General features: G+C 46.0%; 4 protein-coding genes across 12 annotated transcripts in view; 3 read left to right on the top strand and 1 right to left on the bottom strand.

Moving 5' to 3' along the window:
* Positions 1–4540: 4540 nt before the first annotated feature.
* LOC143288297 (uncharacterized) lies at positions 4541–33775 on the top strand. Its single transcript, XM_076596647.1, has 11 exons — positions 4541–6279; positions 9466–9584; positions 11663–11794; positions 14236–14280; positions 17738–17879; positions 21874–21974; positions 24035–24084; positions 26053–26208; positions 28265–28354; positions 31751–31893; positions 32739–33775. The coding sequence occupies exons 1-11, from the start codon at positions 5075–5077 to the stop codon at positions 32788–32790; spliced, it is 2235 nt and encodes a 744-aa protein (XP_076452762.1). The 5' UTR covers positions 4541–5074; the 3' UTR covers positions 32791–33775.
* A 2187-nt stretch (positions 33776–35962) lies between these two features.
* On the bottom strand, positions 35963–50082 carry LOC143288298 (vacuolar ATPase assembly protein VMA12-like). 7 transcript variants are annotated; one of them, XR_013056059.1, is made up of 7 exons: positions 49873–50082; positions 45056–45129; positions 43607–43696; positions 42572–42602; positions 40078–40196; positions 36839–37735; positions 35963–36786 (listed from the first exon to the last, which is right to left on the bottom strand). XR_013056059.1 is itself a non-coding variant. In XM_076596649.1 (7 exons), exons 1-6 carry the CDS (start codon positions 50063–50065, stop codon positions 37655–37657), a joined length of 588 nt encoding a protein of 195 aa, XP_076452764.1. In that variant the 5' UTR covers positions 50066–50082; the 3' UTR covers positions 35963–37261; positions 37652–37654. The 7 variants fall into 7 exon arrangements, 2 of the variants coding, with proteins under 2 accessions (XP_076452764.1, XP_076452763.1); XR_013056060.1 differs by having other exon boundaries at positions 36899–37735; XR_013056062.1 differs by having other exon boundaries at positions 37012–37735.
* Positions 50083–50148: 66 nt separating this feature from the next.
* LOC143288296 (splicing factor, suppressor of white-apricot homolog) lies at positions 50149–96688 on the top strand. Of its 3 annotated transcripts, none has more exons than XM_076596643.1 (15): positions 50149–50342; positions 52982–53148; positions 58100–58201; positions 58455–58537; positions 61711–61939; positions 64269–64333; positions 68589–68674; positions 71199–71468; positions 74138–74336; positions 75541–75748; positions 78333–78512; positions 85882–86061; positions 92200–92416; positions 92721–92975; positions 94497–96688. In XM_076596643.1, exons 1-15 carry the CDS (start codon positions 50155–50157, stop codon positions 95140–95142), a joined length of 3075 nt encoding a protein of 1024 aa, XP_076452758.1. In that variant the 5' UTR covers positions 50149–50154; the 3' UTR covers positions 95143–96688. The 3 variants fall into 3 exon arrangements, with proteins under 3 accessions (XP_076452758.1, XP_076452761.1, XP_076452760.1); XM_076596646.1 differs by having other exon boundaries at positions 50200–50452; XM_076596645.1 differs by having other exon boundaries at positions 50200–50990.
* A 7346-nt stretch (positions 96689–104034) lies between these two features.
* The window catches only part of LOC143288294 (pre-rRNA 2'-O-ribose RNA methyltransferase FTSJ3-like), a 60517-nt gene continuing 21067 nt past the window's right edge, over positions 104035–143484 (top strand). The window contains exons 1-17 of the mRNA XM_076596641.1: positions 104035–104162; positions 107892–108044; positions 112448–112527; positions 113230–113329; positions 115504–115634; positions 118081–118262; positions 119093–119201; positions 121780–121880; positions 126119–126196; positions 133741–133854; positions 136327–136462; positions 137093–137328; positions 137872–137971; positions 138715–138808; positions 140505–140660; positions 141620–141652; positions 143079–143202. Of these exons, the coding sequence (XP_076452756.1) occupies positions 104096–104162; positions 107892–108044; positions 112448–112527; positions 113230–113329; positions 115504–115634; positions 118081–118262; positions 119093–119201; positions 121780–121880; positions 126119–126196; positions 133741–133854; positions 136327–136462; positions 137093–137328; positions 137872–137971; positions 138715–138808; positions 140505–140660; positions 141620–141652; positions 143079–143202 (1994 nt within the window). The 5' untranslated portion in view covers positions 104035–104095. The remainder of the gene's footprint in view (positions 104163–107891; positions 108045–112447; positions 112528–113229; positions 113330–115503; positions 115635–118080; positions 118263–119092; positions 119202–121779; positions 121881–126118; positions 126197–133740; positions 133855–136326; positions 136463–137092; positions 137329–137871; positions 137972–138714; positions 138809–140504; positions 140661–141619; positions 141653–143078; positions 143203–143484) is intronic.

The following is a 143484-nucleotide window of genomic DNA, read 5'->3' as shown; positions in this document are numbered from 1 at the left end:
AGTGAAGGTGTGTGTATTGTGGGGACTCAGTGAAGGTGTGTGTAATGTGGGGACTCAGTGAAGGTGTGTGTATTGTGGGGACTCAGTCAGTGAAGGTGTGTGTAATGTGGGGACTCAGTGAAGGTGTGTGTAATGTGGGGACTCAGTGAAGGTGTGTGTATTGTGGGGACTCAGTCAGTGAAGGTGTGTGTAATGTGGGGACTCAGTGAAGGTGTGTGTAATGTGGGGACTCAGTGAAGGTGTGTGTAATGTGGGGACTCAGTCAGTGAAGGTGTGTGTAATGTGGGGACTCAGTGAAGGTGTGTGTATTGTGGGGACTCAGTGAAGGTGTGTGTAATGTGGGGACTCAGTGAAGGTGTGTGTAATGTGGGGACTCAGTGAAGGTGTGTGTAATGTGGGGACTCAGTGAAGGTGTGTGTATTGTGAAGGTGTGTGTATTGTGGGGACTCAGTGAAGGTGTGTGTATTGTGAAGGTGTGTGTATGTTGGGGACTCAGTGAAGGTGTGTGTAATGTGGGGACTCAGTGAAGGTGTGTGTATTGTGAAGGTGTGTGTATGTTGGGGACTCAGTGAAGATGTGTGTATTGTGAAGGTGTGTGTAATGTGGGGACTCAGTGAAGGTGTGTGTATTGTGGGGACTCAGTCAGTGAAGGTGTGTGTATTGTGGGGACTCAGTGAAGGTGTGTGTAATGTGGGGACTCGGTGAAGGTGTGTGTAATGTGGGGACTCAGTGAAGGTGTGTGTAACGTGGGGACTCAGTGAAGGTATGTGTAATGTGGGGACTCAGTGAAGGTGTGTGTAATGTGGGGACTCAGTGAAGGTGTGTGTATTGTGGGGACTCAGTCAGTGAAGATGTGTGTAATGTGGGGACTCAGTGAAGGTGTGTGTAATGTGGGGACTCAGTGAAGGTGTGTGTAATGTGGGGACTCAGTGAAGGTGTGTGTATTGTGGGGACTCAGTCAGTGAAGGTGTGTGTAATGTGGGGACTCAGTGAAGGTGTGTGTAATGTGGGGACTCAGTGAAGGTGTGTGTATTGTGGGGACTCAGTGAAGGTGTGTGTAATGTGGGGACTCAGTGAAGGTGTGTGTATTGTGGGGACTCAGTGAAGGTGTGTGTAATGTGGGGACTCAGTCAGTGAAGGTGTGTGTAATGTGGGGACTCAGTGAAGGTGTGTGTATTGTGGGGACTCAGTGAAGGTGTGTGTAATGTGGGGACTCAGTGAAGGTGTGTGTATTGTGAAGGTGTGTGTATTGTGGGGACTCAGTGAAGGTGTGTGTAATGTGGGGACTCAGTGTATTGTGGGGACTCAGTGAAGGTGTGTGTATTGTGGAGACTCAGTGTATTGTGGGGACTCAGTGAAGGTGTGTGTAATGTGGGGACTCAGTGAAGGTGTGTGTATTGTGGGGACTCAGTGAAGGTGTGTGTATTGTGAAGGTGTGTGTAATGTGGGGACTCAGTGAAGGTGTGTGTAATGTGGGGACTCAGTGAAGGTGTGTGTAATGTGGGGACTCAGTGAAGGTGTGTGTATTGTGGGGACTCAGTCAGTGAAGGTGTGTGTAATGTGGGGACTCAGTGAAGGTGTGTGTAATGTGGGGACTCAGTGAAGGTGTGTGTAATGTGGGGACTCAGTCAGTGAAGGTGTGTGTAATGTGGGGACTCAGTGAAGGTGTGTGTATTGTGGGGACTCAGTGAAGGTGTGTGTAATGTGGGGACTCAGTCAGTGAAGGTGTGTGTAATGTGGGGACTCAGTGAAGGTGTGTGTATTGTGGGGACTCAGTGAAGGTGTGTGTAATGTGGGGACTCAGTGAAGGTGTGTGTATTGTGAAGGTGTGTGTATTGTGGGGACTCAGTGAAGGTGTGTGTAATGTGGGGACTCAGTGTATTGTGGGGACTCAGTGAAGGTGTGTGTATTGTGGAGACTCAGTGTATTGTGGGGACTCAGTGAAGGTGTGTGTATTGTGGGGACTCAGTGAAGGTGTGTGTAACGTGGGGACTCAGTGAAGGTATGTGTAATGTGGGGACTCAGTGAAGGTGTGTGTATTGTGGGGACTCAGTGAAGGTGTGTGTAATGTGGGGACTCAGTGAAGGTGTGTGTAATGTGGGGACTCAGTGCAGGTGTGTGTAATGTGGGGACTCAGTGAAGGTGTGTGTATTGTGGGGACTCAGTCAGTGAAGGTGTGTGTAATGTGGGGACTCAGTGAAGGTGTGTGTAATGTAGGGACTCAGTGAAGGTGTGTGTATTGTGGGGACTCAGTGAAGGTGTGTGTAATGTGGGGACTTGGTGAAGGTGTGTGTAATGTGGGGACTCAGTGAAGGTGTGTGTAACGTGGGACTCAGTGAAGGTATGTGTAATGTGGGGACTCAGTGAAGGTGTGTGTATTGTGGGGACTCAGTGAAGGTGTGTGTAATGTGGGGACTCAGTCAGTGAAGGTGTGTGTAATGTGGGGACTCAGTGAAGGTGTGTGTATTGTGGGGACTCAGTGAAGGTGTGTGTAATGTGGTGACTCAGTGAAGGTGTGTGTATTGTGAAGGTGTGTGTATTGTGGGGACTCAGTGAAGGTGTGTGTATTGTGGAGACTCAGTGTATTGTGGGGACTCAGTGAAGGTGTGTGTATTGTGGAGACTCAGTGTATTGTGGGGACTCAGTGAAGGTGTGTGTATTGTGGGGACTCAGTGAAGGTGTGTGTAACGTGGGGACTCAGTGAAGGTATGTGTAATGTGGGGACTCAGTGAAGGTATGTGTAATGTGGGGACTCAGTGAAGGTGTGTGTATTGTGGGGACTCAGTCAGTGAAGGTGTGTGTAATGTGGGGACTCAGTGAAGGTGTGTGTAATGTGGGGACTCAGTGAAGGTGTGTGTAATGTGGGGACTCAGTGAAGGTGTGTGTATTGTGGGGACTCAGTGAAGGTGTGTGTAATGTGGGGACTCAGTCAGTGAAGGTGTGTGTAATGTGGGGACTCAGTGAAGGTGTGTGTAATGTGGGGACTCAGTGAAGGTGTGTGTATTGTGGGGACTCAGTGAAGGTGTGTGTAATGTGGGGACTCAGTGAAGGTGTGTGTAATGTGGGGACTCAGTGAAGGTGTGTGTAACGTGGGGACTCAGTGAAGGTATGTGTAATGTGGGGACTCAGTGAAGGTGTGTGTATTGTGGGGACTCAGTCAGTGAAGGTGTGTGTAATGTGGGGACTCAGTGAAGGTGTGTGTAATGTGGGGACTCAGTGAAGGTGTGTGTATTGTGGGGACTCAGTGAAGGTGTGTGTAATGTGGGGACTCAGTGAAGGTGTGTGTAATGTGGGGACTCAGTGAAGGTGTGTGTATTGTGGGGACTCAGTGAAGGTGTGTGTAACGTGGGGACTCAGTGAAGGTATGTGTAATGTGGGGACTCAGTGAAGGTGTGTGTATTGTGGGGACTCAGTCAGTGAAGGTGTGTGTATTGTGGGGACTCAGTGAAGGTGTGTGTAATGTGGGGACTCAGTGAAGGTGTGTGTAATGTGGGGACTCGACTCAGTGAAGGTGTGTGTATTGTGGGGACTCAGTCAGTGAAGGTGTGTGTAATGTGGGGACTCAGTGAAGGTGTGTGTAATGTGGGGACTCAGTGAAGGTGTGTGTATTGTGGGGACTCAGTGAAGGTGTGTGTAATGTGGGGACTCAGTGAAGGTGTGTGTAATGTGGGGACTCAGTGAAGGTGTGTGTAATGTGGGGACTCAGTGAAGGTGTGTGTATTGTGGGGACTCAGTGAAGGTGTGTGTAATGTGGGGACTCAGTGAAGGTGTGTGTAATGTGGGGACTCGACTCAGTGAAGGTGTGTGTATTGTGGGGACTCAGTGAAGGTGTGTGTATTGTGGGGACTCAGTGTAATGTGGGGACTCAGTGAAGGTGTGTGTATTGTGGGGACTCAGTGTATTGTGGGGACTCAGTGAAGGTGTGTGTATTGTGGGGACTCAGTGAAGGTGTGTGTATTGTGGGGACTCAGTGAAGGTGTGTGTATTGTGGGGACTCAGTGAAGGTGTGTGTATTGTGGGGACTCAGTGTATTGTGGGGACTCAGTGAAGGTGTGTGTATTGTGGAGACTCAGTGTATTGTGGGGACTCAGTGAAGGTGTGTGTATTGTGGGGACTCAGTGTATTGTGGGGACTCAGTGAAGGTGTGTGTATTGTGGGGACTCAGTGTATTGTGGGGACTCAGTGAAGGTGTGTGTATTGAGCCAGCAGACCAGTAAGTGCAATGCGAAATGAACAAAACAAGAAGAAGCATAACGTGTGAAAACTATGCCCCAACTGTTGCTCCCTCTCATAAAGAAAAGCCAAGTGAAACACTTGGCATTCTAATCACGCTTCACACTACACACCATCGTCAGCATATTTAATACCACCCACTGGTCATGAGAGTGACAGATACCACGGACGTATTTTAAAGGACAGATACACAGTCACAGACATTGAGAGATATAGCATTTGTTACATTTGTATAAAAAGACAAACGTTGCTCCAAAATGTTAAGTTGTGTTACGTTTATGCAATCAGACAATCACACATCAAAATGGCTGCGCCCTTGGCTGCAACATGTTTTAGAAGGCTAGGACACAGTAAGTTGAAGAACCGCTTAGTTCTGTACAAGTCTGGCTACCAGACAGCTGGACTGCATCTCACAGTGACCAATAATGATTCTGCTAAGGAACACGGAGATTTCTTTGGAATTAACGAGGACCAGAAAGACAGAAGTGGAGTGGCGAGTGAATCCGAGCCCGACCCCCTTTCTGTCGGGGACAGAGCCACCGAGTTCGAGAGGCAAAAGCTGCTGCAGTCATTGCAGAAAAAGAGACCAGGCAGAGAACTTGTACTGCAGACAGGATTTGGACAGGTTCGTCTAGATGGTAAAACAAAACAATCATTTCGAATTCAAGAACAAGGAACAGAACAGTTCCTGCAAGTTGTGTCTCAAACTGCATCGAAACCAAACCCGTCACAACGTCATGTTACTCAGCCACAAATCATACAGTCCCTGGAGGGAAGGCAACCTAAGAAGGAAAAGCGCAGTCACACAGAAAAGAAGCAGACAAAGTTAGAAAACAAAGATATGAGTGAATTATATTCCCAGCTGATGGAACCTACAAATGCCATGAATTATTTTGATGAGCAGTATTTTGGAGCATCATCAGAGGCTTTTCAGGATGCTGCTAGAACTACCGAGGATGTGGCTGTTGTTGGTGTGAAAGGCCAGTCACTGACTTCAGCACAAAGGGGTGTGCAAAAGAGTGGCACCAACATCCCTCCTGCTGAAGACTGGACGAAGGAGAGTAGCGGTCAGTGTGCCGGTACTGACAGCTATTCCCAGCCACTGAGTCACACACGACACCAAGCAGACAGTTTCATAGATGAGGTGTATTTCCCAATGTCAACAGATTCGTTTAGTTCCTCGGAGACCCTGGATCACAGTAGCATTAGTGAGAATAACAGAACTTGTTCTGCAGGTGAGGATAACTGTCAAAACTCTTATTCATTTATTGAAGAGCAATATTTTTCTGACCAGTTTCCAGCAAACACCCCAGCTGGAATAAATCACCCAGGACAGGGAGGAAATCCAACAGAAACTAAAGACCACCTGTGTGAGGAGGAAGCCTCACCATCCTCACCCATCCCATGCACACACACAGATTTACCCTCTGACCGCACCAAGCATTTCAATGGAAACACTGACACAGGTGATGGCGCCAGCAGAACAAACACAACAGAACCCCAGTCCTCTGGCCCAGTGCCAAACGAAAGCAGAAGACAACCACCATCAAGGGCGGAAACCAGGCAGCCATCAGCCCACGGGGAGTTCAGCTTTTTTGACCAGCAGTACTTTGAAAGTCAGCCAGGTGAGCTCTCTGCTCTGGAGAACACCGCCATAAACTATGGAATTCAAAGCCAAGAAGTAGCATGGGAACACACCTTGCCTGATAAACATCACCATCAGCCAAGAAGGGACATTGCCCAGGAAACAGCTGATGCACATCACCATCAGCCAAGAAGGGACACTGCCCAGGAAACAGCTGATGCACATCACCATCAGCCAAGAAGGGACATTGCCCAGGAAACAGCTGATGCACATCACCATCAGCCAAGAAGGGACACTGCCCAGGAAACAGCTGATGCACATCACCATCAGCCAAGAAGGGGCATTGCCCAGGAAACAGCTGATGCACATCACCATCAGCCAAGAAGGGGCATTGCCCAGGAAACAGCTGATCATCTGCTAAAGCCAGGCTTGAGGGATGGGATGCAAGAACCAGTGGCAGGGTGTGTACAGGTTTTTATTTTTTTTTAAATCATGTCATAAATTAGACCTGCCTTTTTGGCTTTTTTGGTTGAATGTCTGGCCTTCAAAAGTCTTAAAAAATTACTTTGTAAAATTCTTTAATTTTGACTCCATTAGTCCATACATAAATGAAATATATAAAAGCCAACAAACAAAGGTATCTTTCAGGTAGAATAATGTTTGAAAAAAAATGATCATAAGTAAGATATTATTAGAATATTTCTGACCAAAATTGTGCAAATTGTCATCCATGTGGTAGGCGATGAATCATTCAAGGGACATAACTGATAAACATGCACACCAAATACTGCCCCTCCAATTCAGGTTGGATTTTGAGTAAAGCTATTGAAGTTTATTGAGCATGTGAAGCAGGCAGAAGAGGGATTCTAACCAGAACAGCATGTGAAGCGGGCAGAAGAGGGATTCTAACCAGAACAGCATGTGAAGCAGGCAGAAGAGGGATTCTAACCAGAACAGCATGTGAAGCAGGCAGAAGAGGGATTCTAACCAGAACAGCATGTGAAGCAGGCAGAAGAGGGATTCTAACCAGAACAGCATGTGAAGCAGGCAGAAGAGGGATTCTAACCAGAACAGCATGTGAAGCGGGCAGAAGAGGGATTCTAACCAGAACAGCATGTGAAGCAGGCAGAAGAGGGATTCTAACCAGAACAGCATGTGAAGCGGGCAGAAGAGGGATTCTAACCAGAACAGCATGTGAAGCGGGCAGGGGGCTGGGACAGTGGGAGGGGGGGAGGCAAGATGCTGTTGACCAGAGTTTGATGATGGATGCTGGGAGGGAGAAGAGGGAATGAGATGATCATAGTGAACATAATCTGTTTGGTACTTACTATACTATACAGGACCAGCTTTGTACTGTAGTATTCATGCTGTTCATTATCATAGTGAACATAATCTGTTTGGTACTTACTATACTATATAGGACCAGCTTTGTACTGTAGTATTCATGCTGTTCATTATCATAGTGAACATAATCTGTTTGGTACTTACTATACTATACAGGACCAGCTTTGTACTATAGTATTCATGCTGTTCATTATCATAGTGAACATAATCTGTTTGGTACTTACTATACTATACAGGACCAGCTTTGTACTATAGTATTCATGCTGTTCATTATCATAGTGAACATAATCTGTTTGGTACTTACTATACTATATAGGACCAGCTTTGTACTATAGTATTCATGCTGTTCATTATCATAGTGAACATAATCTGTTTGGTACTTACTATACTATACAGGACCAGCTTTGTACTATAGTATTCATGCTGTTCATTATCATAGTGAACATAATCTGTTTGGTACTTACTATACTATACAGGACCAGCTTTGTACTATAGTATTCATGCTGTTCATTATCATAGTGAACATAATCTGTTTGGTACTTACTATACTATATAGGACCAGCTTTGTACTATAGTATTCATGCTGTTCATTATCATAGTGAACATAATCTGTTTGGTACTTACTATACTATATAGGACCAGCTTTGTACTATAGTATTCATGCTGTTCATTATCATAGTGAACATAATCTGTTTGGTACTTACTATACTATACAGGACCAGCTTTGTACTATAGTATTCATGCTGTTCATTATCATAGTGAACATAATCTGTTTGGTACTTACTATACTATACAGGACCAGCTTTGTACTATAGTATTCATGCTGTTCATTATCATAGTGAACATAATCTGTTTGGTACTTACTATACTATACAGGACCAGCTTTGTACTATAGTATTCATGCTGTTCATTATCATAGTGAACATAATCTGTTTGGTACTTACTATACTATACAGGACCAGCTTTGTACTATAGTATTCATGCTGTTCATTATCATAGTGAACATAATCTGTTTGGTACTTACTATACTATATAGGACCAGCTTTGTACTGTAGTATTCATGCTGTTCATTATCATAGTGAACATAATCTGTTTGGTACTTACTATACTATATAGGACCAGCTTTGTACTATAGTATGTGGTTGCTGATGAGAAAAAAAATCACATACATCAAGAAAGGCTTTTGACTTAATGGCTTGATATATGTTTTGTAATTAGATATTTTCAAATTTGATTGGTTTTGAGGACGTTTGACAAGCACCTGGTACCTCAGTGCATCCACTGCAGTTTACAGGCCAATGTTGGTATTTCTCTCATCACTTTTCTCTCTTTCTTGTTTGCTGTTTTCAGTGTCTCCATATGTATTCTATCTTACGTTACTGAAACTGGTGGTTTGATTGGATACACTGCTTTGACAAGGCATGGATCAGTCCACATGTGTGCACTTCACATGAGTGCACACACAAGCACTCTCCTGATGGATAGCACTGCACAATGCACTTCACACACACACACACATGCGCACACACACATACACACACACACACACACATGTACACACATACAAACATGCATACATACACACGCACATATACACACATACACAACATTCATACATACACACGCACATATACACACATACACAACATGTATACATACACACGCACATACACACACATACAAACATGCATACATACACACTCATATATACACACATACACAACATGCATACATACACACGCACTTATACACACATACACAACATGCATACGTACATATAATTATATATATATAATTATATAATAATAATAATAATGGTATTTTTATAGCACTGAATCTTGTGCAGAGACAAACCAAAACGCTTTCGCACCAGTCATTCACATGCATGCATAACTCTAAAACTGTAGAAACTAAAGACAAGGAAGGGCAGGCAAGGGAGGCTATTTTGGGAAGAGGTGGGTTTTATGGCCAGACTTGAAAGAGCTGAGTGTGGAGACTTGACAAAGCGAAAGAGGAAGTTCATTCCAATCGCAAGGTCCAGAGACAGAGAAATATATATATATATATAACAGGCATGCACACAGACAACACCAGTGACCACACACACACATTCATACATACACATAAAAAAATATGCACACACATATATATTTTGTATAGATTACATATATATATCATATACAGATGTACACACTGCCACAGTAAACCAGAAACACTGGAAATTAAATGTAAGCCTGTGTATTTCATAATTCGTTTGAGGGTTGTTTATTATTATTATTTGATGTATTATTTTGGTGTTACAGGTGGAGCTCTAGCAGAGGGGAAGGGGTGGGGGCAGACAGAGGCAGGAGGGGGGAGGAGGGCAGTGCCTTCCATGTTGCCATGGAGCTTCGCAAAAACCTCCGCTTCAACTCGGCACCTGGTCAGCCCCATCTTTCTTCTTTTTCTCTCTACTCTGTCACATTCTTATCGTACAGTCCTGGTCTCTGCATTGAAAACTTTTTATTTATTTTTTAAAGATAGATTTTATTATAGTCTCACTTTGAACTGCAGGGCTTCTGAAAAAAATGATGAAGAAAGTGTAGGATTCCCAGGTTGTGAGGTAGCGTAACTCTTGGAGGTCCCAGACTACCTGCGGAGAGGGTCATTTTGATGCTGTGTTTGCACTCCACTCGTATCCTTATTGAACTACCTTGCTGCACACACACACACACACACACACACACAGAGACAAAGGCAGGCGATTCTTGGAAGTTGGAGTCATACTCGTCCAGTTTACTAAGTCCTGAAGTGGGGAAGAGAAACACCTCTTTTTGGTTTGTACCAACTGTACATTACTTATTTTATTAAGTATTTGAGTGATAGGTTTCATAGTTTCAGTTAATATCATCATTTTCTGTTGTGAGATAATTTTCTTTCCGACAATGAATGATAGCCAAGAACTCTGTCAAAATAGCAGACAAATTTTTCAGTGAGAAATTCAGTTGGTCTTGTCCAACTTTGTGATTGCACAACATACCTACTCTGTTTTCATTCTTCTGTTTTATTTTACACACACACACACACACACACACACACACACACACACACACACACACACACACACACATACACACACAGAATTTAATTTTAAAATCTTTCATAATTATAGAACAATAAATTGGTAGAATTACTCCAAAGGGCCAGTGGGGTTCCTAATTTAACTCTGAACTATTTCAAACATGTTACATGTTAGTTGTAAAAAAACAAAAAATAACCAACAAAAACAACAACAACAAAGCAAAACAACAACAAAATCACCCCCCCCCCACCCCCCCTTCCGCTGCACCCCATAATGAGTTACAGTTTGCAGAAGCTATTTTGTCATGAGTTACAGTTTGCAGAAGCTATTTTGTCATGAGCTACAGTTTGCAGAAGCTATTTTGTCATGAGCTACAGTTTGCAGAAGCTATTTTGTCATGAGTTACAGTTTGCAGAAGCTATTTTGTCATGAGCTACAGTTTGCAGAAGCTATTTTGTCATGAGTTTCAGTTTGCAGAAGCTATTTTGTCATGAGTTACAGTTTGCAGAAGCTATTTTGTCATGAGCTACAGTTTGCAGAAGCTATTTTGTCATGAGTTACAGTTTGCAGAAGCTATTTTGTCATGAGCTACAGTTTGCAGAAGCTATTTTGTCATGAGCTACAGTTTGCAGAAGCTATTTTGTCATGAGTTACAGTTTGCAGAAGCTATTTTGTCATGAGCTACAGTTTGCAGAAGCTATTTTGTCATGAGTTTCAGTTTGCAGAAGCTATTTTGTCATGAGTTACAGTTTGCAGAAGCTATTTTGTCATGAGCTACAGTTTGCAGAAGCTATTTTGTCATGGGTTACAGTTTGCATAAGCTATTTTGTCATGAGTTACAGTTTGCATAAGCTGTTTTGTCATGAGTTACAGTTTGCATAAGCTGTTTTGTCATGAGTTACAGTTTGCATAAGCTGTTTTGTCATGAGGTACAGTTTGCATAAGCTATTTTGTCATGAGTTACAGTTTGCATAAACTATTTTTCATAAGCTTCAGTTTGCATAAACTGTTTTTCAATGAGCTACAGTTTGCATAAACTGTTTTTCATGAGCTACAGTTTGCATAAACTATTTTTCATGAGCTACAGTTAGCATAAACTATTTTTCATGAGCTACAGTTTGCATAAACTATTTTTCATGAGCTACAGTTAGCATAAACTCACAGGGTCAGTCCCCAGTTTCACTTTGTTGACTGTAATGTCCTTGCCTGTGTGCATGTGCTTGTTTGTGTGTGTGAGTGTATGTGTGTGTGCATGTGTGAGTGTATGTGTGTGTGTATGTGTGTGATGTGTGTGTGTTGTGTGTGTGTGTGCATGTGTGTGTGTTGTGTGTATATGTATGTGTTGTGTGTGTGTGTGTGTGCATGTAAAAATGTGTGTGTGTGTGTGTGTGTGTGTGTGTCCATGTATACATGTACGTGTGTTGTGTGTGTGTGTACAGGTGGGGATGTGGCCGGGGCAGGTGTGGGGGGCAGCAGAGTGCAGATGCTGAAGGAGCAGGTGCCCAATGTGGATCACATGACCTCTGCAGAGGTCACCCAGCTTCTGGCCGGCAGTCTGCTCTTTGAAAATGGTACACGTTTGGGGCTTTGTTCTTTGTTGTGTTTTTTTAATGAACAAGGTGCACAGATAATGTCATGAAAACGGTACACGTTTGGGGCTTTGTTCTTTGTTCTTTGTTTTAAAGAACAAGGTGCACAGATAATGTCATGAAAATGGTACACGTTTGGGGCTTTGTTCTTTGTTCTTTTTTTTAAAGATAACATCAAGAATGCACAGACACTGTATAATGAATAGATAGATAACTTCATTAATAGATAACATCAAGAATGCACAGGTAACTTCGTCAATACATAGATAACATAATCAATGCATAGATAACCTCATCAATACATAGATAACATCATCAATGCATAGATAACATCATCAATACACAGATAACATCATCAATACATATAACATCATCAGTACATAGATAACATCATCAATACACAGATAACATCAATACATATCACATCATCAGTACATAGATAACATCATCAATACACAGATAACATCATCAGTGCATAGATAACATCATCAATACATAGATAACATCATCAATGCATAGATAACATCATCAATGCATAGGTAACATCATCAGTGCATAGATAACATCATCAATACATAGACAACATCATCAATGCACAAGTAACATCTTCAATGCACAGGTAACATCATCAATACACAGATAACGTCATTAATACATAGATAACATCATCAATACATAGATAACATCATCAATCAATACATAGATAACATCATCAATGCACAGGTAACATCATCAATACATAGATAACATCATCAATACACAGATAACGTCATGGATACATAGATAACATCATGAATACATAGATAACATCATCAATGCATAGATAACATCATCAATGCATAGATAACATCATCAATACATAGATAACATTGAGAATGCACAGACAACATCATCAATACATAGATAACATCATGGATACATAGAAAACATCATAGATAACATCATCAACACATTGATAACATCAAGAAAGCACAGATAACATGAATACACATATATCAACAAGAACACATAGATAACATCAAGAAAGCACAGATAACATGAATACACATATATACTTGATGGTATATATTTTTGTTCATATATATCCGTAGTGTGTGTTCCTGTGCAGGCAAAGACATTCACACTCTCTCTCTCAGTCTCAGTCTCTCTCTCAATCTCTGTCTCTCTCACAAACACCAGTACAGATATGTATGAGCACATCAGTGAGTATAAATATTTCATAGATATTCCATAAACACTGAATGAATAATTCAGGAGTTTCTCATCTCAAGAAGCAGAATTTGTAACACTTTATGTATTGATGAGGTTTTGTAAATTGTATGTATGGGAATGCAGAACAGTAGGATGCAGGCAAACTTTGATCAGGGCACAAAGACATTAACTGTCTCAGACTTCGTCTAATTCGCTGAACAGTTTTAAGACGAATTTTCAGACTGTTATCATTTTCATGACGGACCAACTATTGCCCTTGCACTGTAACAGCAAGTTTCAGTGATATGACAGTTAAGCATATGATGTTTTACTGTGATCTGATAAAGCCTAACCTGCACAAAAGTGTTTCATCACAGGTGGGAACGTGGATTTTTTTTTACATTCATCGTCAGTTGTTTCCCTTGCTAAATTGACAACTTCTTTTTTATGTATCCATCAAGTAATTTTCTTGAATTGTACTTTGATTATTTCAAATATTTCCCTGGGATTCCACCTGCTTGTACCTGGTTTTCCCCAGCTGACCACTCCTCTCTCTCTCTCCCTCTCTCTCTCTCTCCCTCTCTCTCTCTCTCTCTCTCTCTACCTTTTAAACAGTAACATTCAAAAGTGAAAGTCAATACTAGAAGAAAAAGTGTACAGTGACGGGTGTATGGTGGGACGTTCCACAAGGCTCCACTCCACAGACACTGCTGCCTGCTGCCAGCCATGGGAGGAACGCAGCAGCACAAGTGACACGTTTAGTTTCCATGGACATTTTAACACCCTTCCCTCTGTGGAATCCTACATCCAGCTGAATATGAATTGATATGATATGTGAACTATGAATTGGCATGATTTACATTTTGGATGTCTGAAATCGGTGAACACATTTCCTGATATAGTTAGGAAAAAGATGGAATCTGCCCATTGTGTAAGAAAGAAACTGAGGATGAAAATTTAAAATCCACAGTCCGGGAATTGATACCACGCATTTATCAGGGTAGGCGAAAACATGTTCTTGCTACAAGTGTGTGTTTGTGTGTGTGTGTGTGTGTGTGTGTGTGAGACTGTTTCACTTTGTGAGTGTGTGTGTGTGTGAATGTATGTGTGTGTGTGTGTGTGTGTGTGTGTGCGCGCACGTGCATGTGTGTGTGTGTTGGTGATGTTGAGATATTTGTCACTTGCCCTCTGAAGTGTGAATTCATTGAAAGACAACTACTCTCCCTTTGCAGATGACTTCATTGCTGTGAACAAACCCTATGGCCTGCCATCCCATGGTGAGTGTGTGTGTGATGTCAGGGTTCAGTTAGAAGTGTTCACATGGTAAGTGTGTGTGTGATGTCAGTGTTAGAACTGTTCACATGGTAAGCTGTGTGTGTGATGTCAGTGTTGAGTTAGAATTGTTCACATGGTAAGCTATGTGTGTGATGTCAGTGTTGAGTTAGAACTGTTCACATGGTAAGCTGTGTGTGTGATGTCAGTGTTGAGTTAGAATTGTTCACATGGTAAGCTATGTGTGTGATGTCAGGGTTCAGTTAGAACTGTTCACATGGTGCGTGTGTGATGTCAGTGTTGAGTTAGAACTGTTCACATGGTAAGCTGTGTGTGTGATGTCAGGGTTGAGTTAGAACTGTTCACATGGTAAACTGTGTGTGTGATGTCAGAGTTAAAACTGTTCACATGGTAAGCTGTGTGTGTGGTGTCAGTGTTCAGTTAGAACTGTTCACATGGTAAACTGTGTGTGTGATGTCAGTGTTGAGTTAGAACTGTTCACATGGTAAACTGTGTGTGTGATGTCAGAGTTAAAACTGTTCACATGGTAAGCTGTGTGTGTGATGTCAGTGTTGAGTTAGAACTGTTCACATGGTAGCTGTGTGTGTGATGTCAGGGTTCAGTTAGAACTGTTCACATGGTAAGCTGTGTGTGTGATGTCAGGGTTGAGTTAGAACTGTTCACATGGTAAGCTGTGTGTGTGATGTCAGTGTTGAGTTAGAACTGTTCACATGGTAAGCTGTGTGTGTGTGATGTCAGTGTTGAGTTAGAACTGTTCACATGGTAAGCTGTGTGTGTGATGTCAGTGTTGAGTTAGAACTGTTCACATGGTAAGCTGTGTGTGTGATGTCAGGGTTCAGTTAGAACTGTTCACATGGTAAGCTGTGTGTGTGATGTCAGGGTTGAGTTAGAACTGTTCACATGGTAAGCTGTGTGTGTGATGTCAGTGTTGAGTTAGAACTGTTCACATGGTAAGCTGTGTGTGTGATGTCAGTGTTGAGTTAGAACTGTTCACATGGTAAGCTGTGTGTGTGATGTCAGAGTTAAAACTGTTCACATGGTAAGCTGTGTGTGTGATGTCAGAGTTAGAACTGTTCACATGGTAAGCTGTGTGTGTGATGTCAGAGTTAAAACTGTTCACATGGTAAGCTGTGTGTGTGGTGTCAGTGTTCAGTTACAACTGTTCACATGGTAAGCTATGTGTGTGTGATGTCAGGTGTTGAGTTAAAACTGTTCACATGGTGTGTGTGTGATGTCAGTGTTGAGTTAGAACTGTTCACATGGTGCGTGTGTGATGTCAGTGTTGAGTTAGAACTGTTCACATGGTAAGCTGTGTGTGTGATGTCAGTGTTGAGTTAGAACTGTTCACATGGTAAGCTGTGTGTGTGATGTCAGTGTTGAGTTAGAACTGTTCACATGGTAAGCTGTGTGTGTGATGTCAGAGTTAAAACTGTTCACATGGTAAGCTGTGTGTGTGATGTCAGAGTTAGAACTGTTCACATGGTAAGCTGTGTGTGTGATGTCAGAGTTAAAACTGTTCACATGGTAAGCTGTGTGTGTGGTGTCAGTGTTCAGTTACAACTGTTCACATGGTAAGTTGTGTGTGTGTGATGTCAGGTGTTGAGTTAAAACTGTTCACATGGTGTGCGTGTGATGTCAGGGTTGAGTTAGAACTGTTCACATGGTAAGTGTGTGTGTGTGATGTCAGTGTTGAGTTAGAACTGTTCACATGGTAAGCTGTGTGTGTGATGTCAGGGTTCAGTTAGAACTGTTCACATGGTAAGCTATGTGTGTGATGTCAGTGTTGAGTTAGAACTGTTCACATAGTAAGCTGTGTGTGTGATGTCAGGGTTCAGTTAGAACTGTTCACATGGTAAGCTGTGTGTGTGATGTCAGTGTTGAGTTAGAACTGTTCACATGGTAAGCTGTGTGTGTGATGTCAGTGTTTAGAACTGTTCACATGGTAAGCTGTGTGTGTGATGTCAGTGTTGGGTTAGAACTGTTCACATGGTAAGCTGTGTGTGTGATGTCAGTGTTGAGTTAGAACTGTTCACATGGTAAGCTGTGTGTGTGTGATGTCAGTGTTGAGTTAGAACTGTTCACATGGTAAGCTGTGTGTGTGATGTCAGTGTTGAGTTAGAACTGTTCACATGGTAAGCTGTGTGTGTGATGTCAGGGTTGAGTTAGAACTGTTCACATGGTAAGCTGTGTGTGTGATGTCAGTGTTGAGTTAGAACTGTTCACATGGTAAGCTGTGTGTGTGATGTCAGTGTTGAGTTAGAACTGTTCACATGGTAAGCTGTGTGTGTGATGTCAGTGTTGAGTTAGAACTGTTCACATGGTAAGCTGTGTGTGTGAGTTAGAACTGTTCACATGGTAAGCTGTGTGTGTGATGTCAGTGTTGAGTTAGAACTGTTCACATGGTAAGCTATGTGTGATGTCAGGGTTGAGTTAGAACTGTTCACATGGTAAACTGTGTGTGTGATGTCAAGGTAAGCTATGTGTGTGATGTCATGGTAAGCTGTGTGTGTGATGCCAGTCAAGGAAGGCAGTATCTATGTCCATGGTTTCAGTGCCCATATGGACGGGGGTTTTTAGCCCACCCCACCCCCTCTAGCAGACCTTGGGTGCTATAGAAGACAAACTAAGGTCTAAGGGTTTTCCCTGGCCAAAATCTGTACACAACTTGACTTTGACAGTGAAACATGTTCACTTATCTCCGCTTGGTGCTGTGATGATGTATGATGCAGGAGGTCAAGGTCAGTATTTGGAGGTGTGTGGTGCAGGAGGTCAAGGTCAGTTTGGGGAAGTGTGTGGTGCAGGAGGTCAAGGTCAGTTTGTGGAAGTGTGTGGTGCATGGTGCAGGAGGTCAAGGTCAGTTTGTGGAGGTGTGTGGTGCAGGAGGTCAAGGTCTGTGTGTGGTGTGTGGTGCAGGAGGTCAAGGTCTGTGTGTGGAGGTGTGTGATGCAGGAGGTCAAGGTCTGTGTGTGGAGGTGTGTGATGCAGGATGTCAAGGTCAGTGTGTGGAGGTGTGTGATGCAGGAGGTCAAGGTCAGTGTGTGAAGGTGTGTGATGCAGGAGGTCAAGGTCAGTGTGTGGAGGTGTGTGATGCAGGATGTCAAGGTCAGTGTGTGGAGGTGTGTGATGCAGGAGGTCCAGGCGTGAGGGTCAGTGTGTGGAGGTGCGTGATGCAGGAGGTCAAGGTCAGTGTGTGGAGGTGTGTGATGCAGGAGGTCCAGGCGTGAGGGTCAGTGTGTGGAGGTGCGTGATGCAGGAGGTCAAGGTCAGTGTGTGGAGGTGCGTGATGCAGGAGGTCAAGGTCAGTGTGTAGAGGTGTGTGATGCAGGAGGTCAAGGTCAGTGTGTGGAGGTGTGTGATGCAGGAGGTCCAGGCGTGAGGGTCAGTGTGTGGAGGTGTGTGATGTAGGACGTCAAGGTCAGTGTGTGGAGGTGTGTGATGCAGGAGGTCCAGGCGTGAGGGTCAGTGTGGGACAACTCCTGCAGCCCCTGGCTGAGCGGCTGCACAGGGGGCGCCACAGTCTGGACGGACTGCACCTGGTTCATCGCCTGGACAAGGACACCACCGGGGTCATGCTCTTGGCCAGGTAGGCATCACAGTGTGCTGCTGTGTCGTGTGTGTACTGCTGCTGTGTCGTGTGTGTGCTGCTAGGGTGTCACTGTGCTGTTTGTGTGTCACTCTGTGCTGCTGTTGGTGTGTCACTCTGTGCTGCTGGTGTGTCACTCTGTGCTGCTGTTGGTGTGTCACTCTGTGCTGTTTGTGTGTCACTCTGTGCTGTTGGTGTGTCACTCTGTGCTGCTGTTTGTGTGTCACTCTGTGCTGTTGGTGTGTCACTCTGTGCTGCTGGTGTGTCACTCTGTGCTGCTGGTGTGTCACTCTGTGCTGTTGGTGTGTCACTCTGTGCTGCTGGTGTGTCACTCTGTGCTGTTGGTGTGTCACTCTGTGCTGCTGTTTGTGTGTCACTCTGTGCTGCTGTTTGTGTGTCACTCTGTGCTGCTGGTGTGTCACTCTGTGCTGCTGGTGTGTCACTCTGTGCTGCTGTTTGTGTGTCACTCTGTGCTGCTGGTGTGTCACTCTGTGCTGCTGGTGTGTCACTCTGTGCTGCTGGTGTGTCACTCTGTGCTGTTTGTGTGTCACTCTGTGCTGCTGTTTGTGTGTCACTCTGTGCTGTTGGTGTGTCATGTGTGTGCTGTTGGTGTGTCACTCTGTGCTGCTGGTGTGTCATGTGTGTGCTGTTGGTGTGTCACTCTGTGCTGCTGGTGTGTCACTCTGTGCTGTTGGTGTGTCACTCTGTGCTGCTGTTTGTGTGTCACTCTGTGCTGCTGGTGTGTCACTCTGTGCTGTTGGTGTGTCACTCTGTGCTGCTGTTGGTGTGTCACTCTGTGCTGCTGTTTGTGTGTCACTCTGTGCTGCTGTTGGTGTGTCACTCTGTGCTGTTGGTGTGTCATGTTTGTGCTGTTGGTGTGTCACTCTGTGCTGCTGTTTGTGTGTCACTCTGTGCTGCTGGTGTGTCACTCTGTGCTGCTGTTGGTGTGTCACTCTGTGCTGCTGGTGTGTCACTCTGTGCTGCTGCTGGTGTGTCACTCTGTGCTGTTGGTGTGTCACTCTGAGCTGCTGTTGGTGTGTCACTCTGTGCTGTTGGTGTGTCACTCTGTGCTGCTGTTGGTGTGTCACTCTGTGCTGCTGTTGGTGTGTCACTCTGTGCTGCTGTTGGTGTGTCACTCTGTGCTGTTGGTGTGTCACTGTGCTGTTGGTGTGTCACTCTGTGCTGCTGTTTGTGTGTCACTCTGTGCTGCTGTTGGTGTGTCAATCTGTGCTGCTGTTGGTGTGTCACTCTGTGCTGCTGGTGTGTCACTCTGTGCTGCTGGTGTGTCACTCTGTGCTGCTGTTGGTGTGTCACTCTGTGCTGCTGGTGTGTCACTCTGTGCTGCTGTTGGTGTGTCACTCTGTGCTGTTGGTGTGTCACTCTGTGCTGCTGTTGGTGTGTCACTCTGTGCTGCTGTTTGTGTGTTACTCTGTGCTGCTGGTGTGTCACTCTGTGCTGCTGGTGTGTCACTCTGTGCTGCTGTTGGTGTGTCACTCTGTGCTGTTGGTGTGTCACTCTGTGCTGCTGGTGTGTCACTCTGTGCTGCTGGTGTGTCACTCTGTGCTGCTGTTGGTGTGTCACTCTGTGCTGCTGCTGGTGTGTCACTCTGTGCTGCTGGTGTGTCACTCTGTGCTGCTGTTTGTGTGTCACTCTGTGCTGCTGGTGTGTCACTCTGTGCTGTTGGTGTGTCACTCTGTGCTGTTGGTGTGTCACTCTGTGCTGCTGCTGGTGTGTCACTGTGCTGTTGGTGTGTCACTCTGTGCTGTTGGTGTGTCACTCTGTGCTGTTGGTGTGTCACTCTGTGCTGCTGCTGGTGTGTCACTCTGTGCTGCTGTTGGTGTGTCACTGTGCTGTTGGTGTGTCACTCTGTGCTGCTGGTGTGTCACTCTGTGCTGCTGTTGGTGTGTCACTCTGTGCTGCTGTTTGTGTGTCACTCTGTGCTGTTTGTGTGTCACTCTGTGCTGTTGGTGTGTCACTCTGTGCTGTTGGTGTGTCACTCTGTGCTGCTGTTGGTGTGTCACTCTGTGCTGTTGGTGTGTCACTCTGTGCTGCTGGTGTGTCACTCTGTGCTGCTGTTGGTGTGTCACTCTGTGCTGCTGGTGTGTCACTCTGTGCTGCTGGTGTGTCACTCTGTGCTGTTGGTGTGTCACTCTGTGCTGCTGGTGTGTCACTCTGTGCTGCTGCTGGTGTGTCACTCTGTGCTGCTGGTGTGTCACTCTGTGCTGTTGGTGTGTCACTCTGTGCTGCTGTTTGTGTGTCACTCTGTGCTGCTGTTTGTGTGTCACTCTGTGCTGTTGGTGTGTCACTCTGTGCTGTTGGTGTGTCACTCTGTGCTGTTGGTGTGTCACTCTGTGCTGTTGGTGTGTCACTCTGTGCTGCTGTTGGTGTGTCACTCTGTGCTGTTGGTGTGTCACTCTGTGCTGTTGGTGTGTCACTCTGTGCTGCTGGTGTGTCACTCTGTGCTGCTGTTTGTGTGTCACTCTGTGCTGTTGGTGTGTCACTCTGTGCTGTTGGTGTGTCACTCTGTGCTGCTGTTGGTGTGTCACTCTGTGCTGTTGGTGTGTCACTCTGTGCTGCTGGTGTGTCACTCTGTGCTGCTGTTGGTGTGTCACTCTGTGCTGCTGCTGGTGTGTCACTCTGTGCTGTTGGTGTGTCACTCTGTGCTGCTGTTGGTGTGTCACTCTGTGCTGCTGTTGGTGTGTCACTCTGTGCTGCTGGTGTGTCACTCTGTGCTGTTGGTGTGTCACTCTGTGCTGCTGTTTGTGTGTCACTCTGTGCTGTTGGTGTGTCACTCTGTGCTGCTGGTGTGTCATGTTTGTGCTGTTGGTGTGTCACTCTGTGCTGTTGGTGTGTCACTCTGTGCTGTTGGTGTGTCACTCTGTGCTGCTGGTGTGTCATGTTTGTGCTGTTGGTGTGTCAGTCTGTGCTGTTGGTGTGTCATGTTTGTGCTGTTGGTGTGTCATGTTTGTGCTGTTGGTGTGTCACTCTGTGCTGCTGGTGTGTCGTTTTTGTTGTGTTTGTGTGTCAGTATGTTCTGTGTACATACATCAGGTGTCTATAACATGACATGGCCATGCATTAGATGTGTATGACATGACGAAACTGTAATCTGATGTGTATAATGTGATAAAGCCGCATACAGATGTGTATGAAATGACAAGGCCATACATCAGATGTGTATGATGTGACAAGGCCATACATCAGGTGTGTATAATCATGTGACAGGGCCATACATCAGGTGTGTATAATGTGACAAGGCCATACATCAGGTGTGTATAATGTGACAAGGCCATACATCAGGTGTGTATAATGTGACAGGCCATACATCAGGTGTGTATAATGTGACAAGGCCATACATCAGGTGTGTATAATGTGACAAGGCCATACATCAGGTGTGTATGATGTGACAAGGCCATACATCAGGTGTGTATGATGTGACAAGGCCATACATCAGGTGTGAATGTATGTATATATGTATGTGTAGGTGTTTGTATGTATGTGTGTGTGTATACATATGTAAGTATATGAGCTTGTGTGTATACGGATATGTATGTATGTACACATATTTTTTATGGTTTGTTTTGTTTGTTTACTCTGTCTTTGTGTGTATGTCCCTTATTTGTTATTGTCTGTATTTGTTGAAAATCACCCAGATATGATTGTCACCATATTTGATGTTCTTCCATTTTGTCAACCTGGCACATTTCCAATTGTTGTTGGTTTTGTTTCCTTCCTTGGACCACAAGACATGTCTATTGACGATATATGAACAGAAGTGAATATATGTGTATATATATATTTGTATTTGTACATATATATATATATATTTCTTTCTGATTAGAGCACATTGAAGTTTGATATATGGAAGCTGTAATCGTGATTCATATTGGAAAACAGGGGGAATAGAATAGAAACTTGTTTTCAAGGGTAAAAATTTAAAAAAATATATATAAAAAAAAGAAAGAAAGAAAGTGAAAGTGGAAGTGTTGTGCAGGACGGCGGAAGTGGCCTGGCAGTTGGTGGGGATGTTCCGGCGCCGTGAGGTCTGCAAGACATACTGGGCCATCACCAAGGGCCTTCCCCAGCCCCCTGAAGGTCACCGCTTTTTTCCTCCCCCCCGCTCCCCCCCCACGACCCCCCACCCCCACCTTTTTTTCCTCTTCTCCTGTTGGGAGGTGGCAGAATGTTTATGACGCTCCTCATCTGTCAACACAGAGTCCAGGAGGGTGTGGGTTCAAATCCCTCTCTCCCCCTTTCTCCCAGTGTGACTGGAAAATCAGACTGAGCGTCTAGTCCTTCAGATGAGATGATAAACCCAGGTCCCGTGTGCACTACACACTTGACAGGTACTCACATATATATGCATGCACTCAAGGCCTGCCCAAGCATGTTGGATTATGTTGCTGGTCAGGCGTCTGCCCATCAGATGTGGTGTAGCGTATATCATGGATTTGCCTGAACGTTGTGATTCCTCCTAGAGAAACTGAAACTGAAACTGGTAGCGTTGTAAGCGTGTTGGGTTATGCTGCTGGTTGGGCATATGCTTAGCAGATGTGGTGTAGCGTATATTGGTTTGTCCGAACACAGTGATGCCTCCGTAGTAACTGAACTAACTGAAGTGGTAAAAAAAACCCAGACAACTCAGTGTGTTGTGTTCTGAATTTGAAAAATGAAGGGGAGGAGGGGAAACCCAGACAACTCAGTGTGTTGTGTTCTGAATTTGAAAAATGAAGGGGAGGAGGGAAAACCCAGACACAGAACTCAGGGGTGTGGTGTATGTGTGTGTGCGTGTGGGTGGGTGGGAGGCGGGTTGTACTGAGAACTGTAAGTCAGTTCAATCCAGTCGTTGGCAGAATCAGTAAGGCATTGTACTTCTCATCCAGTGTTCACCAGTGACAGGGCTGGAGGCCCTGTTTGGGTAAGGTGTGTTCACCAGTGACCAGGGCTGGAGGCCCTGTTTGGGTAAGGTGTGTTCACCAGTGACAGGGCTGGAGGCCCTGTTTGGGTAAGGTGTGTTCACCAGTGGGCAAGGTGTGGTGTCCTTGGGAAAGGCACTTTATTTCGACTTCCGGCACTCCAGCCAGGTGTCAGTGGTCACCTGACGGGTTGGGGAAGGAGAGGACTAGGCCCCGCCTTCACATGCCCAGCCCTGGACACCGTGGATAGGAATTCACCGCCCTGATGGCCTTGAAAGACTGGGGAACCTTTAACCTTCACATGCCCAGCCCTGGACACCGTGGATAGGAATTCACCGCCCTGAATGCCTTGAAAAACTGGGGAACCTTTAACCTTCACATGCCCAGCCCTGGACACCGTGGATAGGAATTCACCGCTCTGATGGCTGTCAAAGACTGGGGAACCTTTAACCTTTAGCATGCCTTAACCCTTTGACTACTGCTGTCAAGCATTCTTGTCAGAAATGGGCTGTCGCCTGTCAGGGATCAGACAATCAGAAATGGGCTGTCACCTGTCAGGGATCAGACACAATCAGAAATGGGCTGTCACCTGTCAGGGATCAGACACAATCAGAAATGGGCTGTCACCTGTCAGGGATCAGACACAATCAGAAATGGGCTGTCACCTGTCAGGGATCAGACACAATCAGAAATGGGCTGTCACCTGTCAGGGATCAGACACAATCAGAAATGGGCTGTCACCTGTCAGGGATCAGACACAATCAGAAATGGGCTGTCACCTGTCAGGGATCAGACACAGTCAGAAATGGGCTGTCACCTGTCACGGATCAGACACAGTCAGAAATGGGCTGTCACCTGTCAGGGATCAGACACAATCAGAAATGGGCTGTCACCTGTCAGGGATCAGACACAGTCAGAAATGGGCTGTCACCTGTCAGGGATCAGACACAATCAGAAATGGGCTGTCGCCTGTCAGGGATCAGACACAATCAGAAATGGGCTGTCACCTGTCAGGGATCAGACACAATCAGAAATGGGCTGTCACCTGTCAGGGATCCGAAAAGGATTGAAATCTCACATGTCTACCATGTATATAAATGATTGCTTATCGCTCATTTTTGTTTGTTTGTTTGTTTTGAGAATGGACTTGATGTGTGTTTGAAATGTGTTGATGAGTACACCAGTCAACTGTGAAGAGTGAGAGTTGTCAGTGAAGGTAACAGGATGGTTTGATTGCAGGTGTGATCGACATACCTTTGGTGAGAGAGAATGTCAACGGGGTCTACAAGGTACTGGTGTAATTTTGGTTTCTGTCTTCATTTGTTGCTGACCCCTCTGACTGGGCCTACACTCCTCACGACCTGTCGTTTTTACCTCATCATTGCTACACTCCTCACGACCTATCTTTTTTACCTCATCAGTGCTACACTCCTCATGACCTATCTTTCTGACCTCATCAGTGCTACACTCCTCACGACCTATCTTTCTGACCTCATCAGTGCTACACTCCTCACGACCTATCTTTCTGACCTCATCAGTGCTACACTCCTCATGACCTATCTTTCTGACCTCATCAGTGCTACATCAGTGCTACACCACGACCTATCTTTTTTACCTCATCAGTGCTACACTCCACACGACCTATCTTTTTTACCTCATCAGTGCTACACTCCTCATGACCTATCTTTCTGACCTCATCAGTGCTACACTCCACAGGACCTATCTTTCTGACCTCATCAGTGCTACACTCCTCATGACCTATCTTTCTGACCTCATCAGTGCTACACTCCTCATGACCTATCTTTCTGACCTCATCAGTGCTACACTCCTCACGACCTATCTTTCTGACCTCATCAGTGCTACACTCCTCATGACCTATCTTTTTTACCTCATCAGTGCTACACTCCTCACGACCTATCTTTCTGACCTCATCAGTGCTACACTCCTCACGACCTATCTTTCTGACCTCATCAGTGCTACACTCCTCATGACCTATCTTTCTGATCTCATCAGTGCTACACTCCACAGGACCTATCTTTCTGACCTCATCAGTGCTACACTCCACACGACCTATCTTTTTTACCTCATCAGTGCTACACTCCACAGGACCTATCTTTCTGACCTCATCAGTGCTACACTCCTCACGACCTATCTTTCTGACCTCATCAGTGCTACACTCCTCACGACCTATCTTTCTGACCTCATCAGTGCTACACTCCTCACGACCTATCTTTCTGACCTCATCAGTGCTACACTCCTCATGACCTATCTTTCTGATCTCATCAGTGCTACACTCCACAGGACCTATCTTTCTGACCTCATCAGCGCTACACTCCACAGGACCTTACCTATATTTCTGACCATGACGACAACATTGATGATGATAATAACGATGATGATGATGATGAAAATGATGACGATGATGATGATGATGATGATGACTGTGTGCAGACAGTGGTCATGATGATGATGATGATGATGATGATGATGATGCTGTGTGCAGATGGTGGTCATGATGATGATGATGATGATGATGGTGATGGTGATGGTGATGATGATGATGATGACTGTGTGCAGACAGTGGTCATGATGATGATGATGATGATGGTGATGATGATGATGATGATGATGATGACTGTGTGCAGACAGTGGTCATGATGATGATGATGATGATGATGATGATGGTGATGACTGTGTGCAGATGGTGGTCATGATGATGATGATGATGATGATGATGATGATGACTGTGTGCAGACAGTGGTCATGATGATGATGATGATGATGGTGATGATGATGATGATGATGATGACTGTGTGCAGACAGTGGTCATGATGATGATGATGATGATGATGATGGTGATGGTGATGATGATGATGATGATGATGACTGTGTGCAGACAGTGGTCATGATGATGATGATGATGATGATGATGATGATGATGATGATGATGATGATGTGTGCAGACAGTGGTCATGATGATGATGATGATGATGATGATGATGATGTGTGCAGACAGTGGTCATGATGATGATGATGATGATGATGATGATGATGGTGATGATGATGGTGATGATGATGATGATGATGATGACTGTGTGCAGACAGTGGTCATGATGATGATGATGATGATGATGATGATGATGATGATGATGATGATGATGATGTGTGCAGATGGTGGTCATGATGATGATGATGATGATGATGTGTGCAGACGGTGGTCATGATGATGATGATGATGATGATGATGATGTGTGCAGACGGTGGTCAGGCCGGAGCAGCGTGTGGAGGGGGGTGCAGTGAAGAGGAGAGGGGGGCGGGGCGCTGACAGCCGGGCAGCCGTCACACAGTACAGGGTACTGGCTCACCTGCACAGCATGGCACTGCTGGAGTGCAGGCCCCTGACAGGCCTCCAGGTCAGAGGTCAACTTCCTCCCCCACCTCCCCCCGTCCTGTCTTAGTAACATGGTGTCCAGGTCAGAGGTCACCTCCCTCCCCCCAACCCCCCTTCCCCGTCCTGTCTTAGTAATATGGTGTCCAGGTCAGAGGTCACCTCCCCCCCCAACCCCCCTTCCCCATCCTGTCTTAGTAATATGGTGTCCAGGTCAGAGGTCACCTCCCTCCCCCCACCCCCCCTTCCCCGTCCTGTCTTAGTAATATGGTGTCCAGGTCAGAGGTCACCTCCCCCCCCAACCCCCCTTCCCCGTCCTGTCTTAGTAACATGGTGTCCAGGTCAGAGGTCACCTCCCCCCCCCCAACCCCCCTTCCCCGTCCTGTTTTAGTAACATGGTGTCCAGGTCAGAGGTCACCTCCCCCCCCCCAACCCCCCTTCCCCGTCCTGTTTTAGTAACATGGTGTCCAGGTCAGAGGTCACCTCCCCCCCCAACCCCCCTTCCCCGTCCTGTCTTAGTAACATGGTGTCCAGGTCAGAGGTCAACATTCACCCCCCCCCTTCCCCGTCCTGTCCTAGAAACATGGTGTCCATGTCAGAGGTGGTGTGGCAGTGAAGTGAAGTGGTGTGGTGTGGTGTGGTGTGGTATGGTGTGGTGTGGCAGTGAAGTGGTGTGGTGTGGTGTGGTGTGGTGTGGTGTGGCAGTGAAGTGGTGTGGTGTGGTGTGGTGTGGTGTGGTGTGGCAGTGAAGTGAAGTGGTGTGGTGTGGTGTGGTGTGGCAGTGAAGTGAAGTGGTGTGGTGTGGTGTGGTGTGGTGTGGTGTGGTGTGGCAGTAAAGTGAAGTGGTGTGGTGTGGTGTGGCAGTGAAGTGAAGTGGTGTGGTGTGGTGTGGCAGTGAAGTGAAGTGGTGTGGTGCGGTGTGGTGTGGTGTGGTGTGGCAGTGAAGTGAAGTGGTGTGGTGTGGTGTGGTGTGGTGTGGCAGTGAAGTGAAGTGGTGTGGGTGTGGTGTGGCAGTGAAGTGAAGTGGTGTGGTGTGGTGCGGTGTGGTGTGGCAGTGAAGTGAAGTGGTGTGGTGTGGTGTGGTGTGGTGTGGCAGTGAAGTGAAGTGGTGTGGTGTGGTGTGGCAGTGAAGTGGTGTGGTGTGGTGTGGTGTGGCAGTGAAGTGAAGTGGTGTGGTGTGGCAGTGAAGTGAAGTGGTGTGGTGTGGTGTGGTGTGGCAGTGAAGTGGTGTGGTGTGGTGTGGTGTGGCAGTGAAGTGAAGTGGTGTGGTGTGGTGTGGCAGTGAAGTGAAGTGGTGTGGTGTGGTGCGGTGTGGTGTGGAAGTGAAGTGAAGTGGTGTGGTGTGGTGTGGCAGTGAAGTGAAGTGGTGTGGTGTGGTGCGGTGTGGTGTGGAAGTGAAGTGAAGTGGTGTGGTGTGGTGTGGCAGTGAAGTGAAGTGGTGTGGTGTGGTGTGGTGTGGTGTGGCAGTGAAGTGAAGTGGTGTGGTGTGGTGTGGCAGTGAAGTGAAGTGGTGTGGTGTGGTGTGGCAGTGAAGTGAAGTGGTGTGGTGTGGTGTGGCAGTGAAGTGAAGTGGTGTGGTGTGGTGTGGTGTGGCAGTGAAGTGGTGTGGTGTGGCAGTGAAGTGAAGTGAAGTGGTGTGGTGTGGCAGTGAAGTGAAGTGGTGTGGTGTGGTGTGGCAGTGAAGTGGTGTGGTGTGGTGTGGCAGTGAAGTGAAGTGGTGTGGTGTGGTGCGGTGTGGTGTGGCAGTGAAGTGAAGTGGTGTGGTGTGGTGTGGTGTGGCAGTGAAGTGAAGTGGTGTGGTGTGGTGTGGTGTGGTGTGGCAGTGAAGTGAAGTGGTGTGGTGTGGCAGTGAAGTGAAGTGGTGTGGTGTGGCAGTGAAGTGAAGTGAAGTGGTGTGGTGTGGTGTGGCAGTGAAGTGGTGTGGTGTGGTGTGGTGTGGCAGTGACGTGAAGTGGTGTGGTGTGGTGTGGTGTGGTGTGGCAGTGAAGTGAAGTGGTGTGGTGTGGTGTGGTGTGGCAGTGAAGTGGAGTGATGTGGTGTGGTGTGGCAGTGAAGTGAAGTGAAGTGGTGTGGTGTGTCAGCACCAGATCCGAGTCCACCTGGCCCAGGCCCTGAACTGTCCCGTGCTGGGTGACCACAAGTATTCCCACATGGACAGACTGGCTCCTCAGGTACTCTGCATGTGTGTGTGTGTGTTTGGTGGGTGTGTGTGTGTGTGTCTGTTTCTGTGTGTGTTTGGGGGAAGGGGGGGGGGGGGCAGCTCAGGCAGCCACAGGTTCAGTGTTCAATGCAGCTCGATCTCATTAAAATTTCAAACGGTATTCTTATTCAGCTTGTTCTGTTTTTGCGCATTTGTTGTATTATTTAACCATTTTTGTGCATTTCATGCAGAGAAATGTTGGCACCCTCTTCAGTGTCAGAATCCTTTTGCTGATGTCAGTGGTCATGGTGTCTGACATGTGTGGGGTGTTGTCATGGTGTCTGACGTGTGGGGTGTTGTCATGGTGTCTGACATGTGTGGGGTGTTGTCATGCCTGTTGATGTCAGTGGTCATGGTGTCTGACATGTGTGGGGTGTTGTCATGGTGTCTGACATCTGTGGGGTGTTGTCATGGTGTCTGACATGTGTGGGGTGTTGTCATGCCTGTTGATGTCAGTGGTCATGGTGTCTGACATGTGTGGGGTGTTGTCATGGTGTCTGACATCTGTGGGGTGTTGTCATGGTGTCTGACATGTGTGGGGTGTTGTCATGGTGTCTGACATCTGTGGGGTGTTGTCATGGTGTCTGACATCTGTGGGGTGTTGTCATGGTGTCTGACATGTGTGGGGTGTTGTCATGGTGTCTGACATGTGTGGGGTGTTGTCATGGTGTCTGACATGTGTGGGGTGTTGTCATGCCTGTTGATGTCAGTGGTCATGGTGTCTGACATCTGTGGGGTGTTGTCATGGTGTCTGACATGTGTGGGGTGTTGTCATGGTGTCTGACATCTGTGGGGTGTTGTCATGCCTGTTGATGTCAGTGGTCATGGTGTCTGACATCTGTGGGGTGTTGTCATGCCTGTTGATGTCAGTGGTCATGGTGTCTGACATCTGTGGGGTGTTGTCATGGTGTCTGACATCTGTGGGGTGTTGTCATGCCTGTTGATGTCAGTGGTCATGGTGTCTGACATCTGTGGGGTGTTGTCATGGTGTCTGACATGTGTGGGGTGTTGTCATGGTGTCTGACATCTGTGGGGTGTTGTCATGCCTGTTGATGTCAGTGGTCATGGTGTCTGACATGTGTGGGGTGTTGTCATGGTGTCTGACATGTGTGGGGTGTTGTCATGGTGACTGACATCTGTGGGGTGTTGTCATGGTGTCTGACATCTGTGGGGTGTTGTCATGGTGTCTGACATCTGTGGGGTGTTGTCATGCCTGTTGATGTCAGTGGTCATGGTGTCTGACATGTGTGGGGTGTTGTCATGGTGACTGACATCTGTGGGGTGTTGTCATGGTGTCTGACATCTGTGGGGTGTTGTCATGGTGTCTGACATCTGTGGGGTGTTGTCATGGTGTCTGACATCTGTGGGGTGTTGTCATGGTGTCTGACATGTGTGGGGTGTTGTCATGGTGTCTGACATCTGTGGGGTGTTGTCATGGTGTCTGACATCTGTGGGGTGTTGTCATGGTGTCTGACATGTGTGGGGTGTTGTCATGCCTGTTGATGTCAGTGGTCATGGTGTCTGACATGTGTGGGGTGTTGTCATGGTGTCTGACATCTGTGGGGTGTTGTCATGGTGTCTGACATGTGTGGGGTGTTGTCATGGTGTCTGACATGTGTGGGGTGTTGTCATGGTGTCTGACATCTGTGGGGTGTTGTCATGCCTGTTGATGTCAGTGGTCATGGTGTCTGACATGTGTGGGGTGTTGTCATGGTGTCTGACATGTGTGGGGTGTTGTCATGGTGTCTGACATCTGTGGGGTGTTGTCATGCCTGTTGATGTCAGTGGTCATGGTGTCTGACATCTGTGGGGTGTTGTCATGCCTGTTGATGTCAGTGGTCATGGTGTCTGACATCTGTGGGGTGTTGTCATGCCTGTTGATGTCAGTGGTCATGGTGTCTGACATCTGTGGGGTGTTGTCATGGTGTCTGACATCTGTGGGGTGTTGTCATGCCTGTTGATGTCAGTGGTCATGGTGTCTGACATCTGTGGGGTGTTGTCATGCCTGTTGATGTCAGTGGTCATGGTGTCTGACATCTGTGGGGTGTTGTCATGGTGTCTGACATCTGTGGGGTGGTGTCATGCCTGTTGATGTCAGTGGTCATGGTGTCTGACATCTGTGGGGTGTTGTCATGGTGTCTGACATCTGTGGGGTGTTGTCATGCCTGTTGATGTCAGTGGTCATGGTGTCTGACCACTTTGCTGTTGGATGCAGAAATAGCATCCCCGCTTTCTGGAAATTCTGTGCCACTAGAAGTGTCCTGTTTTTTGTTGCTCTCTTTATCTCTGCCTTTTCCATCCTTTTTTGTTGTTTTTCTTTTTTCTGCCTTCCCACTCCATTCCCCTTTCTTTTTTCAATCAAACCTGGACAATTAGGTGGTGAAATTGTAAACACTGGGATGGGCACCAGCTGTCAATTCTACAGTGTTATTAGTTTATATAGCCATTTTTGAATGTATTTTTTGTTTGGCTTTGAAATATTGATTTTTAATTTCTGATGATTTTTAAATCTTTGGATGGTGAATTAAGCGGAAGAGCTGACGTACTCAGCGTTTAGAAGGCTTAGTGTTATATGCCCTAAGGTGCTAAATGGTTAGGAATATGTGTCATGAAGCGTTTTGTGGCTTTGTCTTGTTTGAGGTGGGGTTTGTTTTGTGTGTGTACAGTGTAGAGGTGATAGCTTTGTGTTGACGCGGGTTGTATGGTTTGACAGTCCTGACATGGCCCTGAGTGGTGGGCGTGACAGTGAGCAACAGTAATGATGAAGTTTGGTGTCTGACAGAAACTGTTCCCTGACAGTAATGATGAAGTTTGGTGTCTGACAGAAACTGTTCCCTGACAGTAATGATGAAGTTTGGTGTCTGTGACAGAAACTGTTCCCTGACAGTAATGATGAAGTTTGGTGTCTGTGACAGAAACTGTTCCCTGACAGTAATGATGAAGTTTGGTGTCTGTGACAGAAACTGTTCCCTGACAGTAATGATGATGTTTGGTGTCTGTGACAGAAACTGTTCCCTGACAGTAATGATGAAGTTTGGTGTCTGTGACAGAAACTGTTCCCTGACAGTAATGATGAAGTTTGGTGTCTGTGACAGAAACTGTTCCCTGACAGTAATGATGAGTTTGGTGTCTGTGACAGAAACTGTTCCCTGACAGTAATGATGAAGTTTGGTGTCTGTGACAGAAACTGTTCCCTGACAGTAATGATGAAGTTTGGTGTCTGTGACAGAAACTGTTCCCTGACAGTAATGATGATGTTTGGTGTCTGTGACAGAAACTGTTCCCTGACAGTAATGATGAAGTTTGGTGTCTGTGATGTGACAGAAACTGTTCCCTGACAGTAATGATGAAGTTTGGTGTCTGACAGAAACTGTTCCCAGAGGCTCTGCAGAAGCTGGGGCTGCGACAAGCCCAGGTGCGTTACCTCCCCTTACACCTGCACGCCAAGGCACTGCTGCTTCCTGAGTGGAGAGGTCACTCCAACATCTTCATCGCCGCTCCTGTGCCCAGGTCAGTCTCCTTCTTCCTTCCTTCCCTCCCTTCCTCCTTTCTTCCTTCTCTCCCTCCTTCCATCCCTCCCTTACTTCCCTCTCTCCCTCCCTCCTTCCTTCCCTCCCTTACTTCCCTCTCTCCCTCCCTCCCTTCCTCCTTTCTTCCTTCTCTCCCTCCTTCCATCCCTCCCTTACTTCCCTCTCTCCCTCCCTCCCTTCCTTCCTTCTCTCCCTCCTTCCTTCCCTCTCTCCCTCCCTCTCTTCCTTCCCTCCCTCCATCCTGGTGTATTGATGCGGCTTCACCTTTTTCTTCTCAGTGCCGTATACTGTGTGTTGGCAATGTGTTTGTCACTGTGCTTTATTGCTACACATGCACATGTATAAAGTGGAAAAACCGTGAACGTTGCCCTCTTCTGCTAACAAGTGCTGTGCTGGTAAAACCTTCTACTAGTTCTAGGAAGCCAGAGAATTTTTGGTGCAGGATGGAATCTGACACTCATCACTAGACCTTCAGTGGTGGTCTGGATGCTAGTCATTCAATTGAGACCATACACCAAGCCCTTTTTGCAGCGTGCCGTTAGCACATGGAAGAGAACTCACAGCAACAAAAGGGTTGTCCCTGGCAAAATTAGGAAGAAAACATCACTCCACTATACATGTGTGTGCATGCACATGACCGAATGACACAGGAAACACATGATGAGCACTCAAAGCCAGCTCTTATTCAGCTCTACCCAGGTAGGCAGCCTGTTGAGCAAATAACTCTGTATTTGTAAAGTGCTTACAGCTTGCTATGTGACTGAATACAAGTGCAATATAAGTGTCATTTAGAACAACACTAATCCTCAGTATCATTGTCCTCAGGTTCTTCCTGCGAAATCTCAAGACTCTCAAGATCAAAATACCTCCGCGCTAGGACACGCCCCACTGGCCTGAAGGGGTGCCACTGCCACATTGTGTGGATCACGTTCATCGTCAGCAGAGAGTTGACTGAATGAACACACTAGTTATGTGTGTGTGTGTGTGTGACCATATGTGTGTGTGTGTGTGCGTGTGTATGCACGTGTGTGTGTGTGTGAGTGTGCATGAAATAGCATGTGTGAACAGGGAGGAGGAAGAAATTGTTTGAATCTGTTGCACGTGTCTGTTTGAAGGTCAGTGACCATTAGGATATGACGTGTATTGTATTGTATTGTATTGTATTGCAGTTTATCCCCTTGGGGAGAGCAGTCCACATTTTCACACAGAGAAATCAGTTGTGACAAAAAGTGAAAAATACATGTCAATTTAAACGTCTTTTTTGGGATGTCTGTTATTATGCTTACATGCATGTGTTTATGCATGTCTCATCAAAGTTAAATGTTTGTGCTGTTGATTTTTTTTCAGTATGTCTGTTGGGGCCTTTATAATAATAATAATAATATTAATGGTATTTATATAGCGCTGAATCTTCTCCTCTACACAGACCCCTCGGATGTCCAGTGGGTGTCTGAATGACCCAACCTTTAGCTTCCGTCGTCAGAATTGTGGAATTCTTTGTCAACATTCACCTCTTCAGTATAAGAGCCTTCCACTTGCAATATTTTGATGGTGGTAATTGGGGTGAAACGCTGTTAACGTCGTCTCTTTCGCCGTTCGTATGGAGAGAGTTAAGGCCAGACTTGCAAGGTCCAGAGACAGAGAGAGAATGGCGGCCAACAGTCAAATGTTTGAATCTGGGAATGCGTAAACAGAGTGGATCCGAAGCTAATCGTAGAGAGTGAGATGGAGTGTAGAGGTGAAGGCAGCCAGAGAGATAGGAAGGGGCAGAGTTGTCTCTTGCTTCACTCTGATCACTGATAAATCATCAACAGTTGTCTCTTGCTTCACTCTGATCACTGATAAATCATCAGTTGTCTCTTGCTTCACTCTGAACACTGATAAATCATCAGTTGTCTCTTGCTTCACTCTGAACACTGATAAATCATCATCAGTTGTCTCTTGCTTCACTCTGATCACTGATAAATCATCAGTTGTCTCTTGCTTCACTCTGATCACTGATAAATCATCATCAGTTGTCTCTTGCTTCACTCTGAACACTGATAAATCATCATCACTTGTCTCTTGCTTCACTCTGATCACTGATAAATCATCAGTTGTCTCTTGCTTCACTCTGAACACTGATAAATCATCAGTTGTCTCTTGCTTCACTCTGATCACTGATAAATCAACAGTTGTCTCTTGCTTCACTCTGAACACTGATAAATCATCAACAGTTGTCTCTTGCTTCACTCTGATCACTGATAAATCATCACTTGTCTCTTGCTTCACTCTGAACACTGATAAATCATCAGTTGTCTCTTGCTTCACTCTGATCACTGATAAATCATCAGTTGTCTCTTGCTTCACTCTGATCACTGATAAATCATCACTTGTCTCTTGCTTCACTCTGATCACTGATAAATCATCACTTGTCTCTTGCTTCACTCTGAACACTGATAAATCATCAGTTGTCTCTTGCTTCACTCTGATCACTGATAAATCATCAACAGTTGTCTCTTGCTTCACTCTGATCACTGATAAATCATCAACACTTGTCTCTTGCTTCACTCTGATCACTGATAAATCATCAGTTGTCTCTTGCTTCACTCTGAACACTGATAAATCATCATCAGTTGTCTGTTGCTTCACTCTGATCACTGATAAATCATCAACAGTTGTCTCTTGCTTCACTCTGATCACTGATAAATCATCAGTTGTCTCTTGCTTCACTCTGATCACTGATAAATCATCAGTTGTCTCTTGCTTCACTCTGATCACTGATAAATCATCAGTTGTCTCTTGCTTCACTCTGATCACTGATAAATCATCAACAGTTGTCTCTTGCTTCACTCTGATCACTGATAAATCATCAGTTGTCTCTTGCTTCACTCTGATCACTGATAAATCATCAGTTGTCTCTTGCTTCACTCTGATCACTGATAAATCATCAGTTGTCTCTTGCTTCACTCTGAACACTGATAAATCATCATCAGTTGTCTCTTGCTTCACTCTGAACACTGATAAATCATCAACAGTTGTCTCTTGCTTCACTCTGATCACTGATAAATCATCAGTTGTCTCTTGCTTCACTCTGAACACTGATAAATCATCAGTTGTCTCTTGCTTCACTCTGATCACTGATAAATCATCAGTTGTCTCTTGCTTCACTCTGATCACTGATAAATCATCAACAGTTGTCTCTTGCTTCACTCTGATCACTGATAAATCATCAGTTGTCTCTTGCTTCACTCTGATCACTGATAAATCAACAGTTGTCTCTTGCTTCACTCTGATAAATGAGTTCTGCTTTATTTCTCCTCCTTTCAGTAACTTGAATTAGAATAAATTAATAATGATGTAGCCATTGATTTGTTTACGCAGTTTTGTTTGTTCCCTCAAGGCCTGATAAAGCATGTTGGGTTACCTGATAAAGCGTGTTGGGTTACCTGATAAAGCGTGTTGGGTTACCTGATAAAGCTTGTTGGGTTTCGCTGCTGGTCAGGCATCTGCATAGCAGATGTGGTGTAGCGTATATGGATTTGTCTGAACGCAGTGACACCTTGAGTAGAATCGTGGAAACAGTTCTTAGCATTTTACTTGGTGACAGAACACAAAGTAGGACTGCAGGAAACAGGCGCACATCCACGTTGGTGTGTGTTCATGTGTGTGTGTACACACGTACATCCACGTTGGTGTGTTCATGTGTGTGTGTACACACGTACATCCACGTTGGTGTGTTCATGTGTGTGTGTACACACGTACATCCACGTTGGTGTGTGTTCACGCGTGTGTGTACACACGTACATCCACGTTGGTATGTGTTCATGTGTGTGTGTACACACGTACATCCACGTTGGTGTGTGTTCACGCGTGTGTGTACACACGTACAAACGCATCAGATACACAAAAATGACTGGCAATGGGACGTGTACACATGTATATAGGAACAGCCATCCACATGCCTCAACACAAATGCAGAGCAACTCGCACAGTTTTAAAACATGCGCACGCACGCGCACACACTCACTCACAAACGGTGGAACCTGAATTTCAAAAGAAACTGAGAATTTTGTTGGTCTGCTTTTCTCTTTTATTACCACTTCGCACATTGCACTGAAAAATACTGGTGTACAAAGGTTTCCACACACGTACATGTGCAATGTCCACACACAATACACATATTAAAAGGTACACACACGCATATACTTCTTGGTTTTTATTGTTGACTATGTTGCTAATTGGTGTTACATAGTTATTTATGAATTGTTAATTCCATTGTTCAAGTTTATCCTTTCTCTGTATATCCCCCTGTAACCACCATCCCCCCCCCCCGCCCCCCCCCGCCTCTCCCCCCACCACCACACATGACACGTCTCATATCACCTGAAGTGAAAAGATGTGAAAGAAAGAACACAAGCATATGCATACCATAAAGTAGCACACACACATGCATTCATGTACAGATTATACAATAAGATTCACACACAAAGCACATATAACAATGCACACACAAGCATACAATATCACAAAGTAGCGTACACACATGCATTAATGTATATAATAAGATGTCTACACACTGGTTTAAACCTCACACAAATGTGCAGTTCACTGATGCACATCTTGAAGAATCCACCGGAGATCAATAAATTGTGCAGTTCCTATTTCTATAAATAGTTTGTTTTAAAGGGTACATGTGTACTAAAAGTTCACTTCAGTTAGTTTTAAAGGGTACATGTGTTCACTTCAGAATGTGCCTAAAGTAGAGTACACTAAAAGTTCACTTCAGAGTACACTAAAAGGTGGCTCCAGTGTACTAAAATTGACTTCAGTGGCTAGATAGGCGATAAACTTGAAACAAAACATGTGGTCTCTCAGAGGCGGCTGACTGAACCTACACTGGAGGCACAGCCATACAAAGAGCTATCTTTGTTTCTCACTTCAACCTTCACTGAAGGCACAGCCATACAAAGAGCTATCTTTGTCAAGGTGTTTCTCACTTCAACCTACACTGAAGGCACAGCCATACAAAGAGCTGATCTTTGTTTCTCACTTCAACCTTCACTGAAGGCACAGCCATACAAAGAGCTATCTTTGTCAAGGTGTTTCTCACTTCAACCTACACTGAAGGCACAGCCATACAAAGAGCTATCTTTGTCAAGGTGTTTCTCACTTCAACCTACACTGAAGGCACAGCCATACAAAGAGCTGATCTTTGTTTCTCACTTCAACCTTCACTGAAGGCACAGCCATACAAAGAGCTATCTTTGTCAAGGTGTTTCTCACTTCAACCTACACTGAAGGCACAGCCATACAAAGAGCTGATCTTTGTCAAGGTGTTGCTCACTTCAGTGTTGGATGGTCTTTGTCTGTCAACACACCAGAAAAGTGGAGAAGATAGTTCCCTCATTTTCTGCACGCCAGACAACCAACCACACACACACCATACATCCTCCCACTATACATCCCGCCCTATACAAACACACACACATGTACCATACAAACACACACACACACACACCACACACACACACACCTGACAAACACACACACATGTACCATACAAACACACACACACCAGACAAATACACACACACACTTACCACACAACCCTGCACCCCCACACCCCGAACACACACACACCAGACACACACACACTAGACAAACACACACACACCACACACACACACCAGACAAACACACACACACACACACATACCATACAACCCTGCACACCCACCCCCCTAACACACACACACCAGCTATTGTGGGCTGTACTTCAGCAAGAAATAGAGATCAGCGAAGAAGACAATGGTGGCGAAGATGAGGCCTGTCATCAGTTGCTGGAAAGAAACAACACACGTGTCAGTGATGCACTGGCAAACAACACACGTCAACAACACACTGAAGAAACAACACAGGTGTCAGTGATGCACTGGCAAACAACACATGTCAGCAACACACTAATTAATACAACATACATGTCAACAACACACTGACAAACACAACACACGTCAACAACACACTGAAGAAACAACACATGTGTCATTGATGCACTGGCAAACAATACACATCAGCAACACACTAATTAATACAACATAAAACGTCAACAACACTGACAAACACAACACACGTCAACAACACACTGACAAACACAACACGTGTCGACCACACACTGACAAACACAAAACACATATCAGCGACACACTGACAAACAACACATATGACACACTAATACAACACACATGTCAACAACACACTGACAAACACATTTCAACGGTATACTGACACAAACAACATGCATATCAACCACACACTGACAAACACAACACCCGTGTCAACGACATGCTAACACAACACATGTCAGCAACACGATGACAAATGCAACTTACGTCAAGGACACACTGACAACACAACACATATGTCAACGGCATGCTGACAAACACAACACACATATCAAGGAAACACTGACAAATTCAACACATATATGTCAATGACACACTGACAAACACAACACACATATCGACAACACGCTGACTAAAACAAGACACATGTCAAGGACACACTGACAAACATAACACACATATCAACAACATGCTGACAAACACAACACATATCGACAACACACTAAAACACAACACACATGTCAACGACACACTGACAAACAGAACACACACATCAAGGACATGCTGACAAACGCAACACACATATCGACGACATGCTGACAAACACAACACACATATCAAGGACACACTGACAAACAGCACATGTCAAGGACACAATGACAAACACAACACATACATCAAGGACAAAGACAACACAGATGACAGACAAAACACAGGGTTCACAAGACAGAGGGACCCACTGGCAGTCTTGGGGGTTTCTCTCTGCTCAGCAGATGTGGTGTAGCGTACACCGATTTGTCAACGCAGTGACGCCTCCTTGAGAAACTGAACTGAGCTGATCTCCCCCTCCACTAGACTTTGAGAAGTGGTCTGGATGCTAGTCATTCGGATGAACCAAGGTCCCGTGTGCACCTTGCGCTTAGCACACATAGAAGAACCCACGGCAACCAAAAGGTTGTCCCTGGCAAACTTCTGTAGAAAAATTTACTTTGACAGGAAAACAAATACAAGTGCAGGCAGAAAAAAGGGGGAAATAATGGTGGTGCTGCACTGTCCCCAAGAGCTGTGGGCACAGCAGCCTGAATTTCACGGAGAAATCTGGTGTGACAAAATGCATAACCTATTGAAGGATAGACATGTCCGACTATGACCATCACAACAGCAGAGGAATCAGCTACTGCCCCAACAATCTGGGCTGGAATTTGATTATCCTGGAAAGTGTCAAGGAAAGTACATCCCCACTCTCTGGGCCATGAGGTGTTGGGATGGTTCCCAAAGGCCAAACAGTGCCCAAGGCTGCAGCACTGAGAGCCAGTGCAGTCTTGCCTCCTGGTGTGAGTCAGAGTCACAGTCCTTGACAAAAGACTGGGCTGTAAAGGACGTCCCATTACAGTGAGAAACCACTGGTCATACAGCTTTCAGCTTTCACCCCACCTGTCATCTCTCTTTGCTGCTGGCCCACCTGTCAGCTTTCACCCACCTGTCCATCTCTCTTTGCTGCTGGCCCACCAGTCAGCTTTCACCCACCTGTCATCTCTCTTTGCTGCTGGCCCACCTGTCAGCTTTCACCCACCTGTCATCTCTCTTTGCTGCTGGCCCACCTGTCAGCTTTCACCCACCTGTCATCTCTCTTTGCTGCTGGCCCACCTGTCAGCTTTCACCCACCTGTCATCTCTCTTTGCTGCTGGCCCACCTGTCAGCTTTCACCCACCTGTCATCTCTCTTTGCTGCTGGCCCACCTGTCAGCTTTCACCCACCTGTCATCTCTCTTTGCTGCTGGCCCACCTGTCAGCTTTCACCCACCTGTCATCTCTCTTTGCTGCTGGCCCACCTGTCAGCTTTCACCCACCTGTCATCTCTCTTTGCTGCTGGCCCACCTGTCAGCTTTCACCCACCTGTCATCTCTCTTCTTTTTTCTTCTCTGCCACTCCTACCTTCACTCCTCTGTATACGCCAGTGGGTTTTAACATGCAGGACGCTTTTTACCCCCGCCGTGTAGGCAGTCATACTCCGTTTTCAGGGAGTATCTGTGAGACAAGCTGAAGCATTACAAGACTAACCGCGGGGAAGATCTTGGCCCCCAGTGCCACCTCTACTCCCTTGTAGCCGAAGGCAAAGGCTCCGCCCACCGTCACCAGGAAGTTGATCACCGCTATCAGCTGTCGGTTCAGGCTCTTCACTGTCGGCACACAGCAACCACATGACATGTCACTGTCAGCACACAGCAACCACATGACATGTCACTGTCAGCACACAGCAACCACATGACACATCACTGTCGGAACACAGCAACCACATGACACATCACTGTCAGCACACAGCAACCACGTGACATGTCACTGTCAGCACACAGCAACCACATGACATGTCACTGTAGAAACACAGCAACCACATGACATGTCACTGTCAGCACACAGCAACCACATGACATGTCACTGTCGGAACACAGCAAACACATGACATGTCACTGTCAGCAAACGGCAACCACATGACACGTCACTGTCGGCACACGACATCCACATGACATTACAGAACAATCACATGACATTTCCCTGTCGGCACACGGCTACCACATGACATGCCACTGTCGGCACACAGCAACCACATGACATGTCACTGTCAACTCACAGCAACCACATCACATGTCACTGTCAACTCACAGCAACCACATGACACATCACTGTCAGCACACAGCAATCACATGATGGGTCACTGTCAGCAATCACATGACATGTCACTGTTGGCACACAGCAACCACATATCACAGAGCGATCACATGACACATCACTGTCGGAACACATCAATCATGACACACCACTGTCGGCACACCTCAATCATGACACACCACTATCAGCACACCTCAATCATGACACACCACTGTCGGCACACATCAATCATGACACACCACTGTCAGCACACAGCAATCACATGACAAGTCACACATCAACCACATGACACGTCACGTCACGTCTGTTGGCACACAGTAACCACATGACACTCAGCTATCGGCACACAGTAGCCGCATGACACGTCACTGTCAGCACACATCAACCACATGACACATCACAGAGCAATCACATTACACATCACTGTTGGGACACAGCAACCACATGACATGTCACTGCCGGCACACAGCAACCACATGACATGTCACTGCCGGCACACAGCAACCACATGACACAGCGACCACATGACACATCACACAGCAATCACATAACACATCACTGTAGACACACAAACTATGACACGTCATTGTTGGCGCACAGCAATCACATGACACGTCACTGTCAGCACACATCAATCACATGACAAGTCACACAACAATCACATGACACGTCACTGTCAACACACATCAATCACATCACACGTCACTGTCAGAACACAGCAATCACATCACAAGTCACACAGCAATCACATCATACAGCAATCACATGACACGTCGCTGTCAGCTCACAGCAAACACATGACACGTCACTGTCAACTCACAGCAAACACATGACACGTCACTGTCAGCACACAACAAACACATGACATGTCACTACAGGCACACAGCAATCACATGACAGGTCACTATCAGCTCACAGCAATCACATGACACGTCACTATCAGCTCACAGCAATCACATGACATGTCACTATCAGCTCACAGCAATCACATGACACGTCACTGTCAGCTCACAGCAATCACATGACACGTCACTGTCAACACACAGAAATCACTGTGTTATACATGCTTACACAAGCATGTATAACATAAGCATGTATTCAAAAAGTCTGTATTACACAAGCCTGCATTATAGAAGCATGTATTTCACAAGCATGTATTACATAAGTGTGTAATATACAAGCGTGTGTTTCGCACATCTGTAATACACAAGACTGTATTATAAAAGTGTGCATTATAGTATACAAGCCTGTATAATGCAAGTCTGTACTACAAAAGTCTGCATCACACAAGCATAACACAAGTGTGTATCACAGAAGTCTATACAGCACATGTTTGTAATACTATTACACAAGTAAGTACTGCACAAGTGTGTACAACACAAACCAGTGACTAAGCCTCAGTTTCAGTTTCTCAAGGAGGCGTCACTGTGTTCAGACAAATCCATACACGCTACACCACGTCTGCCAGGCAGATTCCAGACAGCAGCATGACTCAACGTGCTTGGGCGCGCCTTGAATGCATGCTTATATATCAAATTTGTGTACTTATCACAGTGGATTTCTTTTCATGTAATTCTGCAAGAAGACAATACCCTTGTTGCCATGGGTTCTTTTTCAGTGCGCCAAGTGTGTGCTGCACACGGGACCTCGGTTTATCATCTCATCCGAATGACAAGACGCTCAGTCGGACTTTCCAGTCAACCTGGGAGACAGGGAGAGAGTGGGACTGGAACCCACACCTTCACCGACTCTCTGTACTGGGAGCCCAGCATCTTAACCATTCTACCCCCCCCCCCCCCCCCCCTCTGACCAAACTATTCCCAACAGTAACTACACAAGTCTGCAGTGCTGGCTACATGCCTGTCCTGCTCAAGTGATTCATGCTTACCATCTTCCTGGAAACGCACTTCTTGCTTCACCTGAAACCACACAATCACTTTCACTTTCAAGGAGGTGTCAAAAAGGCTGAGTGCTGCTTTAATCTAACGACTTTTGGGCATATGTGTGTGTGTGTGTGTGTGTGTGTTCATGTGGGTGTGTTTATATGTGTGTTTATGTGTGTTTGTGTGAGTGTTCGTGTGTGTGTGTGTTTACGTGTGTGTGTTCATGTGTGTGTGTTTATGTGTGTGTGTGTGTGTGTTCATGTGTGTGTGTTCATGTGTGTTTGTGTGTGTGTGTTCATGTGTGTGTGTTCATGTGTGTGTGTGTGTTTATGTGTGTGAGTTTATGTGTGTTCATGTGAGTGTGTGTGTGTGTGTGTGTCAGTGTGGACGTGTGGCCACAAGGAATGCAGAGCGATGCTCACCGAAGGGTCCACGATGTGCGTCATTCTCCTGTGTGTGTGTGTGCTCACCGAAGGGTCCACGTTGTGCGTCATTCTCCTCTGTGTGTGTGTGTGCTCACCGAAGGGTCCACGTTGTGCGTCATTCTCCTGTGTGTGTGTGTGTGTGTGTGTGTGTGTATGCTCACCGAAGGGTCCACGTTGTGCGTCATTCTCCTGTGTGTGTGTGTGTGTGTGTGCTCACCGAAGGGTCCACATTGTGCGTCATTCTCCTGTGTGTGTGTGTGTGTGTGTGCTCACCGAAGGGTCCACATTGTGCGTCATTCTCCTCTGTGTGTGTGTGTGTGTGTGTGTGCTCACCGAAGGGTCCACGTTGTGCGTCATTCTCCTGTGTGTGTGTGTGCTCACCGAAGGGTCCACGTTGTGCGTCATTCTCCTGTGTGTGTGTGTGTGCTCACCGAAGGGTCCACGTTGTGCGTCATTCTCCTGTGTGTGTGTGTGTGTGTGTGTGCTCACCGAAGGGTCCACATTGTGCGTCATTCTCCTGTGTGTGTGTGTGTGTGTGTGTGTGTGTATGCTCACCGAAGGGTCCACATTGTGCGTCATTCTCCTGTGTGTGTGTGTGTGTGTGTGTATGCTCACCGAAGGGTCCACGTTGTGCGTCATTCTCCGGTATTCTCGTTCCTCCTCTGCGGCTCTCAGCTTCTGCACTCGGGCCTCCAGCTCCGGGTCCTACACCACAAATTCAAAACACGCTAAAGCACCCCTTTACCACACGCTGGCAGTCACTCCATAGCATGTCTCTACCATGCTATCTTCAATCATGGTCACATTCCTTTCAGCATTTATCTTTTGTGGCTTGGAGCCTGGCCAAAAAGACACAGCCATGGCACAGCTGAAAAAAAAAGCATCCGTCTCACACAACCTGAAAAAAAAAAAAAAAAATCCTCTGAAAACACACAGCTGAAAAACTATGTGAACCTAAAAAAAATTTACCCCCCCCCCACCAGACCACCTCCTCCCCCCCAAAAAAAACACCAAAAACACTCAGCTGGACAACTACCTGAACCTGAAAAGAAGAATGAAAAAAACACCACCCCAAAACCCACCCAAAACACACAGCTGAAAAAGAAAATGAGGCACAAGTACAGTGACAGTCCTGCTTCAGTTTCAGTTTCAGTTTTTCATGGAGGTGTCACTGCATTTGGACAGGTCCTGTTTAAGCTGCACCACATCTGCTAGGCAGATGCCTGACCAGCTGCAGAACCCAATGCAGTTACTCATTTAGCCTGGTCTTGAGTATATACATATATATCTGTGTCTTCCGGGCGCGGATTGGCCTGACCAGTCATCTGCGCACCCACAGAGCCCAACCCACCCATCCCCAGGATGACTAGATGGTTCCTCGTCGACCCTGACGGACGAACCACATATATCTGTGTACCTATCAGAGTGGATTTTTCCCACAGAGTTTTGCCAGAGGACAACGCTCTCATTGCCATGGGTTCTTTTTCAATGCATCAAGCGCCTGCTGCACACAGGAAACTGGGTTTATCATCTCATCTGAATGACAGGACACTCAGTTTGATTTTCCAGTCAACTTGGGAGACATGGCCATCGGGGATTGGAACCCACACCCTCACGGACTGTGTACCGACCAATGAGAGTCTACACCACTCCGACACCTTCCTTCTCATGGTCCTGCACATGAAGTGAGGCATGCCTCTCACTGACATGTCCGCCAAATGTTCATCAGAGGATTAAAAACAAAACAAAAGCGACCTGAACGTAACCATGGTCATGTATAATAAACAACATAATACACATTAAAAACAGGTGAAAAAAAACAAGCGCGCACACACACACACACACACAAAAGCCAAAAAGCATCTGACATGTCTGAGGTGCCAGGAAGAAGAGTTAATGCCCAGTTATCAGGTGTTCGTTCGTTCGTTTATTTATTTATAGTCTGTTCATCTAAGATGATGATATTAGACTGAATTTATATTAGACTCAGTTATCTGGTGTCAAGTCCAAAACAACCCCCCCCCCCACACACACACACACACTGTAGCTCCAAAGAACACTTACCCTGGGAGGAAAGGTGACAGCAGGCAGGGTCACATCACTGCCACTCAACATCTCATGAAGATACACAGCATGGCCTGTGCACAGAAAACAACAACAAAAAACACACAACCAGTCAAACACTTTGAATTCCCAGCTAAAAATGATTGTTGACAAACTACATCATGCTGAAATGCTAGCTAACAGAATGCTTATCAACATCACCGTTGCTTGTGTTCAGTTGGTATGGCAACTGTATAGTGCATGTGTGTGTGTGTGTGTGTGTGCATGCATGTGTTACCACCCAGCCAGTCAGTTTCAGTTTCAGTAGCTCAAGGAGGCATCACTGCGTTCGGACAAATCCATATACGCTACACCACATCTGCCAAGCAGATGCCTGACCAGCAGCATAACCCAACGCGCTTAGTCAGTCCTTGAGAAAAAAAAAGAAGAAAAAAAAGGGGGTGAATAAATAATAGATAAATACATAAAGAAAAATTACTACTACCACTACTACTACTATGTATAAGGCACAAAAACTTGATGAAGTCAGCTATAAGCGTACATAAATAAATAATAATTATAATATAAAAAAGTAGTAATAATAATAATAATAAATAAATAAATAAAAAGACAACAATGATGATAAATAAGCAAATAAATGTTAAACATGGAGACACACATTCACACATACACCCACATACGCATAACAGATATGCACCAAACATGCAGTTTCACAGATATGAAAGCACAGTCAAATACACATAAACGTACATGAGCCCCAACACACACACCCCCCCACACACACACACATTACCCTGCACCTCCTCTACCCCCCTCCTCCACACACTCATTTCTAGGCTACGTATCACAGCTTCCACGGCACACACACACATACACACAGATGAACACTTACTTGTACAAGCACACACACATACGCCCATATCCCCCACCCCAACCCCACACACATATATATACAAAGATATATATATACACACCTGCACGTTCCAATATTCCGTTGCTCCCACAGTGTAGGCATGCATACACACACATACCTCATCCTCTACCCCCCCTCACCCCCACACCTTCCCCCCCCCACCACCACCACCACCACACACACATACGCACGTGCACAGAACTCTCCTGACACTTGTGTACACTTACACCCTCGCGCATGCACAAACACACTCAAACACACAGACCCACACATACACACACACACAGAGGCTGCCAGTGATTGGCTGCAAGAGGGATGGGAAAAGATCTCTGATGCCAAGAACGTGGCGTCTAGTGTGTTGCTCAGTCTATTGTATTTGGAAAAGCCCACAGAGACTCTGTTCCGTTTTGAAGAAATTTGCGCAATGTTGGTTTGGAAATGATGCCGGTATTTGTTTGATTAGCAAGGCATTGTGCTCTACCTTTCATGTTAGACTTGCGGCCGCTCCCTCCCTCTACCTTTATTTCTTTGAGGCGATCGATGGTGTGATGGCTTTGTACCTGTTCTTTTTGATATTCTTTGACTTTTCTGAGGATTTCCGATTTTCCTAGATGTAGGCCGCTCATTGTTGTTGCATTACCAGCAAGTCTGTCAGCTCGCTCATTTCCCTTAACACCTGCATGTCCCGGGCTGTGACCACTTCCGCAGGTAGACTGTTCCAGGTGTTCAGGACTCTCTGGGAGAAGTACCAGCTGCGTACTGCAAGCCTGCATCTACCCTTGGCCAGTTTCAGGGAGTGCCCCCTGGTGTCCCGACTGGTGTTTAGTTCGAGGTGAGGTCTGTCTGTATCGTACAAACCATGTAGGTACTTGCAGACATCAATCATGTCACCTCGTTTCCTTCGGTGCTCTAAGCTTGGTAAATGCAGGTAGGCCAGTCTTTCATTACATGGTTTATCTTTGATGCAGGCCAACAGCTTAGTGGCTCTACGCTAGACATCCTCAACTTCAGTGCACAATGTCTTGTGATGGGGCTGCCATACCGAGTGTCCATATTCCAGAATTGGTCACACAAGGCTTTTGTACAGCTGAATAAACAGATCTGGGCTTAGAAAATCGAATGTTCGTCGAATAATTCCCACCACTTGGTTAGCCTTTCTAATTGTTTTACCGACGTGTTCTTTGAAACAGAGGTCCTTGTCGACGAAGATGCCCAGGTCTTTTTCAACTGCACTCTCTTGTAGCTGGACATTGCACTCCTCCCCGTCCCCAGTCCCTTTCATGTAGTACACTGCCTCAGATTTCTTCGTCCCCAGTTTCAGGACATGGCGTTGATCTGGATGGAAACACAGAAACCATTTGTCTGACCATTCCTGTAGACTGTTAAGGTCATCCTGCAGTGCCTCTATTGCCTCAGTTGTGTCGCTGTATAGACCTTAGTGTCATCAGCAAACATCCGCACTGAACACTACACACTGTTGGGAGGTTGTTTATATACAGTGCAAACATGGTTGGCCTGAGTATCAATCCTTGTGGAATACCACTTGTGACCCTTGCCTGTTGAGAAGTACATCCATTGATCACTACACTCTGGGTTCTGTTTGTCAAGGAGGATTGGATCCAGCCAAGTACCCTGCCTTGTATACCATGTGCTGCAACTTTCAAGAGAAGACGTCTGTGTCGAGTCGAATGCCTTCATGAAGTCTGTGTAGATTACATCTACGCTACCGCCTGCATCTATAGACTCAGTCGAAGCGTTAAGAACATCTAATAACTGGATGATGCACGAGCGTCCCTTTACAAATCCCTGCTGCTCCTTGCATAACAGGTCATTTGTCTCCACATGGTGCATTAACCTTGCCCGCATGATGTTTTCCATCACTTTGAACATAATGCATGTAAAACTCACAGGGTGATAGTTTCCAGGTGTTTCCAGGTAAACTAAGATCAAGAATACTTATATGCTCTAATAAATATCCTTTTTTTTTTTTTTTTTGTAATATCAGAGAGAGCAATTCTGAGAATCAAAATACAGCCAAAATATGAATTTATGTTGGGTTGTTGTTTTTTTATGATGTGAAGACGATAATATCAAAACACACAGAGAAAGCAATTCTATGGATCAAAATACATTCAATAAATGAGTTCAATGTTTTTTTGGTATGAAGATGACAGTTTCAAAACCCAGTCAACTAACTATTTATCACTAAAATTCTCTTCAAACAGCCGTATGATATCAGAGATTAATGTATACAGTAGATTTTCTGATGTATGTATACAGTAGATTTTCTGTTAGTCCACCACCTGTTATTTACTGTTCCCTGGAATATGTAATCTTGAGACTGCAATTTAAGACCTGTTCCTGCATACAATCTTCAATGTCCACACCAAGTGCATTCAGTAAGAGGCTGTAACGGTGTACTCACCAATTTTCTCACATATTTTATAGTCCCACTGTGTGTCAATCTGTCATACTTATTTCGTCCACTTTTTCCTTGAAGTCAGTCAGGCCTTACAATTACATTGGTGCCGACGGCCAGCATCAAACTTCATACTTGTACTTGTATATTGCGGTGTTGAAGGCCTAACCGGCCTGTTCACCGATCCAGAAATATCTCTCACTTGTTATGCAGCATGCGTGGCATATTAATGGTGACAGGCTGGGTCGTACAGTGTAGGCAGGCTCTTCCAATGCGTGTCCAGTCTGTTTTTAAAGGCGTTTACTGATGGGGCAGTCACCACACTATCAGGGAGGCCATTCCATACAGTGACGACTCTCTGGGAAAAATACCCAGCACGCAAGCTCAGCCTGCAATGACCCTTGGCCAGCTTGAGGGTGTTTCCCCGGGTGTCCCTGCCTTGAAAGAGGTGCAGCATGGGTCGATCTGTGTCGTATATTCCGTGTACGTACTTGTACACGTCTATCATGTCACCTCTTGTTCGGCGATGTTCCAGGCTAGGCAGTCTCAGACTAGCGAGACGCTCTGGGTAGGACAGCTGCTTCAGGGAGCCTATCAGGCGGGTTGCTCGCCTCTGTACATCCTCTATGTCAGTGCGTAGGGTCTTGTGTCTTGGCTGCCAAACTGAATGACCATATTCAATGACTGGTCTCACCAGGGACTTATAGAGCGAGACAAAGGTTTCTGGCGTGAGATGGTCGAAAGACCTTCTTATGACCCCTAGGACTTTGTTGGCTTTTGCTGTTGCATGTGCCACATGATTTTTGAAGCTTAGGTCTTTGTCCACCAGTACACCCAGGTCTCTCTGTACGTCACTCTCCTCCAGCCAATGTGTGCATTCCACTCCCAGAGGATCCCGTCCTCTCATGCAGTAGTGGGCTTCCTCTCATGCAGTAGTGGAGTAAATACGACAGTTTCAAATACAGTTGGGAAATCCGTTTACCTGTAAGGTTCTCTTCGAACCCCAATAACAGATATAAATGTTGTTCTTGCTGTGTGGCTATTGCTATCTTGGTTTATTGTCTACGCCTTCGCCTTCTCTGTCAGTCGAGCCTTGCTTCGACACCGGTGTCCGCCATGTTGCTTCTTGAGTGAAGATTCAGTTTCAAAAACACAAAACAAGTTATGGCTACATTTCTCATTGAACAACCACGCGATTTTGAAAACGAATGTGTAAAACAGATTTCCTGACATTCTTACTGCCTGTCATTTGGCATATCCTAGATAAATGTATATTTAGCTGGACTGAGATTGAAGACCTGCGTCTGTCTCACGCATGTGCACACCACACACACACACACACTCGCTCTCTCTCTCTCTCTCTCTCCGCCTAACAGAAAATATAAAGCTTCTATTCTCATGTGAGAACAATTTTTGTTCGACGAGGATTTTTTCACTCATGGAATGATCGGTGTGACAATGACCGCTGGTGAACAGTGACTGTACCTTCGTCTTTAAGTGTTCGAAAGACATCCCGCACAATGGTGAAAGGAACTGGTGATCCTTCTCTGGCTGTGGCATATTGCTCAAGTCCTTTTTTTCTGTGGCTGTCAATCTCCAAGCCGAGGACGTCATTGATATAAGAAATCAACCTGCTTGACAGCTCCACTGATGGTACCGCTTTCTCAATTCCTTCCATGTTTGCGAAAGTAACCTCCCTTGCTTAATCAGGATGTGACCTCATGGGCCTTCGCTTTTTTTCTTTTTCCCTCACTTCCACAATCCAAGATGGCGGCCACTTTGTTATGGGACAACGAGGATACATCTGGACAAAAGCCTCAAGAGAACTCATTAGAAGACTTGTTTGTGTTTGGTTATGCATGTAAATTATTTAGGGATGACGAGAAAGCAAAGCATATCGACGAAGGCAGACATCTTATTCCATGGATGGGAGATGAAAGACTCATGATAGACAGGTCGGTTCCCTCTCGTCTCGCAACTTGCTTGGAGTGGATTAGCCACCTCGGAACCTGTTCGTTCGCGCAAAATGCACTTCGCGTCGGCGACTAATCCTTCTTTCTTTCAGGCTTGTATTTGTATTGTTTCATTATGGAAGAAATGCATTTTCATGTGAATCACAGCTCAAAATGTATGCATGCAACATAGCATGCCTGCTCAACTGCTGATGCTACTCGGTACATTCGTACCTTGCTGTCGGTCTATCAATGTCATGATTATTTTTCGTCATGCTTCAAACTTTAAAATATCCCTTGGGCCCAGTCGACCACCTGCATCATCTTTAGAAAGATGATGCTGACCATGATCTTGATCAGCTCAACCCAACAATCAGAAAATATTGGAAGACCGGAAGACCACATTGGCACATGAGATGGTGAGATGGTGTCCACACAGAATGGATTTCAACCTTTGATGGACTTGACTGGAGCACCACACTCCTCAGCACAATACCAACAGAGAAAGACCTCATCCAACGTCACCTGGATCAGAGAGCTTCTATTGTATGGTCTTGTACCTCCACATTGCTTGTGGAGGATGTTGTTGCTTTTGAATGATTTCATTGCAGGTTGTGGCACATTGCAGGGAGCCCAAGCCGTCATCGATTGGTATGACTTAATATTACAGTATGACATACTATTACAAAAGGTTGACATTTTGATATTCCTTTTCAGTAGTATTTGGTCTATAAAAAAAAAAGTTGAAGAAGTTGTGACAAGGCATTTTTTGACATTGTTGAGTAAACTTATTCAGTTATTCTTTAACTTTGGTCTTCAGCAAAGATTACTAATTTTAAGGTAGCAAGTCAAACCTGTCCTTAATTTTTTTTTTTTTTTTTAATTGACAACAACCGAAGATTGGGGAAATGTGTCTCTGTGTCACTCAGTGTCTGCAAATGTAATTTAGTTTAAAACATTTTTTTATCATTATTATTAACCTTTTGATGTGGTTTATAGAATTTATGAACAAATGTGTTCTCAAACATTGGTCAGAGTGTGTTAATGTTTAATGTTATTTGATTTATTCAGTTATTAAGAATCAAATATTTTTTTATTATGTCATTTTATGTATTATTTGTTTCTTTTTATTTTGTAATTATCATAAACTTATATAAGTGAGACAGTACACACTGTTGGCTTTATAAGCCAGTTAGCTAGGTTTACATTGGAAGTAACAAGATCATTCTGTGGAGTACTGAAACAAAATCAAAAAAGGAATGGGGAGTACCCAGGGCATTTGATTCTTTCAGTCTTTGGATTTGAGACAGGTTTGACTTTTGTAGGGAGTACCCAGGGCATTTGATTCTTTCAGTCTTTGGATTTGAGACAGGTTTGACTTTTGTAGGGAGTACCCAGGGCATTTGATTCTTTCAGTCTTTGGATTTGAGACAGGTTTGACTTTTGTAGTTAACATATTTCTCATTCATTGTATAACTAAACTATAGAGCTAAAACTGTAGAAGCAAATCTTTTATGGTGAATTTTGTGACAGTGTCATTTCACTCTGTAATCTTTCAAGGTGCATTCTATGACAGTGTCATTTCACTCTGTAACCTTTCAAGGTGCATTCTATGACAGTGTCATTTCACTCTGTAACCTTTCAAGGTGCATTCTATGACAATGTCAGTTCACTCTGTGACCATTCTTGCTGTGCCGTGGAGCATTTCCAAGTTTCTATAAAAAGGCACACCCATCAGAGTGTAGTTGCCTCAAAAGACATTCAGTTCTGGGAGAATTCTAAGAGATGTGAGTCACTGATCAGAATGATCAGTGCTGAGCGCATTAAATGCACGGTGCTAGTCCAGCCATTCATTAATATTTTACACTCTGAGAAAGATTAGCAGACCTCAGGTGACTGTTCTCTGAAATTAGTGGAAAGAAAAAATCAGAGAAAAAAAGAAGAAAAAAAGCAGAGAAAACTTAAATCTGAAGAGACTGGAAATAATAGTGCAAAGTAGAGAATCAACACTTAATGAACTTGTTACTCACTTCAAGTAAACACAATCATTTATCAATTATACCTGGAAGTGGGAAGTAAAACGGAGTTACAGTACACAATAATTTGTGAAAACTCAAAACTGTACGGTTTGTGAAAGTGAAAAATAAGATAGAATAAACACACTAATTGATAAAATAAAAATGATTGTCACAATACTATACGGTATACCTTAAAGTGAAAAAGTGGAACACACAATATGCAACTAAAAATTAATAAATCATTGTCAGAAAAGATACTGAATAGATTTGGGGTTGGCATCTCTGTTCATTGGAAAAATGTCAGTATAAACAATAGAAAGCATCAAAAATGTTAATTGAAAGCAAATATGAAAGATATTCTGGAAAATATATTTGATTCGTTCATGCAAGCAGTGTTTGAAATTATATTTGATTATTTTATATTGGTTTGTTTTTGGTTGTTGATAATGATATGTTTCTATTTCTTCTTGTCTGTTACTGCACATAATTAGCTAGTAAGTAGATACATATTCCCTGTCTTTGATGGTGGTGTACAAGAGTCAGTTAAACTGCGTGAGCATGTGTGGGAGTGTTCAAGTGCTGAAGGAAGATGCTGACACAAGGGGGTTTGTGTGTGTGGCGTAGATATGACGGGCGTGGCCACCTGTACGACCTGACGCGCTATGATGCCGACCTGGTGAAGGGCATGCCTGTGGAGCTGACAGAGGAGGAGAAGGCCGTGGAGGCCGCCTGTGATGAGGAGCGCTACCTGGAGCTGGTCACTGACGTTCAGGAGAAAGCCATGTATGAAGGTAGGACTGACGTCCAGGAGAAAGCCATGATGTATGAAGGTAGGACTGACGTCCAGGAGAAAGCCATGTATGAAGGTAAGACTGACGTCCAGGAGAAAGCCATGTATGAAGGTCAGACTGACGTCCAGGAGAAAGCCATGTATGAAGGTCAGACTCCAGGAGAAAGCCATGTATGAAGGTCAGACTGACATCCAGGAGAAAGCCATGTATGAAGGTCAGACTGACATCCAGGAGAAAGCCATGTATGAAGGTCAGACTGACGTCCAGGAGAAAGCCATGTATGAAGGTCAGACTGACGTCCAGGAGAAAGCCATGTATGAAGGTCAGACTGACATCCAGGAGAAAGCCATGTATAAAGGTCAGACTGACATCCAGGAGAAAGCCGTGTATGAAGGTAGGACTGACGTCCAGGAGAAAGCCGTGTATGAAGGTAGGACTGACGTCCAGGAGAAAGCCATGTATGAAGGTCAGACTGACGTCCAGGAGAAAGCCATGTATGAAGGTCAGACTGACATCCAGGAGAAAGCCATGTATGAAGGTCAGACTGACATCCAGGAGAAAGCCGTGTATGAAGGTCAGACTGACATCCAGGAGAAAGCCATGTATGAAGGTAAGACTGACGTCCAGGAGAAAGCCATGTATGAAGGTCAGACTGACATCCAGGAGAAAGCCATGTATAAAGGTCAGACTGACATCCAGGAGAAAGCCGTGTATGAAGGTAGGACTGACGTACAGGAGAAAGCCATGTATGAAGGTCAGACTGACATCCAGGAGAAAGCCATGTATGAAGGTCAGACTGACATCCAGGAAAAAGCCATGTATGAAGGTCAGACTGACATCCAGGAGAAAGCCATGTATGAAGGTAAGACGACGTCCAGGAGAAAGCCATGTATGAAGGTCAGACTGACGTCCAGGAGAAAGCCATGTATGAAGGTAAGACTGACGTCCAGGAGAAAGCCATGTATGAAGGTCAGACTGACATCCAGGAGAAAGCCGTGTATGAAGGTCAGACTGACGTCCAGGAGAAAGCCATGTATGAAGGTCAGACTGACATCCAGGAGAAAGCCGTGTATGAAGGTCAGACTGACATCCAGGAGAAAGCCATGTATGAAGGTAAGACTGACGTCCAGGAGAAAGCCATGTATGAAGGTCAGACTGACGTCCAGGAGAAAGCCATGGATGAAGGTCAGACTCCAGGAGAAAGCCATGTATGAAGGTCAGACTGACATCCAGGAGAAAGCCATGTATGAAGGTAAGACGATGTCCAGGAGAAAGCCATGTATGAAGGTCGGACTGATGTCCAGGAGAAAGCCATGTATGAAGGTAAGACTGACGTCCAGGAGAACGCCATGTATGAAGGTCAGACTGACATCCAGGAGAAAGCCATGTATGAAGGTCAGACTGACGTCCAGGAGAAAGCCATGTATGAAGGTCAGACTGACATCCAGGAGAAAGCCATGTATGAAGGTCAGACTGACATCCAGGAGAAAGCCATGTATGAAGGTCAGACTCCAGGAGAAAGCCATGTATGAAGGTCAGACTGACAACCAGGAGAAAGCCATGTATGAAGGTCAGACTGACATCCAGGAGAAAGCCATGTATGAAGGTAAGACGATGTCCTGGAGAAAGCCATGTATGAAGGTCAGACTGACGTCCAGGAGAAAGCCATGTATGAAGGTCAGACTGATGTCCAGGAGAAAGCCGTGTATGAAGGTCAGACTGATGTCCAGGAGAAAGCCATGTATGAAGGTCAGACTGACGTGCAGGAGTAAGCCATGTATGAAGGTCAGACTGACATCCAGGAGAAAGCCATGTATGAAGGTCAGACTGACATCCAGGAGAAAGCCTTGTATGAAGGTCAGACTGACATCCAGGAGAAAGCCGTGTATGAAGGTCAGACTGACATCCAGGAGAAAGCCGTGTATGAAGGTAAGACGATGTCCTGGAGAAAGCCATGTATGAAGGTCAGACTGACGTCCAGGAGAAAGCCGTGTATGAAGGTCAGACTGACGTCCAGGAGAAAGCCGTGTATGAAGGTCAGACTGATGTCCAGGAGAAAGCCGTGTATGAAGGTCAGACTGACATCCAGGAGAAAGCCATGTATGAAGGTCAGACTGACGTCCAGGAGAAAGCCATGTATGAAGGTAAGACTGACGTCCAGGAGAAAGCCATGTATAAAGGTCAGACTGACATCCAGGAGAAAGCCTTGTATGAAGGTAAGACTGATGTCCAGGAGAAAGCCATGTATGAAGGTCAGACTGACATCCAGGAGAAAGCCTTGTATGAAGGTCAGACTCCAGGAGAAAGCCATGTATGAAGGTCAGACTGACATCCAGGAGAAAGCCATGTATGAAGGTAAGACTGACGTCCAGGAGAAAGCCATGTATGAAGGTCAGACTGACATCCAGGAGAAAGCCATGTATGAAGGTAAGACTGATGTCCAGGAGAAAGCCATGTATGAAGGTAAGACTGATGTCCAGGAGAAAGCCATGTATGAAGGTCAGACTGACATCCAGGAGAAAGCCATGTATAAAGGTCAGACTGACATCCAGGAGAAAGCCGTGTATGAAGGTAGGACTGACGTACAGGAGAAAGCCATGTATGAAGGTCAGACTGACATCCAGGAGAAAGCCATGTATGAAGGTCAGACTGACATCCAGGAAAAAGCCATGTATGAAGGTCAGACTGACATCCAGGAGAAAGCCATGTATGAAGGTAAGACGACGTCCAGGAGAAAGCCATGTATGAAGGTCAGACTGACGTCCAGGAGAAAGCCATGTATGAAGGTAAGACTGACGTCCAGGAGAAAGCCATGTATGAAGGTCAGACTGACATCCAGGAGAAAGCCGTGTATGAAGGTCAGACTGACGTCCAGGAGAAAGCCATGTATGAAGGTCAGACTGACATCCAGGAGAAAGCCGTGTATGAAGGTCAGACTGACATCCAGGAGAAAGCCATGTATGAAGGTAAGACTGACGTCCAGGAGAAAGCCATGTATGAAGGTCAGACTGACGTCCAGGAGAAAGCCATGGATGAAGGTCAGACTCCAGGAGAAAGCCATGTATGAAGGTCAGACTGACATCCAGGAGAAAGCCATGTATGAAGGTAAGACGATGTCCAGGAGAAAGCCATGTATGAAGGTCGGACTGATGTCCAGGAGAAAGCCATGTATGAAGGTAAGACTGACGTCCAGGAGAACGCCATGTATGAAGGTCAGACTGACATCCAGGAGAAAGCCATGTATGAAGGTCAGACTGACGTCCAGGAGAAAGCCATGTATGAAGGTCAGACTGACATCCAGGAGAAAGCCATGTATGAAGGTCAGACTGACATCCAGGAGAAAGCCATGTATGAAGGTCAGACTCCAGGAGAAAGCCATGTATGAAGGTCAGACTGACAACCAGGAGAAAGCCATGTATGAAGGTCAGACTGACATCCAGGAGAAAGCCATGTATGAAGGTAAGACGATGTCCTGGAGAAAGCCATGTATGAAGGTCAGACTGACGTCCAGGAGAAAGCCATGTATGAAGGTCAGACTGATGTCCAGGAGAAAGCCGTGTATGAAGGTCAGACTGATGTCCAGGAGAAAGCCATGTATGAAGGTCAGACTGACGTGCAGGAGTAAGCCATGTATGAAGGTCAGACTGACATCCAGGAGAAAGCCATGTATGAAGGTCAGACTGACATCCAGGAGAAAGCCTTGTATGAAGGTCAGACTGACATCCAGGAGAAAGCCGTGTATGAAGGTCAGACTGACATCCAGGAGAAAGCCGTGTATGAAGGTAAGACGATGTCCTGGAGAAAGCCATGTATGAAGGTCAGACTGACGTCCAGGAGAAAGCCGTGTATGAAGGTCAGACTGACGTCCAGGAGAAAGCCGTGTATGAAGGTCAGACTGATGTCCAGGAGAAAGCCGTGTATGAAGGTCAGACTGACATCCAGGAGAAAGCCATGTATGAAGGTCAGACTGACGTCCAGGAGAAAGCCATGTATGAAGGTAAGACTGACGTCCAGGAGAAAGCCATGTATAAAGGTCAGACTGACATCCAGGAGAAAGCCTTGTATGAAGGTAAGACTGATGTCCAGGAGAAAGCCATGTATGAAGGTCAGACTGACATCCAGGAGAAAGCCTTGTATGAAGGTCAGACTCCAGGAGAAAGCCATGTATGAAGGTCAGACTGACATCCAGGAGAAAGCCATGTATGAAGGTAAGACTGACGTCCAGGAGAAAGCCATGTATGAAGGTCAGACTGACATCCAGGAGAAAGCCATGTATGAAGGTAAGACTGATGTCCAGGAGAAAGCCATGTATGAAGGTAAGACTGATGTCCAGGAGAAAGCCATGTATGAAGGTCAGACTGACATCCAGGAGAAAGCCTTGTATGAAGGTCAGACTCCAGGAGAAAGCCATGTATGAAGGTCAGACTGACATCCAGGAGAAAGCCATGTATGAAGGTAAGACTGACGTCCAGGAGAAAGCCATGTATGAAGGTCAGACTGACATCCAGGAGAAAGCCATGTATGAAGGTAAGACTGACATCCAGGAGAAAGCCATGTATGAAGGTAAGACTGACGTCCAGGAGAAAGCCATGTATGAAGGTAGGATGGTCACTGACTAATGTCCAGGAGAAAGCCATACAGTTTTTGCATGCACTTGCACTAGAAATTAAACAGATTTAATGATCAAATCACTCTCAAAAATAAGTAGTAAAACACAGCAAATATATAAGCAAATAAGACAGAAAAAAAACCTTAAATAACAACAGTAAAGTTAATACATTTGTGGTAAACTAACATTTCAACTTTAGATTCATCGTAGAAGGAAAAAAAATCCACAGTATCCACAGTATAAAAAAAAAAAAAAATATATATATATATATATATAAGATATATATATATATATATACAAGATTGACAGAGTCCTTACAAACTGTGATTGACGTGTGTGCAGAAGAGGAGTGGAAGCGATACTATGAGTCACTGCATGAAGGCACCTACAAGGCTGTGGGCTTCAGCTATGAACAGCCGTCATCTGCTGTGGATCAGGCACAAGGTGAGGGTCAGGCTTTCTTCGGACTTTTGGTGTGGTGGTGGCCTGGTCATGAGAGAGAGAATCTGACAGCATGGGATCGAATCCCTTACTTGCCAGTTTTTTTTGGTTGTTTTTTTTAGCGAGTTTGTTCCTAAATATTTTTTATTCTATTCCTGTGTCTAATTTATAATAGGTGTATTGTTAAATGTGCTTGGGAGTGGAAGTGTAATGGCTATACAGATGTACATTATTATAATTATTGTTGTTATTTCAGAGATGGAGGAAGCAAAGGAGGAGGTTGAAGAAGAAGTGTTTGTCCCTCCAGAACAGCTGATGGTTCCAGACGACATTACTGTGGTCAGTGTGCTGCCTTCCTCATGTCTGTCTGTCTGTCAGTCTGCCTGTCTGTCTGTCAGTCTGTCTGCCAGTCTCAGTCTGTCATTCTGTTTTTCTGCCTGTCTGTCTGTCTCAGTGTGGTGGGGTGTGAACTAGATTTGAAAGTTTGTAAGTCTGGATCACTGCAATTCAGTACTGGTTGGTCCTCCAGGAAATGAGATCAGTGGTGTGGAGAAAGTTGAGAACAGCACAGCTAAACTTGTAGCGTGGAAATCCTTTTCTCAATGAGCTGCACTGGCTCCCAGTTAAGTTCCGCATCGCGTTCAAAATTGCCACGCTCACGTACCTCCTTTTTGACGGCACACACCTGCAGTGTCTCTTCTTCCCTCACAGCTTACTAGTCTTCCTGTTCACTTCCATCTTCAGCTGAAAGATTACTTCAGGTGCTGAACACTGATCTGAAAACCTTTGGTCACCCATCATTTAGATTCTCAGGCCCCAGCTGTCCGGGACTCGCTGCCTGCTGACCTGCAAAAGGCCCCTTCCCTGGACTTGTCAAGTTCCAACTGAAAACATACTTTTTTTTTGTTTGTATTTGTGTAACAGTTTAGTCTTAATTTGTTGTTATATTAGGGAAGTACTGTTTCCAGTATTGTGTGTGTGTGTATATGGGTGGGAGATGCTCGTGTGTGTGTGTGAGGGTGTGGTTTTATGTTGTGTGAGTGTGTGTTGTGTGAGGGTGTGGTTTTATGTTGTGTGTGTGTGTGTTGTGTGAGGGTGTGGTTGTATGTTGTGTGTGTGTGTGTTGTGTGAGGGTGTGGTTGTATGTTGTGTGTGTGTACTTGTTGTGTGAGGGTGTGTGTATGTGATTATATGTTGTGTGTGTGTTGTGTGAGTGTATGTTGTGTGTATGTGTGTGTGTGAGGGTGTGTGTATGTGATTGTATGTTGTGTGTGAGGGTGTGTGTATGTATGATTGTATGTTGTGTGTGTGTTGTGTGAGGGTGTGTGTATGTGATTGTATGTTGTGTGTGAGGGTGTGTGTATGTATGATTGTATGTTGTGAGTGTGTGTGTATGTATGATTGTATGTTGTGTGTGTGTTGTGTGAGGGTGTGTGTATGTGATTATATGTTGTGTGTGTGTTGTGTGAGTGTATGTTGTGTGTGTGTGAGGGTGTGTGTATGTGATTGTATGTTGTGAGGGTGTGTGTATGTATGATTGTGTGTTGTGTGAGGGTGTGTGTATGTGATTGTATGTTGTATGTGAGGGTGTGTGTATGTATGATTGTATGTTGTGTGTGAGTATGTATGATTGTATGTTGTGTGTGTGTTGTGTGAGGGTGTGTGTATGTATGATTGTATGTTGTGTGTGTGTTGTGTGAGGGTGTGTGTATGTATGATTATATGTTGTGTGTGTGTTGTGTGAGGGTGTGTGTATGTATGATAGTATGTTGTGTGTGTGAGGGTATGTGTATGTGATTGTATGTTGTGTGTGTGTGTGTGTGAGGGTGTGTGTATGTATGATTGTATGTTGTGTGTGTGTGTGAGTGTGTGTGTATGTATGATTGTATGTTTGTGTGTGTGTGATGGTGTGTGTACGTGATTATATGTTGTGTGTGTGTTGTGTGAGGGTGTGTGTATGTGACTGTATGTTGTGTGTGTGTTGTGTGAGAGTGTGTGTGTGTATGATTGTATGTTGTGTGTGTGTGTATGAGGGTATGTGTATGTGATTGTATGTTGTGTGCGTGTTGTGTGAGAGTGTGTGTGTATGATTGTATGTTGTGTGTGTGTGTGAGAGGGTGTGTGTATGTGATAATTGTATGTTGTGTGTGTGTTGTGTGAGGATGTGTGTGTGTATAATTGTATGTTGTGTGTGTGTGAGGGTGTGTGTATGTGATTGTATGTTCTGTGTGTGTTGTGTGTGAGGGTGTGTGAATGGGTGTGTGTGTGTGTGTTGTGTGAGGGTGTGTGAATGGGTGTGTGTGTGTGTGTTGTGTGAGGGTGTGTGAAGGGGGGGGGGGTGTGTTGTGTGAGGGTGTGTGATTGTGTGTGTGTGTGTGCTGTTCATGATGCGTGGTTGGTTCTTTTTCTTGAGGATTGTTCTTCTCTTTTGTGGAGAGCCCAGAGTGGTTTGTTTATGTTATTGAATGTTGTTGATCATTGTTTGTTTCTTGTTATATTTCATTTGTGAAGTGCCGTGAGCCTCTCTGTGAGGGAACAGCACTTCATTATTATTGTTATTATTATCATTATTATCATTATTATTGCTATCTTTATCAAGAGTAGGTAGCCATTCACGCCTGGGTGGAGTGAAGTAAACCGGAGCTAAGCGCCTTTCCCAAGAACACACACCATAATGAAACAGGGCCTCAAACTCTGATCTCTGGCGAACTCTGGGTGATAAGCCAAGCCCTTGACTGGCTTTGCACGCTGCCTCCAGCACTTCCTGCAGACAGGAAAACAAATCTATATATATGGAATATTTTTGTGTATATAGTACAGAAATATGGGTGGCACTGCACTGAGACTTTGCTTCTGGAGAGCAGCCCAATTTCACTCAAAGAAATGTGTTGTGACAAAAATAACGCAGTGCAGGTGAATACAGTACTGTGCTGTGCAGTACAGAGTTGTACAATGCAACACAACACAGAACATGATAACTCAACACAGTCCAGTCCAGTGCTGTGTAACACAGTGCAGTATTGAGTATGGGACATTACAGATCAATACAATACAGCACAATACAGTACTATAGTGTACAGTTCAATACAGTGCAGCACAATACAGTACTATAGTGTACAGTTCAATACAACACAGCACAATACAATACTACAGTGTACAGTTCAGTTCAATGCAGCACTGTACAAATTACAATACTACAGTTTAATACAATGCAGCACGATACAATACTATAGTGTACAGTTCAATACCATACAGCACAATACAATACTATAGTTTGCAGTTCAGTACAATACAGCACAATACAATACTACAGTGTACAGTTCAATTCAATGCAGCACTGTACAAATTACAATACTACAGTTTAATACAATGCAGCACAATACAATACTATAGTGTACAGTTCAATACAGTACAGCACAATACAGTACTATAGTGTACAGTTCAATACAATACAGCCTTCTCAAGAAAGAGAAAGTGAAAGTGGCCTCTTTCCTTCCTTCTTGCCCCTGCAGCCCCAGACGGAGAAAGAACATGCTCGCATCGAGCGGACTGCTGCCTTCATCGCCAAGCACGGGGCGCAGATGGAGATCAGGGTGAAGATGAAGCAGTCCAACAACATGCAGTTTGAGTTCCTCAACTTCGAGAAGCCCCTGAACCAGTATTACCAGCATCTGTTGAAGATGATCAAGTCCGGGAAGTACCGTCCACAGCATCAGCAGGAGCAGAAGTCAGCGGAACAAGGTATGTAGGAGAAACTGGGGGGAAGGGGGGGGGGTGGGGCGACAGAGGTCTGTTCAACAAGGTATGGAGGAGAAACTGGGGGGAAGTCGGGGGGTGGGGCGACAGAGGTCTGTTCAACAAGGTATGGAGGAGAAACTGGGGGGAAAGGGGGGTGGGGCGACAGAGGTCTGTTCAACAAGGTATGGAGGAGAAACCGGGGGGAAAGGGGGGTGGGGGTGGGGGACAAGGGATCTGTTCAACAAGGTATGGATTTGTGTGCTGTTTGAAATTGAGAAACTGGGGGGTGGGGGTGGGGCGACAGAGGTCTGTTCAACAAGGTATGGAGGAGAAACCGGGGGGAAAGGGGTGGGGGGGGGGGGGCAACAGAGGTCTGTTCAACAAGGTATGGAGGAGAAACTGGGGGGAAGTGGGGGGTGGGGCGACAGAGGTCTGTTCAACAAGGTATGGAGGAGAAACTGGGGGGAAGGGTGGGGCGACAGAGGTCTGTTCAACAAGGTATGGAGGAGAAACTGGGGGGAAGGGGGGGGGGGTCGGGGGGTGGGGCGACAGAGATCTGTTCAACAAGGTATGGAGGAGAAACCGGGGGGAAAGGGGGGTGGGGGTGGGGCGACAGAGGTCTGTTCAACAAGGTATGGAGGAGAAACCGGGGGAAGGTGGGGGTGGGGCGACAGAGGTCTGTTCAACAAGGTATGGAGGAGAAACTGGGGGGAAAGGGGGGTGGGGCGACAGAGGTCTGTTCAACAAGGTATGGAGGAGAAACTGGGGGGAAAGGGGGGGTCGGGGGCCGGGGCGACAGAGGTCTGTTCAACAAGGTATGGAGGAGAAACCGGGGGAAGGTGGGGGTGGGGCGACAGAGGTCTGTTCAACAAGGTATGGAGGAGAAACTGGGGGGGTGGGGGTGGGGCGACAGAGGTCTGTTCAACAAGGTATGGAGGAGAAACTGGGGGGAAAGGGGGGTGGGGCTGGGGGACAAGGGATCTGTTCAACAAGGTGTGGAGGAGAAACTGGGGGGAAAGGGGGGTGGGGGTGGGGGACAAGGGATCTGTTCAACAAGGTATGGAGGAGAAACTGGGGGGAAAGGGGGGGTCGGGGGTGGGGCGACAGAGGTCTGTTCAACAAGGTATGGAGGAGAAACTGGGGGGAAAGGGGGGGTCGGGGGTGGGGCGACAGAGGTCTGTTCAACAAGGTATGGAGGAGAAACTGGGGGGAAAGGGGGGTGGGGGACAAGGGATCTGTTCAACAAGGTATGGAGGAGAAACTGGGGGGAAAGGGGGGTGGGGGTGGGGGACAAGGGATCTGTTCAACAAGGTGTGGAGGAGAAACTGGGGGGAAAGGGGGGGTCGGGGGTGGGGCGACAGAGGTCTGTTCAACAAGGTATGGAGGAGAAACTGGGGGGAAAGGGGGGTGGGGGTGGGGGACAAGGGATCTGTTCAACAAGGTGTGGAGGAGAAACTGGGGGGAAAGGGGGGTGGGGGTGGGGGACAAGGGATCTGTTCAACAAGGTGTGGAGGAGAAACTGGGGGGAAAGGGGGGTGGGGGTGGGGGACAAGGGATCTGTTCAACAAGGTGTGGAGGAGAAACCAGGGGAGGGGGGGGGGAGAGGGGGAACTAGAGACCTGTTCAACAAGGTATGGAGGAGAAACTGGGGGGAAAGGGGGGTGGGGGACAAGGGATCTGTTCAACAAGGTGTGGAGGAGAAACTGGGGGGAAAGGGGGGTGGGGGTGGGGGACAAGGGATCTGTTCAACAAGGTGTGGAGGAGAAACCAGGGGAGGGGGGGGGAGAGGGGGAACTAGAGATCTGTTCAACAAGGTATGGAGGAGAAACTGGGGGGAAGGGGTGGTGGGGGACAAGGGATCTGTTCAACAAGGTGTGGAGGAGAAACTGGGGGGAAAGGGGTGTGGGGGGGGGGGACAAGGGATCTGTTCAACAAGGTGTGGAGGAGAAACCAGGGGAGGGGGGAGGGAGAGGGGGAACTAGAGATCTGTTCAACAAGGTATTGTTTATTGATGATAGATTTTAGTATTTGCAGGATATTGGTTGCACTGTTATGACTCAGCCTTTCCAAAGGAAAAAAAGTGTCTGTTTCCCATTTATTCTCTCTCTCTCACACACACACACACACGCACACAGAGCAGAGCAGCGAAAACAGAAGTGGTGCCATGTTGCAGAACATCCCCCCCCCACACACACACCCCTCACACACACACACACACACAGAGCAGTGAAAAGAGAGTGGACACACAGACACACACACACACACATGCACACACACATTCACACACACACACAGAGCGAGCAGTGAACAGAGTGTTGATGCTGTGTTACAGATGCAGCAGACCAGCACTACCTGCACCCATCCCTATCCACCATCACTGCTCTCCCTCCACCACCGGTCAGTCACAGGGTGCCATCCCTATTCCTCATTCCCCTCTTCCCTCTTCCCAGTTCCCCTCTTCCCCACACCATTATTCCCCATTCCCCTCTTCCCTCTTCCCCGTTCCCCTCTTCCCCATACCATTATTCCCCGTTCCCCTCTTCCCCACACCATTATTCCTCATTACCCTCTTCCCCATACCATTATTCCTCATTCCCCTCTTCCCCGTTCCCCTCTTCCCCATACCATTATTCCTCATTTCCCTCTTCCCCATACCATTATTCCCCGTTCCCCTCTTCCCCACACCATTATTCCTCATTCCCCTCTTCCCCATACCATTATTCCTCATTCCCCTCTTCCCCATACCATTATTCCCCGTTCTCCCCATACCATTATTCCCCGTTCCCCTCTTCCCCATACCATTATTCCCCGTTCCCCTCTTCCCCATACCATTATTCCTCATTCCCCTCTTCCCTCTTCCCCGTTCCCCTCTTCCCCATACCATTATTCCTCATTCCCCTCTTCCCCACACCATTATTCCTCGTTCCCCTCTTCCCTCTTCCCCGTTCCCCTCTTCCCCATACCATTATTCCTCGTTCCCCTCTTCCCTCTTCCCCGTTCCCCTCTTCCCCATACCATTATTCCTCATTCCCCTCTTCCCTCTTCCCCGTTCCCCTCTTCCCCTCTTCCCCGTTCCCCTCTTCCCCATACCATTATTCCTCGTTCCCCTCTTCCCCGTTCCCCTCTTCCCTCTTCCCCGTTCCCCTCTTCCCTCTTCCCCGTTCCCCTCTTCCCCATACCATTATTCCTCATTCCCCTCTTCCCCATACCATTATTCCTCGTTCCCCTCTTCCCCATACCATTATTCCCCGTTCCCCTCTTCCCCACACCATTATTCCTCATTCCCCTCTTCCCCGTTCCCCTCTTCCCCATACCATTATTCCTCATTCCCCTCTTCCCCGTTCCCCTCTTCCCCACACCATTATTCCTCGTTCCCCTCTTCCCCATACCATTATTCCCCGTTCCCCTCTTCCCCATACCATTATTCCTCATTCCCCTCTTCCCCATACCATTATTCCCCGTTCCCCTCTTCCCCATACCATTATTCCTCATTCCCCTCTTCCCCATACCATTATTCCTCATTCCCCTCTTCCCTCTTCCCCGTTCCCCTCTTCCCCATACCATTATTCCTCATTCCCCTCTTCCCCATACCATTATTCCCCATTCCCCTCTTCCCCATTCCCATGTTCCCCATTCCCCTGTTCCCCATTCCCATGTCCCCTGTTCCACATTTCCATGTCCCCTGTTCCCAATGTCCCCTGTTCCCCATTTCCATGTCCCCTGTTTCACATTTCCATGTCCCCTGTTCCACATTTCCATGTCCCCTGTTCCATGTCCCCTGTTCCCAATGTCCCCTGTTCCCCATTCCTGTGTCCCCTGTTCCCCATTTCCATGTCCCCTGTTCCCCATTTCCATGTTCCCCATTCCCATGTCCCCTGTTCCCCATTCCCATGTCCCCTGTTCCCATATCCCCTGTTCCCCATTCCCATATCCCCTGTTCCCCATTCCCATGTCCCCTGTTCCCCATTCCCATATCCCCTGTTCCCCATTCCCATGTCCCCTGTTCCCCATTCCCATGTCCCCTGTTCCCCATTCCCCTGTTCCCCATTCCCATGTCCCCTGTTCCCATGTCCCCTGTTCTCCATTCCCATGTCCCCTGTTCCCTGTTCCCATGTCCCCTGTTCCCCATTCCCATGTCCCCTGTTCCCCATTCCCCTCTTCCCCATTCCCATGTCCCCTGTTCCCCATTCCCATGTTTTGATGTGAGGTTCATGTTGTGTTGATGTGTTGTTGGGATGTGTGTAGTTTTAATGTGATGTACATGATCTGTTGTTGGGATGTGTGTAGTTTTATGTGATGTACATGTGTTGATTTGTTGTTGGGATGCATGTAGTTTCACATCATGTACATATGTTTTGGTGTCATATACTGTACCATGTCAAACTGATGCAAACTAGGCCTATTGGTTTGCTCTGCTTGGCCAAATTTCGCGCGGCTAACAGTGAAAAGATGGGCCCACCCGCTCTCAGCCAATCAAACGCCTCTAAAAACTATAAGCGCTTAATCATTTCTTTGGCCAAGGCTCTCCACGCCATCTTGTCAGGTTTACGCTCTGTCTCGTCTTACGCTTTTTTCGGCTATTCAGCGTATCCTTTTGGCCTTATTTTGTTGCATGCGGCTTGCGTTTATTGTATTCTTACATTCTGTGTACTCGATTCGACTCGGCACCCTTGATTCGTTCGATTTTTTCTGCCTCTAAGTCGATCCTGTCTTTCCTTTCTCTGTTGGGGGTCGGATTTTCGCTGGGTGCCTAAGCGCGGGTTCCATGCCTCGTGTGCCATACCACGAAGGCAGGGAATCATGATGCTGGGATTGAGACTCGGTAAGAGACTCTCCCAGGCCCGGAGCTCATGATTCCTCCCGATACGGACCGCGGCGATGCGTCGTTAGACGCTGATCGCGGAGGCGACGTTCGTACCAGTAAAACGGTCATGAAGGGGACCGGGGGGAAAGAGGTACGAGTGTCGCCTCCCGAGGTGTCCCAGCGCGAGGCAGGGAGAAGGGTGAATGGCAAGTCATCTCCGTGCTGTGGGGACTCGCAGCTAGGCGCGGACTCCCAAGGGGAGGCCGCGCCCGGCCATTACCCGGGTCCCCACTCGGAGACGGCCCTCGCGTGCCCCATTGTTGTTCCCCCTCCTCCCTTCTCTGTCGACCCCCCTCCCCCACCTCCTTTTGGGGGGGGAGAAAAATTTGGTTCCGGGGGGGGATCTCTACTTTGCCCACCCCGGGCCAAGCCACCCCAGTCTCCCCACGGGAGGGGATTCGGGGCGCGTGGCAACCTGCTCTGCAGGTCTTCCCGCTATCCGGCCGGTCTCCCCTGCTGGGGGAGGCCCGTGCGTGTCAGGCGGTTCCGGGCAGTCAGCCCACTCGTCTTCGGGCGGGACTGACACCCAAGTCGGACCTGACCTCCCTCCGACTTGGCCAGGTTGTTCCTTTCATGGAGGTCAACGCACCAGTGACCCTTGGGGTTCGGGTCACAGTATGGCTGGTGCCCACGGGTGGTTACCCCCATTCTACCCGTACTGGGGTGCACCTAGGGTGCACACTGGGTTGCCGTGTTGATGTGTTATTGAGATTGTGTAGTTTCATTTGATGTATATGTGTTGCTTTGTTGTTGGGATGCGTGTAGTTTCACATCATGTACATGTATGTTGTGTTGATGTGTTATTGGGATTGTGTAATGATAATGGAGTCTCCCGTCAGTCCGACGGATGAGTAGGCAGGCATGCAGGCTTATCTGTCGGTGTGTGTCCTTATATGGGAGAAGAGGTCGATTCTGGATGCGCAGCACTTCCCACAGGTGTTGCAAGGGAAAACGTCATGACCAGCACAAGTGACTTCTTTTTTTTTTTTTTTAGTGAAGAGGAGTTGTGCAGTCCCTTCCCCACTCTCTTGCCTACCGATGCTCACAGTCTCACAGGTGCAGATACTGCCACGTGTGCCATGGGATTGTGTAGTTCCATGTGATGTACATGTTGTAGGGATGTGTTGTAGGGATGTGTGTAGTTTCACATCATGTACATGTATGTTGTGTTGATGTGTTATTGGGATTCTGTAGTTTAATATCTTGTACATGTATGTTGTGTTGATGTGTTGTAGGGATGTGTGTAGTTTCACATCATGTACATGTATTTTGTGTTTATGTGTTATTGGGATTGTGTAGTTTCATGTGATGTACATTTTGTGTTGATGTGTTGTAGGAATGTGTGTAGTTTCACATCATGTACATGTATGTTGTGTTGATGTGTTATTGGGATTGTGTAGTTTCATGTGATGAACATGTTGTGTTGATGTGTTGTTGAGATGTGTGTAGTTTAATGTAATGTACTTGTTGTGTTGATCTGTTGTTGGGATATGTGTAGTTTCATGTGATGTACATGAGGATGAGTGATGCTTTGTGCAATGTGTTGTCATGTGGATGAGTGATGTGTTGTCACTGACAATGTGTTGTGATTTCGGTGAGTGATGTGTTGTCACTGATGATGTGTTGCCATGTGGATGAGTGCTATGTTGTCACTGACAATGTGTTTGATGTCGATGAGTGATGTGTTGTCACTGATGATGTGTTGTCATGTCGATGAGTGATGTGTTATCACTGACAATGTGTTTGATATCGATGAGTGATGTGTTGTCACTGATGATGTGTTGTCAGCCCCCAAAGCCCATAGTGATGCCTAAGTTCTCCATTGAAGACACTGCCTACGGTCAGCTGGTGTCCTCCTTGAAAAAATACCACAGGTAGGGCTTCCCTTCCATTGCTTTGCTGAGGTGCATGTGTGAGAGAGAGAGAGAGAGGGTATGAGTGAGTGTGTCTGAGGGTCTGTGTGAGTGTGTTTGTGTGTGTTAAAGGGCATGTGTGTGCGTGCGAGAGAGAGAGACAGCATGTGTGTGTGTGTGTGTGTGTGTATGTGCTATGCTCTCATCAACTTGGAATGTGAGGATTGTCTCAGAAGGTATTTTTGCTGTCAGGTGGTTCAGACCCTTACCTGTGTGCTGTCAGGTGGTTCAGCCCCTTACCTTACCTGTGTGCTGTCAGGTGGTTCAGTCCCTTACCTTACCTGTGTGTTGTCAGGTGGTTCAGACCCTTACCTGTGTGCTGTCAGGTGGTTCAGACCCTTACCTGTGTGCTGTCAGGTGGTTCAGACCCTTACCTGTGTGTTGTCAGGTGGTTCAGACCCTTACCTGTGTGCTGTCAGGTGGTTCAGACCCTTACCTGTGTGCTGTCAGGTGGTTCAGACCCTTACCTTACCTGTGTGCTGTCAGGTGGTTCAGACCCTTACCTGTGTGCTGTCAGGTGGTTCAGACCCTTACCTCACCTGTGTGCTGTCAGGTGGTTCAGACCCTTACCTGTGTGCTGTCAGGTGGTTCAGACCCTTACCTGTGTGCTGTCAGGTGGTTCAGACCCTTACCTCACCTGTGTGCTGTCAGGTGGTTCAGACCCTTACCTTACCTGTGTGCTGTCAGGTGGTTCAGCCCCTTACCTTACCTGTGTGCTGTCAGGTGGTTCAGACCCTTACCTTACCTGTGTGCTGTCAGGTGGTTCAGACCCTTACCTGTGTGCTGTCAGGTGGTTAGCCCCTTACCTCACCTGTGTGCTGTCAGGTGGTTCAGACCCTTACCTGTGTGTTGTCAGGTGGTTCAGACCCTTACCTTACCTTTGTGTTGTCAGGTGGTTCAGACCCTTACCTTACCTGTGTGTTGTCAGGTGGTTCAGACCCTTACCTTACCTGTGTGCTGTCAGGTGGTTCAGCCCCTAACCTTACCTCTGTGTTGTCAGGTGGTTCAGACCCTTACCTGTGTGTTGTCAGGTGGTTCAGCCCCTTACCTTACCTGTGTGTTGTCAGGTGGTTCAGACCCTTACCTTACCTGTGTGTTGTCAGGTGGTTCAGACCCTTACCTTACCTGTGTGCTGTCAGGTGGTTCAGCCCCTAACCTTACCTGTGTGTTGTCAGGTGGTTCAGACCCTTACCTTACCTGTGTGCTGTCAGGTGGTTCAGACCCTTACCTGTGTGCTGTCAGGTGGTTCAGACCCTTACCTTACCTGTGTGCTGTCAGGTGGTTCAGACCCTTACCTTACCTGTGTGCTGTCAGGTGGTTCAGACCCTTACCTGTGTGCTGTCAGGTGGTTCAGACCCTTACCTTACCTGTGTGCTGTCAGGTGGTTCAGACCCTTACCTTACCTGTGTGCTGTCAGGTGGTTCAGACCCTTACCTGTGTGCTGTCAGGTGGTTCAGACCCTTACCTTACCTGTGTGCTGTCAGGTGGTTCAGACCCTTACCTGTGTGCTGTCAGGTGGTTCAGACCCTTACCTGTGTGCTGTCAGGTGGTTCAGACCCTTTCTGTGTACCTCTCTTAGGTTTTGTTGTTGGTTTGTGTTGTTGCTGTGTTGTTGTTGGTTTGTGTTGTTGTTGTTGGTTTGTGTTGTTGTTGTTGGTTTGTGTTGTTGCTGTGTTGTTGGTTTGTGTTGTTGTTGTTGGTTTGTGTTGTTGCTGTGTTGTTGTTGTTGGTTTGTGTTGTTGTTGTTGGTTTGTGTTGTTGCTGTGTTGTTGTTGTTGGTTTGTGTTGTCGCTGTGGTGTTGTTGTTGGTTTGTGTTGTTGCTGTGTTGTTGTTGTTGGTTTGTGTTGTTGCTGTGTTGTTGTTGGTTTGTGTTGTTGTTGGTTTGTGTTGTTGGTTTGTGTTGTTGTTGTTGGTTTGTGTTGTTGTTGTTGTTGTTGGTTTGTGTTGTTGTTGGTTTGTGTTGTTGTTGTTGTTTTGTGTTGTCGCTGTGTTGTTGTTGTTGGTTTGTGTTGTTGTTGTTGGTTTGTGTTGTTGCTGTGTTGTTGTTGTTGGTTTGTGTTGTTGTTGTTGGTTTGTGTTGTTGCTGTGTTGTTGTTGGTTTGTGTTGTTGCTGTGTTGTTGTTGTTGGTTTGTGTTGTTGCTATTTTGTTGTTGGTTTGTGTTGTCGCTGTATTGTTGTTGGTTTGTGTTGTTGCTGTGTTGTTGTTGTTGTTGGTTTGTGTTGTTGCTGTGTTGTTGTTGTTGGTTTGTGTTGTTGCTGTGTTGTTGTTGTTGGTTTGTGTTGTTGTTGGTTTGTGTTGTTGCTGTGTTGTTGTTGGTTTGTGTTGTTGCTGTGGTGGTGTTGGTTTGTGTTGTCACTGTTGGTTTGTGTTGTCACTGTGTTGTTGTTGGTTTGTGTTGTCATTGTGTTGTTGTTGGTTTGTGTTGTCACTGTGTTGTTGTTGGTTTGTGTTGTCACTGTACTGCAGTGTTTGTGTGGGGCAGGCCAAAGGAGGTGGACAAGGGCAGCCTGGGCCCCCCTCCCCTCCCCCCCTTCATGGCCCAGCCAGACTACGGCAGCAGCTCCACGCCACTGGACACCCTGCCCTCCTCCCACTCCCACCCCCCCACCACCACCACCACCACCACCACGTCCGGGAATCGAGCGTCCATGTCGAAGGAAGAGAGGGTGGAACCCCCACCCCCAGGAACGGAGGTGATGGGGCCGCTGCCCCAACCTGCCTCTCTCCACCACTCACACACCTCTGATGACAGGTCAGCCCTTGACACTGCTCTCTGGGGGAAGAGGGGGGAGGGGGGGGGGGGTTCCTGAGGTTATTTAGGTTTTGTTGGGTGGAACAGAGCTCTGACAACAGGTCAGTCCCTGACACTGCTCTCTGGGGGATGAGGGGGGGGGGTTAATATGTTCCTGAGGTTAGGTATTGTAAGAGGAGGGGGGGTGGGGTGGGCGGGGGGGTTAATTTGTTCCTGAGGTTAGGTATTGTAAGAGGAGGGGTGGGGGGGGGGGGTTAATTTGTTCCTGAGGTTAGGTATTGTAAGAGATGGGGGGGTGGGGGGGGGGTTTAATTTGTTCCTGAGGTTAGGTATTGTAAGAGGAGGGGTGGGGGGGGGGGTTAATTTGTTCCTGAGGTTAGGTATTGTAAGAGGAGGGGGGGTGGGGTGGGGGGGGTTAATTTGTTCCTGAGGTTAGGTATTGTAAGAGGAGGGGGGGTGGGGTGGGGGTGGGGGGTTAATTTGTTCCTGAGGTTAGGTATTGTAAGAGGAGGGGGGGTGGGGTGGGGGGGGGTTAATTTGTTCCTGAGGTTAGGTATTGTAAGAGGAGGGGGGGTGGGGTGGGGGGGGGGTTAATTTGTTCCTGAGGTTAGGTATTGTAAGAGGAGGGGGGGTGGGGTGGGGGGGGGTAATTTGTTCCTGAGGTTAGGTATTGTAAGAGGAGGGTGGTGGGGTGGGAGGGGGTTAATTTGTTCCTGGGGTTAGGTATTGTAAGAGGAGGGGGGTGGGGTGGGAGGGGGTTAATTTGTTCCTGGGGTTAGGTATTGTAAGAGGAGGGGGGTGGGGTGGGAGGAAGTTAATTTGTTCCTGGGGTTAGGTATTGTAAGAGGAGGGGGGGTGGGGTGGGGGGGGGGGTTAATTTGTTCCTGAGGTTAGGTATTGTAAGAGATGGTGGGGTGGGGTGGGGGGGGGGGTTAATTTGTTCCTGAGGTTAGGTATTGTAAGAGATGGGGGGGTGGGGTGGGGTGGGGGGGGGTTAATTTGTTCCTGGGGTTAGGTATTGTACAGGTGGAGGGGACACTGATATACTGCTGTGTGGGGTGTTTTTCATTTGTTCCTGGGTTAAGGTATTGTAAGGGGGGGTGGGGGGGTGACTCTGTGACACTGTGTGTGGTGTTTTTCATTTGTTCCTGGGGTTAGGTATTGTGGGAGGGGGAGGGGGGTGACTCTGTGATATTGCTGTGTGTGGTGTTTTTCATTTGTTCCTGGGGTTAGGTATTGTGGGAGGGGGAGGGGGGTGACTCTGTGATATTGCTGTGTGGGGTGTTTTTCATTTGTTCCTGGGGTTAGGTATTGTAAGGGGGGGTGGGGGGGTGACTGTGATACTGCTGTGTGTGGGGTGTTTTTCATTTGTTCCTGGGGTTAGGTATTGTAAGGGGGCGTGGGGGGGTGACTGTGATACTGCTGTGTGTGGGGTGTTTTTCATTTGTTCCTGGGGTTAGGTATTGTGGGAGGGGGAGGGGGGTGACTCTGTGATATTGCTGTGTGTGGTGTTTTTCATTTGTTCCTGGGGTTAGGTATTGTAAGGGGGGGTGGGGGGGTGACTCTGTGATACTGCTGTGTGTGGTGTTTTTCATTTGTTCCTGGGGTTAGGTATTGTGGGAGGGGGAGGGGGGTGACTCTGTGATATTGCTGTGTGGGGTGTTTTTCATTTGTTCCTGGGGTTAGGTATTGTGGGAGGGGGAGGGGGGTGACTCTGTGATATTGCTGTGTGGGGTGTTTTTCATTTGTTCCTGGGGTTAGGTATTGTGGGAGGGGGAGGGGGGGTGACTCTGTGATATTGCTGTGTGGGGTGTTTTTCATTTGTTCCTGGGGTTAGGTATTGTGGGAGGGGGAGGGGGGTGACTCTGTGATATTGCTGTGTGGGGTGTTTTTCATTTGTTCCTGGGGTTAGGTATTGTGGGAGGGGGAGGGGGGTGACTCTGTGATACTGCTGTGTGTGGTGTTTTTCATTTGTTCCTGGGGTTAGGTATTGTGGGAGGGGGAGGGGGGTGACTCTGTGATACTGCTGTGTGGGGTGTTTTTCATTTGTTCCTGGGGTTAGGTATTGTGGGAGGGGGAGGGGGGTGACTGTGGGGTCCTGGAGATGGGTAATGTTTGGGGCTGTTGCAGGTCACTTGTGTGTGTGTGTGTGTGTGTGTTGTAAGTGTGAGAGGGGTTGTTGTGTCACTTGAGTGTGTCGGTTTTTCTTGGAAGAGGGGTTCGTCCACGTGTGTCCACAGAACAATGTATTGACTGGTACAACTGCACTCAGAACAATGTATTGACTGGTACTTGTGTCCTCAGAGCAGTGTATTGACTGGTATGTATGCCCTCAGAACAGTGTATCCACTGGTACGCATGCACTCAGAACAGTGGATTGACTGGTACGTGTGTCCACAGAACATTGTGTCCATGTGCTCTCAGAAGAGTGTCCACATACACTCAGAAGAGTGTATTGACTGGTACGCATGCACTCAGAACTGTGTGTCCACGTACACTCAGAACAATGTGTCCACGTACACTCAGAACAGTGTATTGACTGGTATGTGTGTGCTCAGAACAGTGTGTCCATGTGCACTAGAACAGTGCATTGACTGGTACGCGTGCATTCAGAACACTGCGTCCATGTGCACACAGAACAGTGTACTGACTGGTACGTGTGTCCGCAGAAGCCCCCCCCAGCCACAGATCGTCCCCCCACCCCCAGACGTCCAGCCCATCATTGACCGCATGGCCATGTACGTGGCCAAGAACGGGGTGGAGTTTGAGTTTATGGTGAAGAGCAAAAACGACCCGCGCTTTGCTTTCCTCGAGGCCAGCCATGTGCACTTCCAGTACTATGACTTCAAGAAGAACATGTTTCTGAAGGTATGACTGTTTTGTGTGTGTGTGTGTGTGTGGTGTGACTCTGTGTGTGTTTGTATGTGTGTGTACGTCACTCTGTGTGTGTGTGTGTGTGTCACTGTATGTGATTCATTCTGTGTGTGTGTATTTCACTCTGTGTGCGAGTGTGTGTGTGCGTGTGTGTGCGTGCGCGCGCATACGCACTTACAGAACTATAACTTAAGAAGAACATGTTCTTGAAGGTATGTGGTGGTGGTGGTGGTGGTGAAGGGGTGATTGTGGGGGTGATGGTTTTGATGTGGGGGTAGTTCTTACAAGTTACAGACTTGCATGGGTGCTGGTTTTTCAATGATTCTCACAGATTTGCACAGCCGCTGTTCCTATAGACCAGCATGGCTGGCAGCACTGTGTCCAGGGTTCGTACAGTCTCTCAGAAATCTGGAAAAGTCCTGGGAAAATGATAAAACCATTTCCAGGGCTGGAAAGTCTTGAGGGAATATGTTTTTCCCTTCAAGGTTTGGAACAGTATATTTATTGTCTTGAGAGAATATGTTTTTCTTTTCAAGGTTTGGAACAGTATATTTATTGTCTTGAGGGAATATGTTTTTCACTTCAAGGTTTGGAACGGTATATTTATTGTCTTGAGGGAATATGTTTTTCCCTTCAAGGTTTGGAACGGTATATTTATTGTCTTGAGGGAATATGTTTTTCCCTTCAAGGTTTGTAACAGTATATTTATTGTCTTGAGGGAATATGTTTTTCCCTTCAAGGTTTGGAACCGTATATTTATTTTTCTCATTACCATGGTTAAGTAAACTTTTATTTTGTTTAAAAAAACAACACCACAAACCAAAACATTAACTTTTTAACTGCCATGACAACTTTAGTTGAGTAGACAGTTCACCGCCAGGTGCAACTTTAATGGACATTGAGGGATTGTGTTAAAACGGACCGTTTTTCACACTGTAACAAAGTATGACAGCTGCAGCCAAGTTTTCTGGGCATTAGAACAATGACTAACCTTCACCCTCCCCCCCCCCCCCCCCATCCCCCGATGGAGTTTGAAGCGAACAGGCCTGCTGTGTTGTTTGGACATGAACTGATTCGTGTGACTGAAGAGCGTCGAGTCTAACATATTTGGGGAGGGTCTTTCCTGGCCCACATGGGAATGAGTTAAAGGGTGGGTGGAGGAAGAAGAAAGAATCAAAGGGGGTGTGTCTGTGGGCAGGAGGCGGAGCTGAAAAAGCGTCTGGAGGCCAAACAGGCGGAGCGAGAGCGCCTGAAGCAGCAGCAGGAGGAGGAGGAGGCGGCGGCGGCCCAGGCCAACCGCAGCATCAGCTTCTCCATCAGGGGCCGCAGCAAGGACCCAGAGTCCGTCAGCACGCTCAAGCGCCCCCTCTTTGACTACGACAGTAGCGACGGGGAAGGGGGTGAAGGTGAGTGGGCGGGGCGGGACGGTCAGACGTGGTCTCTTTGACGGCCGGTGGGGATTGGTGGTCATCGTTCCTTGTGAACTGCATGTATTCCTGGCTGTGAAATCACTGGTAAACTACATGTATTCCTGGCTGTGAAATCACTGGTAAACTACATGTATTCCTGGCTGTGAAATCACTGGTAAACTACATGTATTCCTGGCTGTGAAATCACTGGTAAACTACATGTATTCCTGGCTTTGAAATCACTGGTAAACTACATGTATTCCTGGCTGTGAAATCACTGGTAAACTACATGTATTCCTGGCTTTGAAATCACTGGTAAACTACATGTATTCCTGGCTGTGAAATCACTGGTAAACTACATGTATTCCTGGCTTTGAAATCACTGGTAAACTACATGTATTCCTGGCTGTGAAATCACTGGTAAACTACATGTATTCCTGGCTTTGAAATCACTGGTAAACTACATGTATTCCTGGCTTTGAAATCACTGGTAAACTACATGTATTCCTGGCTGTGAAATCACTGGTAAACTACATGTATTCCTGGCTTTGAAATCACTGGTAAACTACATGTATTCCTGGCTGTGAAATCACTGGTAAACTACATGTATTCCTGGCTTTGAAATCACTGGTAAACTACATGTATTCCTGGCTGTGAAATCACTGGTAAACTACATGTATTCCTGGCTTTGAAATCACTGATAAACTACATGTATTCCTGGCTTTGAAATCACTGGTAAACTACATGTATTCCTGGCTTTGAAATCATTAGTAAACTACATGTATTCCTGGCTTTGAAATCACTGGTAAACTACATGTATTCCTGGCTGTGAAATCACTGGTAAACTACATGTATTCCTGGCTTTGAAATCACTGGTAAACTACATGTATTCCTGGCTTTGAAATCACTGGTAAACTACATGTATTCCTGGCTTTGAAATCACTGGTAAACTACATGTATTCCTGGCTGTGATATTACTGGTAGACTACACGTATTCCTGGCTTTGAAATCATTAGTAAACTACATGTATTCCTGGCTTTGAAATCAATAGTAAACTACATGTATTCCTGGCTGTGAAATCATTAGTAAACTACATGTATTCCTGGCTGTGAAATCACTGGTAAACTACATGTATTCCTGGCTGTGAAATCACTGGTAAACTACATGTATTCCTGGCTTTGAAATCACTGGTAAACTACATGTATTCCTGGCTGTGAAATCACTGGTAAACTACATGTATTCCTGGCTTTGAAATCACTGGTAAACTACATGTATTCCTGGCTGTGAAATCACTGGTAAACTACATGTATTCCTGGCTTTGAAATCACTGGTAAACTACATGTATTCCTGGCTTTGAAATCACTGGTAAACTACATGTATTCCTGGCTGTGAAATCACTGGTAAACTACATGTATTCCTGGCTTTGAAATCACTGGTAAACTACATGTATTCCTGGCTGTGAAATCACTGGTAAACTACATGTATTCCTGGCTTTGAAATCACTGGTAAACTACATGTATTCCTGGCTGTGAAATCACTGGTAAACTACATGTATTCCTGGCTTTGAAATCACTGATAAACTACATGTATTCCTGGCTTTGAAATCACTGGTAAACTACATGTATTCCTGGCTTTGAAATCACTGGTAAACTACATGTATTCCTGGCTTTGAAATCATTAGTAAACTACATGTATTCCTGGCTTTGAAATCACTGGTAAACTACATGTATTCCTGGCTTTGAAATCACTGGTAAACTACATGTATTCCTGGCTTTGAAATCACTGGTAAACTACATGTATTCCTGGCTTTGAAATCACTGGTAAACTACATGTATTCCTGGCTTTGAAATCACTGGTAAACTACATGTATTCCTGGCTGTGATATTACTGGTAGACTACACGTATTCCTGGCTTTGAAATCATTAGTAAACTACATGTATTCCTGGCTTTGAAATCAATAGTAAACTACATGTATTCCTGGCTGTGAAATCATTAGTAAACTACATGTATTCCTGGCTGTGAAATCACTGGTAAACTACATGTATTCCTGGCTGTGAAATCACTGGTAAACTACATGTATTCCTGGCTTTGAAATCACTGGTAAACTACATGTATTCCTGGCTTTGAAATCACTGGTAAACTACATGTATTCCTGGCTTTGAAATCACTGGTAAACTACATGTATTCCTGGCTGTGATATTACTGGTAGACTACACGTATTCCTGGCTTTGAAATCATTAGTAAACTACATGTATTCCTGGCTTTGAAATCAATAGTAAACTACATGTATTCCTGGCTGTGAAATCATTGGTAAACTACATGTATTCCTGGCTTTGAAATCATTAGTAAACTACATGTGTTCCTTAATTTAATATCACTGATAAACTACATGTTCCTGGCTTTGAAATCACTGCCCTGTTCTATTCTGAACTGAAGTAATATCTCACACACACACACACACACACACACACACACACAAACACAGTACAATACAACACAACCACACCACACCACACCACACCACACCACACCACCCCGACGGCAGTGTTGACAGAGGTGTGTGTGGTTTCCACCTGACCAGGAGAGGAGGGCGTGCTGAAGGAGGACGGAGAGGAGAGCAAGTCTGGCAGTCACTCCCCCAGCCCTGCTCCCGTCCCCACCACCACCATCACCACCTCCATCACCACTCCGGCGTCCATGGCAACGGCAGTGTCTGCAGAGGTGAAGGCTGTGGGCGTGGAGGATGTGGAGAAAAAGCAAGGTGAGAGGTGTCAGCTGTCTGCACCATTGAATTGTTATTGATTTCTTCCTTTAACAGCAGATGTGATGTAGTCTGCACACCTTGACGCCTTGAACCTGTGGCCACTGAATTGTCCCTTAAAGCCCACTGGAAGCCCCTGTTCAGTCCCTGACCCACCTGCTGTGGCCCTGTGAACACACTGTTCATTTACCTTTACTTTCACTTTTAGCAGTCCCACAATGCACTGGGAGAGGAAGTTCATTGTGACTTCCTTCCACTGCCGCCATTTGGAAGTTAGAAGCAATGGGATCAGTTGAGAAGTTTCTTCGCTATGAATTTCTAAAGATGTTGATTTTTTTTTGAGGGGACAAAAATGGCTGAGAATGATTGATTAGACATGCCTTCAATCATAGGCAGCTGTTGTTATGAGGTATGTTTGTTTGTTGCTGAGGATTTAGAGAATGGAAGAACGCGCATGCACACACAACAGATGACTTAGTCAGTTTTCATCCTCTTTGATGCACCCACTGCTTGAGCCTTGTTCAGATTTTGTTAAACCAGTCTTCACTGTAAAATTGGTTACCATATTTAATTTCATGTAAAACTGGCATGTTTTCTGCTTATCAAGAGCTGTCTATTGCAACAAAATGAACAAACCTTATTTTACATGATTTTCGTTTTTGCTTGGTTTGAGTTCAGCGAGGAGTTCCTTCCCTTGACACAGGATTCAGAAGTTCCCGTCAGAGGGCAGTGCGTCAGATTAATGTGCTGCGTCTTCACACATACATAGACATGGTGGATAGCGTCAAATTAATGTGCTGCGTCTTCACACGTACATAGACATGGTGGATAGCGTCAAATTAATGTCCTGCGTCTTCACACGTACATAGACATGGTGGATAGCGTCAAATTAATGTGCTGCGTCTTCACACGTACATAGACATGGTGGATAGCGTCACATTAATGTGCTGCGTCTTCACACGTACATAGACATGGTGGATAGCGTCAGATTAATGTTCTGCGTCTTTACAGGTACATAGACATGGTGGATAGCGTCAGATTAATGTGCTGCGTCTTCACACGTACATAGACATGGTGGATAGCGTCACATTAATGTGCTGCGTCTTTACAGGTACATAGACATGGTGGATAGCATCACATTAATGTGCTGCGTCTTTACAGGTACATAGACATGGTGGATGGGTTTATAGGGAGTACATTTCCAGTGATTTTCTGATAGCCTTCTAAAAGAATTTCATCATTTTTCCTACATTATTTTACTTACTCTCTCCATACGAACGGCAAAAGAGACGACGTTAACAGCGTTTCACCACAGTTACCATCATCAAAATATTGCAAGCGGAAGGCTCTTACACTGAAGAGGTGAATGTTGACAAAGAATACCACAATTCTGACGACGGAAGCTAAAGGTTGGGTCATTCAGACACCCACTGGACATCCGAAGGGTCTGTGTTACAACAGTTTGTGCCAGGGTACATTTGGAAATCTTCCACAAACTTCTGCCTCAAGTCATCCAACAATGGGCAAGCAGAATCAAAGAGGTGTTCGTTTTTTATTCTGAACACGATTTATCTTCCCGGTATCAGTTGGCATGGGTGGGGGCATTTCTGTATCATGCAGATTTCCGTATTGACAGTTTGTTGACTGTTTTATTGTTCTTGTCTCTTTATATTAATGGTTTGTTGAGATACGTGACCATATCTTGATTTGTCTTGAGAGATAGTCAAGTTGACATAGTTCTGGTTTCACACACTTGTTTCTGTCTTTAACTTTCACCACCAAGTTTCTGTGTGAAAAACACTCCGCAGTGCCAGATATTATAGAAATGATTCTCTTGTCACTGGCTTTGGTTCATGTCAAAACAGCACAATGGACTTGTTGACTTCAAACTGGGTCAGGGGGCAAAGGTTAGTCATTGATCTATTGGCGGGACACTGGCTGCAGCTGTGCAGCTTTGTTACAGTGTGAAAACTGGTCATGTCAGCATGACCCCTTGTGTCGAGAAAGGTCACCCATGGCGGTGCACTGTCTAGTCAACTAAAGTCGACCTGTGGCTGTGAAGGTGGCTGTATGGTTATCACTTAGCTGTGAGGGTGTGGTGAAGTTGACACATATCTGTGAGGGTGTGGTGAAGTTGACACTTATCTGTGAGGGTGTGGTGAAGTTGACACTTAGCTGTGAGGGTGTGGTGAAGTTGACACTTATCTGTGAGGGTGTGGTGAAGTTGACACTTAGCTGTGAGGGTGTGGTGAGGTTGACACTTATCTGTGAGGGTGTGGTGAAGTTGACACTTAGCTGTGAGGGTGTGGTGAAGGCGTTGACACTTATCTGTGAGGGTGTGGTGAAGTTGACACTTAGCTGTGAGGGTGTGGTGAAGGTGTTGACACTTATCTGTGAGGGTGTGGTGAAGTTGACACTTAGCTGTGAGGGTGTGGTGAAGTTGACACTTATCTGTGAGGGTGTGGTGAAGTTGACACTTAGCTGTGAGGGTGTGGTGAAGTTGACACTTCTGTGAGGGTGTGGTGAAGTTGACACTTATCTGTGAGGGTGTGGTGAAGTTGACACTTATCTGTGAGGGTGTGGTGAAGGCGTTGACACTTATCTGTGAGGGTGTGGTGAAGTTGACACTTATCTGTGAGGGTGTGGTGAGGTTGACACTTCTGTGAGGGTGTGGTGAAGGCATTGACACTTATCTGTGAGGGTGTGGTGAAGTTGACACATCTGTGAGGGTGTGGTGAAGGCGTTGACACTTATCTGTGAGGGTGTGGTGAAGTTGACACTTATCTGTGAGGGTGTGGTGAAGTTGACACTTATCTGTGAGGGTGTGGTGAAGGCGTTGACACTTAGCTGTGAGGGTGTGGTGAAGTTGACACTTCTGTGAGGGTGTGGTGAAGGCGTTGACACTTAGCTGTGAGGGTGTGGTGAAGTTGACACTTAGCTGTGAGGGTGTGGTGAGGTTGACACTTAGCTGTGAGGGTGTGGTGAAGTTGACACTTACCTGTGAGGGTGTGGTGAGGTTGACACTTAGCTGTGAGGGTGTGGTGAAGGTTGACACTTAGCTGTGAGGGTGTGGTGAAGGCGTTGACACTTAGCTGTGAGGGTGTGGTGAAGGCGTTGACACTTATCTGTGAGGGTGTGGTGAAGGCGTTGACACTTATCTGTGAGGGTGTGGTGAAGTTGACACTTAGCTGTGAGGGTGTGGTGAAGTTGACACTTAGCTGTGAGGGTGTGGTGAAGTTGACACTTATCTGTGAGGGTGTGTTGAAGTTGACACTTCTGTGAGGGTGTGTGAGAGTTGACACTTAGCTGTGAGGGTGTGGTGAAGGCGTTGACACTTATCTGTGAGGGTGTGGTGAAGGTTGACACTTAGCTGTGAGGGTGTGGTGAAGGCTTGACACTTATCTGTGAGGGTGTGGTGAAGTTGACACTTATCTGTGAGGGTGTGGTGAAGTTGACACATCTGTGAGGGTGTGGTGAAGTTGACACTTAGCTGTGAGGGTGTGGTGAAGTTGACACTTAGCTGTGAGGTGTGGTGAGTTGACACTTAGCTGTGAGGGTGTGGTGAAGTTGACACTTAGCTGTGAGGGTGTGGTGAGGTTGACACTTAGCTGTGAGGGTGTGGTGAGTTGACACTTACTGTGAGGGTGTGGTGAGTTGACACTTAGCTGTGAGGGTGTGGTGAAGTTGACAAGTAGGTGGCTGTAGGTTATCACTTATCTGCCAGACAGTGTCGGTGAAGGTTGACACTTAGCTGTGAGGGGTGTGGGTGAAGTTGACACTTATCTGTGAGGGTGTGGTGAAGTTGACACTTATCTGTGAGGGTGTGGTGAAGTTGACACTTAGCTGTGAGGGTGTGGTGAAGTTGACACTTATCTGTGAGGGTGTGGTGAGGTTGACACTTAGCTGTGAGGGTGTGGTGAGGTTGACACTTAGCTGTGAGGCTGTGGTGAGGTTGACACTTAGCTGTGAGGGTGTGGTGAAGTTGACACTTATCTGTGAGGGTGTGGTGAGGTTGACACTTAGCTGTGAGGGTGTGGTGAGGTTGACACTTATCTGTGAGGGTGTGGTGAGGTTGACACTTAGCTGTGAGGGTTGTGGTGAAGTTGACACTTAGCTGTGAGGGTGTGGTGAAGTTGACACTTAGCTGTGAGGGTGTGGTGAAGTTGACACTTAGCTGTGAGGGTGTGGTGAAGTTGACACTTATCTGTGAGGGTGTGGTGAAGTTGACACTTAGCTGTGAGGGTGTGGTGAGGTTGACACTTAGCTGTGAGGGTGTGGTGAGGTTGACACTTAGCTGTGAGGGTGTGGTGAGGTTGACAGAGAAAGGTGGCTGTATGGTTATCACTTATCTGCCAGTACAGTGTCTGTGAGGGCCTGGGTTTGATTCCCAAATGAGGTCGGGGGGTGGGAGGGGGGAGTTGAAAGGGTGGATGTGGTGTAACAAGCTGGATATGGGGAAAGTGGTCTGAGTGTACATGCAGTGGGTTTGTGTGTGTGTGTGTGTGTGTGGTGATGTCTTAATGCTTATTATTTTGCCATTGATGAATTTTAGATTAGAAACAGGACAGAAAAATCCTGAGTCTAAAAGTACTTATCTATTGGACTGTTTGATAAGGAGACAAAAAAAAGAGGATGTATTTATGTTGGTAATTCCAAAATGTTTTAAACAAAATGTTTTATAAGTACCTGGATGTACTGATTTTAACATCACATACAAGGATATGTTGATGGGTACTATTTTGTTCACAAATACATGTAATATTTCTGGCATACTTGGTTTTCAAAGTATGACTTTTCCATGTGAGGGGAGCAACAGCTGAGAGGTTACAGTGAGGGGAGCAACAGCTGGGAGGTTACAGTGAGGTTACAGTGAGGGGAGCAACAGCTGGGAGGTTACAGTGAGGTTACAGTGAGGGGAGCAACAGCTGGGAGGTTACAGTGAGGTTACAGTGAGGTTACAGTGAGGGGAGCAACAGCTGGGAGGTTACAGTGAGGTTACAGTGAGGGGAGCAACAGCTGGGAGGTTACAGTGAGGGGAGCAACAGCTGAGAGGTTACAGTGAGGGGAGCAACAGCTGAGAGGTTACAGTGAGGTTACAGTGAGGGGAGCAACAGCTGGGAGGTTACAGTGAGGTTACAGTGAGGGGAGCAACAGCTGGGAGGTTACAGTGAGGGGAGCAACAGCTGGGAGGTTACAGTGAGGGGAGCAACAGCTGGGAGGTTACAGTGAGGTTACAGTGAGGGGAGCAACAGCTGGGAGGTTACAGTGAGGGGAGCAACAGCTGGGAGGTTACAGTGAGGGGAGCAACAGCTGGGAGGTTACAGTGAGGGGAGCAACAGCTGAGAGGTTACAGTGAGGGGAGCAACAGCTGAGAGGTTACAGTGAGGTTACAGTGAGGGGAGCAACAGCTGGGAGGTTACAGTGAGGGGAGCAACAGCTGAGAGGTTACAGTGAGGGGAGCAACAGCTGAGAGGTTACAGTGAGGTTACAGTGAGGGGAGCAACAGCTGGGAGGTTACAGTGAGGGGAGCAACAGCTGGGAGGTTACAGTGAGGGGAGCAACAGCTGGGAGGTTACAGTGAGGTTACAGTGAGGGGAGCAACAGCTGGGAGGTTACAGTGAGGGGAGCAACAGCTGAGAGGTTACAGTGAGGGGAGCAACAGCTGGGAGGTTACAGTGAGGTTACAGTGAGGGGAGCAACAGGTGGGAGGTTACAGTGAGGTTACAGTGAGGGGAGCAACAGCTGGGAGGTTACAGTGAGGTTACAGTGAGGGGAGCAACAGCTGAGAGGTTACAGTGAGGGGAGCAACAGCTGAGAGGTTACAGTGAGGGGAGCAACAGCTGGGAGGTTACAGTGAGGTTACAGTGAGGGGAGCAACAGCTGGGAGGTTACAGTGAGGTTACAGTGAGGGGAGCAACAGCTGGGAGGTTACAGTGAGGGGAGCAACAGCTGGGAGGTTACAGTGAGGTTACAGTGAGGGGAGCAACAGCTGAGAGGTTACAGTGAGGGGAGCAACAGCTGGGAGGTTACAGTGAGGGGAGCAACAGCTGAGAGGTTACAGTGAGGGGAGCAACAGCTGGGAGGTTACAGTGAGGGGAGCAACAGCTGGGAGGTTACAGTGAGGTTACAGTGAGGGGAGCAACAGCTGGAGAGGTTACAGTGAGGTTACAGTGAGGGGAGCAACAGCTGGGAGGTTACAGTGAGGTTACAGTGAGGGGAGCAACAGCTGGGAGGTTACAGTGAGGTTACAGTGAGGGGAGCAACAGCTGGGAGGTTACAGTGAGGGGAGCAACAGCTGTGAGGTTACAGTGAGGGGAGCAACCGCTGGGAAGTTACAGTGAGGGGAGCAACAGCTGAGAGGTTACAGCGTCAGACTTTCAGTCTGAAGGTCCTGGGTTCAAATCCAGGTCATGGCACCTGGCGGGCAGAGGTGGACATTTTTCATACCCTGGGTCAATATACGTGCAGACCTGCTAGTGCCTGAACTCCATTTGAGTGTGTACGCATGGATAAAGATCACATTGAAGATCCCGTTGTCCATGTCAGTGTTCGATGGGTTATGTAAACAAGACCATACCCGGTATGCACCTTCCACCACACCACACCCTGAAAACAGAGCATGGCTGCCTACATGGCGGGGTAAAAACGGTCACTCATGTAAAAGCCCACTCATGCGTTCAATATGGAAGTTGTAGTGCAGGAATAAAGAAGAAAAAGTAGTTGTCCATCTACACATAACTGACACTGTGTGTGTTGTGTTGTGTTGTATGTGTGTTGTGTTGTGTGTTTTTGATGAAGGTGTGTGCATGTGTGTTGTATTGTGTGTTTTTGATGAATGTGTGTGCATGTATGTGTGTTATGTTGTGTGTTTTTGATGAATGTGTGTACATGTATGTGTGTTGTGTGTTTTTTATGAATGTGTGTGCATGTATGTGTGTTGTGTTGTGTGTTTTTTGTGAATGTGTGTGCATGTATGTGTGTTGTGTTGTGTGTTTTTTATGAATGTGTGTGCATGTATGTGTGTTGTGTGTTTTTGATGAATGTGTGTGCATGTATGTGTGTTGCGTTGTGTGTTTTTTATGAATGTGTGTGCATATATGTGTGTTGTGTTGTGTGTTTTTTATGAATGTGTGTGCACATATGTGTGTTGTGTTGTGTGTTTTTTATGAATGTGTGTGCATATATGTGTGTTGTGTTGTGTGTTCTTGATGAATGTGTGTGCATATATGTGTGTTGTGTTGTGTGTTTTTTATGAATGTGTGTGCATGTATGTGTGTTGTGTTGTGTGTTTTTTATGAATGTGTGTGCATGTATGTGTGTTGTGTTGTGTGTTTTTGATGAATGTGTGTGCACATATGTGTGTGGACAGCGGAGGAACGGCTGAAGGACAAACTGGCAACGGCAGCGCGCGACAAGCTGGCGGCCTGCAGCAAGGAAAGACAACTGCAGACGGAGCGCAAGAAGAAGGCGGCCATGTTCATCAACTTGCTGCGCATCGTCAAGGAGTCGCCCGCCTCTGCTGCGGCCTGTGATAAGGGGGGTGAGGGGGGTGAGTGTGCTGCCTCCTGTCTTGCTTTCTGTCCATGTTGCCTGCACGTATGCCAGGGCACGTGTGTGCGCGTGCTTGTATGTAGAAAAGTGTGTGCCAAATGGTTTGTACTTTATTGCCCTTAAAGATTTTTTGAATGCCCAAGATAACCAGAATAGTATGATTTAAACAGCGTTCTCATTGCGAATACCGCAATTGATTTATTGCCCTTTAAAAAAGTATGTTCAAATGTTAAATTTTAGAACGTCAGTTAAGGAGCCATGATAGTGTAACGGATAAGGCAGTTTCTTCTCACCCGAACACACGGGGTTCGAATCTGGTTAGGACTTTTCTTTTCTTTTTTTTTCTTTTTTTTTTTCTTAAACGCGAAGCTTTTTAATAACAAATACAGAACACATTTTAATGATTAGTTGTTGTTGTTTTTTTTAAGTGTATCACAAGTGAGTCTTGAAGGCCTTGCCTCTCTTGTTTTTGTTTGTTGGTGGGGGGGGGGGGAACGATCTATGAAGCTGAACATTTTATTTACAGTGTGGAGGATGAATGTATCGTATATATGCAATGTTGATATTTGTATCTTTCAACATATTCGAAAGCACTCACAGTAATTATTGATTATAGGCCAGGCCTGATACAGTTTGTGTTGATGAGATATCAAGGTTATTCTTATCTTGACCCATGCAGTGTGTGTTGATGAGATATCAAGGTTATTCTTATCTTGACCCATGCAGTGTGTGTTGATGGGATATCAAGGTTATTCTTATCTTGACCCATGCAGTGTGTGTTGATGAGATATCGAGGTTATTCTTATCTTGACCCACACAGTTTGTGTTGATGAGATATCAAGGTTATTCTTAGCAACTCATGTGAATTATTGGGGGTTCGTCTTGACAAACCTGACGGAGTTCACAAAAGCATCGTGCTCATCAATGCCTACGTTCACCCAGGAACCTGCACAACAAAAGAGAATTGGGCCTTTTTAGAGGAAATAGAGAACGAACTTGGAGACTCGGTCATTATCTGTGGAGACCTCAATGCAAGATCAAAGTTATGGGACCAGCGGAACACAAACCCACAAGGACTCGCACTTGAAGGAATGATAGGGGAAATTCTTCTTAGCCCTTTAACAACCACATCCCCATATCGCCTTGGAACAAGACAAGGGGACAGTGACAGTGTGATCGACATCGCTCTAACATCTCCAAAATTCAGAGCAGAAATGAATGCAGAGACACTTCCATACCAAGGCAGCGACCACCTCCCGGTAGCTTTCAGTCTACAGAAACTGTCCGATAAACCCTGTATGAAACTGCGTGATCCATTTCAGTATGAAACCAAAGAGACAACCGTCATCGAAAAATTAAGACGCAGAAGAAACAAAAGAACGGCACTGAACAGAATGCAAACTATTCAGCCCCCATGGTGGAATACCGACACAGAGAGAGCCTGGATAGAAAAACATGCGGCTGTCAAACTTTGGCAAAAAGAAAGAACAAAACCATCTCCGGACAAAGATATTGAAACAAAAATGAAAGAAAAAACTAAACAGTTTGAAGTCATTGCTCAAGAGGCCAAAAATGACAAGTGGAAACAGTTTTGCGAGGCACTCAGTTATGACACAACATTGACAGAGTTCTGGCAATTTTATCGTCGCATGGAAGGGAAAACGTGCACAACAACAACCCCAGACATGTTAGACACTGACGGAACCAAGCTTAAGACAAATGAAGAAAAAGGATCTGCCTTGCTCAAACGTTTCATACAACAGAGTGATCAAAGAAACTTAGATGAGAAAAAGAAATATGTTGAGGAGTTAAACCAAACCCTTATGCAGACTGGACCTGATGATGACTTGACAATGGATGATCTAAACGAGGCAATAGCTAAATGCAAGAAAGAATCGGCTCCTGGCCCAGACAAAGTTCGTTACTCAGACATCAAGGAGCTATCGGAAGAAGACAGAAGCAAACTTTTCAATCTATATCAAAACAGTCTCCACAATGGACAGGTGCCGGAGGACTGGACACACAGCTTCTTAAAACCCATACCAAAACCAGGAAAGGACCATCGTCAGGTAAGCGGCTACCGGATCCTAACCATGCAAAACATTGTTGGAAAGCTCATGGAACGCATGATAGCCAGGAAACTTGCAAGGGATCTTGAACACAGGCACATTCTCCCTTCAAATCAAGGTGGTTACAGAACAGGCAAGTCCACATGGGAAAATGCAGCTGCTTTTGCATATGAGGTGTATGAAGGATTTCAAAGAAAAGAAGAAACACTAGCAGTAGCAATTGACCTTGAAGATGCCTACAATAAAGTCCAGTTTGCGCACCTCATGGAGCTGCTACTAAGGTATGGAGTAAGTTTGACACTGACAAGATGGATAGCAGCAGCGCTTCAGGAAAGAACCGTCGTCCTACGCCTCGGAGATTGGATGTCTGCACCTTCTAAACTATCCATGGGACTGCCACAAGGGTCTCCACTCTCTCCTGTCCTCTACAATGTCTACACGAAGGGCCTTGCAGACTTAAACAACAATGGAATTGCTCGGGTGCTTACCCTTGCGGATGACGGCCTGGTCTTCAAAACTTCAAAAAATGCTCAGGAAAGAACTGAAGCCGTCCAGAAACAACTAAACAATATTGCTCAATGGTGCAAAGACACAGGATCTTCCATCAATCCAGCGAAAGCCCAAACGTTGCTGTGCACCCTCAACAACAAAACCGCGAGCAAATCACCACCTTCTGTGTCATTCGATGGGATTCAAATTGAGAAAACTGAATGCCTACGCTACCTAGGAATACACTTCGACAGGATGCTGACCTTCAGAAAACATACGGAAAACACTGTTCTCAAATGCAAAAAGGGCCTTTCAGTCTTAAAAGCAATGGCAACCAAAGGAATTGAACAACGCCACCTCTTCCTGCTATACCAATCACTCGTCCTCAGTGTGATCGACTACGGACTTGGGCTAACAACACCGTCTCAAAGCAACCTCCTAAAATTAGAAAGAGTCCAAAATAAAGCTATGAGGCTGATCCTTGGAACAACAAAAGACACGCCCACAGAAACCATGCGATACCTGCTTGACCTTCCTTCAGTGCAGGCCAGAAACAAGTTAGAACAGGTCAAGACCTACTTCAAAGCATTAGAAAACCCTCAAAACCCACTGCATGACGCAGTCAAAGAACAAAAAGGCAGCCGTCTAGGACGAGGAAGATCATGGATGGGGCAAGCAGAAGACACAATCCAGCTAGTATGCCGACTTCAAGACCTGAAAGAAACAAAAGAATGGGAGAAAAACCCCGAAAACCTCAACCATCTATTCAACACAGTCATTTCACCCACTCTAGGAAGACATTGTCGGGAATGGCCAGAGGGCAAAACTGATGCGGAAGTGAAGCTGCTTATAGAAGAAAACAGTAAAGAAGAGGACATCATCATATACACAGATGGCTCAGTCACCAAAGACCAGTCTGGCTGGGGATTCACTGCGAAACAAAATGGAAAAACAATTTGGGAAGAGAATGCTGCCTACAAAGTCACAACCTCCAGCCTAACGATGGAAGTTGAAGCCGTGACACATGCCCTCCAGTGGCTATCGTCCTTCCATACGCCCGGAAACCAACATGCCATGATCCTAACCGACTCAATGAACCTCATACAGAAAATCGAAAACGGAATGGGAAGCCCAGAGTGGCATAACGCAATGCGCAACTTTCAGATTAAAAAACTCACATGGACATACTGCCCGGGACATGCAGGTGTTAAGGGAAATGAGCGAGCTGACAGACTTGCTGGTAACGCAACACCAACGAGCAGCCTACATCTAGGAAAATCGGAAATCCTCAGAAAAGTCAAAGAATACCAAAAAGAACAGGTACAAGGCCATCACACCATCGATCGCCTCAAAGAAATAAAAGCAGAGAGAGGGAGCGGCCGCAAATCTAATATGAAAGGTAGAGCACGATGCTTTGCAAATCAAACAAATATCGGCATCATTTCCAAACCAACATTGCGCAAATTTCTTCAAAACGGAACAGAGTCTCTGTGGGCCTTTCCAAATACAATAGACCGAGCAACACACTAGATGCCACGTTCTTGGCATCAGAGATCTTTTCCCATCCCTCTTGCGGCCAGTCAGTGGCGGCTGTGTGTGTTTGTGTGTATGTGTGGGTCTGTGCTTTTGAGTGCGTTTGTGAATGCGCGAGAGTGAAATTGCACACAAGTGTCAGGAGAGATATGTGTACGTGTGTGTGTGTGTGTGTGAGGGGAGGTGGGAGTGCGGGGGGAGGTGGGGTAGAGGATGAGGTATGTGAGTGTATGCATGCCTACACTGTGGGAGCAACAGGATATTGGAACGTGTATATATATATATATATATATATATATATATATATATATATATATATCTTTGTATGTACGTGTGTGGGGTTGGGGGTGGGAGATATGGGCGTATGTGTGTGTGCTTGTACAAGTAAGTGTTCATCTCTGTGAGTGTGTGTTTGTGTGTGTGTGTGTGCCGTGGAAGCTGCGATACGTAGACTAGAAATAAGTGTGTGGAGGAGGGGGTAGAGGAGGTGCAAGGTAATGTGTGTGTGTGTATGTGTGTGTTGGAGCTCATGTACGTTTATATGTATTTGACTGTGCTTTCATATGTGCTTGTACAAGTAAGTGTTCATCTCTGTGAGTGTGTGTTTGTGTGTGTGTGTGTGTGTGTGTGTGCCGTGGAAGCTGCGATACTTAGACTAGAAATGAGTGTGTGGAGGAGGGGGGTAGAGGAGGTACACGGTAATGCGTGTGTGTGTGTGTGTGTTGGAGCTCATGTAAGTTTATATGTATTTGACTGTGCTTTCATATATGTGAAACTGCATGTCTGGTGCATTTCTGTTATGCATGTGTGGGTGTATGTGTGAATGTGTGTCTTCATATTTTACATTTATTTGCTTATTTATCACCATTGTTGTCTTATTTATTTATTTATTTATGTTTTATTATTATCATTTTATTAGTATTACTAATATTATTACTACTACCTTTTTCTATATTATAATTATTATTTATTTATTTATTTATTTATTTATTTATGCAAGCTTATCTATTATTTATTCCCCCGTTGGTTTTTTTTTTTTTTTTTTTTTTTTTTTTTTTGTGTGTGTGTGTGTTCTCAAGGCCTGACTAAGCGCGTTGGGTTACGCTGCTGGTCAGGCATCTGCTTGGCAGATGTGGTGTAGCGTATATGGTTTTGTCCGAACGCAGTGACGCCTCCTTGAGCTACTGAAACTGAAACTCTTATCTTGACCCATGCAGTGTGTGTTGATGAGATATCAAGGTTATTCTTATCTTGACCCATGCAGTGTGTGTTGATGAGATATCAAGGTTATTCTTATCTTGACCCATGCAGTGTGTGTTGATGGGATATCAAGGTTATTCTTATCTTGACCCATGCAGTGTGTGTTGATGAGATATCGAGGTTATTCTTATCTTGACCCACACAGTTTGTGTTGATGAGATATCAAGGTTATTCTTATCTTGACCCATGCAGTGTGTGTTGATGAGATATCGAGGTTGATGAGATATCAAGGTTATTCTTATCTTGACCCATTCGGTTTGTGTTGATGAGATATCAAGGTTGATGAGATATCAAGGTTTGTGTTGATGAGATATCGAGGTTGATGAGATATCGAGGTTATTCTTATCTTGACCCACTCAGTTTGTGTTGATGAGATATCAAGGTTTGTGTTGATGAGATATCGAGGTTATGCTTATCTTGACCCACTCAGTTTGTGATGATGAGATATCAGGGTTTGTGTTGATGAGATATCGAGGTTATTCTTATCTTGACCCACTCAGTTTGTGTTGATGAGATATCAAGGTTTGTGTTGATGAGCAGCACACACTTGGCACACTGAAAAAGAACCCATGGCAACAAGAGTGTTATCCTCTGGCAAAATTTTGTAGAAGAAATCCACTCTGATAAGGTACACAAATATAATATATGCATGCACTCAAGGCCTGACTAAAGACGTTGGGCTGTGCTGATGGTCAAGTGCGATGTAGCATATATACATATATATATGAATTAGTCCGAATGCAGTGAGGCGTGTTTGAGAAAGTGAAAGTGAAAACTGCTGACAGAGGTGAAGCCTTCGCCGGGCGTGACGCCGACCTGCAGCAAGCCGTCATCCCCAGTGCCGGAGGTGTTTGAGTACAACAACCGCTCGGGCACCCCCACCCTCCTGACCCACAACCCCCCACACAGGGCCTCACGCTCCAAGTCCCCTGCCCCCTCCAGTCGCAGGAAGCGCAGGAAGAAGTCTCGCACCCCTCCCAGTGCCTACGCCAACCCCTTGAGGTACTGGCCTGGATGCTGTGCTGTGGTGATGCTTGTGGTGTGGTGTGGTGTGATGATGGTTGTGTGTGGTGTGGTGTGGTGTGGTGTGATTATGCTTGTGGTGTGGTGTGATTATGCTTGTGGTGTGGTTGTGGGGTGGTGGTGGTGCATATGTGTGTGTGTGCGTGCAAGCTATATCACAGTGCTTCGGCTTGCTCTCGCTGTGAGCGTTTGGTGGCCGCACAGTTTGCGATGGGCACTTTGACCTGTGTGTGTGAGTGCGGTGGTTGTTGTGGCCATGGTAACACAGACGACGATGGTGCAGGTCACCTCCCCGCTTCACCTCTTCCCTGCGGCGCTCCCACTCCCCGCGGCGCGGCCTGGCTGGGTCACGACGGGTGTCCCCCATCCGACCCTTCCGCTCCCGGAGGTCGCCCTCACCGCCTGGCCGCGAGTGGTCCCCCCTGCCGCGAAGCCGCTCGCCCTTGAGGAAAAAGGTCAACTCGAAAAGGTCCCGCTCAAGGTCACAGTCACCGTCACAGAGCAAGCACAAAAAGAAGCACAAGCGCTCACGGTCAAAGTAAGATTTTGGGTGTTTCTCTCTCTCTCTCTCTCTCTCTCTCTCTCTTGTGCATGGTTAACAGACCTGCCAACTGCTGGGTTGAGCGCAGCGTACACTGTTTTCAGGGGTAATGGGGGTAAGCAGTGTTTCAGAGTGGTGAGATTAATTTTTAAAAGTAAGCATTGGCACAGGGGGTGAACTGGAATGAAGCGGCAAGTTATCATCAGCCAGTCACAGTTTTTGTCCTGTCAGCCTGAGCTGTCTCCTCTGTCATGGACAACACTGTCTGGACAAACTGTGTCCTCTGTCACGGACAACACTGTCTGGACAAACTGTCTCCCCACCTCTGTCACGGACAACACTATCTGGACAAACTGTCTCCCCACCTCTGTCACGGACAACACTATCTGGACAAACTGTCTCCCCACCTCTGTCACGGACAACACTGTCTGGACAAACTGTCTCCCCACCTCTGTCATGGACAAACTGTCTCCCCACCTCAGTCACGGACAACACTGTCTGGACAAACTCTCTCCTCTGTCACGGACAAAACTGTCTGGACAAACTGTCTCCCCACCTCTGTCACGGACAACACTGTCTGGACAAACTGTCTCCCCACCTCTGTCATGGACAACACTGGACAAACTGTCTCCTCTGTCATGGACAACACTGTCTGGACAAACTGTCTCCTCTGTCACGGACAACACTGGACAAACAGTCTCCCCACCTCTGTCATGGACAACACTGTCTGGACAAACTGTCTCCCCACCTCTGTCATGGACAACACTGGACAAACTGTCTCCTCTGTCACGGACAACACTGTCTGGACAAACTGTCTCCTCTGTCATGGACAACACTGTCTGGACAAACTGTCTCCCCACACTGGTGTCACTGATGCACAACTGGTGTCACTGCTGTACGACTGGTGTCACTGATGTATGACTGGTGTCACTTGTGTATACGACTGGTGTCAGTGGTGTACAACTGATGTATGACTGGTGTACACCTGATGTCGGTGCTGCAGAACTGCTGTCAGTGATGTGTGTCGTGATGTCAGTGGTGTGTGTAGTGCAGGACTGATGTCAGTGGTGTGTGTGGTGCAGGACTGATGTCAGTGATGTGTGTGGTGATGTCAGTGGTGTGTGTGGTGATGTCAGTGGTGTGTGTGGTGATGTCAGTGGTGTGTGTGGTGATGTCAGTGGTGTGTGTGGTGATGTCAGTGGTGTGTGTGGTGATGCCAGTGGTGTGTGTGGTGATGTCAGTGGTGTGTGTGGTGATGTCAGTGGTGTGTGTGGTGATGTCAGTGGTGTGTGTGGTGATGTCAGTGATGTGTGTGGTGCAGGACTGATGTCAGTGGTGTGTGTGGTGCAGGACTGATGTCAGTGGTGTGTGGTGATGTCAGTGGTGTGTGGTGGTGATGTCAGTGGTGTGTGTGGTGATGTCAGTGGTGTGTGTGGTGCAGAACTGATGTCAGTGGTGTGTGGTGATGTCAGTGGTGTGTGGTGTGCAGAACTGATGTCAGTGGTGTGTGGTGTGCAGGACGCCCAAGAAGAAGAAGAAGGACAGGACGAGGGAGGCCCCCAAGGCGGGGCGTGGCCACGACAGAGCGGCGGACAAACAGCACAAGGACCGCGACAAGAAGAAAGAGCGGGAGAAGAAGAAAGAGCGCGGGGACAGGAAGGACAGGGAGCGCGGCAAAGAGCGCGGCGACCGCAAGGGCAAAGAGAGGAAAGAGAGGAAAGACAAGGAGCGCAGCAAATCCGGGGACGGCGACAACAACAAGCACAGCGGTGCCGTCAGGTCGGAGAGACCCGGAGAGAAGGGGAAAGACACAGGCAGCAGCCAACCCAAACCACCACCACCACCCTCCTCCTCCTCCTCGTCGTCTGCCCCTGCACCAGCACCTTCCGACCCCAAGCCCCCACCAGCACCTTCCCCCGCCCTGTCAGCCGCCAAGGTGGAGAGCGCAGCGCTGTCTCCAGTGGTGCCAGAGGTCGTGACCTCCTCCAGCTCCGACTCCAGTTCCAGTTCGGAGGATGAGGGGCAGGAGAAGGGGGTGGGGGGGGAGGGTGGAGGTGCCAGCCCCCTTGTGCCGTGTGGGACAAATGGTGTCAAGTCTGGTGGTGGTGGGGGTGACAGGAAGGAATCTGGGCAGGACACAACTGATCCCATTGTGCTGTCGTGAAGGGGGCCGTGTGTGTGTGTGTGTGGTTGGAAGGGTGGGGGGTTGATGATTTCCAGGTTAGGAAAGTCCGCTTGCAGAGGCTTCGTCAAGACTTGCACCCAGCACTACCCATCCTTCAGGTCTGAACAGTGAGAGGTTTTGTTTTTTGGGGTTTTTTTTTAATAAACATTTTTGGGTGGGGGGAGGGTGTTAGTTTTTTTTGGTGTTTTTTTGTTTTTTTTCTGTCCCTCATTCACTGGTATCTGTGGGTGGGGCCTCACATGTGTGGCTGTCTCTGCCCCTGCCTTCAGGCAGCCATAGTCTGTTTTCAGGGATGGGAGGTGGAGATGAGCAGTACCAGATTCTCTCTGGCAGTCCTCCACACACGTAGCACCCTCTCCCCCCTGACATAGCAGGGTGTGGGTGTGGGGGGAAGAGGGGGAGCATGCAAAGTTTGAAGGGCATTATGGGATGTGGATGGCTGAGGGGTGGGTCTTGGTGGCTGCTTTGCCGAGTCTGACGCATTGTATGTGTGAGTGACGCATTGTGTGTAAGTGACCTGTTGTGTGTGTGTGACCTGTTGTGTGTGTGACACATCGTGTGTGTGTGACCTGTTGTGTGTGAGTGACCTGTAGTGTGTGTGTGACCTGTTGTGTCTGAGTGACACATTGTGTGTGTGAGTGACCTGTTGTGTCTGAATGACGCATTGTGTGTGTGTGACTTGTGTGTGTGAGTAACAGATTGTGTATGTGAATGACAGGTTGTGTGTTTTATGCATTTTATGTGGATGAGAAAATGTGTGATACGGATATCATGCACATGTGAGAAAATACATAGGCTGATCGACAGTGCATATGTGGAAGTAACAGATTGTACTGTTCCAGAATGTGTCATATTATGCGTAAGTACTGTTCACAATGCTGTGTGTGATTGAAATTTGAGACGTGATGTATAAGTGATTTTGTTGTTGTTGTTGCTGTTGTCATTGTTGTTTCTCTTCACCAATCCACCCCATAGCTTGGGGAAAAAAGGGAACTGTGTGAAAGGGTGGTGTGTGGACAGTGTCTGATGGACTGAATGTGGTGTGTGTGCTGTTTGAAGGGTGTGGACAGTGTGTGATGGACTGAATGTGGTGTGTATGTCTGATGGACTGAATGTGGTGTGTGTGTCTGATGGACTGAATGTGGTGTGTGTGCTGTGTGGACAGTGTCTGATGGACTGAATGTGGTGTGTGTGCTGTTTGAAGGGTGTGGACAGTGTGTGATGGACTGAATGTGGTGTGTGTGCTGTTTGAAGGGTGTTGACAGTGTCTGATGGACTGAATGTGGTGTGTGTGTCTGATGGACTGAATGTGGTGTGTGTGTCTGATGGACTGAATGTGGTGTGTGTGTCTGATGGACTGAATGTGGTGTGTGTGTCTGATGGACTGAATGTGGTGTCTGATGGACTGAATGTGGTGTGTGTGTCTGATGGACTGAATGTGGTGTGTGTGTCTGATGGACTGAATGTGGTGTGTGTGCAGTTTGAAGGGTGTTGACAGTGTCTGATGGACTGAATGTGGTGTGTGTGTGTGGACAGTCTGATGGACTGAATGTGGTGTGTGTGTCTGATGGACTGAATGTGGTGTGTGTGCAGTTTGAAGGGTGTTGACAGTGTCTGATGGACTGAATGTGGTGTGTGTGCTGTTTGAAGGGTGTGGACAGTGTGTGATGGACTGAATGTGGTGTGTGTGTTGTGTGGACAGTGTCTGATGGACTGAATGTGGTGTGTGTGTTGTGTGGACAGTGTGTGATGGACTGAATGTGGTGTGTGTGTCTGATGGACTGAATGTGGTGTGTGTGTTGTGTGGACAGTGTGTGATGGACTGAATGTGGTGTGTATGTCTGATGGACTGAATGTGGTGTGTGTGTTGTGTGGACAGTGTGTGATGGACTGAATGTGGTGTGTATGTCTGATGGACTGAATGTGGTGTGTGTGTTGTGTGGACAGTGTGTGATGGACTGAATGTGGTGTGTATGTCTGATGGACTGAATGTGGTGTGTGTGTTGTGTGGACAGTGTCTGATGGACTGAATGTGGTGTGTGTGTCTGATGGACTGAATGTGGTGTGTGTGTTGTGTGGACAGTGTCTGATGGACTGAATGTGGTGTGTGTGTCTGATGGACTGAACGTGCAGGTGGTGCAGAACAGTGGCAGTGGAGGCATGTTTGACAGGTCAGACTTTGTGCGATCAAAGTTCTCTACAAGAGGGCTGCCGACGATGCCTGTGTCTGGTGTCCTTGACGTGTGAATAAACAAGTGAACATGACCACTTGGGAAGTGTTGGTTTTTGTTATGTAAGGCGTTGTCTTTTGTGAGCGAGAAGTGCACTGCTTTAGGAAAAGCTGATATTTTAAAATTGAATAAAATGTTAAATTGAAGAAAATGTTAAATTGAACAAAACGTAAGGAAAGAAAGAGAGAAAGAAAAGAAGAAGCAGGCTGCCAACAAAATAATGAGTTCCCCCCACATGGAAAGATAGTGTCTGTTTTCAACCAAGTGATGGAAAGATAGTGTCTGTTTTCAACCAAAGCAAGTGATGGAAAGATAGTGTCTGCTTTCAACCAAATGATGGAAAGATAGTGTCTGCTTTCAACCAAAGCAAGTGATGGAAAGATGGTGTCTGCTTTCAACCAAAGCAAGTGATGATGGAAAGATGGTGTCTGCTTTCAACCAAGTGATGGAAAGATAGTGTCTGTTTTCAACCAAAGCAAGTGATGATGGAAAGATAGTGTCTGCTTTCAACCAAGTGATGGAAAGATAGTGTCTGTTTTCAACCAAAGCAAGTGATGATGGAAAGATAGTGTCTGTTTTCAACCAAGTGATGGAAAGATAGTGTCTGTTTTCAACCAAAGCAAGTGATGATGGAAAGATAGTGTCTGCTTTCAACCAAATGATGGAAAGATAGTGTCTGTTTTCAACCAAAGCAAGTGATGATGGAAAGATAGTGTCTGCTTTCAACCAAATGATGGAAAGATAGTGTCTGCTTTCAACCAAGTGATGGAAAGATAGTGTCTGCTTTCAACCAAAGCAAGTGATGATGGAAAGATAGTGTCTGCTTTCAACCAAATGATGGAAAGATAGTGTCTGCTTTCAACCAAGTGATGGAAAGATAGTGTCTGCTTTCAACCAAAGCAAGTGATGATGGAAAGATAGTGTCTGCTTTCAACCAAATGATGGAAAGATAGTGTCTGCTTTCAACCAAATGATGGAAAGATAGTGTCTGTTTTCAACCAAAGCAAGTGATGATGGAAAGATAGTGTCTGCTTTCAACCAAATGATGGAAAGATAGTGTGTGTTTTCAACCAAGTGATGGAAAGATAGTGTCTGCTTTCAACCAAATGATGGAAAGATAGTGTGTGTTTTCAACCAAGTGATGGAAAGATAGTGTCTGCTTTCAACCAAATGATGGAAAGATAGTGTGTGTTTTCAACCAAGTGATGGAAAGATAGTGTCTGCTTTCAACCAAATGATGGAAAGATAGTGTGTGTTTTCAACCAAGTGATGGAAAGATAGTGTCTGCTTTCAACCAAATGATGGAAAGATAGTGTGTGTTTTCAACCAAGTGATGGAAAGATAGTGTCTGCTTTCAACCAAGTGATGGAAAGATGGTGTCTGCTTTCAACCAAAGCAAGTGGTGATGGAAAGATAGTGTCTGCTTTCAACCAAAGCAAGTGGTGATGGAAAGATGGTGTCTGCTTTCAACCAAAGCAAGTGGTGATGGAAAGATAGTGTCTGTTTTCAACCAAAGCAAGTGGTGATGGAAAGATAGTGTCTGTTTTCAACCAAAGCAAGTGGTGATGGAAAGATAGTGTCTGCTTTCAACCAAGTGATGGAAAGATGGTGTCTGCTTTCAACCAAAGCAAGTGGTGATGGAAAGATAGTGTCTGTTTTCAACCAAAGCAAGTGATGATGGAAAGATAGTGTCTGCTTTCAACCAAGTGATGGAAAGATGGTGTCTGCTTTCAACCAAAGCAAGTGGTGATGGAAAGATAGTGTCTGTTTTCAACCAAAGCAAGTGATGATGGAAAGATGGTGTCTGCTTTCAACCAAATGATGGAAAGATAGTGTCTGCTTTCAACCAAAGCAAGTGATGGAAAGATAGTGTCTGCTTTCAACCAAGTGATGGAAAGATGGTGTCTGCTTTCAACCAAGTGATGGAAAGATAGTGTCTGCTTTCAACCAAGTGATGGAAAGATAGTGTCTGCTTTCAACCAAGTGATGATGGAAAGACAGTGTCTGCTTTCAACCAAGTGATGATGGAAAGACAGTGTCTGCTTTCAACCAAGTGATGATGGAAAGACAGTGTCTGCTTTCAACCAAAGCAAGTGATGGTGCCCTAGAGATTCCCTCAGGCCTTCAGCTCTGACCATCATCTGCAGAGAACTGCCCACCCCCTCCCCTCACAGCTCTGACCATCATCTGCAGAGAACTGCCCACCCCCCCTCCCCTCACAGCTCTGACCATCATCTGCAGAGAACTGCCCACCCCCCCTCCCCTCACAGCTCTGACCATCATCTGCAGAGAACTGCCCACCCCCCCTCCCCTCACAGCTCTGACCATCATCTGCAGAGAACTGCCCACCCCCCCCTCCCCTCACAGCTCTGACCATCATCTGCAGAGAACTGCCCACCCCCCAGAACTGCTCTTCTTGTCCCCCCCCCTCCCCTCACAGCTCTGACCATCTGCAGAGAACCGCCCCCCCCCCCCTCCCCTCACAGCTCTGACCATCTGCAGAGAACCGCCCCCCCCCCCCCTCCCCTCACAGCTCTGACCATCTGCAGAGAACCACCCCCCCTCCCCTCCCCTCACAGCTCTGACCATCTGCAGAGAACCGCCCCCCCCCCTCCCCTCACAGCTCTGACCATCTGCAGAGAACCACCCCCCTCCCCTCCCCTCACAGCTCTGACCATCTGCAGAGAACCGCCCCCCCCCCCCCCTCCCCTCACAGCTCTGACCATCTGCAGAGAACCGCCCCCCCCCCCTCCCCCTCACAGCTCTGACCATCATCTGCAGAGAACCGCCCCCCCTCCCCTCCCCTCACAGCTCTGACCATCATCTGCAGAGAACCGCCCCCCCCCTCCCCTCACAGCTCTGACCATCTGCAGAGAACCCCCACCCCCTCCCCTCACAGCTCTGACCATCATCTGCAGAGAACCGCCCACCCCCTCCCCTCACAGCTCTGACCATCATCTGCAGAGAACCGCCCACCCCCCAGAACTGCTCTTCTTATTCCCCCTTCCCCCTCACAGCTCTGACCATCTGCAGAGAACCACCCACCCCCCAGAATCTGCAGAGAACCGTCTACCCCCCAGAATCTGCAGAGAACCACCCACCCCCCAGAACTGCTTCTCTTATTCCCCCTCCCCTCAGCTGTGTGAAGAATCAGTGGGGAGCGGCACAGAACTGTTCACCAGATTCCTCCAGGTCTGTCGGCTGTGTATTGATGTCTGGGCCTCTGCAATGGTTCACTGCTAGAAGCATGTAGAACAACAACCTGACATACACAGACACCCCCCTGACCCCCCTCGCCCACAAAATCAGCCAGCAGCACAAAGAAAAAAACACACTAAAAACAGCAACACGGTACACCCCACCTTCAGCAGAATGTTCTTGCCTTCTGCTATACCTTGAGTGGTGGTCTGGACACTAGTCATTCAGATGAGACGGTAAACTGAGGTCTTGTATGCTGCATGCATATTAGCGTATATAAAAGAACCCACGGCAGCAAAGGGTTGTCCGTGGCCAAATTTCTGTAGAAAAACCCACTTTGGCAGGAAAACAAATACACTTGCAGGCAGGAAAAAGGGGAAAGCTGGCTGTGCATTGAAGCGACATGTTCTCCCTGTGAGAGCAGCCTGAGGAGTCATGTGGCAAGACGTCAGACAATACAGTACAGTATACATTACAAAACAGTACAATATACAATACAGTACAATACAATGCATTGAAGCGACATGTTCTCCCTGTGAGAGCAGCCTGAGAAGTCAGATGTGGCAAGACGTCATACAATACAGTACAGTACAGTATACAATACAGTAAATTCAACGCATTACAGTACATGCATTACAATAGTTCAACACATTACAATACAAAAGAAGCAGCACCTTGCGTACACAAGAGAACTCCACATTCACATCCCAATATACACCACACGGAGAGGAGAGAAAGGAAAAAAACATACAAAAACCCAAAAGTTGAACACTTCTTTCTCAGCACTTTGATGTTGTGATACCCCTATTCAATGCGGTGAATGAAAAAACAAAAACAAACCCAGAAAGCTAAACACTTCTTTCTCAGCACTTTGATGCTGTTCAGCTTTGTGTTCGCCCAGTTCATTGCAGAAAAAACAACAACCCAAAACAAAGCTAAACATATATATATATATATAGAATTTCTTACATAATCGATATATATATATATATATATATATATCGATTATGTAAGAAATTCTTTTAATTTGGTGGTAATGGAGACGTTGACATCACCTCAGGCACACCACAACATGTACCTGTTTTCTCCAGATCTGCATAAACCAGTTGACATCAGGCTGACCAAAACTAAAAAACTGTCAATTTATTTTATTTTATTTCTATGTTCATTCTAGTTAATTGGGTATCTAATTTAGATTGTCCACATGCAGCAAACATGTTGATGGTGTAGTTAGTCAAAGTGTCATTGTTAGAAGATGGCACCATCTCGGTGACGGCACCTGGTGGTAGTAAAGGGTGGAGGTTTTTCCTGATCTCTCAGGTCAACATGTGTGCAGACCTGCTAGTGCCTGAACCCCCTCGTGTGTATACGCACGCAGAAGATCAAATACGTGCGTTACGGATCCAGTAATCCATGTCAGCGTTCGGTGGGTTATGGAAACACTGAAGAACATACCCAGCATGCACGCCCCCTGAAAACGGAGTATCGTTGTCTACATGGCGGGGGACAAAAACAAAAAAAGAAAAAAAGAAGAAGAAAAAAAATGTCACTTTGATACACGTAAAATGTTACATGTCTGTTTGAGTGTGTATGTGCGCATGCCCGGCTGAAATATGATTGAATGACACAGGAAACGAATGATGAGTGCCCAGTGGCAGATGTCACAAGGCTCTACCCAGGTAGACAGCCTGTTGTGCAAATGACCCCATGTTTGTAAAGCGCTTTGAGCTTGGTCTCTGACCGAGGATAGGCGCTATAAAAGCTCATACCCATATCAATCAACCAATCTTCTTATGGCTCAGTCCGGAAGACCTACAACCTTTTATTGGTATAGCAGTGAAGACTATTTTCCTACTATGTTGAATCCAAGTTTGGAAAATTGGCAAAGTATTTCCAGAGAAACTGAATTTGTTAAACTGTTTAACCCCCCTCCCCCGACACACACACTCAGACAACCGAACACCGGGTTATAACTGACACACTCACTTTGTTTACAGAAGTGACTCGGTAAAAAAAAAAAAGAACAAAAATGATTGGAGAAAATGGCAATGTCCATAATTTCCCCCTCAAGACAGACTGAATGAGCAGTGTTCACAAGGTGTGGACGTTCACTCCGCCAGTCAAGTACATGATCGGGGAAACACACGCACACACACACATCACGACAGCTTGACGGTCAGTCAGTGTGGAAAACACACACAAATATCATGACTGACAATCAATATTCAGTGTGGAAAACACACACACACACACACACACACAAACACACACTCATCGCCGGCGATCACTGATCAAGATTCAGTGTGAAACACGTATTCTTAAAGAACTCAAAGAAATAGATGACGCATACACACAACAAGAGCCTCAATTACTTATACAAAGATATATTTCTCAATTTATATAAAGCATTAGTTAGAGCGCATGTAGAATATGGTAATATTGTGTGGCACCCATACCTAAAGAGACAATCTATAGCAATAGAAAGTGTCCAAAGACTGAAGAACAACGAAATTATTAAAAGAATGCAATAATATGAGTTACCAACAAAGACTTACATACTTAAATCCACATTCACTAAAAGGTAGAAGAGTAAGAGGAGATTTGATTGAAACTTATAAGATATCAAATAACACAAATGATGTAAATGCAAGACATATCTTTAGAATGTCGGACAATGATAGTACAAGGAACTCAGTAAAGAAAATTTGTTTAGAACACTGCAACACCAACATTAGAAAAAAAAAATCCTTGGCTAACCGAATTGCACAAACATGGAATGCACTACCAATCAAAGTTAAACTTGCATAAAATACAAACACGTTCAAAAATCTCCTTGACACCAACATTATCTTAAAAGAATTTTTTTTATTTTTTACTATGATGAATAAAAGAAAGTTTCTTGCAGAAGTGTACTTGCGTGGTGGTGTGTGTCCATCGAGATCGATGATGACCATCGTTGTCATCCACCTGGGGGATGGGGGGAGGGTGGTGGTGGGGGGGGGGGATGCTCATGAATCTATCTGTGAGTGCGCAGATGGCTGAATAGTCCAATCTGCGCACGAAATGTTCGCTGACAGTTGGGGCAGACAAAGACAGGCATATCATTGTCAGGGAGCTTGTTTGCCCGTGACTTTCTGGCCTGCCTCTTCTGAACAGCTGCTGCAGTCCTGTTGGCCTCGTTGGCCTATACTTGCGTACACTGCCCAACAACAACAAACAAAAGATGAAAATAAATAAATAAAAGAAAATGGAAGAAGTGAAGATAAAGATTCGATGGGGACATAAAAAGGCCGAGAGGTCCAGGCAGATGACTACTACTACTACTACTACTAACTACTGATCGATTTAGCCATGGCGCTGGCACTTTTGTGAAGATCGCGGCAATAAGTTTAGAATGTCATCATTGTATGCGCATCAGCAAACAGGAAGTAGAAGGAGCGCACATATCGGTGACGCAGGATAACACACGTGTGTTTGGATCGCATGTGAAAAATACCTTGAAAATGGGCAAGAAAGCAAAGACTGGAAAGGCGAGAAAGGATAAATTTTATCGCCTTGCCAAGGAAACAGGTCAGTATGAGCAACTTTTAAAAGTCCATCATATCTTTGACATTATAATTGATGATAGATTGGATATTTTGATTTATATATTATGAAGGTTCTGTTTTGGACATCGAGGCGATTTTAACCTACTGATTCAGTGCTGAATTTATGAACTGAGCTCATCCAGGCCTAACTTTCACTTCGTAGGTGTGATCTAAATCTTTCTACATATTCTAGCACAAGACCCATGGTTTATTTTGTTGACCTTAGTTTGTGGCACATGTCGAAAATTGACATTTATGACAGCCGATATTATGGACTGAAGGCAGGGGAGGCTCCACAATACTCACCGGTATTCTCCAGCCTGGGACTCTTACAAAGTTGAATGATTCTGTGTCAGACACCTTTTACTAGAACTTGTAGAACTAGAAGTAGAATTTTACATTGTATGTAATATCTATGCAGTGTGTGTGTGTGTGTGTGTGTGTGTGTGTGTAGTCACATTTTGGTGTGTGTATGTAACATTGATGAAATGTTTTATGTTAACAAAAGCGTTTTTGTGAAGCACCTAGAGCAGATTTCTGGATTGTGTGCTATATAAGTGTCCATTATTATTATTATTGTTATTATTATTATCATTATTATTATTACCTATAGACTAGAGTGTTGGAACACTTTCACTGAATGGATATAGGAAACAGTGGAAACTATGCTGAAGGGTCTACAGCTTCTTAGGCTGCAAGAGGGATGACAGTACCTCCATCTTTCTTTCCTAAAACAAGTGGTTGAGGGATTGGTGCTGGCTTTACCTCCTGGCCAGTTCATAAAAGAACGAACAAGAAACAGACCCCTCATCCAGCCAGGACGCTTTGCTGACTTTGTCTCCAGCAACATTGTGGAGAGGTCAGCCTAGACACTCTGCTGACTTTGTCTCCAGCAACATTGTGGAGAGGTCAGCCTAGACACTTTGCTGACTTTGTCTCCAGCAACATTGTGGAGAGGTCAGCCTAGACACTTTGCTGACTTTGTCTCCAGCAACATTGTGGAGAGGTCAGCCTAGACACTTTGCTGACTTTGTCTCCAGCAACATTGTGGAGAGGTCAGCCTAGACAACATTGTGGAGAGGTCAGCCTAGACAACATTGTGGAGAGGTCAGCCTAGACAACATTGTGGAGAGGTCAGCCTAGACACTTTGCTGACTTTGTCTCCAGCAACATTGTGGAGAGGTCAGCTTAGACAACATTGTGGAGAGGTCAGCCTAGACAACGTGGAGAGGTCAGCTTAGACACTTTGCTGACTTTGTCTCCAGCAACATTGTGGAGAGGTCAGCCAGGAAGAACAATAGAACAAGAGAAGTTCCAGAAACAAGAACAGAACAGTTTAATAGCTCATTCTTTATTACATCAGCTGTAGACTGGAACAGCCTAAACGACAATCAGCTGCTGGCAAGGGTGCAGGACCACCATCGCATTAGCAGCAGCATGCACACTGTGTAGAAGCTACACAGCCAAACCACACCTCCCCTCCTCTCTCCCCTCCTCCCCCCTCTCCTCCCCTATTGTATAGCCGACTAGGCTCCTACAATGTAATCCATCAAAGTCAAAAGTCAAAGAAAGTACTTGAGTAGGGAAATTGATGTGGATCAGGAGTTTGTAATGAACTGTTGGTTATTTTTGCTTGAAATTTGAGTGTGTGTGTGTGTGTGTCAGTGTGGGTCACTGTGAGCTAGCATTGATATGAGTACCACTATGAACTGCATGGGGATTTGTCTGTGTCAGTTCCTAGTGATGTGAGTTCCTTTATTCTGCCTGGCCCTGCCTTCCTTCGTGTCGCTCTGCCATGTTTGCTGTTCCTGCTCCATTCAGTCGCTTCAGCGTACAGACAACTCCGCCACTTGACTTGTCCCCAGAAAGAAAAGATCTGAGCACTTCACTCCTCTCTTGTGTTCTCTCCACTGGTTGCCTGTCTGACACAGAATGAAGTACAAGATCAGCTCTGTCTGTATGCGTAAATAAATGTGCCCCATCCTGTGTCTGTCAGTATCACTCTATGTGACTGACTGTATGCGTAAATAAATCTGCCCCATTGTGTGACTGTCAGTATCACTCTATGTGACTGACTGTATGCGTAAATAAATCTGCCCCACCCTGTGTCTGTCAGTATCACTCTATGTGACTGACTGTATGCGTAAATATATGTGCCCCACCCTGTGTCTGTCAGTATCACTCTATGTGACTGTCTGTATGTGTAAATAAATCTGCCCCATCCTGTGTCTGTCAGTATCACTCTATGTGACTGACTGTATGCGTAAATAAATCTGCCCCATCCTGTGTCTGTCAGTATCACTCTATGTGACTGACTGTATGCGTAAATAAATCTGCCCCACCCTGTGTCTGTCAGTATCACTCTATGTGACTGACTGTATGCGTAAATAAATCTGCCCCATCGTGTGTCTGTCAGTATCACTCTATGTGACTGACTGTATGCGTAAATAAATCTGCCCCACCCTGTGACTGTCAGTATCACTCTATGTGACTGACTGTATGCGTAAATAAATCTGCCCCATCCTGTGTCTGTCAGTATCACTCTATGTGACTGACTGTATGCGTAAATAAATCTGCCCCATCGTGTGTCTGTCAGTATCACTCTATGTGACTGTCTGTATGCGTAAATAAATCTGCCCCATCGTGTGACTGTCAGTATCACTCTATGTGACTGTCTATATGTGTAAATAAATCTGCCCCACCCTGTGTCTGTCAGTATCACTCTATGTGACTGACTGTATGCGTAAATAAATGTGCCCCATCGTGTGTCTGTGAGTATCACTCTATGTGACTGACTGTATGCGTAAATAAATCTGCCCCATCCTGTGTCTGTCAGTATCACTCTATGTGACTGTCTATATGTGTAAATAAATGTGCCCCATAGTGTGACTGTCAGTATCACTCTATGTGACTGACTGTATGCGTAAATAAATCTGCCCCATCCTGTGTCTGTCAGTATCACTCTATGTGACTGTCTATATGTGTAAATAAATGTGCCCCATAGTGTGACTGTCAGTATCACTCTATGTGACTGACTGTATGCGTAAATAAATCTGCCCCATCCTGTGTCTGTCAGTATCACTCTATGTGACTGTCTTCACCTCTGCACATATGTCGCTCTCTGCAATCAGCTTCAGACCCACTCTGTTTCTGTGTTCCCAGATTCAAGCGCTCAGCGATTGGCTGCTGCTCTTTCTCTGTCTCTCGACCTGACGCTTTGAGTTTGAGCAGTATTTCTCTTTTGCTTTGTCAAATCCAGGCTGCATTCAGCTGTCTCAATCTGGCCTACAAACCTACCACTTACCAAAATAGACCCTCCACCCCTCCTCAGCCTCCCTCCCTCCCTCCCTCTTTCCATAGTTTCTCCAGCTGCTCTAGATCTGCATACAGATATATCACATATAAAATTCTTTTCTTTGGTTCAGAGTCAAATACATGCATGTTAAAGTTGAGAGTGAACCTGAAACTAGTGAAAGTTTTGATTTGTCTCTGTACAAGAATCAGTGCTGTAAATACCTTTGTTGACATTATTATTATTATTATCATTATCATGATTGTCATTATGATGATGATTATTTATCAGTATTATTGTTGTTATTATCATATTTAAAAAAACCCAAACATTGTTGATGTTGCTATTCTTCTTTATCTTCTCTGTGTTAACTGTTATTAATTATTATCGTTACTGTAATGATGCTCCTGATGTGGGCAGGCTACCGGTCGCGTGCGGCCTTCAAGCTCATTCAGCTGAACAAAAAGTTTGGCTTCCTGAACCGGTCACGTGTGGTCATCGATCTGTGTGCCGCCCCTGGAGGATGGATGCAGGTGGCCGCTGAAAACTGTCCCGTCTCCAGCGTCATTGTTGGTGAGTTTTCGGTATTTAGTCACTGACTGCTTGATGCCATCATGGTCAGCTGGGTGAGGTTTTGGCTTCAAGGCATTCCTTCTCACTGATCTGGCCTGCCAAAAAGATCTGATTTACATGTTATGTGTTCAGTAATTTATCGTCATTCGCACTTACGGTGATAACACTTTCAGAGCAAACACTCACACACACTCAGCCATGACGACCTCTTACTCCCACTCTCTGCAAACTCACGCAACCACAACGAAGATTAAAACGTTAACATAATATCATGTGCGTGTATGTATATGTATATCATATGTATGTATATATATATATATATATATATGTATATATGTATATGTGTGTGTGTGTGTATATATGTGTATGTATATATGTGTGTGTGTGTGTATATATATGTATATATATATATATGTATGTATATTTTAAGTAATAGAAAATGTTGTTTCCATTACTTTACAGTTGTGTGTGTGTGTGTATATATGTGTATGTATATATGTGTGTGTGTATATATATGTATATATATATATGTATATTTTAAATAATAGAAAATGTTGTTTCCATTACTTTACAGTTGTCCCCCATGGGGGGTGGGGTGGGGTGGGGGGGTGTCTTACAGTACAAATAGCATCCCCACCTTCTGGAAATTCTGTGCTAGAAATGTCCTCTTCTCTGTCACTCTCTTTGTTTCTGCCTTTTTTCAATCTTCACTGTTGTCTCCTTTGTCTGCCTTCTCAGTTCATTCCTCTTTCTTTTTTCCAGCAAGCCTTGACACTGTTGTCTCTTTTCTGCAGTCTGTGATGTACTGTCTGTGCTGTTTTGCTCTGGCGATTAGGTAATGAGATGTAAACACTGAGACGGGCACCAGCTGCCTATTCTGCAGTGTTGTTTGCCTACACGGCCGTTTTATGTATTTTTTGTTTGGATTTGAAGTATTGGTTGTTTTTTTGACTCACTTGTGTAAACAAAGTGAGTCTATGTTTTAACCTGGTGTTCGGTTGTCTCTGTGTGTGTGTGTGTGTGTGTGTGTGTGTGTCTGTGGTAAACTTTAACATTGACATTTTCTCTGCAAATACTTTGTCAGTTGACACCAAATTTGGCATAAAAATAGGAAAAATTCAGTTCTTTCCAGTCATCTTGTTTAAAACAATATTGCACCTCTGGGATGGGCACAAAAAAAAATGAAGCCGAATTATATGCAAACTGCATTTACTGTTATATTTATATTTTTTGTATTCTCTAAACTTGGCACTTTGACCTCTTATTCTGACACAACAACAAGAGGAGTCATTATTATCATTTTTTGTTCAAACAGGAACTTCTTTTGCTAAGCATGGAAGTTTTATTTATTTTGCAAACGTTTTGGTGCAGTTAGTAAAAAAAAGGGAAATTACTCTGTAATTAATGCTAGGGGACTTAATTTATCACAAGTGAGTCTTGAAGGCCTTGTTTTCTTTTTTATGATTTTTTGTAATCTGGGGATTGATCAACTAAGCGGTAAGCTGGAGTACTGGGCATGGCCTGGTCTTATTTGCTGTCCTCAGCATGGCCTGGTCTTATTTGCTGTCCTCAGCATGGCCTGGTCTTATTTGCTGTCCTCAGCATGGCCCGGTCTTATTTGCTGTCCTCAGCATGGCCTGGTCTTATTTGCTGTCCTCAGCATGGCCCAGTCTTATTTGCTGTCCTCAGCATGGCCCAGTCTTATTTGCTGTCCTCAGCATGGCCCAGTCTTACTTGCTGTCCTCAGCATGGCCTGGTCTTATTTGCTGTCCTCAGCATGGCCCAGTCTTATTTGCTGTCCTCAGCATGGCCCAGTCTTACTTGCTGTCCTCAGCATGGCCTGGTCTTATTTGCTGTCCTCAGCATGGCCCAGTCTTATTTGCTGTCCTCAGCATGGCCCAGTCTTATTTGCTGTCCTCAGCATGGCCCGGTCTTATTTGCTGTCCTCAGCATGGCCCGGTCTTATTTGCTGTCCTCAGCATGGCCCAGTCATATTTGCTGTCCTCAGCATGGCCCGGTCTTATTTGCTGTCCTCAGCATGGCCTGGTCTTATTTGCTGTCCTCAGCATGGCCCAGTCTTATTTGCTGTCCTCAGCATGGCCTGGTCTTATTTGCTGTCCTCAGCATGGCCTGGTCTTATTTGCTGTCCTCAGCATGGCCCAGTCTTATTTGCTGTCCTCAGCATGGCCTGGTCTTATTTGCTGTCCTCAGCATGGCCTGGTCTTATTTGCTGTCCTCAGCATGGCCTGGTCTTATTTGCTGTCCTCAGCATGGCCTGGTCTTATTTGCTGTCCTCAGCATGGCCTGGTCTTATTTGCTGTCCTCAGCATGGCCCGGTCTTATTTGCTGTCCTCAGCATGGCCCAGTCTTATTTGCTGTCCTCAGCATGGCCTGGTCTTATTTGCTGTCCTCAGCATGGCCTGGTCTTATTTGCCATAAGGAGCAAAATGGTTGGGATGTTTTGTCATGAACTGTGTTTTGTGGGTTTGTCTTAGTGTTTGTGTGTAGATGTGACAGTTTTGTGTTGATGCGGTTCAACACTTGACAGTCCTGATGTGGCCGTGTGCAGTCGGCTGAACTAGTTTGAGCAAGGAGAATGACAAAAAAAAAAAAGGGGGGGGGGGGGGGGGGGGGGGGAACATCCAACCTTACAGTCGTTTCTTCTTTTTCGTCTTTCCACTTACATTAGAACATTAGAGCTTTTTTTTCTTTTTTTTTAATTCTTTTTTCTTCTTTTTAATTATCAGTATTATTTTTTTAAAAATAGATTAGAGCTTTTTTTGCTTTTTTTTTTTTTTTCCAATGAACAATAATTTTAATTCGCAACGTATCTCTGTAAAGGTGATCCAAATTGGTACTCTTGTTTTGGGGGTTGTTTGGTGTGTTTTTGTGTATTTTTTTCCTCTTAAGATTTTTTGTGGGGGGTGGGGAGGGGCGTGGGGGGTGGGGGTTACGTTGTTTTTTTTACTAGGTTTAATTGGCTCGACACTTGAGGGCTAGCATGCAAGCATGAAGTGCATGCACGCACAGATACACACATCATTCGCACTTACCCAACAGTTTACCCCTGTACATGTGATATGCTTCACTACATCTCAGTACATGTGTACACATACATATGTCATATGTACACATATAATGATATATGTATTTATCTATGTGCAAATGTGTGTTTGTGTATGTTTGTGTGTGTGTGTGTGTGTTGGGGTGGGGGTGGGGATAAATATATGTTCATGTATGCATTGTGTTTGTGTATAGTTTGCTAAGTACATTTCATTGTGTATAATAATTGATGCAATGTGATCGTAGACCTGGTCACACATTCTCCATTCTTTGTGTCGTCATGGTAACAGCGCCTGGTGGATAAAGGGTGGAGATTTTTCTGATCTCCTGGGTCAACATATACATGTGCAGACCTGTTAGTCCCTGAACCCCCTGTGTGTCTATTTGCATGCAGAAGATCAAATACATTTGTTAAAGATCCTGTAATCCATATGGGTGCTCAGTGGGTTACAGAAACAAAAGCATGCTGAGCATGCACACCCCTGAAAACGGAGTATGGCTGCCTACACAGCAGAGTAAATAAACAAAACAGTGATACATGTAAAATGTTGCAACAGTATGTTGGTATGAATATATGTGTTTGTGACGGAAATCTACCTGACTGAATGACACAGGAAACGAATGATGAGCGTTCAGTGGCAGTTGTCAGTCAGCTCTGCCTAGGTAGACAGCCTGTTGTGCAAAGGACTCGGTGTTTGTAAAGTGCTTAGAGCTTGGTCTCTGACCAACTGAAAATAGGAGCAATACAGGTATCATCATCATCATCACCATCACCATCATCACCATCACCATCACCATCACCATCACTTTGAGGTAACCAGGTGTGTTGTGTGCAGGAGTGGACCTGGTCCCTATTCGTGAGGTGAAGGGCTGTCTGTAACCAGGTGTGTTGTGTGCAGGAGTGGACCTGGTCCCTATTCGTGAGGTGAAGGGCTGTCTGTAACCAGGTGTGTTGTGTGCAGGAGTGGACCTGGTCCCTATTCGTGAGGTGAAGGGCTGTCTATAACCAGGTGTGTTGTGTGCAGGAGTGGACCTGGTCCCTATTCGTGAGGTGAAGGGCTGTCTGTAACCAGGTGTGTTGTGTGCAGGAGTGGACCTGGTCCCTATTCGTGAGGTGAAGGGCTGTCTATAACCAGGTGTGTTGTGTGCAGGAGTGGACCTGGTCCCTATTCGTGAGGTGAAGGGCTGTCTGTAACCATGTGTGTTGTGTGCAGGAGTGGACCTGGTCCCTATTCGTGAGGTGAAGGGCTGTCTGTAACCATGTGTGTTGTGTGCAGGAGTGGACCTGGTCCCTATTCGTGAGGTGAAGGGCTGTCTATAACCAGGTGTGTTGTGTGCAGGAGTGGACCTGGTCCCTATTCGTGAGGTGAAGGGCTGTCTGTCACTGCAGGAGGACATCACTACAGAGAAATGTCGTCAGGTATACACACACCACTGACACCTGTAGGTGACATGTCACCAGGTATACACACACCACTGACACTGTAGGTGACATGTCACCAGGTATACACACACCACTGAGAGTTACATCTCTTGTACATAGTTTTAAAGCTTTATTTTTTTTTTATCAGAAAATGTTTGTGATAAATGCAGAGTAAAGTAGCGGTGGAAACACCATCAGTTGATAACATCCCCAGAAGTCAGTTTGTTTTCCATTGGTTTGTATCATTTCTTGTTGTTCTGCAGTGTGCCCGTCTCCATGTGATGTGCACATGTAGCGTCCCAGCTTCTCCTGATATTGGTCTTCTTTCGCATCAGAACAGTGTCCTTCGTTCAGCATTCTGTCTCTTTTCATGGCTCAGCTGTCTGGAGCCAGCTGCCTGTGCAGATTAGACTCTCTCTTTTTTCTTCTGCTCCATTGGACTGTTCCCTGAAAGCACACTTCTTTAAACTAATGTAGAACACTGTCCTGGCATTCTTGTTTTCTCTTCTTGTTTGTATGTGTGTTTGTTTGAGTATGGTGTGTGTGTGTGTGTGTGTGTGTGTGTGTGTGTGTGTGTGTGTGTGTGTGTACCCATTCTTGTAAAGCACCTTGAGCCCTACTTAGAAAATAGGCGCTGTGTAAAAATTCACATTGTTACTGTTTTTGTTTTCTTGATTCGTCAGCATGTGTGTGTTGCAGTCGCTGAGAAAGGAACTGAAGACATGGAAGGCAGACTGTGTGCTGAACGACGGCGCCCCCAATGTGGGCAAGAACTGGAACCATGATGCCTACAACCAGTGTAAGTACTCATTGCCTCCCTTTATGCCTACAACCAGTGTAAGTACACATTGCCTCCCTTTATGCCTACAACCAGTGTAAGTTCACATTTAATTACACATACTTAACCGTGACCCAACTAGTGCAGACTCCGGCAGGGGTCTGACATTCCTGCCTGTGCAAACTATTCACATTGTCTCCCTTTACCTCACTGGGAGGACGGCCCTGCGGCAGAATCAGTTAGGTTGGCCCCCTATTCCAGTGGTCAGCAGTGGTCAGGATTCAGGGCCCCTGTTCCAGTGGTCAGTAGTGGTCAGGATTCAGGGCCCCTGTTCCAGTGGTCAGTAGTGGTCAGGATTCAGGGCCCCTATTCCAGTGGTCAGTAGTGGTCAGGATTCAGGGCCCCTATTCCAGTGGTCAGTAGTGGTCAGGATTCAGGGCCCCTGTTCCAGTGGTCAGCAGTGGTCAGGATTCAGGGCCCCTGTTCCAGTGGTCAGTAGTGGTCAGGATTCAGGGCCCCTATTCCAGTGGTCAGTAGTGGTCAGGATTCAGGGCCCCCTATTCCAGTGGTCAGTAGTGGTCAGGATTCAGGGCCCCTATTCCAGTGGTCAGTAGTGGTCAGGATTCAGGGCCCCTATTCCAGTGGTCAGTAGTGGTCAGGATTCAGGGCCCCTGTTCCAGTGGTCAGTAGTGGTCAGGATTCAGGGCCCCTATTCCAGTGGTCAGTAGTGGTCAGGATTCAAGGCCCCTATTCCAGTGGTCAGTAGTGGTCAGGATTCAGGCCCCCTATTCCAGTGGTCAGCAGTGGTCAGGATTCAGGGCCCCTATTCCAGTGGTCAGCAGTGGTCAGGATTCAGGGCCCCCTGTTCCAGTGGTCAGTAGTGGTCAGGATTCAGGGCCCCTATTCCAGTGGTCAGTAGTGGTCAGGATTCAAGGCCCCTATTCCAGTGGTCAGCAGTGGTCAGGATTCAGGGCCCCTGTTCCAGTGGTCAGTAGTGGTCAGGATTCAGGCCCCCTATTCCAGTGGTCAGTAGTGGTCAGGATTCAGGGCCCCCTATTCCAGTGGTCAGTAGTGGTCAGGATTCAGGGCCCCCTATTCCAGTGGTCAGTAGTGGTCAGGATTCAGGGCCCCTATTCCAGTGGTCAGGATTTTAGCACACTGGTTCGAATCCCACACGCGCCAGTATTTCCTCCCTCCACTAGACCTTGATTGGTGGTCTGGACATTAGCCACTTGGATGAAACGATGAATGGAGTTCCGGTGCACAGCATGCACTAAGTGCATGTAAAGGAACCCGTGGGAACTAAAGGGTGGTCCCTGGCAAAACTCTGTTGAAAAAAATCCACTTTGATCAGGAAAAAATTTCCTTCATGAGTGATGCTCTACACTGTTGTGGAAGCATTATTTTTAGTGTTTGTATCTGAACGTTTTGATGACATGATGTTACAGCTTACATTTCTTTATTTTTATTTCTAAACACACACACACACACACACAATTCTTTGTTACGATTTTAGTGAGATTGTTATTTGTACATTGACAGTTTTATTATACTCCTGGGTTTTATTCATAATTGATGGATTATTGTTAAATGGGCTTGGAGCAGCAGGGTAATTGCCATATAGATAATATACATTATTATAAATGTTATATTTTTTATTTTATTATATTTTTAATGCACAAACATCGAGAATGCTTATACAAGACAACACTTGGAATACGTCCAGTATGCACGTATAATATCAAGAGTGCACAGGTGACATGAATACATGGATATCATCAGTTACAAAACAAAACTTGTATAATCATCTGCTATTAAGTTATGTTAAGCATCCTGCAGAATTAAAGTTACAAGTCAGAGTGTATGTTTTTGTTTCAAACTGGCTGAAACTTGCTGTGCACTAGAGCTACAAGCCAAGGCATATACATTTATTTTGACATTATCATACAAATGAAATATGATTCTACATGTTGCATTGCAGATAGATGGAATATACTATTTTGTTCCCACTCCCTGAATATCAACTGATTACTTAATAATTATAATTTTTCATCATCATCGTTATTATCACGATGGTTGTTAATGTGATGATCAGCGGAGCTGGTGCTAGTGCTGTATAAATGTTCATTATTATCATTGTTGTTATTTTTCATCATCATCATCATTATTATCATGATGGTTGTCATGGTGACCAGCGGAACTGACGCTACACGCCCTCCGGCTGGCCACAGAGTTCCTGCAGAAGGGGGGTTGGTTCGTCACCAAGGTGTTCCGCTCCAAAGATTACTTCGCCCTCAACTGGGTCTTTCAGCAGCTCTTCAAGAAGGTCAGTTTCGGGGGGTGGGGGTCGGGGGGCGTGGGGGGGCCTTAGCTGGGTCTGTCAGCAGCTCTTCAAGAAGGTCAGTTTCGGGGTTTGGGGGTCGGGGGGCGTGGGGGGGCCTTAGCTGGGTCTGTCAGCAGCTTTTCAAGAAGGTCAGTTTCTGGGAGTGGGGGGTGGGGGTGGGGGGGCCTTAGCTGGGTCTGTCAGCAGCTCTTCAAGGTCAGCACCTGGGTGTAGGGGGTGGGGATCATGGGGTGTGGGGGTGTGAGGAATAGGAGAAAGAAAAGAGAGAGAAGGAAGAATGGTGCTGTTCAGTGATGTGGACGGTGTGGTGTGGACGGTGTGGTTCAGTAATGTGGACGGTGTGGTGTGGATGGTGTGGTTCAGTAATGTGGACGGTGTGGTGTGGACGGTGTGGTGTGGACGGTGTGGTTCAGTAAAGTGGACGGTGTGGTGTGGACGGTGTGGTTCAGTAATGTGGACGGTGTGGTGTGGACGGTGTGGTGTGGACGATGTTGTTCAGTAAAGTGGACGGTGTGGTTCAGTAATGTGGATGGTGTGGTGTGGACAGTGTGGTTCAGTAATGTGGACGGTGTGGTGTGAACGGTGTGGTGTGGATGGTGTGGTGTGGACAGTGTGGTTCAGTAAAGTGGACGGTGTGGTGTGGACGGTGTGGTTCAGTAATGTGGACGGTGTGGTGTGGACGGTGTGGTTCAGTAATGTGGATGGTGTGGTGTGGACGGTGTGGTTCAGTAATGTGGACGGTGTGGTGTGGACTGTGTGGTTCAGTAATGTGGACGGTGTGGTGTGGACGGTGTGGTGTGGACGGTGTGGTTCAGTAATGTGGACGGTGTGGTGTGGACGGTGCTGTTTAGTAATGTGGATGGTGTGGTGTGGACGATGTGGTTCAGTAATGTGGACGGTGTGGTGTGGACGGTGTGGTTCAGTAAAGTGGACGGTGTGGTTCAGTAATGTGGACGGTGTGGTGTGGATGGTGTGGTTCAGTAATGTGGACGGTGTGGTTCAGTAATGTGGATGGTGTGGTTCAGTAATGTGGATGGTGTGGTTCAGTAATGTGGACGATGTGGTGTGGACAGTGTGGTGTGGATGGTGCTGTTTAGTAATGTGGATGGTGTGGTGTGGACGATGTGGTTCAGTAATGTGGACGGTGTGGTGTGGACGGTGTGGTTCAGTAAAGTGGACGGTGTGGTTCAGTAAAGTGGACGGTGTGGTTCAGTAATGTGGACGGTGTGGTGTGGATGGTGTGGTTCAGTAATGTGGACGGTGTGGTTCAGTAATGTGGACGGTGTGGTGTGGACGATGTGGTTCAGTAATGTGGACGGTGTTGTGTGGACGGTGTGGTTCAGTAAAGTGGACAGTGTGGTTCAGTAATGTGGACAGTGTGGTTCAGTAATGTGGACGGTGTGGTTCAGTAATGTGGACAGTGTGGTTCAGTAATGTGGACGGTGTGGTTCAGTAATGTGGACAGTGTGGTTCAGTAATTTGCATAATGTGGTTCGGTAATGTGGACAATGTGGTTCAGTAATGTTGGTGGTATGGTTCAGCAATGTGGACAATGTGGTTCAGTAACGTGGGAGGTTTGGTTCAGCAATGTGGACAATGTGGTTCAGTAATGTGGGTGGTTTGGTTCAGTAATGTGGACAATGTGGTTCAGTAACGTGGACGGTGTGGTTCAGTAATTTGCATGATGTGATTCAGTAATGTGGACAGTGTGGTTCAGTAATGTTGGTGGTATGGTTCAGTAATGTGGACAATGTGGTTCAGTAATGTGGACAGTGTGGTTCAGTAATGTGGACAGTGTGGTTCAGTAATGTTGGTGGTATGGTTCAGTAATGTGGACAATGTGGTTCAGTAATGTGGACAATGTGGTTCGATAATGTGGATGGTGTGGTTCAGTAATGTGGATGATTTGGTTCAGTAATGTGGACAATGTGGTTCAGTAATGTGGATGATTTGGTTCAGTGATGTGGATGATTTGGTTCAGTGATGTGGACAATATGGTTCAGTAATGTGGACTGTATGGTTCAGTATTGTGGACAGTGTGGTTCAGTAATGTGGATGGTATGGTTCAGTAATGTGAATGATGTGGACGGTGTGGTTCCATAACGTGGATGGTATGGTTCAGTAATGTGGACAATGTGGTTCAGTAATGTGGACAATGTGGTTCAGTAATGTGGATGAGTTGGTTCAGTAATGTGGATGAGTTGGTTCAGTAATGTGGATGGTATGGTTCAGTAATGTGGATGATGTGGTTCGGTAATGTGGATGGTGTGGTTCAGTAACGTGGATGGTATGGTTCAGTAATGTGGACAATGTGGTTCAGTAATGTGGACGTTATGGTTCAGTAATGTGGATGTTATGGTTCAGTAATGTGGATGAGTTGGTTCAGTTGGATGAGTTGGTTCAGTAATGTGGATGAGTTGGTTGACAGGTGTGGGCGACCAAGCCACAGGCCTCCCGCCATGAGTCAGCCGAGATCTTCGTGGTCTGTGAGAAGTTTGTGGCCCCGGACAAGCTGGATCCCCGCTTCCTGGACCCCAGGCACGTCTTCAAGGACCTGCAGGATGACCTGGGACCAGCCCTCAACCTGATGCACCCTGAGAAGAAACAGAGGTGGGTACCAGGTGGTCAGACACACAGGAACACCCCTCAACATGATGTACCCTGATTAAAAACAGGTGGGTACCAGGTGGTCAGACACACAGGACCACCCCTCAACATGATGTACCCTGATTAAAAACAGGTGGGTACCAGGTGGTCAGACACACAGGAACACCCCTCAACATGATGTACCCTGATTAAAAACAGGTGGGTACCAGGTGGTCAGACATACAGGATCAGCCCTCAACCAAAAATAGCTGACTGGATAACCACACCACCATGTTCTCATCATCTTCAGATACCTTTGATATCACACCATTAATTATTTATTTATATATTTTTTGTTTGATATTACTTTTGCTGTTTTCATACTTGTCAGCATAATGATTATTATTGCTGCTGTTGTTGTGGGAGGGGCAGCTTTGAAGACTGGGCAGTGTCTGAAAATCTGTGTCCTTGTGTGTGTGTGTGTGATATGTGTGATGTGTGTGTGTGGTATGTGTGTGTGTGTGATATGTGATGTGTGTGTGATATGTGATGCGTGTGTGTGTTGTGTGTGATATGTGATGCGTGTGTGTGGTGTGTGTGTGTGTGATATGTGATGTGTGATGTGTGTGTGATATGTGATGCGTGTGTGTGGTGTGTGTGATATGTGATGCGTGTGTGTGGTGTGTGTGATATGTGATGTGTGTGTGATATGTGATGTGTGTGTGATATGTGATGTGTGTGTGTGGTGTGCGTGATATGTGATTGTGTGTGATGTGTGGTGTGCTGTGTGTTTGATGTGTGCTGTGTGTGTGATGTGTGTTTGATGTGTGATGTGTGCTGTGTGTGTGTTTCAGGCACAGAGAGGGCTACGCAGAGGGGGACTACACACTGTTTCACGTGCTGAAGGCCTCGGAGTTTGTTCGTAGCGACAGCTTCATGGAGAAACTGGCCACCTCCAGCATGGTCAGTCTCTTGTCTTTCTTTCAACCCGCGCTGTAGCCCACTGGCTAAAGCATTGGACTTTCAGTCTGAGGGTCCCGGGTTCAAATCTCGGTAACGGCACCTCCAGGGTAGAGGGTGGGGATTTTTCAGATGTTCCAGGTCGTTCCAGGTCAACAGATGTGCAGATCGGCTTGTGCCTGAACCTCTTCGTGTTTATACACAAGCAGAAGATCAAATATGCACGTTATAGATCCTGTAATCCATGTCAGCATTCGGTGGGTTATGGAAACAAGAACATACCCAGCATGCATGCCCCTGAAAATGGAGTATGGCTGCCTTCATTGGGGTAAAAAACGGTCTTACACGTGAAAGCTCACTCGTGTATATGGGACTTGCAACCCAAGAAGGAGGAAGTCTTTTGTACTTCCCGTTCGTCAGCTGGTCACCCCAGGAAGTGGAGAGTTGGCCTCCTTTAACACGTCTGCCTGCGAAGCCAGGGAATCTGAGCACGCTGGTTCAAGGCCCACAGTCACCAGTCATAGACCTGATTGGTGGTCTGGGTGCTAGTCCTTCGGATGAGACGATAAAACCAGGTCCCACGTGCAGCATGCACTTAGCACATGTAAAAGAATCCATGGCAGCAGAAGGGTTGCTCCTGGCAAAATTGTGGCAGAATGACTGGTGCGAAAGCGCTTAGATTCGTCTATGCACAAGATTCAGCGCTATATAAATACCATTTATTATTATTATTATTATTATTATTATTATTACTATTGACCAATGCAGGATTCAGTGTAGAAGTGATGGTTGACCAATGCAGGATTCAGTGTAGAAGTGATTGTTGACCAATGCAGGATTCAGTGTAGAAGTGGTGGTTGACCAATGCAGGATTCAGTGTAGAAGTGGTGGTTGACAGGATTCAGTGTAGAAGTGGTGGTTCAGGTGGTTGTGAACCGTCCCTGAGTTTCAACACTGACACCTGTTCCCGCCTGGTCAGCAGGCAGTAGGGGTCTGTCATTCGTGGTGTCACCGTGTGGGTGCTGTTGAATCCACGTCTTCTGCTGCTTGGCCTTGCTGATGGTCTTTACCTCAGAGTAGCTGGTGGACCTGTGCACCTGTTCTGTGTGGTGCCTCCCTTCGTCAGGGAGTCGGCAGATCTCATTGCCCAGCACACTGCACTGAGAGGGAATCCATCGCAGGATGACAGTCTGGCTCCTGCAGAGGGAGGCGAGAGAGAGAGAGAAGGGGGGTTTGGGGGGTGGGGGGGAGGTGAGAGGGAGAGGGGGGAGAGAGAGAGAGAAGGGGGGTTGGGGGGGGGGTGAGAGAGAAGGGGGGTTTGGGGGGGGGGGGTGAGAGAGAAGGGGGGTTGGGGGGGGGGGTGAGAGAGAAGGGGGGTTGGGGGGGGGGGGTTGAGAGAGAAGGGGGGTTTGGGGGGGGGAGAGAGAGAGAAGGGGGGTTTGGGGGGGGGGGGGGGGTGAGAGAGAAGGGGGGTTTGGGGGGGGAGAGAGAGAGAGAAGGGGGTTTTGGGGTGTGGGGGGGAGGTGAGAGGGAGAGGGGGGAGAGAGAGAGAGAAGGGGGGTTTGGGGGGGGGAGGTGAGAGAGAGAGGGGGGAGAGAGAGGGAGGTGAGATAGAGAGAAGGGGGGTTTGGGTGGGGGGAGGTGAGAGAGAGAAGGGGGGGAGAGAGAGGGAGGTGAGAGAGAGAGGGGGGGAGAGAGAGAGAGGGGGAGTGAGAGAGAGGGGGGGGAGAGAGGGGGGAGAGAGAGAGAAGGGGGGGTTGGGGGGGAGGTGAGAAAGAGGGGGGAGCGAGAGGGAGGTGAGAGAGGGGGGAGAAAGAGAGGGAGGTGAGAGAGAAAGGGGGGGGGAGAGAGAGAAGGGGGGAGAGAGAGGGTGGTGAGAGAGAAGGGGGGAGAGGGGGGGGAGAGAGAAAGGGAGGTGAGAGAGAGAAGGGTGAGATAAGAGGAGACAGGACCACGTCCCCTCTCCACAGCAAGCCCCCAGCATTGCCTCCCCCTGACCTGACCACACGGAGCATTGTGCACACACATACATAAAGCACTGTCGCTTTGACGTCTTCACCATTTGGTGAAATAAATGCATCACAGTAACGGAAGTAATGATATTAAAGCTGACGACTGTGGTCATGTGTGTGTGACTAGTCATGTGACTGTGGTCATGTGTGTGACTGGTCATGCTGTGTGACTAGTCATGTGACTGTGGTCATGTGTGTGTGACTAGTCATGTGACTGTGGTCATGCTGTGTGACTAGTCATGTGACTGTGGTCATGTGTGTGTGACTAGTCATGTGACTGTGGTCATGTGTGTGACTGGTCATGTGACTGTGGCCATGCTGTGTGACTAGTCATGTGACTGTGGTCATGTGTGTGTGACTAGTCATGTGACTGTGGTCATGTGTGTGACTGGTCATGTGCGTGTGACTAGTCATGTGACTGGTCATGCTGTGTGACTGGTCATGTGACTGTGGTCATGTGTGTATGACTAATCATGTGACTGTGGTCATGCTGTGTGACCGGTCATATGACTGGTCATGCTGTGTGACTGGTCATGTGACTGGTCCATACCGGCGCTGTCTGTGTGCAGATTGAGCTGGACGAAGAGGCCATCGTCAGTAACAAAGCCACCACTTCTGAAATCCAGGAATGCTGCAGGGACATCAAGGTGTTAGGCAGGAAAGAAATTAAGTGAGTTAACTGACACGCGTGTGTGTGTGTGTTGCGTGTGAGAGCATGTGGATGCGTGCATGCAAGCTTGCGTGCATGTGTTAATTGATTCAGGCCAACAGTTGATATTGAGTAAGTGTGCGTGTGAATGTATAATGTTTGTGTATATGCCTGAGGTCTGACGTATGATAGAAACAAAGGTTCTTCACCTGCTTGATCCCTTAAAAAGATGGTTGGTGAAAGAAAATAGGAATGTAATTATTAACCCTTTCGCTGCCAGGAAAATAAGATTTAAGTGAAATCTATTTGCCAGGGTTTTTTCACAAAAAACAGGTATAAATTTTCCAAAAATTCTGTGCTCTTTGTTATTGGAGAAAGACCCATAAAAGTATATATTTTCTGAAAGGTAAATGAATAAAGAATACAAAACACATGCTATTTTCCCATTTTATATATTTTTAGTGACATGCTGTTGTTTTGAAATCGGCGTTTTGTTTTTTGTCACATTTTCAACTTGTTCATTACAAACATTAGTCAGGTAATTTGCACAAAAACATCATATTTTCTGGACAAATGGATATCTGCTAACACAAAATCATACTAGAACAACCACAATATATATATATTTTTTAAGAGATAGATACACAATACATTGTGACTTCTCCAAGTGATAAGATGGATGTGAGGCCACGCCCCCTCAGTCTCCACCCCCCCCCCCCCCCCCCCCCCCCCCGCCCCTCCTCACCCCTCTCACACGGTCACTTGATTCAGTTCTCATCAGACCGCGTTGGCTGCGTGCCAAGAATATCGCTCTGCTGCTTATTCGGTCATCTGTTGTCTGCTAACATCTGTACAGCTGGCATCACTCACTGACAGTCGCATCTTGGCCACTCTCTTGATTACTCCCTTTATTTTCTATCAGATCGTCCTATAAATGTTCATCTCTATCTTCTCCTTTGAATTTACGCTTCAATTCTTTCTGAGCATCAGCTAAAGAAAGAAATCATGGTTGATTTAGTTCGTCACGATCGCATGTCTTGAGCACGGCGTCAGTCCGACATTTTGTTGAGCGAGCGAGGAGAGAAGTCAGGCAAACACTTGGACAGTGACCCAACCAAAACGTTCAAATAAAGGACTGCTTCATGACGTAGATGGGGTTTCTAGCTATGAATAGAATCTAGAGAGATTCCCCAGGCTAAAGCTACCACTATTTTTGCCAAGGAAGTGAATGCAAACCAGGGAAAAGTCAGAATATTTCGATGACGAGTTATCTCGTCATGCAGGCAGCGAAGCCTACATGCTTGCCATGACGAGTTATCTTGTCATGCAGGCAGCCTAGGGGTTAAGAATCAAGAATAAAAAGAAAATGATACTTGAAAAGAATTTAAAAAAACCCAAAAAACAACACAGAGGTTTTAGATAAACATCATGTCAGGTGTCTGAAAGGTAAGTGGTGTGTGCATGTAAAAAAGAACCCTTGGCAGCAAAAGGGTTGGCCCTGACAAAATTGAACAGAAAAATCCACTCGAATAGTACATGGTCATGAAGTGCATGTGATTGAAACCTAACTGAATGACTTTGTTTCCAGAACGTTGTTGTCATGGAGAAAAACAGTACTGAGAAATCATTAATTGATATTTTCTCCATGAAAAAGAAGAACTTTACTGTGCTTTTGTTGATTTTAAAAAAGCCTTTGATTCAGTTTGGAGAAGTGGATTATGGCAAAAACTTCTTCATGAAGGCGTGAATGGTAAAATTTTGTGTGTTATAATGAGCATGTATGATAGAATTAAGTCATGTATGTTTTTAAATGGTGAAAAATCTGATTTCTTTAGCATTTGTAAGGGTGTACGACAAGGAGAAAATCTCTCGCCTTTGCTTTTTTCTCTGTATCTCAATGATTTAGAGTCGTATTTGACTGAGCATAAGAGTCCATCTGTTGATCTTTTATTGAATGTTACATTTCAGACTTAGATAGTTACATGCGATTATTTGTACTCTAGTATGCAGATGACACAATTTTACTTTCGGAGACGAAAGAAAAATTACAACAGTCCCTCAATGTTTTTCACAAATATTGTTTAAGATGGAAACTAGTGCTTAATGTAAAGTAAAGTAAAGTGATGATATTTAATTCTACAAACAAGCCTGTTTTTAAGTTTGGTGATGCATGTTTGGATGTTGTCGATTCTTTTAAATATCTTGGTATCAAATTTAGTAGAAATGGAACTTTTTACAAAGCTAAACAAATTATTTATGAACAGGCTCAAAAAGTTATGTTTTCGTTACTTCAGTCAGCCAGAAATCAAGATTTACCTTGACATATCGTTCTGGCCATGTACCAGTCTATGATTGTTCCTATTTTGTTGTATGGTGTAGAAATATGGGGTTAGAAAGATGTAGATATACTTGAAAAATTAGAATTGAAATTTTTGAAACGCTTGTTCAAACTGAACAGGAATACTATGACCAAAATTGTTTATGGAGAAACTGGTATTTATCCAATTAGTGTGTTAGTGACCTAAAAAAAGCTGACGTGTGTGTGTGTGTGTGTGTGTGTGTGTGGTGTTACAGGGTGTTGTTGTCATGGAGAAAGGCAGTACTGAAGGACCTACAGAAAGCTGACATGTGTGTGTGTGTGTGTGGTGTTACAGGGTGTTGTTGTCATGGAGAAAGGCAGTAGTGAAGGACCTACAGAAAGCTGACGTGTGTGTGTGTGTGTGTGGTGTTACAGGGTGTTGTTGTCATGGAGAAAGGCAGTACTGAAGGACCTACAGAAAGCTGACGTGTGTGTGTGTGTGTGTGTGGTGTTACAGGGCGTTGTTGTCATGGAGAAAGGCAGTAGTGAAGGACCTACAGAAAGCTGACGTGTGTGTGTGTGTGTGTGCTGTTACAGGGCGTTGTTGTCATGGAGAAAGGCAGTAGTGAAGGACCTACAGAAAGCTGACACGTGTGTGTGTGTGTGTGTGTGGTGTTACAGGGCGTTGTTGTCATGGAGAAAGGCAGTAGTGAAGGACCTACAGAAAGCTGACGTGTGTGTGTGTGTGTGTGTGTTACAGAGCGTTGTTGTCATGGAGAAAGGCAGTAGTGAAGGACCTACAGAAAGCTGACGTGTGTGTGTGTGTGTGTGGTGTTACAGGGCGTTGTTGTCATGGAGAAAGGCAGTAGTGAAGGACCTACAGAAAGCTGACACGTGTGTGTGTGTGTGTGTGTGGTGTTACAGGGCGTTGTTGTCATGGAGAAAGGCAGTAGTGAAGGACCTACAGAAAGCTGACGTGCGTGTGTGTGTGTGGTGTTACAGGGCGTTGTTGTCATGGAGAAAGGCAGTACTGAAGGACCTACAGAAAGCTGACACGTGTGTGTGTGTGTGTGGTGTTACAGGGTGTTGTTGTCATGGAGAAAGGCAGTAGTGAAGGACCTACAGAAAGCTGACGTGTGTGTGTGTGTGTGGTGTTACAGGGCGTTGTTGTCATGGAGAAAGGCAGTGCTGAAGGACCTACAGAAAGCTGACGTGTGTGTGTGTGTGTGTGGTGTTACAGGGCGTTGTTGTCATGGAGAAAGGCAGTAGTGAAGGACCTACAGAAAGCTGACATGTGTGTGTGTGTGTGTGTGTGGTGTTACAGGGCGTTGTTGTCATGGAGAAAGGCAGTACTGAAGAACCTACAGAAAGCTGACGTGTGTGTGTGTGTGTGGTGTTACAGGGCGTTGTTGTCATGGAGAAAGGCAGTAGTGAAGGACCTACAGAAAGCTGACGTGTGTGTGTGTGGTGTTACAGGGCGTTGTTGTCATGGAGAAAGGCAGTACTGAAGGACCTACAGAAAGCTGACGTGTGTGTGTGTGTGTGTGGTGTTACAGGGCGTTGTTGTCATGGAGAAAGGCAGTACTGAAGAACCTACAGAAAGCTGACGTGTGTGTGTGTGTGTGTGTGGTGTTACAGGGCGTTGTTGTCATGGAGAAAGGCAGTACTGAAGGACCTACAGAAAGCTGACGTGTGTGTGTGTGTGTGTGGTGTTACAGGGCGTTGTTGTCATGGAGAAAGGCAGTACTGAAGAACCTACAGAAAGCTGACGTGTGTGTGTGTGTGTGTGTGGTGTTACAGGGCGTTGTTGTCATGGAGAAAGGCAGTACTGAAGGACCTACAGAAAGCTGACGTGTGTGTGTGTGTGTGTGGTGTTACAGGGCGTTGTTGTCATGGAGAAAGGCAGTACTGAAGGACCTACAGAAAGCTGACGTGTGTGTGTGTGTGTGTGGTGTTACAGGGCGTTGTTGTCATGGAGAAAGGCAGTAGTGAAGGACCTACAGAAAGCTGACAAACAACAGGCCCAGGCCTCTCAAAGGTGACCGATTTCTCTCACCTGTGTGGGGGGGAGGGTGTGGGTGTGGTGTGTGTGTGTGTGTGTGTGTGTGTGTGGGGAGGGTGTGGGTGTGGTGTACCTTTGGTATGGTGTGTGTGTGTGTGTGAGGGGGGGGGGGTGGGGGCTGTGTGTGTGTGTGGTGTGTGTGTGTGTGGGGGTGTGTGGGTGTGGTGTACCTTTGGTATGGTGTGTGTGTGTGTGAGGGGGGTGGTGGGGGCTGTGTGTGTGTGTGGTGTGTGTGTGTGTGGGGGTGTGTGGGTGTGGTGTACCTTTGGTATGGTGTGTGTGTGTGTGAGGGGGGTGGTGGGGGCTGTGTGTGTGTGTGGGGTGTGTGTGTGTGAGGGGGGTGGTGGGGGCTGTGTGTGTGTGTGTGTGTGAGGGGGGTGGTGGGGGCTGTGTGTGTGTGTGTGTGTGTGAGGGGGGTGGTGGGGGCTGTGTGTGTGTGGTGTGTGTGTGTGGGGGGGGGAGGGTGTGGGTGTGGTGTACCTTTGGTATGGTGTGTGTGTGTGAGGGGGGTGGTGGGGGCTGTGTGTGTGGGGGGGGGGCTGAGTGAGAGTGTGTGTGTGTTTCTGTGGTGCATGTGTGTTTGGTGTGTGTGTGTGTTTCTGTGGTGCATGTGTGTTTGGTGTGTGTGTGTGTTTCTGTGGTGCATGTGTGTTTGGTGTGTGTGTGTGTGTGTGTGTTTCTGTGGTGCATGTGTGTTTGGTGTGTGTGTGTGTGTGGGGCGGGGGGGGGGGGGGACTGAGTGTGTGTGTGTTTCTGTGGTGCATGTATGTTTGGTGTGTGTGTGGGGGGGGGGGGGGGCGACTGAGTGTGTGTGTGTGTGTGTTTCTGTGGTGCATGTGTGTTTGGTGTGTGTGTGTGTGGGGGGGGGGGGGACTGAGTGTGTGTGTGTGTGTGTGTTTCTGTGGTGCATGTGTGTTTGGTGTGTGTGTGTGGGGGGGGGGTGGGGGGACTGAGTGTGTGTGTGTGTGTGTGTGTGTGTTTCTGTGGTGCATGTGTGTTTGGTGTGTGTGTGGTGTGAATTTATGTGTTGGGCATGAAGATAACAATTCAGTCACAACAAATCATACAGTAGTGTGTTCACTCAGATGACATGTTTTGGTCACTGCAGAAATGGTGTGTTAAATAAGATAAGAGTTATATGATAATATCACAACAGTTGATTGAACCACACAGTAGTGCTTTAAATCATCTGTCTGTGTATCTCTCTCTCTCTAGATAGATGGATAGATAGATATAGACATATCTGTATATCTCTCTCTGTATATATATAGAGAGAGTGAGATAGATAGATACCTAGAAAAAAACTCATGAAGTAATGCATTAAATCAGTCAGATGACACAGATGATACATAGTGTGTCCTGTCAGATGACACAGCAGATGATACATAGTGTGTCCTGTCAGATGACACAGATGATACATTAATGTGTCCAGTCAGATGACACAGATGGTACATAGTGTGTCCAGTCAGATGACACAGATGGTACATAGTGTGTCCAGTCAGATGACACAGATGATACATAGTGTGTCCAGTCAGATGACACAACAGATGATACAGTGTGTCCAGTCAGATGACACAGATGATACATAGTGTGTCCAGTCAGATGTCACAGATGATACATAGTGTGTCCAGTCAGATGACACAGATGATACATAGTGTGTCCAGTCAGATGTCACAGATGATACATAGTGTGTCCAGTCAGATGACACAGATGATACATAGTGTGTCCAGTCAGATGACACAGATGATACATAGTGTGTCCAGTCAGATGACACAGATGATACATAGTGTGTCCAGTCAGATGACACAGATGATACATAGTGTGTCCAGCCAGATGACACAGATGATACATAGTGTGTCCAGTCAGATGTCACAGATGATACATAGTGTGTCCAGTCAGATGACACAGATGATACATAGTGTGTCCAGTCAGATGACACAGCAGATGATACAGTGTGTCCAGTCAGATGACACAGATGATACATAGTGTGTCCAGTCAGATGACACAACAGATGACACACAGTGTTTCCAGTCAGATGACACAGATGATACATAGTGTGTCCAGTCAGATGACACAGATGATACATAGTGTGTCCAGTCAGATGACACAGATGATGATACATAGTGTGTCCAGTCAGATGACACAGATGATGATACATAGTGTGTCCAGTCAGATGACACAGCAGATGATACAGTGTGTCCAGTCAGATGACACAGATGATACATAGTGTGTCCAGTCAGATGACACAACAGATGACACACAGTGTTTCCAGTCAGATGACACAGATGATACATAGTGTGTCCAGTCAGATGACACAGATGATACATAGTGTGTCCAGTCAGATGACACAGATGATACATAGTGTGTCCAGTCAGATGACACAGATGATACATAGTGTGTCCAGTCAGATGACACAGCAGATGATACATAGTGTGTCCAGCCAGATGACACAGATGATACATAGTGTGTCCAGTCAGATGACACAGATGATACATAGTGTGTCCAGTCAGATGACACAGCAGATGAGATACATAGTGTGTCCAGTCAGATGACACAGATGATACATAGTGTGTCCAGCCAGATGACACAGATGATACATAGTGTGTCCAGTCAGATGACACAGATGATGATACATAGTGTGTCCAGTCAGATGACACAGATGATGATACATAATGTGTCCAGTCAGATGACACAGATGATGATACATAGTGTGTCCAGTCAGATGACACAGATGATACATAGTGTGTCCAGTCAGATGTCACAGATGATACATAGTGTGTCCAGTCAGATGACACAGCAGATGATACATAGTGTGTCCAGTCAGATGACACAGATGATACATAGTGTGTCTAGTCAGATGACACAGATGATACATAGTGTGTCCAGTCAGATGACACAGATGATACATAGTGTGTCCAGTCAGATGACACAGCAGATGATACATAGTGTGTCCAGTCAGATGACACAGATGATACATAGTGTGTCCAGTCAGATGACACAGATGATACATAGTGTGTCCAGCCAGATGACACAGATGATACATAGTGTGTCCAGTCAGATGTCACAGATGATACATAGTGTGTCGAGTCAGATGACACAGATGATACATAGTGTGTCCAGTCAGATGACACAGATGATGCATAGTGTGTCCAGTCAGATGACACAGATGATACATAGTGTGTCCAGCCAGATGACACAGATGATACATAGTGTGTCCAGTCAGATGACACAGCAGATGATACATAGTGTGTCCAGTCAGATGACACAGATGATACATAGTGTGTCCAGTCAGATGACACAGATGATGCATAGTGTGTCCAGTCAGATGACACAGATGATACATAGTGTGTCCAGTCAGATGACACAGCAGATGATACATAGTGTGTCCAGTCAGATGACACAGCAGATGATACATAGTGTGTCCAGTCAGATGACACAGATGATACATAGTGTGTCCAGTCAGATGACACAGATGATACATAGTGTGTCCAGTCAGATGACACAGATGATACACAGTGTGTCCAGTCAGATGACACAGCAGATGATACATAGTGTGTCCAGTCAGATGACACAGATGATACATAGTGTGTCCAGCCAGATGACACAGATGATACATAGTGTGTCCAGTCAGATGTCACAGATGATACATAGTGTGTCCAGTCAGATGACACAGATGATACATAGTGTGTCCAGTCAGATGACACAGATGATACATAGTGTGTCCAGTCAGATGACACAGCAGATGATACATAGTGTGTCCAGTCAGATGACACAGCAGATGATACATAGTGTGTCCAGTCAGATGACACAGATGATGCATAGTGTGTCCAGTCAGATGACACAGATGATACATAGTGTGTCCAGTCAGATGACACAGATGATACATAGTGTGTCCAGTCAGATGACACAGATGATACATAGTGTGTCCAGTCAGATGACACAGATGATACATAGTGTGTCCAGTCAGATGACACAGGTGATACATAGTGTGTCCAGTCAGATGACACAACAGATGACACACAGTGTTTCCAGTCAGATGACACAGATGATACATAGTGTGTCCAGTCAGATGACACAGATGATACATAGTGTGTCCAGTCAGATGACACAGATGATACATAGTGTGTCCAGTCAGATGACACAGCAGATGATACATAGTGTGTCCAGTCAGATGACACAGATGATACATAGTGTGTCCAGTCAGATGACACAGATGATACATAGTGTGTCCAGTCAGATGACACAGATGATGACACATAGTGTGTCCAGTCAGATGACACAGCAGATGATACATAGTGTGTCCAGTCAGATGACACAGATGATACATAGTGTGTCCAGTCAGATGACACAGATGATGATACATAGTGTGTCCAGTCAGATGACACAGATGATACATAGTGTGTCCAGTCAGATGACACAGCAGATGATACATAGTGTGTCCAGTCAGATGACACAGATGATACATAGTGTGTCCAGTCAGATGACACAGCAGATGATACATAGTGTGTCCAGTCAGATGACACAGCAGATGATACATAGTGTGTCCAGTCAGATGACACAGATGATACATAGTGTGTCCAGTCAGATGACACAGATGATACATAGTGTGTCCAGTCAGATGACACAGATGATACACAGTGTGTCCAGTCAGATGACACAGATGATACACAGTGTGTCCAGTCAGATGACACAGCAGATGATACATAGTGTGTCCAGCCAGATGACACAGATGATACATAGTGTGTCAGTCAGATGACACAGATGATACATAGTGTGTCCAGTCAGATGACACAGCAGATGATACATAGTGTGTCCAGTCAGATGACACAGATGATACATAGTGTGTCCAGTCAGATGACACAGCAGATGATACATAGTGTGTCCAGCCAGATGACACAGATGATACATAGTGTGTCCAGTCAGATGTCACAGATGATACATAGTGTGTCCAGTCAGATGACACAGCAGATGATACATAGTGTGTCCAGTCAGATGACACAGATGATACATAGTGTGTCCAGTCAGATGACACAGATGATACATAGTGTGTCCAGCCAGATGACACAGCAGATGATACATAGTGTGTCCAGCCAGATGACACAGCAGATGATACATAGTGTGTCCAGTCAGATGACACAGCAGATGATACATAGTGTGTCCAGCCAGATGACACAGATGATACATAGTGTGTCCAGTCAGATGACACAGATGATGATACATAGTGTGTCCAGTCAGATGACACAGATGATGATACATAATGTGTCCAGTCAGATGACACAGATGATGATACATAGTGTGTCCAGTCAGATGACACAGATGATACATAGTGTGTCCAGTCAGATGACACAGATGATACATAGTGTGTCCAGTCAGATGTCACAGATGATGATACATAATGTGTCCAGTCAGATGACACAGATGATGATACATAGTGTGTCCAGTCAGATGACACAGATGATACATAGTGTGTCCAGTCAGATGACACAGATGATACATAGTGTGTCCAGTCAGATGTCACAGATGATACATAGTGTGTCCAGTCAGATGACACAGCAGATGATACATAGTGTGTCCAGTCAGATGACACAGATGATACATAGTGTGTCTAGTCAGATGACACAGATGATACATAGTGTGTCCAGTCAGATGACACAGCAGATGATACATAGTGTGTCCAGTCAGATGTCACAGATGATACATAGTGTGTCCAGTCAGATGACACAGATGATACATAGTGTGTCCAGTCAGATGACACAGATGATACATAGTGTGTCCAGTCAGATGACACAGATGATACATAGTGTGTCCAGTCAGGTGTCACAGATGATACATAGTGTGTCCAGTCAGATGACACAGATGATACATAGTGTGTCCAGTCAGATGACACAGATGATGCATAGTGTGTCCAGCCAGATGACACAGATGATACATAGTGTGTCCAGTCAGATGACACAGATGATACATAGTGTGTCCAGTCAGATGACACAGCAGATGATACATAGTGTGTCCTGTCAGATGACACAGATGATACATAGTGTGTCCAGTCAGATGACACAGATGATGCATAGTGTGTCCAGTCAGATGACACCGATGATACATAGTGTGTCCAGTCAGATGACACAGATGATACATAGTGTGTCCAGTCAGATGACACAGATGATACACAGTGTGTCCAGTCAGATGACACAGCAGATGATACATAGTGTGTCCAGTCAGATGACACAGATGATACATAGTGTGTCCAGCCAGATGACACAGATGATACATAGTGTGTCCAGTCAGATGTCACAGATGATACATAGTGTGTCCAGTCAGATGACACAGATGATACATAGTGTGTCCAGTCAGATGACACAGATGATACATAGTGTGTCCAGTCAGATGACACAGCAGATGATACATAGTGTGTCCAGTCAGATGACACAGCAGATGATACATAGTGTGTCCAGTCAGATGACACAGATGATGCATAGTGTGTCCAGTCAGATGACACAGATGATACATAGTGTGTCCAGTCAGATGACACAGATGATACATAGTGTGTCCAGTCAGATGACACAGATGATGACACATAGTGTGTCCAGTCAGATGACACAGCAGATGATACATAGTGTGTCCAGTCAGATGACACAGGTGATACATAGTGTGTCCAGTCAGATGACACAGATGATACATAGTGTGTCCAGCCAGATGACACAGATGATACATAGTGTGTCCAGTCAGATGACACAGATGATACATAGTGTCTCCTGTCAGATGACACAGATGATACATAGTGTGTCCAGTCAGATGACACAGATGATACAGTGTGTCCAGTCAGATGACACAGATGATGCATAGTGTGTCCAGTCAGATGACACAGATGATACATAGTGTGTCCAGTCAGATGACACAGATGATACATAGTGTGTCCAGTCAGATGACACAGATGATACAGTGTGTCCAGTCAGATGACACAGATGATGCATAGTGTGTCCAGTCAGATGACACAGATGATACATAGTGTGTCCAGTCAGATGACACAGATGATACATAGTGTGTCCAGTCAGATGACACAACAGATGACACATAGTGTGTCCAGTCAGATGACACAGCAGATGATACATAGTGTGTCCAGTCAGATGACACAGATGATACATAGTGTGTCCAGTCAGATGACACAACAGATGACACACAGTGTTTCCAGTCAGATGACACAGATGATACATAGTGTGTCCAGTCAGATGACACAGATGATACATAGTGTGTCCAGTCAGATGACACAGGTGATACATAGTGTGTCCAGTCAGATGACACAGGTGATACATAGTGTGTCCAGTCAGATGACACAGATGATACATAGTGTGTCCTGTCAGATGACACAGATGACACATAGTGTGTCCTGTCAGATGACACAGATGATACATAGTGTGTCCAGTCAGATGACACAGATGATACACAGTGTGTCCAGTCAGATGACACAGATGATGACACAGTAGCGCACTGAAGCAGATAGTGTCAGCGTTGATATGATGTTTCAGAGGGGAGGAGGGGAGTGACCAGGAAGAGGAGGAGGAAGACCATGAGGAGGAGGAGGAGGAGTGGGAGGAGGCTCTGGCTAAAGCCCACGAGGAAGATCGACTGCGAAGCAAGCGGTGTGTACTGGTCTCTTTCTGTGTGTGTGTGTGTGTGTGTGTGTATGTGTGTATGTGGACTCGTTGTGTGTGTGTGTGTGTGTGGACTGCGTTATGTGTGTGTGTGTGTGTGGACTGCGTTAAGTGTGTGTGTGTGTGTGGATTGCATTTTGTGTTTGTGTGTGTGTGTGTATGTGGACTGCGTTATGTGTGTGTGTGTGTGTGTGTGTGTGTGTGTGTGTGTGTGTGGATTGCATTATGTGTGTGTGTTTGTGTGTATGTGTGGACTGCATTATGTGTGACTTTCGTGACTAACATAATGAATGACCGTCTAACTTCTGGAAACTTTCCTGATTCATACAGGTGTTCTCTGGTAAAACCTCTGCTAAAGAAGCCTTCCCTTGATCCTGACGATATGAAGAATTACCGCCCTGTTTCTGTCTAAATTGTTAGAGCGTCTCGTTCTTTTGCAGCTTAGTGACCATTTGACTCACAACAACGTACTCAGCCCTTTCCAGTCAGCATACAGACCTCATCATAGCACTGAAAACCGCACTTGTAAAGATCATGGATGGTATTTTAACATCCCTTGACAATAGTAAAATATGTGTTCTTACACTGCTTGATCTTTCTGCTGCTTTTGATACCACTGACCATGCTATCTTGCTAAACAGACTTAGATACTCCTTTGGCATCTCTGGCTCCGCACTGTCATGGTTCCAATCCTACCTTAAAAACAGAACAGAAGCAGTCACGGCAAATGGCCATAAATCTTTCCCATCAACATCTATTTATGGTGTTCCGCAAGGATCTGTGCTAGGACCTGTTCTGTTTATTCTCTATACTCATCCACTTTTCGATGTTGTCAAAAAACATTCTGTAAATCACCATGCCTTTGCTGACGATAACCAGCTCTACAAAGAAACGACTTTTTCCGATCTTGACTCTTCCATTTGGGAACTTCAACGGTGTATTGTTGATGTCAAGGCTTGGATGAATCAAAACAAACTACAGTGAAATGATTGTAAAACTGAAGCTATTATTATTTCTTCAAGCAAACTGTCTGTAAACAACTCCTTGCCTTCCTCTCTTAAAATTGGAGATTCAGATGTAGACTTTGTATCTTCAGTGAAGAATCTGGGTGTGACGTTTGATTCAAACCTTTCAATGAAGAAACACGTAAACAATCTCTGCAAGGCTGCATACTTTAAAATTCGAAAGATCAGTTCCATCCGACATCTCCTTACTACTCAAGCAACACAAACTCTGGTGTGCTGTCTTGTGTTGTCCAGATTAGATTACTGTAACTCACTCCTCATTGGTTGTCCTAGATACTGAATACAAAAACTCCAGAAAGATCAAAACGCAGGAGCAAGATTAATTTTTAGAACCAAAAAGACTGACAGTATCACTCATCTTCTGCGTTCTCTCCACTGGTTACCAATTTCTGCCCGCATTCAGTACAAAGTTGCAATTCTCACCTTCAACTCCATTTTGGGTGCTGCTCCTCAGTATCTGAGAGAATTGATTCAAACCTACACACCCCGTCGACAACTCAGATCATCTTCCGATTCACGGCGGCTTCTTGCTCCCCGTGTTAAAACCCGACCCTACGGTGATTCTTCCTTTTCTTATTCAGCTCCATATATCTGGAACAGTTTATCTCATGATCTTCGCCACTCTCCTTCATTTCAATCTTTCAAAACTGGTCTGAAAACACATCTTTTTTGAAAACGCCTATCCATAGACCTTCCACACCTTTCCAGTTACAAGCCATGCAAACTCTCTCTCTTTTGTTGTGTGTGTGCGTGTGTAATTATGTAATACGCGTAGTCTCTGGATCTGTTTTATATCATTGTGCGCTGAATCATCATTTTTCTTCTTTCTTTTGTGAGTTATTGTGCGCGCGCATGTGTGTGTGTGTGTGTGTTTGATGTTTATTGTAAAGCGCTTTGAGCTCTCTTCAAGGGAGGAAAGCACTCAAGAAATGTCCATTATTATTATTATTTTTTTTTTTTAAATTATTTTTAAAAATTTTATTATTACTATGTGTGTGTGTATGTGTGTGTGTGTGTGTGTGTATACAAGTGTGTGTGTGTTGACTGCATTATGTGTGTGTGTGTGGGGGGGGGGGGACTGCATTGTGTGTGTGTGTGTTGTTTCGATAACCCACTGAATGCTGACATGGATTTCAAGATCTTAAACGTGGATATTTGACCTGCATACGTATACTCTCAAAGGTGGTTTAGGCACTAGCAGGACTGCACATATGTTGAACTGGGAGATCAGAAAAATCTCCCTTTACCCGCCAGGCGCCTTTAGAGAGATTCGAACCTGGGACCCATAGATTGAAAATCCAACGCTTTAGCCACCTGGCTATTGCACCCTGGAGTGTATGCAAACTGGATTCTCCATCTAGAAATGTGAAACAGTGCTAAAGATGTGGACAGTTGTGAAGAAGAGGAAATAAACGTCACCATTGTTGGCTGGCAGGAAGAAGCGGAAGGAACGGAAGCTGCTGTCCAGAAAGCGAATGCGGCTGGACATGAAGATGGACATACCTGGCGATCGCCTTGACTACGGCGACGATGGGGGCGTCTTCAGTCTGGCCAAGATTCGAACCAAACAGGTGTGTGTGTGTGTGCGTGTGCGTGCGTGCGTGCGTGCGTGCGTGCGTGTGTGTGTGTGAGACAGAGTTAAGTGTGTGTATGTGAGTTAGTGAGTGAGTGAGTGTGTGTGTGTGTGTGTGTGTGTGTGCATGTTTGTGTGTGTGTGTGTCTGTGTGCATGTTTGTGTGTGTGCGCGTGCCCATCACAGGATGTGTTTGGGGCTGTGTGTAGACATGATGTTGGTGACAGTGACACTGGCAGTGATGACAGTTGAATGATGGTGACAGTAATTATCATGACAGTCGTGGCATTGGCAACAATGAAAAGTGACAGTGATGGTGACAGTGACACTGGCAGTGATGACAGTTGAATGATGGTGACAGTAATTATCATGACAGTCGTGGCATTGGCAACAATGAAAAGTGACAGTGATGGTGACAGTGACACTGGCAGTGATGACAGTTGAATGATGGTGACAGTAATTATCATGACAGTCGTGGCATTGGCAACAATGAAAAGTGACAGTGACAGTGACGACTAAGGACAACAGCAGTTCAAACCGACCCAGAACAACAACCCCATCCCCCCCACAACCCCTCCCTCCCCCAAGAGAAGAACCACCACCACCACCCGCACCCATGTGTCTGCAGGCCCTGGACCAGGTGCAACAAGGAGACGTCAGTTTCATGGACGGTGACATCATGGAGGACGCTGATGACGACGATGACGCGGACGTTGTGATGAAGAAGCGGCGCCGGCTGATGGAGGCCTATGACAAGCAGAGCCGGAACTACCAGGACCCCACGGAGTACCCCAGTGAGGAGGAGGGCGAGGAGGAACCCTCCCTCACCCACCTGCAGGGCGCTGACCAGGAGGCTGGGGAAAGGTCACTGCACTTCCACTTTCACTTTCATTTTCTTCTTCCTCCTCTTCTTCTTCCCCTTCCTCTTCTTCCTCCTCTTCCTCTCTCTTCTCTTCTTCTTCCTGCTCTTCTTCTTCCTCCTCTTCCTCTTCTTACTCCTCTTCTTCTTCTTCCTCCTCTTCTTCTTCCTCCTCATCCTCTTATTCCTCCTCTTCTTATTATCATTGTCCTCATCGTTATCATTGTCCTCATCATCATTGTCCTCATCATTATCATTGTCATCATCATTATCATTGTCCTCATCGTTATCATTGTCCTCATCGTTATCATTGTCATCATCATTATCATTGTCCTCATCATTATCATTGTCCTCATCATTAAAAAGAGCGGAGGGCTGTGTGTTTCAGTGAGGACGGGGCGAGGGGCGTTGACCACAATCCCTGTCATCATTATCATTGTCCTCATCATTATCATTGTTGTCATCATTATCATTGTCCTCATCATTATCATTGCCCTCATCGTTATCATTGTCATCATCAGTAAAAAGAGCGGAGGGCTGTGTTTCAGTGAGGACGAGGTGGGTGGAATTGACCACAACCCCCTGGTGGTGGAGATGGATTCCAAGGCAAGCCGTGACCGTGCACGCACTGCCGCCTGGTTCAGCAAGGTCAGGGCCGTTCAAGGTCATAGCGATGCGTCCTTGACCTCTTGTTGCTGGGTCAAGGTCGTACGAGGTTGTTGTGCTTTTTGGCGCCGTTTGGTGTGGGTGATGTTGAGGTGGAAGGTAGTTCTGTGTGTGGATGTGTATACATGTGTGTGAGTATGAGTTGCTGTTGATGTTGTATATAATGTGATATGTTGAAGACGGCCTGGTGTAATATCTGGGTGCGATTGTAATCACAGGATGTGTGTGTGTAATATCACAGTGTGTGTGTGTGTGTGTGTGTGTGTAAGATGTGTGTGCAGTATCACAGGATGTGTGTGAGTAAGATGTGTGTGTGTGTGTAATATCACAGGATATGTGTGTGTAATATCACAGGATGTGTGTGTGATGTCACAGGATGTGTGTGTGATGTCACAGGATGTGTGTGTGTGATGTCACAGGATGTGTGTTGATGTCACAGGATGTGTGTTGATGTCATAGGATGTGTGTGATGTCACAAAATGTATGTGATGTCACAGGATATGTGTGTGATGTCACAGGATGTGTGTTGACGTCACAGGATGTGATGATGTCACAAGATGTGTGTGTGTGTGTGTGTGTGTGTTTGTCATGTCACAGGATGTGTGTTGATGTCATATGATGTGTGTTGATGTCACAGGATGTGTGTTGATGTCATATGATGTGTGTTGATGTCACAGGATGTGTGTTGATGTCACAGGATGTGTGTGATGTCTGTGATGTCACAGGATGTCTTTGAGGGGGTGGAGAAGGAGGGGGATGAGGCCACAGAGTTACGGGCCATGACTGCCAACTACGAGCAACAAGGGGGCACCGTCCTGGGTAACTGCTCTGGTCTTGTGTCAGTGTGTGCGCTTGATTGTGGGCATGGGTGTGTGTGTTTGTGTGTGTGCTTGCCTGTGTGCGTGCTTGCATGTGTAAGTATGTGTGTGTGTGTGTGCATGCCTGTGTATGTGTATGCATGTGCATTAGTAGTGCATAAAACAGTGTGCCTGGCATATAAACCTCTTTTCTGTCACTACTGTAAAATGTAGTGATAAGAAACTCCAGGGAGAGCTGGACAGTACAAGGTCTTCAGAGAAGAAGCCCCCCTCAGTCAAGTGTTTCGGTCCTTAACTCCTTACACTCTAAGGGAGCAGGGCCGCACCCAGGTCATGACTGCTCGATGCCCTTGTATTGCTGCCTTATATTTTATTTCAGTGTTTTCCTGGTCCTCAGCAGGTTCGAACCCGCGCCTCCAGGGTGGTTGCCGCTTCAGGACTGAGTCACCTTTTCTGGCAGACATTTTAACCACTGAGCCATTGTAAGCCAAGTTTGAGTTGAGAAATTGAATCCTAGTGAAGTTTATTTTCATTCCTCCTCGACCAGATCCAGCTGGAACTCTTTTCTGCTGCTTCTGCTATTGCCTTGAGAGCCCATGTCCTCTTTCTGCCAGAAATCGACAGCTGTTTCATGAGGCTGTAGGCAGATGCTCCTACAAACCCTCTTGCACCAATCTCTATGGCGAGGACTTTGGCTTGGAAGCCAGATTCTCTCAGGCTGCTGGCTGGACTAGCATGCTTCTCGGTCTTGTAGATGTAGGCTTCCTCCATTCTGCTTTTGTATGGCATGGTGAGCTCAGTCAGAATCATTTCGTTGCCTTGGAGTGGAGCACCATGTCAGGTCTCATGCCGCTCTTGCTGATGATTTCCGGGTGTTTCTTCCCCTCTGGTAGGTCAAATGTGCTATAGTACTGCATAAAACAGTGTATCTGGCATCAGCAGTACCAGCATCAGCTTACACATGTGACCGTTGCGACAGAGACTGTCTCTCTCGCATCGGTCTCTACAGTCACAGGCGATGCTGCTTGGTCCAAGCAGACAGCCCAGTTAGACATTAGGTTGGATATACTCTATCCATGGTCAGCCATGACCGAAGGAGGCCTACTACTGGCATATAAACCTCTTTTCTGTCACTACTGTAAAATGTAGTGCTATAGTAGTGCATAAAACAGTGTGTCTGGCAAATAAACCTCTTTTCTGTTACTACTATAAAATGTAGTGCTATAGTAGTGCATAAAACAGTGTGCATGGTATATAAACCTCTTTTCTATCACTGCATCCTACAAGGTCATACCATTCACTGCATCTTACAAGGTCATACCATTTACTGCATCCTACAAGGTCATACCATTCACTGCATCCTACAAGGTCATACCATTCACTGCCAAGGTCATACCATTTACTGCATCCTACAAGGTCATACCATTCACTGCCAAGGTCATACCATTCACTGCATCCTACAAGGTCATACCATTCACTGCATCCTACAAGGTCATACCATTCACTGCCAAGGTCATACCATTAACTGCGTGCTACAAGGTCAAGGTCATACCATTCACTGCATCCTACAAGGTCATACCATTCACTGCATTCACCACAGAGGGTTTTTTTTTTTTGGGGGGGGGGGGGAGGTGGGGAGTGTGTGTGTGTGGGGAGGGTGTTGATAATTTTTTTTAAAATTGTATTTATGCCTGCAGACAAGCCCAAAACAGTGACCTTTGCTGAAGAGGTGAAAGACAGTGATGACGATGATGGTTCATCCGAGGATGAAGACGAGGACATGGAGCAGTGGGAGGATGAAGACAGTGATTCAGATGATGGGCTGAATGTGGGGCAGTCTTCCTCACAGTCAGGTATTTCTGGGAGTGTGTGTGTCTGTGTGTGTGTGTGTGTGTGTGTGTGTGTGTGTGTGAGACAGTGATTCAGATGATGGGCTGAATGTGGGGCAGTCTTCCTCACAGTCAGGTATTTCTGGGAGTGTGTGTGTCTGTGTGTGTGTGTGTGTGTGTGTGTGTGTGTGTGAGACAGTGATTCAGATGATGGGCTGAATGTGGGGCAGTCTTCCTCACTGTCAGGTATTTCTGGGAGTGTGTGTGTCTGTGTGTGTGTGTGTGTGTGTCTGTGTGTGTGTCTGTGGTATGTGTGTGTGTGTGTGACTGTGTGTGTGTGTGTGACTGTGTGTGTGTCTGTGTCTGTGTCTGTGGTATGTGTGTGTGTCTGTCTGTGTCTGTGGTATGTGTGTGTGTGTGAGATGTGTTTGATGTGTGTGTGTGTCTGTGTTACGTATGTGTGTGTGTGATGTGTGTGTCTGTGTGTGTGTCTGTCTGATGTGTGTGTGTGTGTGTCTGTGTCTGATGTGTATGTGCATGCATGTGTGTGTGTGTGTGTGTGACTGTGTGTGACTGTGTGTGTGTGTGTGTCTGAAGTATGTGTGTGTGTGTTTGGTGTGTGTGTGTCTGTGTCTGTCTGTCTGATGTGTGTGTGTGATGTGTGTGTGATGTGTGTGTGTGTTTGGTGTGTGTGTGTCTGTGTGTGTGGTGTGTGTGTGTATGTTTGATGTGTGTGTTTTGTGTGGTGTGTGGTGTGTGTGTGTGTGTGTGTTGATATAATGGATGTAGATTTTTGTTACATGTGTATGTGTGGATTTAACAGATAGCTTTGTCTTTGATAAGTGCATTGATGAACTTTTTGGAAGTGGAACAAATGCAAAAAGTATATATCTGTTTTAACATTAAATGGAATAGGTCTGTTCTGTTGTAAGCAGATACTAAAGTAGGTTTCTTTATCTTTTTTTTTTCTTTTCCAATTTCAGGTTCAGTGTCTTCGAAGTCAGCATCCAAAGATGGTATGTTTTCTCAGTGTTCTCTTTGTGTGAATGGTTTTCTTTTCTTTCAAACCAAGTGTGGATGGTTTTCTTTCAGACCAAGTGTGGATGGTTTTCTTTCAGACCAAGTGTGGATGGTTTTCTTTCAGACCAAGTGTGAATGGTTTTCTTTCAGACCAAGTGTGGATGGTTTTCTTTCAGACCAAGTGTGAATGGTTTTCTTTCAGACCAAGTGTGAATGGTTTTCTTTCAGACCAAGTGTGAATGGTTTTCTTTTCTTTCAGACCAAGTGTGGATGGTTTTCTTTCAGACCAAGTGTGGATGGTTTTCTTTCAGACCAAGTGTGAATGGTTTTCTTTCAGACCAAGTGTGAATGGTTTTCTTTTCTTTCAAACCAAGTGTGGATGGTTTTCTTTTCTTTCAAACCAAGTGTGGATGGTTTTCTTTCAAACCAAGTGTGGATGGTTTTCTTTTCTTTCAAACCAAGTGTGGATGGTTTTCTTTTCTTTCAAACCAAGTGTGGATGGTTTTCTTTCAAACCAAGTGTGGATGGTTTTCTGTTCTTTCAAACAAAATGTGGATGGTTTTCTTTTCTTTCTAACAAAGTGTGGATGGTTTTCTTTCAAACCAAATGTGGAAGTCTTCAGGACTCAGTGCAGATGGAAGGAAAAGGGAAAAAGATGAAAGAACCACCCACCCCTACCCCCCGAAAAACTCGTGACTTACATGATTTCTGATATCAGTGTGCATTGACATGCTTTAAATACCAAATGTTGATTTTATATTTCACTGGTAGCTCACATCTTTTTGCAGTTTCATTGTTTGGTTTCAGAGCATAGTTCTTTGGAAGGGAGGATAAACTGAGGGTCCCCGTGTGCAGCATGAATGTAGCAAATGTAAAAGAACCCATGGCAACGACACAGTTGTCCTTGGCAAAATGATGTAGAAAAATGCACTGTGATAGTGAAATGAATACATTTGCACACACACACGCACACGCATACGCACACATGCATGCACACGCACACGCACATGCAAATGGTGTTGCAGTATTAGACATTGAGGTTGTACCAGTGACCTTGATGATGATGATGATGATGATGATGACGATGTGTGTGTTACAGACATGGAGGTGGTAGCAATGACCTTAATGATGATGATGACGATGATGATGATGATGATGATGATGACGACGTGTGTGTTACAGACATGGAGGTGGTAGCAGTGACGTTAATGATGATGATGACGATGATGATGATGATGATGATGATGATGACGTGTGTGTTACAGACATGGAGGTGGTACCGGTGTCGTTAATGATGATGATGATGACGATGACGATGATAATGATGACGATGACGACGTGTGTGTTACAGACATGGAGGTGGTAGCAGTGACGTTAATGATGACGATGATGATGATGATGATGATGACGTGTGTGTTACAGACATGGAGGTGGTACCGGTGTCCAGCCAGGACCTGACTCTGGACGCTGTGGGTCTGGCCATGGGAACGGCCATGGTGCGCTCAAAGAAACGTCGACGGGACATGATCGAGAGTGGCTACCACAGGTTGTCTCCCTTGCTTGCTCTGCTCTCTCTCACTCTTTCTCTCTCTCTCTCTCTTTCTTCTTTTCTCTCTCTCTCTTTTTTCTTCTTTTCTTTCTCTCTCTCTCTTTCTGTTCTCTCTTTCTGTCTCCTTTTCACTCTCTTTCTCTCTTCTCTATCTTTATCTCTCACTCTTTCTCTCTCTCTCTCTCTCTCTCTCTCACTCTTTCTTTTCTCTCTTTCTGTCTCTCTTTTTTCTTCTCTCTCTTTTTCTTCTTTTCTCTCTCTCTGTCTCTTTCTTTTTTC

This window comes from Babylonia areolata, chromosome 12, assembly GCF_041734735.1.
Source record: "Babylonia areolata isolate BAREFJ2019XMU chromosome 12, ASM4173473v1, whole genome shotgun sequence".
NCBI classification, from domain to species: domain Eukaryota; kingdom Metazoa; phylum Mollusca; class Gastropoda; order Neogastropoda; family Buccinidae; genus Babylonia; species Babylonia areolata.
This window is presented reverse-complemented; position numbering and strand designations above follow the sequence as displayed.

Excerpts from the sequence above, each read along its gene's own strand:
- LOC143288298 (XM_076596648.1), bottom strand. The coding sequence starts at position 50,065 with ATGGAAGGAATTGAGAAAGCGGTACCATCAGTGGAGCTGTCAAGCAGG. Across the intron at positions 40,197-42,571 it reads AGTGCGTTTCCAGGAAGATG|TGAAGAGCCTGAACCGACAG; the intron begins GTAAGCATGAAT and ends GTGTGCCGACAG. Across the intron at positions 37,736-40,077 it reads GGGCCAAGATCTTCCCCGCG|CAACTGATGACAGGCCTCAT; the intron begins GTTAGTCTTGTA and ends GTTTCTTTCCAG.
- LOC143288297 (XM_076596647.1), top strand. The coding sequence starts at position 5,075 with ATGAGTGAATTATATTCCCAGCTGATGGAACCTACAAATGCCATGAAT. Across the intron at positions 9,585-11,662 it reads CCGCTTCAACTCGGCACCTG|GTGGGGATGTGGCCGGGGCA; the intron begins GTCAGCCCCATC and ends GTGTGTGTACAG. Across the intron at positions 21,975-24,034 it reads CCTTCCCCAGCCCCCTGAAG|GTGTGATCGACATACCTTTG; the intron begins GTCACCGCTTTT and ends GTTTGATTGCAG.
- LOC143288296 (XM_076596643.1), top strand. The coding sequence starts at position 50,155 with ATGGCGGCCACTTTGTTATGGGACAACGAGGATACATCTGGACAAAAG. Across the intron at positions 61,940-64,268 it reads GCAGAAGTCAGCGGAACAAG|ATGCAGCAGACCAGCACTAC; the intron begins GTATGTAGGAGA and ends GCTGTGTTACAG. Across the intron at positions 92,417-92,720 it reads GCCTACGCCAACCCCTTGAG|GTCACCTCCCCGCTTCACCT; the intron begins GTACTGGCCTGG and ends ACGATGGTGCAG.